We start from the raw sequence: 140,894 nt of genomic DNA on the forward strand, positions 1-140,894 counted from the left end.
CAGATCCAGGGAATTCTGGTCTTTGATTAATAGAAGGGTGAGGAAATACCCAAGGGCAGTCATCCCAGCACCGACATGGGAATTGTTCCTGAAGAAATGTTTCTCACAGGCAGATGCTCCCTCCGACCATCTGATGCATCTGTTTTCCCACCTACCTATTTGGCCTCCCACCGATCCTGACGAAATAGCTAAGCTAATAGCCCAGCTGAAACCGGGCAAAGCCCCAGGGCCCGACCTGATCCCTGCTGAAGCCATCAAACTACACCCAAAATGGTGGGCTGGCATCTTGGCCAAAACCTTCGACGCAATCAACGCTTCCGGTTTCATCCCCAAAATATGGAAGGAGGCCATTATAGTACCAATTCATAAAAAAGGTTCTCCAATGGAGCCGGAAAACTACCGTAACATCAGCCTCCTCTCGATCATAGGGAAAATTTATGCCAGCTTTTTGCTGACTAAACTATCGCGATGGGTAGATGAGACTAACCAGATTGGCCATGAACAAGCAGGGTTCAGAACTAAACGTTCTACAACTGATCATGCGATAGTTCTGTACCATTTGGCACGGAAGTACTCCTCCCCTCCCCGGGGCTATCTTTGTGCTGCCTTCTTAGATCTAAAGGCAGCCTTTGACAGCGTTCCTAGAAATATTCTTTGGGAGAAACTTGCGAAACAGGGCATCGATAGAAGACTCCTATGGCTTATAAGTCAGCTCCACGAAGGTACCCATGCCAGAGTGAGACTTACTCCTGCGGGCGACCTCACAAATTCGATACCAATAAACAAGGGAGTGCGCCAAGGATGTATATTGGCTCCCTGCCTATTCAACCTATTCATCAGCGACATGCGAGCACCCCTAGTCAACTCATCTCCAAGTACACACGCGCCTAGACTAGCGGATTACCGCTGTCCACTCCTTTTATATGCGGACGATGCGGTAATTCTATCTTATACACGTGTTGGACTAACCAGAGCTCTGAAGATCTTTGCCACGTATTGTCAACTCAACCAATTAACCATCAACCATGTTAAATCTAAGATTCTGATTTTCGCCAGAAGTCGGAGATTATATGAATGGAAGCTTGGCGGAGCAAAAATAGAGCAAGTCCTAAAATTTCAATACCTAGGAGTTATTTTTCAATACAATTTGGGGTGGAAAGCACAAATTCAACACCTACTTAATAAGGCCAAAACTCTGTCATATGCGCTCCTCCGATTTTTCTTTTCGGATGGAGTTTTGCATGTTCCCTCGGCCCTAAAGGTGTTCAATGCAAAAGTGGTTACCGCGCTTGCCTATGCTGCCCCGCTCTGGGCCGTGATGACAGATCTTGCTCCTCTTGAGACTCTGCAAAACCAATTCCTACGTTGGATCCTAATGCTCCCCCTGTGCGTAAGTAACGCAGCCATGCGACTAGAATTGAAGATCGCATCCTTAGAAACTTGCCTGTGGAAGCAAGTCTTCAGTTATTGGTTATCATTGTGGCATAGATTACCAGACCATTACCTTGTCCAATGCTTATGGCGAGATGAATTCTCCAGCCTTTGGACTAGTAGAATTCATGCCAAACTCCTGAGTTATGGAATCTCTCCCTTAGATTCCCTAAAACTAGATCAAATCACTGCTCAAAGACTGATCCGCCAAAGACTGGATGACATCGATTTACAGCGAAATTATACGCTGGGGGGAGGTGTTTGTTCGCCCCAGAACATTGGTATTACTTTAACTTACTGCGTTCCATCATACCTCTCCTCCCTTTCGACTGTTGCCCATAGGCTGGCCTTCACCAAAGCGAGGTTTAACGTTTTTCCCTCCAATGTCCTGAGACATAGATTCTCAAAGGGCCAAGCCTCCGCCATGTGCGAATGTGATAAGGAGACGCCGGAGTTGCTTCAGCACATTATGTTCACTTGCCCCTTGTTCAACGTGCCACGGGCAAATTTGTTGGGATCAATCATGCAGAAACTAGAGGGTACCCCACCAAAATTCCACCTTGCCCAAATCTTGCAGGATAAGGATACCCATACGACCCTGAAAGTGGCTAGGTTTCTGGTCGCTGTCCTTACCCAAAAGCGTTGCCAAGGAGCACTACAAGCTAATTAAGGCGCAGTATGTCATTCCATCTCATAGTATTTTATTGTTACAGTGGTGTTTTAGCGGCTGTTTTTTCCCACGTGCACAAGCTGTTATTTATGTCTTGTTTTTATCTGTATGGGCCTATGGCCGTAATAAATATTATTATTATTATTATTATAACTACAGATAAAATAACTGCAATGGCTTACTAGTTGAGGAGGCAGCAAAAGAGAAGCAACGGGGACTTACTTATGAAACTAGAAGGCAAGAATGGGGTGCATGGCATGGAGTAGGAAGAGCACCCTACATTATATTGGAAAAGTAAGGAGCAGCAGGAAGAGGCTACTAGGAAAATGGCTACACCTTGAAGATTTTGATTGTTCTGATTCTCTGGGTGGGGAGAATTCCAAGGATACAATATATTCTCAGGTTCTGCTTCTTTTGGAATGAGGTCACCAGAGAATAGCATGTTGTGATACACAGTTTATTTACGAATACAGTGGTACCTCGGGTTAAGAACTTAATTCGTTCTGGAGGTCCGTTCTTAACCTGAAACTGTTCTTAACCTGAGACACCACTTTAGCTAATGGGGCCTCCCGCTGCCGCTGCGCCATCGCGGCGTGATTTCTGTTCTCATCCTGAAGCAAAGTTCTTAACCCAAGGTACTATTTCTGGGTTAGCGGAGTCTGTAACCTGAAGCGTCTGTAACCTGAAGCGTCTGTAACCCGAGGTACCACTGTATACAGGTTGAGCAGAGGTGGTGATACAGGTTTAATGCAACTGGTATCTCAAGGTTCACTGCTACTTCTTCATCAGATTTCTAGGGAGACAGAACCTCCAAAATGCTTTCCAGAGGCAGTTTCGCTCTGTTTCTGTGCTACCCCAAACCTGAATGACACCTACACGCTGTCCCAGTCAAGGGAGGGGGAAGAAAGAAATGTCCTTATGGGCTCTCACCTTCCAGAAATTTCTTTAGCTTCTGTGGCAATATAGCCACATAACAAAGGGGATACTTAACAGACCAGGCCAGTTCCATTAACAAAAGAAACGAGTTTAATAGTTTTAGCAGTCCTCATACTCTTCTTCAGACCCCAGTTTCACAACTACAAAATCACAGGTTTGGAAAGAATCCTGAGAGGAAAATCCAACCCAACGTAAGTCCTATAGCAATATTATCTAGATGACCCAATTGCATCTGAAAACCTTAAAGCATCAACTCCCAGGTCCCCATAGTATATACCGTATTTTTCGCTCCATAGGACGCACTTTTTCCCCTCCAAAAATGAAGGGGAAATGTGTGTGCGTCCTATGGAGCGAATGCAGGCTTTCGCTGAAGCCTGGAGAGCGAGAGGCATCGGTGCGCACCGACCCCTCTCGCTCTCCAGGCTTCAGGAAACTATCCGCAAGCCTTGCAAGCCCGGTGGGAGTTCCCGCGGGCTCACAAGGCTTTCAGGCAGCAGCCTGCAGCCCCGGCGAGTGTCCGCAAGCCTTGCGCGCCCGGCAGGAGGTCCCGCCGAGCGCGCGAGGCTTGGGGCAGCAGCCTGTCGCCCGAAGCACGGGGAGCCCTCCGGAGGGCTCCCTGTGCTTCGGGCGAGTGTCTGCAAGCCTTGCGCGCCCGGCAGGAGGTCCCGCCGAGCGCGCGAGGCTTCGGGCGGCAGCCTGTCGCCCGAAGCACGGGGAGCCCTCCGGAGGGCTCCCGGTGCTTCGGGCGAGTGTCTGCAAGCCTTGCGCGCCCGGCAGGAGGTCCCGCCGAGCGCGCGAGGCTTCGGGCGGCAGCCTGTCGCCCGAAGCACGGGGAGCCCTCCGGAGGGCTCCCCGTGCTTCGGGCGAGTGTCTGCAAGCCTTGCGCGCCCGGCAGGAGGTCCCGTCGAGCGCGCGAGGCTTCAGGCGGCAGCTTGTCGCCCGAAGCACGGGGAGCCCTCTGGAGGGCTCCCCGTGCTTCGGGCGAGTGTCTGCAAGCCTTGCGCGCCCGGCAGGAGGTCCCGCCGAGCGCGCGAGGCTTGGGGCGGTAGCCTGCAGCCCGAAGCACGCGAGGCTTGGGGCGGCAGCCGCGGCGGGGGGGGATAATTTTTTTTATTCATTTCCCCCCCAAAAAACGAGGTGCGTCCTATGGGCCGGTGCGCCCTATAGAACGAAAAATACGGTATACTGTAATATACTACCACAAAGGGAGATAAATAGTGGTGTTGTTGCTGCTGCTGTCTATTAAATTTGTATACTACCATTCATCCAAAGGTCACAAGGTGCATCACAACACAAAAATAGAAAATGAGAACACACACTGCATAATAAAAGAAGAACAAAAACAATCTGATAAACCCTTACCGCTAAATAATTTTGTATTCTATGGCTGCAATACAGAGACAGTTGTACTCAATAATTATGCAGCACATACAGAACTAGCAACTTAAAACAGCAAATAGAGATGCACATTTGCATATGTACTGTAGCACGGATGGGAACACAGATACCCATCCACTATCTCCAGCGCCACCAGGGATAATACAGGACCTTTTGCATCTGGGTGCATTATTTCCAACCCAGTAAAGGATTCCAGACATGTAATCCTGCTTCTGATGATATATATTCCTTGCTGGGTTGGGATAAACACCTTATCATATCACTGTCAGCATTTTTAAAACCTTTAGAAATAATCAAGCCATCTTTCCCTCCTGGTATTAATGAAATTAGATTCTTCTTTACTTTTTATTTTCTGCTTGTATTTCACCTGCATTTTTGATTTTATCTTTCACATCATTATATTTAGGACAGTAAAAAAAAATGCACCAATTTTAACTGTATCGTTTTAATTTACATAAAATGAAGGTAAAATGAAAAGGTCAGCAATGACAACTCAGTTATGACAATCATATACATCTATCATTCTAGCAAAAACGTGCCCTTAACAAGTATGTCTCTACATGATACGCATGCCAATCATTTTAGTTGCCCTTATGCAGATCTGTCACATCTGCGCTAATTCCAGAAACTTGAGTACATAGGTGCCCATCATTACTGCAATCTCACTGAGCCTTTGATGAAGTGATTATGTGACCTAGAACAGCATGAAGAAGATTCAAACCTTCCCCCAAAAAAACCTGAATGAAAGCTTTTTTTGTATAAATTTTTGTTGGGGATCAAAATACTGACTACTGCAATGAAAGGGAAAGTGATATGCTGTCAGTTCCATCACTGTTTTTTTTTAGTTAATATAGTCTGATTTTTTTTGTTTTTAACATTTGGACATACTGTACATTTATATTTGTAATATACTGACATTGAATACTTGTGCACTTACCGTAGCTTTCATAATCAGACAGCAGTTAACTGTCTAACAGTGCAATCCTAGGCATGTTTACTCAGAAATAAGTCCCACCCAAAAGGTGGTAGATTTTCCTTCATTGGAAGTTTCTAAACAGAGGTTGGATGGTCATCTGTCAGGGATTTCTTAGCTGTGATTCCTGCATGGGGGCGGGGGAGGTTTGGACTAGATGATCCTTGGGTTTCCTTTCAACCCTACAGTTCTATGATTCCATGAGTTTATTGGCTGAATGGTGTAGGGTTTATCCCCAGTGCTCTATATGAAGCCACTGGGAGCAATCATTCGGAGATTTGGTGCAAGGTGCCATCAATATGTTGATGACACTCAGCTCTGTTTCTTGATAACATCTGAATGAGGAGAAGCCATGCAGGTCCTGGACCAGTGTCTGGATGCAGTGCTGGGCTGGAAGTGAGATAATAAACTTGAATTTGGATCCCAGCAAAAGAGAGGAGCACTAGGTATTGCACAGCAACCTGAAATATGTGTGCTTCAAATTTACAGTTGCTTTCATTTCATGCCTGGAATGCTCCTAACTATTCCTGACATACTCCTGAACTAAGCATAGCGCTCGCTCTCTCTCTCTCTCTCTCTCTGTGTGTGTGTGTGTGTTTGTGTGTGTGTGTGTTCACTTGATCCCTCAGATTTCCACAAAACTAGAAAATGAAGTAAAAGTGGATTAACATCTCAGTGAAGCTCAAATGTGGAACAGGTCCACTGTCTTTATCAACCACACTGACTGTACAGGAGAACCTGCCACCATTTCCTTTAAGTAAAATTCACAAATGAACTGCGTTAGGAAGGAATTATAGAGAACTGCAGGCTACATGGACCATTGCTCTGAGTTGCTCCTGATATTGCCTGAAGACAGATACAAAGCTAAACAGGATTGATGGAAAGAATTACATACGCATTTACATGACATACTATAGTGCAGCCAAGTTCCACAGACTTTTACCATCAAAGGAAAACACCAATTTCTGCATTAGGAACACTGGCTGCAAAGAACTATAAAACTGTGCTTCCTATAGGTGTTTCAAGCATTTCATTTCTTTGTAATAAAGTGTATTTCCAGAATAAAGTATTTGTGCTTATAATCCTGTAAAATAGAAATGCTACTAGGGGAAAACAACGATCTGAGCTATACTTCAGACATGAAAGGGAAGAGACTCTTTAACAAGTGGAGGAACATCCTTGCAACCTCGTATCAGGAAATTTTTTATGTCTAATGTTTTTACAATTTTTTTAATGCTGTAAGCTGCCCAGAGTGGCTGGGGAAACCTAGCCAGATGGACAAGGTATAAATAATAAAATTATTATTCTTATTCTTCTTATTACTATTACATCATGTACTATTACATCAAGTATGTCTGTGGAATCAATCAGCTTTCGGTCTCAAAACGTATATTGACTGAGTGATTTCTATGTCATTCCATATATTAAAAATATCCTGTCTAAAAAACTGAAGCAACAACAAGCAACCTAAACAAAATATTACAAAAATTACATATAAAAATATTACATTAATACAAGTTTATTAATTTATATAAATCAACATTGACTCATTTTCCTACTGACATACGCTCCTTCTCAGCCTCTGGGTTCTCCCCCAGGGTCCAACAAATCCTCAGCTCACCCACAAAAGTCTCACAATGAGAAGAGCTCCTGGAAACAGTGAACATCACTCAAGACTTGCTTTTTATGAGCAGACCAAATGTAGATGGCACTTCCTCAGGCTGTCTACTGGTGCGTCCCATTCAGCTGCACACTCTGCACCCATTTCAAGGTGAAGCAGGTTTGTTGAGTTTCCCAGAAGGTCCAAAGTATGGGAGAATAGCAGCCATATCTAACAATGCATGTTCTTGCTAGTAAGCAAGTGAATGGGTTAAGACCACAGAGCTGTATTGCTGATAGACACATATAAAATTAGGCGCAATATAGATAAAGGAGAGGGGGGATGACATCACAAAGAGCCCTCTACCAATTACATTTCTATGGTCTGGGTCTGCCTAATATATGGCCTAACTAGTCCATCATTCTGTTCCCACTGTGGCCAACCAGATGCCTACAAGAGCCCCAAACCAGGACATCATGCAATAGTACTCTTTTGCTCATGTTCCCCAGCAACTGGCACACTACTTCTGATACCAGCCATCATGACTAGCCTTATATGTACACATGATCTACTGCAGGTACAAATTGCATAGCAACCAAAGGGAGCTACAAGCAGCTTCCAAAAGAAAAGGAAATACAGTGGTATCTCGGGTTAAGAACTTAATTCATTCCGGAGGTCTGTCCTTAACCTGAAACCGTTCTTAACCTGAAGCACCACTTTAGCTAATGGGGCCTCCCACTGCCGCACGATTTCTGTTCTCATCCTGAAGCAAAGTTCTTAACCCGAGGTAATATTTCTGGGTTAGCGGAGTCTGTAACCTAAAATGTATGTAACCCAAGGTACCACTGTACACTTGAAAGAATGAAGCAATTGACAATCAGTCGCCTATGGTTCTCAATATAATGCAAGTACAGTGGTACCTCAGGTTACATATGCTTCAGGTTACAGACTCTGCTAACCCAGAAATAGTGCTTCAGGTTAAGAACTTTGCTTCAGGATAAGAACAGAAATTGTGCTCCGGAGGCGCGGCGGCAGCAGGAGGCCCCATTAGCTAAAGTGGTGCTTCAGGTTAAGAACAGTTTCAGGTTAAGAATGGACCTCCGGAACGAATTAAGTACTTAACCCGAGGTACCACTGTACTCCAGTCCATGTGCAGAGGAGATTTCTGCATGGGAAGAATCTGGAGCTGCTCCATTCGGTTCATAACAGTCTGAGAATGTCCTTTACATCTTTCCACACGGACGATGAGCGGGAGGCATGCTAGGAAAACACAGAGCAAGCTGTAAGAATGAGTGGGGCACAGTATGCTTGCACAGAGTACATCACAGCTCAATGTTGCTTTTGATGACAGAAATTTCCTCACCTATATAATATATATGAACACAGTGAACACCCTTTTAATGAACACGGCATGATACAATCAATGAAATTGATTGCTTGAATAAAATTAATGGCTTTCTCGTAACACCCTTGCAGTTCTGTGGACGTGAAGCTGGGAAAGATAAATATCTTACTTCCAACAGCCTTGTCAGGACAAGGTTGAACTGAAATTTATGGTTGCTCCAAGTTCAATCTTCTCCAAATTGTACTCTGCAGTTGCTTCCAAAGAGTTAATGAACTCTGAGTTATGTCCAATGGCTTTGCTTTAGTGGAAAAAGCTTGCATCCACACATCAAGATACATTATTTTTGCTGAACTGCCCTCCCCGTTGCTTCAGCCCTCAAAAAGATGTACCTGAGGATTGGGGATCCTCCAGAATAGATTAGAATATACTGTATACAAGAAGACAGCAAAAACAGGAGGGTCAGAGAAAATTGGGTGCCCCAAGTCACCTCCCACCATTTGATGCAACCTGCAACTGCCGTTGTTGTTGTTGTTCATTAAATCTGTATACTGCCCTTCATCTGAAGATCACAAGATAGTTCTCAACATAAAAATACACACACATCAAACAGGCCCCACTTCAGCTGATCTATGGAGATTATGACTTCATCTCCACCAATAAAATGATTGATCCGATGGCTGGAGAAGCTTACCAAAAACCTAGGGCGCCTAAGCATGCAATCTCCGGAGTGCAGACTTTGTGGTATTTTTAGGAAAAAATAAACCCCAGGATGTGAACTCATTTCTCTTATTTTAAAATAATCTAGTGGCATACAGATTTATGGTTTGGGCCCATTTTCATACATCTGCATTTTGTTTACTAGGTGATGCTGTGCCCAAAGCCACTGGAACAATTTTTTTTCTGATATCCCTATAACATTTCAATCATATTAGCCACTCACAGAATAACTTCTCTGCAGCAGCATCAAATTGAAACTGACATACACTGAACAAAAGCTTCTTGCTCCACAAACTACAGAAGAGGCTTTATCTTTTCAAATCCATCAAACGCTTTTTCAGTTTTATAGCTTCATAACCTAACTTTGCTACTTGAGCTCCAGTGATCTCCCACCAAAGAAATGGACTAAAATCAGTGCAGTATGCAAGGTATGCATTACTTATTAAGCAAATTTTTTTTGTAAAGAATTGTCCTTTCATAAGTTATGTTGTTATATCCATGCACCTCTTTGAGTGCATGGCTTCATGCTAGTTGACTCTAAGGGTTGCCTGAATTATCCTCATACAACAATTGTGTGCTTCTTTCAAACCTATTATAATTATTTTTGTATTGATGCCATCCATAGCTGTCAACCTTCCCCTTTTTTGCAAGAAATTCCCTTATTCCCGCTGCTATCCCGGATTGTTAGATATACCGTAGACTGTCCCCGGGACAGGTGAGGCTGCTGATCCCTTATTTTCAAGGCTGCTGATCCCTTATTTTCAAATCTGAAAGTTGACAGCTATGATGCCATCCTAGCAAGCAAGAAGCACCATAGTTCAAGGCTACATTTGAGCCAGGCAAATAACTCTTGAAGAAAGCACAAAAGAGGGATAGGAAGAAGTATGGACTGAGGAAAACCTCATTGGTGAAATAGAGGCCTGAGATTCACCACTCCTGTCCTAATAGGGCACTTCTTCCATTATCTCTTTCTGTTCATCGCTACAGTGGAAGAAGTAGACATCGGAGGCACCCTTAGGAAGAAAGCAAATAGACTGGTGCCTTCCTTTCAAACAATAACTTTTCCTTTCTGAGGACTACTGCAGAAATAGGTTGCAAGGGAAAGGAGTTATCTTACTAAAACTGCAATACCCTTGATTAGAATGTGCTGCACACCGGCAAAGGAACTCCATTAAGTGAAAACTCACTTAGAATGTAGGGACCTGAGAGGTTAAGGAGTTACTTATTTTAAAATGTCACGAGGAATGAAGAGTGCTTGATGTTTGAACACTCCCGTGATGGCTGCAGTCCTAGGAAAACCTCAGCCAGGGAAATGGAAATTAGATTCAATAAGGTTCTCTTATGCAGCTACTAGGTTTCAAGGGTCTATTTTGATGATTTGAATATTTTATTGTAATGTTGCCATCCTACACAAAACCCACCGATACAATATAATGCCCAAGAAAGCTGAAAAGGCATAATAGCAGGTGATTTCTTTTAAACACCTAAAGAATTGCAAACTTTTCAGCTTCTCTTATCTGAAGATGGCAGCAAGTCACTTGGAGTGATGAAGCCTACCATCTGTTGGCTTGATCCTTACCCATCCTAGCTGATTAAATCAGAGAGATTAGGGCTGAGCATCTGCACCTCAAAAGTGGTTAATGCCTCCTTGAGGGTAGGAGAAATTCCCAGCAGCCTTAAGATGGAGGTAGTGAAGCCACCCCTTAAAAAGCCAAATTTAGATCCTGTGACAATTGTCCAATTTGCCATTTGGTGGCAAGGTATTGAAGTAGCCTGTAGCATCAGAACTCCAGAAAGTCTTGGGTGATGCTGATTATGTAGATCCATCTCAGTCTGGCTACAGGTCTAGCTATGGGAAGGAGATGCTGTTGTTGTTGTTGTTGTTGTTGTTGTTATTTATATACTGCCCTTCATCAAAAGATCTCAGGGTGATACACAAGATAAGTGCCAGGGAGAGGGAAATGAGTGTCTCTTGTTCTGCTTTATTTCCTGTCACTGTGGGGCAGGCACTTTCCTGGGCTGCTTCATCACAGATACCTTACTCTGCCCTTCCTCATAGCTAGCAGGGGGCAGAAGTGGTGGCAATGGCACACTGTCTTGTGCCAGTCCTGGTGGTCTAATGATATTAACTGGGCCTAGGCTGCACAGTTTGGCAACCCCTTCCTTTATTCAAAATGGATTATTGATAACTTATCAGCCTGCATTTGTAAAAGGCCACCCTCCATTCAAAGAAACAAGGTGTCACGATCCAGTTGCTCTTCGGCTTAATCAGGCAGCAAGCAGACTCTGTCAGTTTTCAAGCAGTTTTATTATATACAGTAATTACACTCAGAGCTGCTCCAATGGCTACCAACCCCTTTCAAGACATTGAGGCATCTGAGCTAAGGTTACCAGATTTTTTTCCATGAATCCGGGGACACTTTTCAACTTCAATGGATTTTGTATGGGGGCTGATTTGTAAATCCAGGGACTGTCCCTGGGAAATGGGGGTGTCTGGTAACCTTAATCTGAGCTCGGATTCCTCCGCCAACAGGATGTCTTCCAGAAGCCCCCCTTTCATTTCTTTGATTGACGAATTTCCTTGACCCTCGTTAACCTAGGAGCACGGGGATATTCTGGCTGTCGTCCAACCTCTTCCTCTGACGAATCATTCCCCCCTTGTGCTGTTGTTAGAGACCTCTTATCAGTGCCTTGGCCTCCCTCCAGCCCTCTCTCCCTTCCCTGAGAATTTATCTCCTCTTCTCCAGCAGAGGAGAAGGGGGATTGCAGGGGGCTGTCTACAAATGGCTGAGAAGGAAAGAGAACTACACCTTCCTCCTCTAGCTTTCTGTCTCTCTGGAGAGCTCTGATATTCTCTGGCTTTCTATCGCCACCCTCATCCTCATTGTCCCTCTGGGGAGCATGTCTCTGACACAAGGCTTCAATGCTCATCAGGCAACTCAGAAGCATCATCTGCACCACTAGGCAGGTAAAAAGACACATGAAAAACTGCCATCGTTGGAATGAGAAAACTTCAATCAAATGATATATCAACCAAGGTACAATCAATTCTAAGTGAAATCAGACAGCTGCTGAACTAATTTATCTCAACTATGTGATGGATGTGAAAGAAACTTGTCAACTCAAAAATGTGTCTGGTTGTTGGTTTTTTACTGACAAAATGTCATCCCTTCCCAATGAGTTAATAAGACGAAGGTCTGTGCCGAGCCTGAAGGCTTGATATATAATCAATATGTGCTCTCAAAACTATAGCAAGAGCCAATTAATCGTCACATACATTAGGACCTTTGTTGCCACAGTGAGAATTTACCTGGATTGGCTGAAGAATCTCTCACAAATGCCTACTACATAGTCAGAAGGTCCAAAGAAACCAGAATCCAAGCCACTGTGCCTCTTCCTCATGAGCAAAAGACTGGTTTCCTGCTACTAGCTAAATGGGAACGCTAGGAAAGTTTTCTGCCCTTGGGATTTGCACAGATCATATTTTCATGTTAAGGACATAATGAAAGCGCCCTCTTGGAACACGGACTTTGGCTTTTGTGAAACTGGTTTTGTGTGGTGTCCTAGCAGCTCAAATACTGTCTTGAGGATAGGTAGAAAAGCCCAACAAATGCAACTTTTGCTACTAAATAAATAAACCCTTTGTGAATTATCCAACTTACTGGATTGACAGGTTGTTTAGGGAAAGGCCATAAATCAGTTTTCAAGCATCTGTGCTGCATGCAGATGATCCTGGGTTCAATCTCCAGATAGGACTGGAAAATATCATTGCGTGGCGAGTTCCTGCCTCCCACCAGTAGAAATAAAGACACATGACACCATTATTTAGGTTAATGGGCTAAAATTGGCCACAACTTTATTGGTTACAGGTAAAGAGCGCTATTGGTCCTATCCGACTATCCGGCTTCAGCCTGTTTGCTTGAAGACCGGGAAGGGTTAACACCAGCAGGGGGAGCCCTGCTGATGCACATCAACTAGGGACTCCCCCGGGGTCACCGCTCGGGGCGCGCTTTAGGCCCTGGCCTCCATAGGCTTCGGACGAGGCCACACCCCCTGGAATCCTTTACTGGACTACCCTTCAATATTTGGGAGAGGTGATGGCGCTCCTCCCCCCCAACACATCTACATAGCAATACCCCTACCAATGCCTAACCGCCGAAACCAAAGGAGTTGTGACGATTTGCTACGAGGTAGGCGAAAAACCAAATGGCCGGTGCCAATTTGCCAAGTGGAAAAAATTCCTACCAGACCCCTTAACGGCGACCAACCAAGGTCCATAGCAAGGTCAGAAGTGGAACCTTAAAGGGCAGGCGGGTGGGAAACCTCAGTAGACAAAACTGAGCTAGAACTGGACTCACTATAAGGCATGTACTCAAGACACAAGGCAGAGAAAAGTTGTTGAAGCTAAGGAGGTTTGGTTCTGGTCAGCATCTGATATCCTAAACTCAGAGACAAAACATCACATTTGGTTGCGTTGATTAACTCAGTGTTGGAATGGATTCAAAAACTGACAGAATACGTGGAATTGGATAGTTTGTCCGAAAAAATAAAGAACAAACCAAAACAGGTATTTGTATCAAAATGGGAAGTCTTCAAAATGTATTTGAAAAATAATTATAGTAGTTTAAATTCTGTTGCAGCATTTGATTAATTTCAGTAGTAGTTTTAAGAATAATGTGAAACCCAAGACTAATTAAGAAGCAGTTTAATCATGATAATAGTTTGTATCGGCAACAAGTTTTGTGTATTTGAATTAAGGAGTAGACGGGAAGTCATTTGTGTTTTTCATTTGGTTTTGTAATAATTTTATTCACTATCTGTATGGTATGGGTGTAAAGGGTATCTTTTTTCTTTTTCTTTTGTTCGTTCTCTCTATTTCTGAAATAATTCAATAAAAAAATAAAAAAATAAAATAAAGATTAAATCATTGTAAGGCACATGGGTGTAGCCAGGATTTTTGTTAGGGGTGGCAGGACTTTGTTGGGGGGGCAGGATTTGATTAGTCAGTTAGTTAAGTATTTCTATTGTTTTACTTGATCTAGGAGGGCAGCTGACCTCCCTTCCCTCCCTTGGCTATGCCCATGGTAAGATTGGCTCCTCCTGTAGGGTAAATAAGTGCAACAGACAGCAGCAATGTGCCAGGAAGGTCTTGATGAACTGCTAAGTGACATTTGGAAGGGAGACAAGAAATATGTCCCTCCATTTGGGATAAAATAAGACTACCTGGAAAATTTCTTCCTCCTGCTGTCTGTAGTATGCCTTTCCTGAGGCCCTGATCTGGGTTCCCCTCTGACAGATGCTTGAAGAGAGGGCCTTTTCAGTTGTGGCTCCGTTTGTGGAATGCTCTCCACAGTGAGAGGTGCCGGGTGCCATCACTAACATCTTCTCTGCTCCAGTTAAAACCACGCCTCTTTCCCCCAGCATTTAAAGCCAACGGCTGTTGGCTATTATTGATGCTGCTGAAGCATTTGCTGCAGTTATGGGGCAGGGAGGTTTCTGTTGATTTTTTTATTATTATTAACTATTATATGTTTTTCTTATTATGCATTTTTTTTTGTATTTTGCTTTATGCTCATAAAAAAAATATAAGTCACTTTGAGACGCTTTTTGTACAGCAAGCAACTAATAAGTTCAAATGATCACCACTACGATCATATCTGTGAGCAGAAAATGGCAGTTTGCCAAGTAAAGAGCTGGTCAGTGACAGAGCACATGTTTCACATTTCAAGTTTCAATCCCTGCCCAGAAGCATTTTTGCAGAATTTCCCCCCAGGAGCGGGGATAGTAAATACTCCAAATAAAAACATATGCATAATAAGCATCAGAGGACAGGTCCATCAAACAAATGATGCCTGCACATTTTGCCTCATACTCAGGCAAATGCTGGCAATTTAACACTTATTTAAAAATGAAAGCAGTGAATCTGGGTATTATGATTTTTTGGGAGGGGGAGAAGTTTCCCTCCTTTGCCCACCTGTGGACACCCATATCCCCCATAATCCTCTAGTAAGGCTGTATAAGACACCTGTCTGAAAGAATCCTGAAGAGTCGCAGCTAGCCTGTGACTAACCTGAGATACATGGTCTGACTTGATAACAGGCAGTTTCCTCATTATACTGCAGCTCAAATCAAGCCCTTTGTGGCGATACCTCTCTGCTTGAGATCGGAGTGTTATGAGATGTGCGTTGCAATCCAATAAGTTCGCTCCAGTAAGCTCAATAGGACTTAGTCCCAGGTAAATGTACAGGATTGGTGCCTAAATCAGTTTGGAAGGGTAAAGTATTTTGTACACTGGGAACGATTTAATAGTAATTATAGTTTACAGAGGGATTTATGTTTCAAAGCAATTATGCTCTCTCAATCTTCCTGTGGATAAACAGCAATTAGCCAAACAGAAACACTTATTTACAAGTTCCATAATAGCCAGCCGACTTTGTATCGCTGGCAGATTCAGCCACCTTCTGCTTTCCTCCCAACACGTATCCGTACTTAATAAGCTTGCCATTTAATGGGCTATTTTTCCTGGTCCATTTCACCCTAGTGACTAAGCTCTTTCTCCTGAGAAGTGGCAGTTTGATTCTGACATTAGTCATCGTTAACAAGAGACTTATGGCCGAGGAGTTTAAGAAATTAGAAGTATAATGAGAGTCGCCAGCTGAGCCTCATCTAGAATTGTGTCCCATCCCTTTTCTCTTCTTATGAGGGAGGGGGCTTCAGCATTGGAGCAGCTCTCTGAAGGACACAGTTTTCTTGTTTTCCACTCTCTTGCTTTCTCTTGACTGGTCTATATATTTATTTGTTTTATTTATTTAGACTGTTTCTATACCACTTAATATATACAAATATCTCTAAGCAGTGTACAGAAAACTGAAACACACTGATTCCGAAAATACACAATAAAACCATTAGTGCAATTTGCTAAAAATATATATACTGATATCAAATTCCTTCTCCTTCTGACAGACCTCCCCACTTAACACCTCTCAGCCCCCAGGCTCTCACCAAAGGCTCCACCCATCCAGCCTGGCTCTCACAAATCTCCCCAAAAATCTCACAAGATTGTTCCTGGGACCTGCTGGCATCACCTTAGTCCTTCACTCTAGGCTTGTTTTTATGTCAGGCACCATGGTTACTGGAACTTCATCAGGTTGCCCACGGCTGTGTCCCGTTCAGCACTCAGTCAGCTGCACTGCACACACCCAAAGCCAGGAAACAGAAGATTTAGTTGGGGGAGTTTTCTGGGGGGAGTCCTAAGGATGGCAAATAGGAAAATACTCTCGTTTCTTTCTCTAGTCTCGGCATACTTCTCTTTCAGCTGCTTTGCTTGACATGTGTTAGAATGACATGGGAATAAGATGGGCAAGAAAATCATGTGGACTACAGGGCCTCTTGAGCACCGTTTCAGCATAGGGATTCCATGATGCTAGAACTGATTTGATTCCAAAATAATCAAAATTGGAAGACACGAAAAGGTCAGCTTTTGAATTATGGTGCTGGAGGAGACTCTTGAGACCCACAGACTACAAGAAGATCAAACCTATCCATTCTTAAGGAAATCAGCCCTGAGTGCTCACTGGAAGGACAGGTCCTGAAGCTGAGACTCCAATACTTTGGCCACCTCATGAGAAGAGAAGACTCCCTGGAAAAGACCCTGATGTTGGGAAAGATGGAGGGCACAAGAAGAAGGGGACGACAGAGGACGAGATGGTTGGACAGTGTTCTCGAAGCTACAAACATGAGTCTGACCAAACTGTGGGAGGCAGTGGAAGACAGGAGTGCCTGGCGTGCTCTGGTCCATGGGGTCATGAAGAATCGGACACGACTAAATGACTAAACAACAACAACAACAACAAAAGGTCAGCTTGGTTCTAGTCTCTGCTGCAGGGCAGGCCTATCCTCTTGTCTTCCCACACCTGCCCAAGACAGCTTAGTGTGCTACAGGTAGACCAGCCACTGGGGAAGGGTTGTAAGCTCAGTGGTAGAGCAGGGGTGAGAGACTGTTTTCAGCTTGAAGGCCACCTTCCCTTCTGGACAGACTTATGATGGCCGCATGCCAGTGGTAAGCAGAGCCAGAGACAAAAGTAGGTGAAGCAATGCATGCACAGTAGGCTAGCTTCCACACACACAAAGCTCTCTCTATCCTCTGTCCACATGGCCAAGAGGTCAAAGTTCAAGGACATATTGCTGCCAGGCCAAACCCCTCAGGGTGTGAAGCAGGGGCAGTGAAGAGTGTAGCCTGGGAAGAGCTTTGCGGGCTGGCCAGACAGGCCTGGAAGGCTGCATTTGGCACCCACACCAGAGGGACCCCACCCCTGGTGGAAAAGCATGTTTTGAAGATTTCCAGGTTCATCCCAGGCATCAGCAGACAGGGCTAGAAACATCCTCTGTCTGAAAAGCAGCCAGTGCAGACACTTGGCCAAGTCGATCTGCAACACAAAGCACAAAGGTAATGGCTGCACAAGTTTTTCTAAGGAAGCAGACTGTTATCAGGGAGTGCCTTGCTCTTCTTTCTTTGCTCCTGTCAGGATTTAAATTAACCTACTTGCTAATCAAACGAAAAGGATTTAGCATGCCTATAACTTTCTGCTGATTTATGATATCTGAGCATATGTATTGTGTAGTTGTTAGAGCAGCTGTTCAGATATATATCACGTCTGTCTGAAATCCACAGAAAATAAAGGATGCAAGTAATCGTGCTGCACCGCGTGCATAATAAATACCAATCACCTCTATCAGCTGGGCAAATTTGAAAACTAAATTGTCTACAACTATGTTACATATGCAACTGTTAAATTGGGCATTCACTAATGGTGATTGCAACCTACAAATGATTTGACATGTGGCTGTATTGTGGACAATAAAAGTTCAAGGATTTATCAAGGAGGTTCCAGGCCATTAAACCAAATTCTGTTTTTTTGACTCTGTGAGACAAAATTCTGTAGATAAATAAGAGCTAAAGAAGGACCTGCAACAAAATATTGCAGTGTGGAATGCTTTTTAAGAGTTCCAGCCTTTTCCAGGATTCTCCATTCCATTTCCCCTTGGTTTCCCACTTTCCTTTCCCAACGTTATTCTGCAAACCTTGGTTACTCCAAGCTGGCTGATACATTCCTTGTGTGTGTAGACGGTGTCATTTTGGCTAAATAAGGATCCACACTCAGAAGATGTGTTTGCTATTATTACACAGGTTAAGGTAAGTCCTTTGCTGAATCAAAGATCCTTCTCATCCAGAATGCCATTGGAAGTTGACAAATAATTCTACATTACCCCTTTGTTTAAATCATAAATGCTTAGATTTTCTCATTCCTCCTCCACTCCATGCCCCATATCATTCTCTGCGTGAAGAACGAACGGCAAGTAAGGCAGTGGTGGTGCTGAATCAGTGTATGGAATCAATGATGACCTGGATGAGGGCCAATGAACTGAAGCTGAGATAAGGTAGAGTGTCTATTAGTAAGTGATTTGTCTGATTAGGGAGGTCGTGTTCACTGTTCTGGGCAGAGTTGTTGCTAAAAGATCAGTTTTGCAGTGTGTAGGTGCTGATGAAGTCCCACGGTAACCCGTGCATGAACACTGTGCCCAGATTATTGTTTTATGCACTCATGCCACAATTATGTTTTGTATTTTTAGGAGACAATTCCATGCCATTTAATATAATGTTAATGCACCAAAAGAATATTTATTTAAATGTGATCTAGAAATCTGTCTAGGAGAGAAGTCTCCTAAATACTTGCTTTTTGGGGAAATGAGAAATACATATACAGTCACTTTTTTAAATTACTGAGTGGGAAGTCAGAACTATCATTTTGACACAATGCATAAAAGTAATTTTTACAACAGTCCAATTTTCTTTAACAGTATTTGGAATGTTTGACTGTAATTGTAGGTGCAACTACTATATATTCTACTGAGATTCCCTTACCAACATTTGCATAATCTCTTCTGTGATTCTTATCTCTTGTGTGAAGATATCCACTATTCAGATAATGATAAAAGAATTAGAGATAAAACATAATGAAAACCCCATATATATGGAATTAGGAAAATGTTCAGCGCTGTGCACAATTATTGAAGAAAGGGGAGTTTTGTATACATTACTTTGAAAATTCTGTCCAAAATCCCCAAATCTTTGTAACATGAAGAACAGCTAATGTCTTAATGCTACCTTGTTCTTTTAAGTAGAGATTAAATACTATTATGTAAAAAAATCAGTGTTGAATCATCAGAATTATTAAGATTATTCTGTTATGTACCTATTGTTAGCTTTAGCAGTGAGTGTTAAATGTTTGGGCACCCAGTTTCATTTACAGTATGTGGATATAATTTAGGTTGCAATCTTTAACAGTGCTTCCCTGAGCATAAGCCCCTGCTGAATTCAATGGAATTTACTTCTGAGTAAACATGAGTAGGATTGTAGCCTTAGTCATTACTTCATTTTTTTTCTTCTACAGCTTTATCACTATCACAGCCTTCCACAACCATGCTGGCTAGGGGTGATGGGAGTTGTGGTCCAATATATCTGGAGACCACGTCATTGGGGATGTCTGTGTTATCAACAACTGGCTTTTTGTGAACTACCATGATACAATTACTATCAGAACTTTGCTTCATTTATTTTTCTTCTGAACTCACTGTTAACTATACGTATATGTATCTGCAACTCAGGATAACACTTCATGTATCTGATGAAGTGGACCATAACCCATAAGTCTATGCCATAATAAATTTGTTGGGGCATTGCAAACACTGTGCACACACTGTTCCCCTTCCCCTTCCTCTCTCTGTCAATCTCCAAAATCTGCTACAAAGGGTCCTCCAAACCTCTGGAACAAATTTTGAGACAAGCTGCTGCAGGGGAGAGAAGATCCATTGCACAAGTGTAAGTCTGTTGTACAAGGGAAATAGCAGCTTTCATTACAGCCAATAATCTTTAAAATGCCATGACCGTTTTTTGTTGCAACAGACTAATATCCCTTTGCAAATTTCCCAGACATGTCAGGCTTAAAACCACAGCCGAACACAAGTTTACCATCTGTAATGTGAAATAACAATTTCTGCCTTTGCCAACTATGAAGCTCATACAGTATTAAGACAAATGTTGTCATTTGGAAGTGACAGTTGACAGAACTCATCCATCTTTATATATGATGTGAATATTCTTCAGATAGGAGGTGTAATCATTGTCAGCCAGCTTGTAAGAAAGCTGAACCACATCTCAGGCATTTTGTGGAGGGGACCATCTTATGAAAAGACTTTATCATGTCAGAAAAGCTACAGCAGCAACAGAAGCTGAACCTACAGTCTGGAAAGTCTGTTTGCAATGAGGAAATGGTTACCACTGTAGGCCTATAGGCTGTTTTATGAAACTCCTTTCCAGCTGAAGTCGAACAGGTTTCCTACTGAATCCTTTTTTATTCCAGCAGGCATTTTGACTGAATTCTGATCTTAGTTTTAACCCATTTTTATATTCAATGTGTTCCTTGTAAACCGCTTAAGAGACAATTGTAATTAAGCAGTATGTAAACTGTCCAAACAAATTCGTAAATATCCAACCTTGTGCAAATGGACTTCAACTTGCACAAAGGGCCTTCCCCTTCCTCTCTGCCCCCATCCTCCTGAAATCTACTTGAAGGCTCTCTAAAGCTCAAGAACAGATTTGGAGTATGTGCGCAGCGGGCTATTGGGGCAAAGGAAATCCCACTGTGCCACGGTGAAAATTGACAGGCAGCTGCAGCTAGATATCATCCAGTGGGATTTGAATGTTTCATTTTGGTAACACTATAGAAAAGTTCCAGATATGAACATGAAACAAACTTCTCAATTTTTTTCGGTACTGCATTACAAAACAAAGAGTCTGAAGTTGTCAACGTGGGCTGTGATGAGTAATGCTAAATTAACACAAATCAAACTAAATCTCAACCCTGGTGTTTTCAAATACTGTAAGGTTTTTTTCTTTCCGAATGTAATGTTGCTGAAATATTATGAGGTTTCTTTCCAAACCAGAAGCTCCAGTAAGTTTTATAGTTGTATTTATAAGGTTTTACTGCAGGTTATTTTCTTGATTTCAGTATCATTTTCCTCTTAGCACTATCCTATGGCTCTCTACATATCAGTGGATAAAAACCTTCATGTCATTAGGTGAAGGAAGCTTACTCCATGTCTTCTGTGTTGACGCAGGTATAAGATCCTTTTCTAGCATTAGACTTAAGCACTGTTTCCTGGGTTTCCTTAGTACAGAGTACCAAGTTCAGCACGGTCAAGTTAGTGCTATCAAAATGCAATCCACATTTACTTATATCAGTCTGGGGAAGTCGAAGTAGCAATGAACTGGTGGGTAAGCATTAACAAAGAGAACCTGTCCATCTCACCAGTAAAACATCTGCTTTTGATTTGTAACCAATGCCAGCTTGAAACTGGAAAACTATTTTGCATTCTCTTCAGATGAAAAAAAATAATAATACATGCATTTGGTTTTCCCCAGAAGAGAAATACGTTGGCTATACATTGTGCTGACAAACAAACCAGATTGCTTCTAGTGGGAAAGAAATTCTACTTCTAAACAATATGCATCTTCACAAATATCAAATTCAAGTTACAGACTAAAAAAATTCTCCAGTTTGGAGCTATGGAGCATTGGCCAACCAAGATAAATCATTATCAAGTTCCACTGACTTTAGTGGGGAAAAATAATCCAATTTACTAAAATTTCTTAACTTTAGGTCATTTGAAATTAGGAATGAGGCAGGGGGAGGGCTCTGCCTGGATTATGCCAATGATCTGAAAATGGATACAAATTAATATTAAAACATATACCAGGTAGCAGCAGCTTTTCTCAGCTTTGTGGCACATCTGCCTAGGTGCCTTTTTCCTCAAAGTTTGGGATAGGTCTGGAAGACACATAGCACTGTGGCAAATTAATGCTCTCCATATTAACGGGGAGCAGGCAAGACTGCTACAATGCAACCATATAACTTTCCTCATGCTGCAACTGACAATTTCTTTTCACATTCAGAATTTGATTAACTCCTTCTTTTGTAGCAGCAAATGTTTCAGTTATTCAACACAACACTAAGTTTAAAAGTAGTGTTTGACAACTAATGGATCTTTGGAATTAGTTATCTAACTAAGAGTTAACCAAGAGAAAGTAAACTAAACTTCCATAGCTCGTTAGACCCATTTGTTTTTTATTTCCTTTGCTAGCTGCATTGATATTTTCAATTCCAAAGGCAGGATGTAAATAAACTCTAGAAGCCATTCATGCAGCACACTGCTGCCACCTACAGTTCAAAGTAAGTATGCTGTCTTCACTGAGAAGCAACTATTATAGTCCACAACATATGTTGCTATTTATATTTATATGCAGAAGCTCTTTAAAGAAAACCAGGTTCAGAGCAGGGGGTAATAGGGAGAAGAGCAGTGGTAGACAGGAGGTGCCTTAACCCTTCCAATGCCTAAATTTGGATATCAAGATGGGAGGTGAAAGAACAATGCCCTTTATCCCATCCACATTTCTGTATCTATATGTTAGTGATACAGCATGCAACTGAATGGACAACAGAGAACCCACTCTAATAACTTATAAATTGGACCTTATTTGCAGTTTCATACGGTGGTTTGCAATATGTGCATTTTAATCAGATAACTTATTGGTTCAACACCACAGGGGGCAGAATCATGGTAATAAGCTGATTTGAAATTTACTGACAACTACTTTACGTATTAAAGACAAATCTCATTAGTATTTTATACAGCAAGAATTTAATGTCAAAATGTCTGCATTCAAGTATGGAATTAAACACATGATATAAACATTAAAAACATGACAACATGCAAATAGAACAGTACCTTTAACAAATAATGCTTAACAATGTAAACATTGGATAAATTAACACAAAATAATTTGTTTCATTAATAAAACAAATATTTATGATGCAACTAAAATGCAAAGTGATTTACAAGGACCACAATAGTATATAAGTTATTTGTGTGAAGTCAAATTTGGAGGCATTCACTTGGAGTTAAGTTTGTTTTTGTATTTCTACAAAAATAAATCTCTCATATGTATCATTTCCTTCTTACATAATACTTTGCTTTTTAACTAAATAATGTTTCCCATCTCCAAGAGAAAAGAAAAGAAGTGTGATCCTTGGTAACAAGATTATAACCAACATTTGTAGGCACTTAAAATATGTTAATGCTACCATTCAGCAAAGTAATTACTTAAAAAAAATATTACTTGGATTCCCTTACCTACAATTAGACAAGGCATGAAATACTATGTCACGTTTGAAAGAATCCCACTCTTGCCAAACAAAAACACGTTTGAAACTTTATCTTCACACAAATTCAGTAAATTTATAAGCAATCTGTAAAATGGATAAAGTTAACTCACCAAAACTAATTGCGTGGACCCGATTAAAACTAAAACTACACTCTAGATTTAAAATAAAATAAAATAAAACGTATTCCATTTTCATCCAGCTTTTTCTCTTTTTTTTTCAAAAGAATGAGGCCTGATTGGAAATATACAGACGCTGTCCAACATGGTTGCTATTAGCAAGTGGAATTGTTGGTGACAAAGGGTAGCTTGGATAAGAATATGGTCTGGATGCATATGGTAACATGCTGGTTGTTCCAGAAGAGAGAGTAGCGCTAACTGGAGAAATGTTATTTACTGAACTTCGACGGAAATTGTAGTCTGTAAAAAAACAATAACAATCTGAGTTAAGTTTGAATGCACAACAGAGGTTTAATTAAGCAACAAAAGTTAAGAAATAAAACAATGGTCACTGTTTTTGTTTTCTGCAAATCTAGACTATGTAAACAGGTATCTTTCGCCTTTTACTAAAGATTTCCATGCAACCTACAAGTTCCTCACTCAAAACCTTGCTGCTCACCAACAGCACTGAAGACTACCTATACACATGGGCTACTTTGAGCCAAAGCTCTCTAAAACAAAGTATGACAGGGCCATACAGAGAGAGAGCTTACTTGTCTTGCTTGTACAAAATGAACTACCAGGTGGAACTCTGGCTACCTCCCTGGATGTCCCCAATGAAGACTTTGTGGTGCCATCTAGTAGCCTGGTACAGCATTACAACTTGTCCAGCGCATAACCCATGGCATGGCAGAGGAAAAAGCCATTTGCATGACTGTCACATGGAGACAGGAGCTTACATGCTTTGTCCTTCAGCTAAACAACTGTCTATACATTTCAAGCCTCAAAAAAGTCAAACGCAATGAAGATGGATGATACTGAACTGCAAATCTTCTTACACTAAGAGATGGCTCAGAAATTTTGTTCCTAGTAGCTACAAATACTGGGCACTTAGGGTCTAATTAAACATTATATGCATATGCATATAAAGAAACCCTGCAAGCCTTTTAGAATAAAATCTTTAAGCTGTTTGTTGGGATTGGGTGAGGACATGGAGTGGAAAAGATTTAGTCCTCCCTCTGCCCTTCTCCACTCCCAATTATCAGCATCTTTCCTCCTGAATCATCAGAAACTTGTTCTGAAGATTAAACATACCTGGAATCAGATTTGGAACAGAAATGCCTCCTTTCAAAAGAGTATTTTACTAGTAAGAAAGCCTTCAGTGCTTTATTCACATAGTTGCATATAATGTCTAATTAGCCCCTGCCTAACAGAAAATTCATTTATAGATATCAGTTGCATCTTTAATTTTGCAGAAACAGAGTTATCATGCCACCACACTGAAGTGTTTTAAATAATGGGTTTCCAAGAGTCCAACCTTAGCAAGTTTTAAATCTTTGCCTTTAAGACTCAATCTACAAGTTAGAAATAAATCAGTTTCAGAGAAAAAGAAAGTGGCAGTACTTTTTATCACATCAATTAGCCAATATTTAACTACCATGCATCTTGGTATACACCTACATCTCTTAACAATTTAAGTATTATTGCTGCTGCGCAAATAAATTAATAATAATTGCAGAACTGCAACAAGCCTTTCAAAGGAAAACAGCTAAAAACACATCTATAAATAATTTCCCAGCATGTGCATCTTAAAATTCAATACTGTTTAGTAACAAATTAAATTTCTATTTTATGATTGACCAACAAAAATTCTTAATTTCCCCACTCAGTTATGCCTTCTGAGATAATACAAGTCGAAATAAGCCAAATTATTTTCTCAACACCGTAAAAGGAACAGGATGAAGCTACTCTTGGTTTTAGCCAACAGATTATATTCTAAAAGTGTTTCCCAGCCTATATGTTGCAACTTGCAATGCCTGTGCAAGTGGAGTTTATAATTAAACCCCAAATAATAATTTTTTACTTTTAATCCTTAACTGAAACAATGAACACCTCTTACAACTTTTTGCTTCATTGGCATATTGGAATGCTATGTTGACAAAGAGAAAGGTTCAAGTCTTACATTTTAATGCTTGGAAACTGCTCCCTGGCAGATGATGGCAGATCAGGTGACAGTTGGCCACAATGTGCGCATACATTGCCACTATTACTTGCCAAAATGGACTTTATCATGAATAAAATAATAAAAAATATGTATAGTTCATTATAACTAATGCCCCATCTACACTATACATTTAAATCAGTATTACATCACTTTCACACTCATAAAAGGTAAAGGTAAAGGACCCCTGACAGTTAAGTCCCGTTGCAGACGACTCTGGGATTGCAGCGCTCATCTCGCTTTACAGGCCGAGGGAGCCAGCGTTTGTCCGCAGAGTTTTTACAGGTCATGTGGCCAGCATGACTAAGCTGCTTCTGGAAGCCAGAGAAGCGCACAGAAAGACTGTTTACCTTCCCGCCGGGGCGGTACCTATTTATCTACTTGCACTTTGACGTGGTTTCGAACTGCTAGGTTGGCAGGAGCTGGGGCCGAGCAACAGGCGCTGACTCCATTGCGGGGATTCGAATCGCCGACCTTCTGATCGGCAAGCCCAAGAGGCTCAGTGGTTTAGACCACAGCACAACCCACGTCCTTTCACACTCATGGCGTCCCCCAAAGTTCAGTTCCCCCCAAGAACTGTTGTTTGTTAAGGGTGCTGTGAGTTGTTAGGAAAACCCATTCCCCTGCACAGAACTACAATGCCCAGAGATCCCTGGGTTGTTGATCCACTTGGGGAATTGTAGCTCTATAGGGGAACAGGGATTTCTAACAATTCTCAGCACCCATAACAAACAGTTTCCTGGATTACTTGGGGGAAGCCAAGTGATATAATACTGCTTTAAACATATAGTACAGATGGGGCCCTACACTGTTTATGTAACCATATGTTTATAGAATAATTTTTGTAGCTTTTGAAGCAATATCCTGCAATCCAGATGGTGGGTGTTCTGACATTCCCATAAACAAAACTGAGAATCACTTTGTAAGTACCGTCGTACCTTGGAAGTCGAATGGAATCCGTACTATACTATAAATATTTCAACAAACTGCACATTAATTGGAGTGTTAAGTAAATTTGTCTTTGGGTGCCTCAAGTTGTTGGTTATAAAACAGGCAAACTTGCCATTAAAATGCACAAAGCTGATTGCTGTCAAAGACCTAAGATACAAAATTCACATGACAATGAAGCTATAGATCACCACAGCAAGGAAATGTGAACTTGTGGGTTGCTGTACCAAAAAGGTTGTGAACCACTGTTCTAGATGACTTGGAGGAGTTACATATTGGTTCAAAATAAAAACAAGTACATAGCTGTATTATTAGGAAAATGTAAATGCTATACTATAGTTCTTAAAACCCTGCATGCACAATAACTTTGTTTTAAGTCTTTTAAAGTGCCATAAATATCATGGCTTGTTTTGCTACAGTAGACTAGCATATCTACTCTCCTGAACTAGGCAGGATTTGGGGGGGGGGGGGGGAGGCATGGGGGGGGTTTGGAAATGATTTAATTTGCAGCCCTCCAGTTAAAGTAGAGTACACAGGTTTAGACCAACTTCATTCCTTGGACTTCATAAACCTTGTCATTTATTTTTCAACATATATTTTAAAGCTCAATGAACCAAAACACAGGCACTACATCATCAATGTTATTTATAGGCATGCTAACAATATACTAGGTGCTAAACATGAATAATATGCATAAGCTTCTGCCATAATCTAGATAAAAATGTGAAATGAAAAGGGAAAGAATTTAGTGTGACAGTAAAATCAGCATTTGGGGGGTGAGACAAAAAAGAAGCAAAAGGAGTTACAATAAATAAAACTTTATGAATGGTAGAAGACATTTTGATATCAGTGGATGGTGTGGGGGAACAGAAAAAATAGTAATAAAACATCAATTAGTTTATATGCAACTTAAGGAGGTCAGAGAAAGCCTCATTTAAGCATGATTTTTGTCACACAGAAATTCCTTGTGCCATTAAAAAAATATGAAAGGGAAAAATATTGTATTTACATATTTTCATATTATTTCTGCCAATAGTTAAATATATACCCTGATCACTCTTTACAATGGAGGAGAATTTGTGACTCTTTACTACTGGGGATTAATTACTGAAGTTACATGCAACATTCAAAATAAAAGTGCAATAATCGAAGCACAAGTTATTTCTCTGCAAATGGCAATTTCATTCCGGGGAAAATTCCAAGCGTTTAACCAGGCATGAATTTGGCCCATTTTGTTTTTCTTCAATCAAGTTACTTACCTGCTTACTTTCTCCAAATTTTCCTACACAGGTCCAGACTGGAGAGGTTATGTACCCTTTCTGCAAGCAGTGGAGACAGAATGTAACAATCTTCAAGGTGATGTTAACCCTAACAAAAGTGTATGGAATTCTGGAACTTAATTAACTGGACTATGCATTTTCAGTTTGCTATGTACGTGTAACTTTTTAGTTCTCAGCTCACTTTAGGGCATTGATCTTCCGCACACTGAAGTTATGATTAACAACCCCCAATCCTCCTGTACTAGGGCACCAAGTCATTCATCAAAAACCGCCACAAAATTCATTATGCAGTACAATACTGTTATGTTGTGTTGGCACTGCAAAATACACCTTCACAAATATGCCAGCTAAGAACGCAAGAATAGCATGCTGTTGCAGTGCTGATCTCAAGGCATAAGTTCCAGAAGTACTGAGCTCTTCATTTCTAATTAAACGCAATCTAGAGGTTTCCTTAGTACACTGAAGTCACAGGGTTTAAATTTGCATAACATATACTAAAATAACAAGATCTAAATACAGGGGTCTTGCCGATTATGAACTTGATCAGACTCTCATTGGTTTTAGTAAAGGACATAGTTGCCAAACAAACAAAAAATCCCTTTTATACAAGGAAACCTATCTGTTACTTTGTATTTATTTTCAGGTATATTGGCACAGGAAAAATGTTTACTATTTCTCTCTCCTATAAACTTTCACATGTCCATTGAGGCAGTATAACCCATGATCTTCTTACATTTTAATACAGATAATTTAAAGTTGGTTTCCATATCTACCAATAACTGACAATTCTGTGATAGCTCCCTTCTCAGCATCTGATAATAACATTTTAAATTGTGTTTCCAAACATGGACATTTTTCATCTAATGTTATAAGTACTTAACTGCAAAAGCTGAATGGTAAGTACAACTTTAGACTGTTTGAAAAATCTCTCAACCTCTAGCTATGTTAGATTTGTTGTTGTTATCCTGTTGTGTGAAGTGGCAGGCTGGTTCCTTTCTCTAATAAACAATCAGAAATGTGAAGGCCCGGGGGAGGGAGGGAACATAGTATGTTTTTTAAAGGCCCCTTTTCCCCTCAGAAGCTTTTTTTCTGAAAAATTGGAAAAATCTGGATGATGAAATATTTTCTTTAAAATGATGAACAAAATGTTTAAGACAAAGTGTTCATATATTTACTCCCCCAAAATTATTTCTAAAACTGTGTAACAGGAAGACTTTTATGTAAGACTATATACAGTATCCCATCATTATAATTCCTGTAAACTTAGGACATGCAAGTCCTGAGTGCATCTCTCAAATGCAACAGTAAGACGCATTTCTGCCTCTTGGAGGGCACTGCCATTGTCACAAGAGAAGGAAGGATTCAATGTATTCTTTTGTTTGTGGCCTTCCTTCTGTTGGCATACTTTGTAGTTCTGTTTCTATTCTCTTGACTAGGCCTCAAAGGACTAGGAGTGAGATAAAGTACAGGGGTGCATTTTATCAACATAAGTTTGTAGCTGTCGTACCACCCAATCTTCAGAAATTTGACCCTGCCATAGTCATTCACACATTAGTGATTTCCAGACTAGACTACTGCAATGTACTCCAAATAGCCTTTGAAGATATATTGGAAACTACAGTTGGTACAAAGTGTGGCTGCCTTGCTTCTGCCTGGGACCAAGAGATTAAGTCAATCATGCCAAAATTGTTGATAACATTTAAAGCTCTGAACAGTTTGAGTTCATATTACTTTATGTTATCTCCTGTACTTATTCCAGTCAACTCAAATCCTAAGATTTCTGCCTGTAAAACCTATTTGGCTGATAAGACACAAAGAACCAGGACTTTTCTGATGTGGTCCCCCATTTATGGAACTCAACTCCAGTAGAAGTCAGGAAAGCCCCATTTCTTATCTCTTTTAAACACGCTCTAAAGAAATATTGTTTTAAAACAGGGTGAGGTTGACAATTTAGCTAGAATAGTTGGGACATGATTCCAATGCTGGCTTTCGCCTATTTTATTCTATGTTTGTCTTATTGTTGTATTTTAATTATTGTTACTGAAGTGTTTTAGTTATTATAAAGCACTTTGTGACACTATTGGTCTGAAAAGTGGCCAGCCTTCTAACTAAACAAATGTACTTTTAAGCCTCTCTTGAACTGCCATGTTTGAAAATTGTTAATACAGATAGGAAAATGAAATGTTTACTGTAAACTGACACAAGTTTAGTCACAGATTTCAATACAGTTTGCATTTGATTCATACTTCCCAAACCAATACAAGAACCAAAACAACCTCAAAAATTCTTCTAATTTTTCAATTCAGTTTTCCAGCCAAGTAACGTGTAAATAAATGCATGTACTGGAGTAAAGTATGCATAAAAATGCATATATTAGTGGAAACAATGTACAATGCATAATATTAGGGGAAACTGTTCTGCCAAATGTGTATATCAGGCATCCCCAAACTTGGCCCTCCAGCTGTTTTGGGACTACAACTATCATCCACAGCAAACAGGACTAGTGGCCAGGGATGACGGGAATTGTAGTCCCAAAACAGCTAAGTTTGGGGGTGCCTGGTGTATATTATGCAACATTGCATACAAATCTGAATATATTAGGAAAAATACACACTAAATTCTGATGAATTTTCATGTGGATTGTAATTGCAAACTGATGGGGAAATGTGAAAACTGAAAATGAGAAACTTGGAAGAACCCATAATTGACTGATTCACCCATCCTTACTGGAGATCATTCAATTCTCACATATAACTATGACTTATATGTGAATATGAAAAGTAATAGAGAGTAGTGATGAAAATAGAGGTACAATTTAGTTCAAATCTAACCTCAACCATGAGCTGACTAGGTAGCCTTAACCAATACCCTCTCCCCCTCTCTCAGTCCCCACATATCTCCAAAAATGGAGGAAAATAATGACTTGCCTTGCAAGGTTGTAGAGATTACAACTAGATAATGCACATGAAGCACTTTGAATACTTGGCAGTGCTATACAAACCCTATGTATTATTATGCCTTTAGTCTTACTTTACCTATTTCCTCTTGAGGGCTTCAGCTACAATTCTGGATTTTGCATAGCAGCAAAATATTATCAATGGGGCATATCAAATAGGATGTTTTCAAGAAACAGATCATCTGTAAAGTTTTCAATTTTAGATTGAGAAAAGGTAGTGGAGTGTTTATTCTAGCTACTGTGCTGAAAATTCTCAAATACCACCTTTTATATTGATAAAAGTTAACCTGAACTTTGAGTTGGCAGGAAGTAGACAATGCAATAGAGATTAGGCATATAATCCTGATAGCGATTCTGAAGATTTTAGTATAGTAACCCCTGTAATACAGGAGTAGAAAATATCCAACAGAATGTGTAGTCTAAGCACTAAGAATTAGGGTATTCACTTTCTTAAAACTGCTGGTTACGAGAAGTCGGAAGAGACAGCAGTACCAAACCTCACCAACCAGACCATATTATACAGTACAATACTTCAGTCATGTAAAAGTCACACCAGGCAAGTCAATTAGGAGGCTACTGCTATGCAAGATTGGATCCAAGAATAATATAAAAGGAATGGGTTTTGGGGGAAAGGTAACTCAGAGCAATAATAAGTACGTTACTTAAGAAATAAGTAAGGTAGAACTAAGTATAATCAACTGAAAAAAATCCAAACTGACAGCTGACTGAGCCTGAGACTTCCCTCAGATTATAAATGCTGTACAGGCATCCTCCCACTTACATGGAATCAACTCATGCGCAACTGCATATACGCACAGTGCTGGGCAATAATAATTTAATTCATAACCTGTCCAACATGTCTTCTGATTTGTAACATTAATCATGTACCTGGATAGCACTTTCTCCTGCAGATGTGACCTCAATCATGCTTTATCTTTTCCTGGTTGAGTTTTCACAAATCCTTTATTTTACAACCTCTAAGGCCTTATCAACTATAAATTAGTCCTTTTAACAAAGGAAGTGGGTAGCTTTTGCAAACAGTGACTATTTGCTTGTAAAAAGATCCTAGGAAAGGTGAAGAGGTTTGGGAAAATATTTTACCACTCATAGCTTAAAAAACCAGAGGTGGGAAACTTTTTCAACTGCAAAAGCTGTATCACCTTCTGAGGGCCACATGCTGGTGCTTGACAAACACATCTCTAAGGACAGTAAATGCCTCCCAAACCCCTGAGAAAAGTTAATGCATTTGCGTAACTTCATCCCCAAACAACTTTACTGTATCATTATTTTTCTGCAATCCCCCCCAACGCAAGTATGTGATTGAAATGAAAATTAACTGCCACTGCCTTTTCAATAAAACTAGAAGCCTCAATCTTAAAGGCAAAGATCCCAGATGAACATGGTCCAAAACAACAAAGAAAATCAGATTTACACTGAAGATTAAATGTATTCTTGCTCTCTAGCATGCTGCTGCTTGACAGTTAAAAAGATGAAACTGAGTATCTGACAGGTGCATTCTGAGGCAAAAAGTACAAAGTCTCTACATCCCTTGGTGTATGTAAAAGATTCTAAAGTATCTCTGGGGTATAAAATGCAGGCTTTTCCATAGAGCTTGCTTACTAATCACCAGGGGCTACTATGAAGTCTTATTTGCTTTAAATTATTCATTCTGCTAAAATAATGAACACCAAGAACCACAACAACACTAATAAAAGTTTTAAGAACTTACCCAAGTGTAGCAGTGCAAACTGTGCTGCTAATTCTTTTGCATCTTCGACTGTTGTGCAGAGTTTGTCTGGCATAAAATAACTTTGGGATCCATTTGCAACAGTAGGAATAACAATCTTGTACACTAGTAGAACCTTTCCATCTTGACTTGTAGTTGAATACAAGTAATATTCTGGAGGAGCCCAGTTATTTTTGTTGCAGTAATAATCTAACTGCATTGCTGCAGAACTAAAATGACTAGATTTTAATGAGTACATGCTAATTGGAGTAAGCTTTGTTCCAGGAAAAAATGGGTAAGTACACCTTTCAATTTCGGGAGGACTTGGACTGTGCTGTCCATTAAGTCGAATTGGGAGACTGGCTGGCTTTGGTAGTGATTTTTGGTGACCATCTTCTTTGTTTGCAAAGACAAGGAGGTTTTCAGAACTGGGACTAATTTGTCCATTCAGATGTTGTCTCCAGGTACTCTCTTTGTTTACTGGCTTGGCCAGTGTTACCTCAATGCTAGCTCCATCAATGCATTTCCCATTCATTACTGACATAGCAGCAACTGCATCATCTCGGTTGAAAAAATGAACAAAAGCATAATCTCGAAGTTTCTTTACACGCTCAACAGCTCCTGGTTTAAATTTGTTAAATTCAGCCTTAATTGTTTCTTCCGTAGTCGAGATCATCAAGTTTCTAACATATAATACTTTGACTCTCTGCATGGTTTCTTCATCAACCTCTTTTTCTGGGTCTGCCCAATCAACCTGAATAGTATGGCCCCACAACTGGAATGTTCCTATGAAAGAAAAACGAAATGAAAATGCATCAATTTTTAACATTTTCCATAGTTACATAAGAATGTTCATCTACTTCTTCCTTCACCCCACAACCCCCAAAAGTCTTTCCAAATGGTTTATGGCTGTCATAAGCAATGTGGGATGGGGCATCGTGGCTGATTTGCAGGGAACCAAATCAGAAGAAAGCCAAAAATCAACTCTCGGCTACACAGGAAAAATACAAAATTGCTTTATGTAAGAAGGCTCATTGTCATTTCTTCATTTCTCACTTCAGTATGTTAGGGCTGAACTAGCTGTGATGGCAGCAGATCAGTATAATAAAAACCCAAATTGACTCTATGAAATGGTGGTCCAATTTTAAGAACAAGTGTGTGGGAGAAAAGGACTTGAACACAGGCTTCAAGGTAAACTGTAGCCGGGGGGATAATTCAGCATTCCTCACCTATGTGCTGCCCATTTTGTTCTTAATCAGATTCACCACTCCCTCCTTTCTACATGGCTAGGGAACAAGAACCTGCCACTATCTCATCAAGGTTAGCTCTTAGTGAAGTCCATTTCTAGGAATGAAGTGCTTGAAAAGAATGTGTTTACACTTTATATGAAAAACAAAGATTTACCAGGAATCAATTTTCTTCGTGCCATAGCTGCAGCTCTGTGGGATTCATATTCTACGAATGCAAAACCACGATTCTTTGTCTTGTCAGTTGCACTTGGATAAACAATAACATCTACTACACCTTCTGTAACTTTTTTCATTTCATCTAAGATCTCCTCTTTCTTCTTTTCCTTTGGGATAGCTCCAATAAATAGTCTGCAGTTATCCAAACTTACACAAACACCAATAAATTTTCCAGGACGGATCTCATAATTATTAAGGATCCTAATGGCAAGCTGAGCTTCTTCTTTGGTTGTATACATTACAAATGCATATCCACGATTCTCACCACTAAATTCCATCATCAGTCTAAATTCATAGATCTTCCCAGCTCTTTCAAAAACAGGAACTAGTTCATCTTCATACATATCACGGGGAATTTTCCCTACAAAAACTTCACAGCCTCGAGGTGGTGGTGGACCTTCCCAACCTTAAAAAAATTGTTCAGCACATTATTACAAATGCTGTGAGACAAGATACATTGCCAATAAGAACTTTAACATACATGTCTTAACACATTAGGAAATTTATAATTTGTTGCTTCCTGTACGATAAATAGATGGGGTAAAATATGTTTTATTAATGGAGTTTGAAAATAGTTTAATAGCTCTATTCCCCTACCCCATTCCTGCTAGTTAGTGATTTCAACTGAATTTACTGCAAAATATGGTCAGAATTGTAGCCTAGTCTAACAAGCAGGAATAAATCAACTTGAATCCAGTTACTTTATCTTAAGCTGGGATAGGTCAAATTATAGAAAGTAGTTTCCTGTAACATTAAGCACAAAAAGGATATGCACTCTTTGAAAAACTAACTACAGAGCTCTCAGTCAATGTTAAATTGACCTACATTACACGTATTAATTCAAAATCTGTTCCCTCACTCCCACTCCAAAGCTTAACATTCTCAAAACACACAGGTTTGCTTTCTTACCCGGTGGAGGTCCACCAAATTTTCGTTGTCCATTTTCTTGAACCATGTTGTAGCCAGTCTTTTCCATAAGAGCCAATAAGGCAGCCTCATTCTGAGTACCAGTTCTGACTTTACTGCACCCATTCGTTACATCTGTGTGTTCTTCATTCATCGCTGTAACGTCTTCTGCAAACTGATAGAATGTTCATAGTGTTGCTTAAACAGAAAGCACAATTTCTTATTTCATGTCAAGATCTTATTATTGAAAAACCTTTATTGAAAAGCAGTTACATGTTTAAGTAGCCTGATATATTTCAAAGAAAATTCATGATTTATCTATATATGCTTGCTAATTTCCAGAATCATGTTTTAAGTTATGTATCAATTTTTAATGTAGATTTTAGTACATGCTGTATGGTTTTATTATACAGTCTATTCCTGAACCCCAAAACACTGTATGAATATAATATAAACTAGCAAAGTGAAACAAATGTTTAAAGTGTTTATAGTGTTTTAGCTTTATTAGTGCATAAGCAGAATTACTTTAGATAAATGTGCATGTGCAATGAACTGCAAGCTTCTGAAAATGCTTTTATAAACTGCTAAATGGACTCAGTAATTCTTGTTTATTTCAAATGTGATCCTCCCTCTTTCATCTAGAAGCTATTATCTGTAATGGGAAGAAGCTAAAATAACAAAATAGAACTGAAACACAGTTAACCATTTATAGGTGCTAAGAACTATTTGATTAGCAATCAATTTCTGTTGTTAATGCAAATAACCACATTTTCTGGTAAGACAAAGTGTTGGGTTCAGTAGTCCCCTTCCCTTCTCATGTGGCAAGGAGTACTTGCTGAGCTTACTTTTTATTTTAAAAGATCTCTGCTCAAACTAACCAGCTTTGAAGTTGGCTTGTTTGCAACTAACCTTTTTCTTTCTTTCTTATAAGCCAGGATTCCCAGTGCATACATATTGCTGAGCCTAGATTCTCTGAAATTGTAGACTTAGAAGGTACCCCGAAGGTACCCAACCCCCTGCAATGTAGGAATCTCTACTAAAGCATCCATGACAGAAGGCCATCTGACTTGTGCCAAAAACCTCTAATGAAGGAGAGTCCACCACCTCCCAAGAAAGTCTGTTCCATATTAAAACATAGATTTAATATGCAGGTTTTCAACTAGGATCCAATTTAGCATGTTTGACTTACATTTATTATACATAATATCGCTCAATTCTGCACGCTATATAAAAACCTTTCCCCCCAAAGCAAGTCAATTAATGTCTCTTATTAGGAAGGGGGGAAATGCACAATGTGATTAAAATATATATATTCAAACTGATTCAAATGTTTACTTGAAAATTGTCTTTGTTGAAATACCTGTAAATATTGTAAAACATGGCAAGTAGCATGCACTTTCCTTACTCTGTTTGAAGGAATAATTACGGCACTGAACAATTCATTTTATGAAACAGTGCATTTTATTGATGCTCTCAAAAGATCCAAACCTCATCCTTCCTAGAGATACTGGTGAGCCCCTTGTGCCAGGCACAGAAAGTGGTGCATTTCCACGAGAAATATACTGCACTAGAATTTTTTCTCCCCCCCCCCCTTTGCCAGATTTTAACAAAGAACGTGCTATCAGAGATTTCTAGACTCCTGGTGCACACATTCACGATTTTAGTAGTGCTTCTAACATGGGCATTTGGGGGGGGAGTCAGGTCCTCAGTTACTTTTATTTAATTATTTACTTGATAGGGGAGGAGCGCTAACCCCATGGCTTCTAATATGAAACTCAAAACCACCTTGTGACTTTTCTATAGAGGCGGCGTTTGTTTTCTTTTACTAGAAGGGCGCCCGAAGCCTCCTCTTTTGAACACAATATTTTCAAGATTTGGGTGTGGTGGTTTCTCGGAGAGCCTCCACCGCTACCCAGGTCCCTGATGCTCCCGCGAACAGGAGCTAATGCTGGCATCAACCCCAACAGAAACTCCAAAACCAGGCATTTCTGGGGCAAGATCCTAAAGCGGCCCACGTGCCGGTGATATGGCCAAATCGAGACTTCTGGGCTGCCCAAGTCTGCCAACTTGGAGCGACAAAACTTCCGGGGAGTTTGGACCTCAGGCTTTCGGCCTACCGGCCGGCTCCCCCTACCCCGCTTCCCAATACCTTATAGGCAGGGGGACCAATCTTAACCAAGAACAGGGGTGCGAAGGGTCAGAGGCAGGGCCTACAGGCCGCATCCGTGGGTGGGAGGGAGGACGGCAAGGCCGGCTCGCCTGCCGTTCCCGTTTCTACCCCATCTTTCCATTTTCTCCTCGGCTCTTTCTCGGGGTGGTTTGCTTTAAACCCCGGGGCTCCCTCGGTTGTTTCCGGAAAGGCGAGAAAATGGAGAAAGGCCGTTTCTACGGCCTGCTTTCGAAACTGTTCGAATTGAGCCCGTCGCTTCGCCCAGCTCGTGTGAACGTCTCCACTGGCCCTCGCCCTTCCCGCCCTTCTGTGGGCCCTTTTCCCAAGCCCTCACGAACGACCGCTTCCCCTTCCCTTGAGAAACCGAGACAGGGAGTGAGGAGGCAAAAGGGAAAGGAGCTCAGCGCCGACGGCGGCAGGGCAGGAATTACTTGAACCCCCTCACATTACCACCTGCCAACCTTGTCGCCCAGGCAGGTTCGTACCGCCTAGGACGGAGGTGGGTGGGGGGAAATAAGGCTTCCTTCTCTTGTACAGAGGGGGGAGAACACGAAGCCGCGCCACGCCTTCTCACCCGTGTGGCACACGCGCATCTGCCGCACTCGCCCCTCTGAGTTTGCGCCGGCTGCTTTTTTCGCGTGACGCCTCACAAAGATTGACGGCGGCCGCCTGCCAATGGGAGCCCTTGAACCCCGGCGGAGCGGCACGAGGACAGGTGGGAGGGGTCGCTTTCTTTAAAGAGGTGCGTCGCGCGCGGTTTCTCGCAGCAGGGGAGACGGTTGTAAATCCCAACGGACGCGGCTCCCCCGTCTAATAATTCTCGTCGATGGCCAGAAGCAGCCAATGGGAAGGGAGCTGCCAGCTCATAGGCTGAATAAGGCACGTTTACTCGCAAGTAGGTTCCATGGGGGGGGCCTTACTCCCAAGTAAGTGTGAGCAGGGTTGAAAGGAAACGGAAAAGATTTAACATAGCTACACACACTGGCCTGGTTCCCACAACACGGTAAGCCAAACTGTGACTGATAGAGGAATAGGGAACCTTTGGTGCTCTGTATGCAATTAAGGTTTTTTGTGATACAAAACAAACAAATAAGCAAGGAAAAGTACATATAGGACTCCGACTCCCATCAGCCAGTATGACTAATGGCCAGGGATGATGGGAAATGTAGTCTCAAGGGCCAAATGTTCCCTCACTCTGGCTTACGTTGCCACTTTTTTGCTCCCACACCACTTGGCTAAGCCCAGATTTGGCTGGTGGTTAAACTCTCTCCTCACTAACCGAACTACAGTCAATGTGGCACCAGGCTACCGTTTGGCCTCCAGGCATTCCTATGATCCATGAAGCAATTCAAAAAGAGGCATTTTACAGCTTAGCATTATTCCCCACGTTACAGCTGAAAAGATATTAAAGAATATATTTTCTTCCAGGTAACAATCAAACAGTTGCAATAAATTTTAATAGCTCCAGCCCGGGGAAGTTAATGATGCCTAAGTGTGATTCTACTGAAATGAATCTCAGTTGCAGGCCTGCAGCCAACATTTTGGCTGGTAAAATATGGTGCAAAAAGCAAAACAAAAAGCCATCCCCACAGCTTCTTTCCAGAGGCAGTGGGACACTCACATCACCAGAGCTGGAATGGGATGGTTGTTAGCCAAGAGGCAGGCCAGCTGTTCAGCCCAGCTCTCAGGTACTCCATAACAGCTCAGCCTGTTCTGAGCAAGAAATTTGTTTGAGCAGCCAAGCCCAAAGAAAGCAGCTATCAAAAGCTGCTCACAGCACTAAATTTTGCTGGTGTTGAAAGTTGCAGTACCTTATCTAGCCCTGTGTGGTGGTGGTGCAGCAGAGATTAGCAGTTTTCTCTGCACAGAAGCTACCAAGTGAGACAGAGTTCCCTGCTCAAAATCCTCAGTGCCTTACCTTTGGCTGTGTCTCTGGCCTCACCTCATGCATCAGGGATGTGGAACTTCAGGCCTGTGGGCCAAATGCAGTCCTCCAGGTCTCTTTTGGGACTCTTCCCTGGCCACACACTCTATCCCCAGACCAAAGCCCTCACCAGTCTTACCTCACCCCCTTCCTTGAGCATTTTTGCCTGGCTGGAATGTGATGTTGAACTCGGATAATGCCTTTTTTTGTGAAGAAACCAGCCTGCTGTACCAAAGTGAAATGTATATTCATTGCTCTGCCCACTTTTGCCTCTGGCCTGATATTACCATGAGGCTCCCAAAAGGGTATGCATTCCTCAGGATGAAAAAGGATCCCCCCACCCCTGCCTTATGGGTTTCTGTCAGTTGTGTCTTTCTTCCCCCTTCTCTGCTATCCACTGAGTGTTCCACACACTTTACACCAGCTGACCTTGCCCTCTCCCCTATTCTGCACAGACTGCAGAAGGAGTGTGGCCATTTTCCGAGCTTCAGCAGAAAGGTGCTGGCAATCATCACCTTTGTTTTCCTTCTCTTCTTCCCTGGACTTGCAGCCTGCAGTGTCTACCTTTCTTGGCTTGTTGCCACCTGGTCTTTACATACAGTTCTAAAGCCAGCCTTATGCATGCTGCCCAGTGGAGACTGGTCTATAAAAATGAATGGGGCTTAGCACCATCTACTTCATCCTGCTCTCAGACAGTCCCCACCTGCCTGACATCTTGCTTACAAACACTTCAGGGGTTAGCACAACCTATCCACTTCATCTTTAGCTCTCAGTGTTGACCATGTACAACTCGGCAGGGAGGAGAATGGGGACAAAACTATAATTATTAGTTCCGCCTACCCACCTCTTTCTGAATTCCCATGAGAAGTTCCAAGTCTCACAGTATTGTGAGACGCCATTGTGATCACCAGGCTGCTCCTTCCTGTCTTGCTAGATATTGCAAAGCAGGACTATGATCTTGTTGCCATGGCAGTTGGGTCATTGTCTCTTTACACACCACACAATTGCACCTCTTCTCTCTCGCTGTGTCTCCTTTCTGTGAGAATGATCTGACCTCAGGACCTGCCCAGGATATTTTTCAGCCTGAGGAGGAAGGGAATGGAATAGCACCCTCCACCGCACCTGGGGCAGCAGACTAAGTTAGGGTCCCAGGTCAGGTTGTGTGGCATAAACAGCTCTGTCTTCCAACAGAGGGCAATGGCCAGTAACTCAGGAGCAACAGCTGACTGCTACCACCTGAGGTGGTCATGGCATTTTGCCTAAGGGTATGTCTGGCTCTGCTAGGCTAACCTGCCCTTGCAATCTACCACTTTTGATAGCACACACACACCACCTATCTCTGCTTTTCCAGATAAGCGCCCCAACTTCAGCTTGCGTGTTCCACTGTTTCTCTCTCTCTCTCCCATCATCGAATCTCACTTGCATTCAGCACCTTGTTTCAAACTCTTTTCTGTTTCTTTCAAGGTTAAAAGGGTACTACTGTAGGCAGCAGGGCTTCACTGCCACCAGTACAATGCAATCAGTAATAAGTATTAATCCAGAAAAACTAAGTTGTGATTGTGTGTTTTTTGTTGCTTCCACTTAGCTTTATCAGGTACTTTACATTCTCTCTTTTTAAAACAACATTTACACACACATTATATATAATAAATACAGCGATATTAAAAACTCAATATCTTAAATGTTATTTGCAGAATTTAAAATACCGTTTTCATACACTGTAATTACAGTTTAACTTTCTGCCCACATTGTTTTCACAGTAGCATGTGATCCATCTCTAAGTCCTACGTTTATGTTCTAGTAAATTGCTGAGTCCCAATTTCTGAACATTCTCTTGGGGGGGTTCTTAAAAATACAGTTAAGCTACTGTATTTTTCGCTCTATAAGATGCACCAGACCACAAGACGCACCTAGTTTTTGGAGGAGGAAAACAAGAAAAAAAATATTCTGAATCTCAGAAGCCAGAACAGCAAGAGGTATCGCTGCGCAGTGAAAGTAGCAATCCCTCTTGCTGTTCTGGCTTCTGTGATAGCTGCCCAGCCTGCATTCGCTCCATAAGACGCACACACATTTCCCCTTACTTTTTAGGAGGGAAAAAGTGAGTCTTATAGAGCAAAAAATACAGTAATTATTTCTGTTTAAATCCATATCTTGCATTTTAGTTTGGATTTTTATTTTTATTACTTCGACATGTTTTTGTAAAAAATATTCTGGATCTTGCACGGATGTATACAACTGGAATTTGCTTTTCTTATGGGATGGTTTTTAATTAGATCATTGGAATATTTCATTGATTAGCTCAAGCACTCTTACTACATACAGTAGAAGTGCCACCCTAATTTGCAGTCTTATCTACTTAAGGGAGTTCAGCATTTGTACAGACTTTTGCTGTAATAAGTTGTTGTTGTTGTTATAAAGTGCATTATGGCCTGCAAAATGAGGATAAGGTTCACAGCAGAAAGTGCAGAAGAACACGAGGCTGACAGAATCATATGTGCTTTTGTGTCTTGCATTCAAGCTTCACTTCAATGAATACATCTCCCATGTGCACCTGTCACTTGACACAGGTAGATCATTTTACCTTAATAATGGCAGACCATTGTCAGCTATCAGACTGAAACTTCAGACAGTTTAAGAAGATTGCCTATATATTTTGTTAGCCGTAATACCAAGGAATAATAATGCTGTATCAGTGTTCAGTTCAACAGGAGGATGCCGCTAAGCAAGGACTGAAGTGTGGCATGTGTGGCCTCAGTTCTTTGAATAATCACTTGCCTTAAATATTACAATTTTGGGCAGGGCTTCTCATTACAGCAGGGATGGGGAGCCTGAGGATCTCCAGATGTTGTTGGATCTCTGTTCCCATAAGCCTCAACCAGCACGGCCAATGATAAGGGAATGTCATACAACAGCATCTGAAGAGTCATGGGTCCCCAATCCCTGCATTCCAGCAAACATCCCTTAAGTCAATGCAAATGATTAAAAGAACTGGAATCTTGATTCTCATGCACAGAAAAAAGCAAGATAAATTATTTCTCCTTCCCCATTAATCTTGTCTATGCAAAACCTCAGACTTGGCTTCAGCTGCTGTGGTACAAACAGTACTTTGCAGCTTTGAAACTTCTGCTACTGAACAAGTGGGACAGAGAACATCACTACAGAATTGTACCAGTTGTTCCTGTTGTTACATTGTAGATGAACAACTCACAGAATGCTGACCAAGACACAGGCAGTGCAGCCCAGGTAAACTGTGAATCATCACCAAAGAGAAGCAGATATGATCTAATCAGTCTCATACACAAGAAATAAATTTTAAAGGAACCTGGCATTAATGCTGTCCTCCATTTTTTCTCATGCCCAACTACTGTACTGAAAAGCTGTGCCATAGAAGAAAGCTATCAGTGGGTTATGTTGCACTGGAATTTGAGCCAGGATGGAGCAACAGTTAATTTTTTGGGTTGTACCGACAGTTAATATTCAGAAGCCTTCTGAAGAGTCATGGGCTTCCCCATTAAAACACCAATACAAAACTCTTCAGATTCGTAGAAAGTATATATGGATAAGTGCCATAATTGTTCTATGGTGGATATAACCAGGACCAGCCCTACTATTAGGTAGAGTGAGGCAGGAGGGCAGGGAGTGTCATATGTCCTGTCAGATATACCCTAAGCTAGCCTGCTGTCTTCAGATGCAGTGAAGGATACTGTACCAGTGTTAAAGCAAGATTCAACTGCCATTTCAGCTGCTTTCTGTATATGAAATGGGAAGGGACACAATCTTGTTCTCGCCTCGGGCAGCAAAATGTCTTACCCTGAGTGCTTTCCGATTTAAAATAAGTCTGCAAATAATGGATGTTTGTTTCCTACAGCTCTTTCTTTTCATTGAGAGTATGAAGTGGCGTGCATTGATTCTACCACATGCTGAAGGGGGCGGGGAGTAAATTATAAGGTTGGTGGCACTATCCTTGTTTCCTTGACAAATTCATTTTGATTTCCATTTGGTTGACAATTACCTGCTTGTCCCAAATAACTGGTCTCAATTCCATCATCTGGGAAAATGTAGGAAGCATGGCTGAGTTTTGTGGAGACAATAAACCATTATGCAAATGATCAACCCCTAGGGGCTGCTTTCAGAAAAGAGCACCTTGTCAGATCAGCAATACCCCCCAGTTGGAGGCCAGTATGTTTCAGGAGTCAAGCAGATAGGCAGCTTCTGTGAGGGCTGCAGGGGATGATTGATGGAGGCCATTTATCTTATCTAGAAGATGACAGGACTATACAATCTGGAAGAGAAGGGAGGGCCAAGCTCCTCTTTATTCTGAGGACTGCCTTCTTTCTCCCTGCTTCTGTCCTCATTGCACTTGCCCCCTGCTCCTGCCAGCAACTTCTGTTCATTTCACAAACCCTTCAGAACCGAAAGTTTTGTTTCACTGGGAGAGGGTCAAGCTTTGTCTCCTTGTGAGAGCATGTCTGTGCCTCCCATTGCTATGACTTTCAGCTCATCCAAAGTTGCAGCTTCTCCCCCAGTTGGTTTGGTGTTGTAATGCTAAAGAGAAAGGGATGATCATGTGCAAGAAGTACCAATTGCCATGGTGTTTTACTGCAGCAGTTGCCTGTTTAGACTATGCCTCCAACCGCTCCTCACTCTAAGATCTGGACTACCAGAGATCAGCAGAGTTGCTGTATGGCTTGTGGGTATCAGGGATGCAGAGTCAGTGTTTTATTCCCTCCTACCCACCCCCTTTGCAGAAGGAAAAAAGGCTCCCATGCAAATGAAACTGACCACAGCAGGAAGTTTTTCAAATTTGCATCTCAAAAAGAGGGAATGGCATGGTTGAAAGGGCCCCACATTCACATTGTTTGGGTTCACGTGTGCTAGCAGTAGAGTTGGGATCACACCAGTCATTATGCATTGGCTGGGTGCTCTACTCCAGATAGTTCTATTGGAGCTATGAATCACAGCCCTAGACTTCTTCAACTAGTTTTCCATTTACAAGCCCCCACCATTAAGCTATCTCACTTTTTAAAACTGTCTTCATCTTACGCTCAGGCAGCTTGCTGCAAAGATAGTCAATGTGGTGTCATCCAAATGTTTTGTTTTACAACTCTCTTCAGCCCCAGCCAGCATGGTGGCCAGGGATCGTGGGAGTTGATAGTCCAAAACATGGAGGTCACCAGTTTGCCTACCCCTGCATTACTGAGTCCAGACTATATTGCAGCTATTTTGGGGCAGTTTGAATTGGCCTGGCAAACTGTATATTACCAACTTGGGAACAGGTGCCCAGGTAGAAGTAACCTAAACGTAAGGTACAGTGCAGTGACGTCACCACCAGAAAACAATGGGTAACTCTGTGAGCCATTAGCAGCCGGTATGAATATGCACCCATGTGGTCTGAGTCCATTTCAACAACGGCCAGGAAACATTTAATTTTGATGGCTTTCCCTTGTATAGTCATAATTGGCTCCAACACTGAGTGTCTATTTACACAAGCAACTAACCACAGTTAGTAAGTTAGGTCTAAGACAGGTGGGGAGAAGATAAGCAGAACCCATTTTTTCAATGTATCTTCTCTCTTTTATAAAGGCATTGTTGGCCACCTGCTATTTTGTTTCCTTCAACATCTGCAAACCGGGTGATTTATAGTTATTTGAGCAATTACAAGCCCCTGCCGAGAAGATTATAGGAACTGTGTAAAGCAGATAGATAGATAGATAGATATACCGTATTTTTCGCCCTATAGGATGCACTTTTTCCACTCCAAAAATGAAGGGGAAATGTGTGTGCGTTCTATGGGGCGAATGCAGGCTTCAGAAAGCTATCTGCAAGCCTTGGGAGCCCGCGGGAGTTCCCGCCGTGCTCCCAAGGCTTGCGGATAGCAGCCTGTTCTGGGGGCTGGGGTCGGGGGAAGCTCGGGCTTCCCCTGCCCCATCCCCGCGCCTGGGGGGGGGGAGGATTTTTTTTTCTTTATTCCCCCCCCCCCAAAAAAAACCACTAGGTGCGCCCTATGGGCCGGTGCACCCTATAGGGCGAAAAATACGGTATGTATGTATGTATATGTGTATATATATATATATATATATATATATACGCAAGCCAGTTGAGTTTTAAAGGGGGGGTTATCCCATTGTTTTATCAGAGATTTAAAAAACTCTAATGCATCATAGACTGAACACAAGGGAGGACTTTCATTGCAGAAAGCATAGGTATCAGCCATGCGTCAATAAAGAGATGCATGGTTGTGATGTCAAGATGTGGGTTTTGGTACTGGTGAAAAGGAACATGACTATGTTAAGAAGCACTTCTGTTTTAAATACCAGATATTGAATTCTGAGGCTTCTTCTGGCCCACATGAAACAATCAGAAATGGCTTAAGACAGGTTAGGGGCCAGGGTAGAAATTCCAGCACACATACACACACACTCCAGTGTTATGTTAACAAATATGCCACCCAATTGTACAGTATTCTTGTTTCCTCAGACATATATCAATAGCAGCCTCTAGCTTGCTAGGAATCAACAAGGGCAGAGGCCTCTTGTGCCTCCTGCCCTGCTTGGGGGGGAGGGGGTGCTCTGACCCCGCAAGCGATCTTTTTTGTTCTTAATCGCTCTGTGGTAGCTCCTACGTAAGTGTACTCAGCACTGCGGTCTAAGTAACCGACAATTTGCCACACTTTTTACAGCACCCTGAAATCTGCTGCCTGGCGCAGGTTGTTTCACCCTTTCTAATGGCAGGTCTGGCCCTGGACACAATGATGACACATGCTTCCCACTTCCCAGTGCATTAGCTGTCATAAAGCAGCTTCATGATTTCCAACCCGATTGGTCTCATTGTCAAGAAAAGATTAAAGAGCAAGACAGTCTCCTTTCATCTTCCCTCAAAACACAGCCTTTCTCTCTTTTTTTGCTTGCTTGTTAGCCACTTGTACCAGCCAAACTGTTTTAGTCTTTACACTTCAGAAACTTCCGGCATGATTTATAACATTTAATAACAGGGACAGCTCTAGGAAGGTGCAGTTTTTTCACAGCCCTTAAATCCAGGCAGGAGGGTGGGAGGCAGTTTGTAATTTAAATGGGGAACCTCTTGATGAATTAACTTCCCACTTTATAAAACTCACTGGCAGAACTTTGGGACAGAAGTCCAGGGCCCCTCTCAGCAGAATGAGCAGGAGGTCCCCCAAACGCAGCAGGGCTGGCTTTGAAGTAAGTGAAGTAATACACATTACTATCTAAAGAGGTGGCCCCTGTAAAGCTGAGTCTAAAATTAGAAATGTAAAAAAGCAGAGGTGAACCAGTCAGAAGTTGTTAAATATGCAACAATAAAAACACACATCTGGACTTATTTTATTCCCACTGCATTTGGTTTAGAAACAACAGACTTCAAAATACAACTAGAAGAGATGCTGAATGCTAGTAGCTTGTTTTCATTCCTTATTTGTCCCCTCTCAACTAGCTAAGGACTCTAATACCCTGTTTCACTGATATTTTGAAAGACACCTCTTCCCATATTACCCTTATTGTCCAAGCCTATGCACATTTACTTGGGAGTTAGACCTATAAATTTCATTAGAATTCACTTTTGAGCTTAGGAATGCAGTTTAGGAATGCTTGCTTGGGAGTAAATCCCATGAACCCGTTGCTAAATTTGCCTTCTAGAAAGATTTTCACAAAATCTAGTGGCTTACACAGTAAGCTATTACATATTCTGGCCAATGATGCATTTAAATCATTACACAACTGGATGCCACATTTTTCTTCTGTACACAATGTTAGAAAGGTGTTTGAGCTTTCATAAATACATTGTACATTCTATTTACAACTTCTAACAAGCTCTGTGGATGCCTTTAACCCGCCATCCACAAAATGAATGGAATAATGATGGTAGGGAGGGTAGTAGAAGGTGCCAGACCCAGGCAGAGTATAGAAACCAGTCCCAGCAGTGCTGAAGCAAGAACACTCCTCTGGTCCCGAATAATCATCTTCACCGTTTCACAGAACTGCAAAAATCAGAGCAGAAATTTTTAGAATGCAAATTAAAGGCTGCTTCCAGTTGAGAAATAAATGCATGCATGGAATCATAGATTTAGCAAGAACCTTAAAGCTCATGTAGTTCAACCTCCTGCTGATGCAGGGAATTGCTACTACAACACACCAAAAAGTGACCAGCTAGTCCTGGTTGAACAAAGGAAAGTCCACCACCTTCCAGGGAAGGAGGTTATATAGCAAACTGACTTACGTAGTATTTAATTTTTTAAAATGAAATTTAGCAGGGCTAGTCCAAAATGTTTGGCTGTTACAAGCAACTATGCCGCATGATCTAAGAGATGCACCCCAACATCCTCAGTGATATTACAAAGGATATTGAAGCACTCTTGTTTATTTGGGAGGACTCCTGGCTTTGTGGAAGAGCACACCATTTGCATGCAAAATGCCACAGGTTCAAAACTTCCAAGATCTCAAGGCAGCAGGGCAGGGAAACAGCTCTACCTGAGACCACAGAGAGACATTACAGGTTAAGAGTAGGTACCCCAGTGGTCAGGAACCCACTTCCCATCCATATGAATTTCTAATTCTCCAGTTGCTGTGTGTGTTTCTAAAACCATTTGGATAATTATGTTATGTACTGCATGATGACATTGGCTAGAATTTGGTTTCAGTTCTCTGCTAACTTTTACATGATGGTATTTCAGTGCTTTCCAGCAAGTTGGTTTTGATGGACTGAAAGTAGATAATGCCTTGACTGCTTACTCTCTAGCCACCCCCATCTCAACTACCCCATCATTCCTGTGGTTTCAGGACAAAACGTCAGTAGAACTGTGATACCTGCACATTTACTATTTACTAGAGTATTGAATTGGGATGAGATGGCAGGAGTGAAATGAACAGAAAGGGGGAAAGAATAGTCTTCAGAATGTGCCAATCCACCAGTGACATCCAAGTGAGGCGTAGAGTAGTGAATAGTGGGGGTTGGCTTTTGTTTTTAAAGTGTATTTAAAATGAACAAATGAAGGCTTCAGAACTAGCTGTCCTACTTCTTAAGGAAACACACCAATTTTATTTTTTTAAAAACTAAACCAGGCAGCCTTAAGGGTTTAAAAGTTGCAAGTTTTCTCCAGCCAAGCCATTTATTAGACTAATAAAGCACTATACAAAAACTCTGTTAGATTAACAGTGCTGAACAGTAACACCAATTAAAATCTGGTTTTGTCTGTCAGAAACCTGGCAAACCTAAATGACTTCATTGGCATTTCACACAGATTCAATATTTTTAAGAGAGAGAGAGAAATTAAAGCAAAATAGCCCTTGCTCTGTTCCTGCCTGCATTGGGCACAGAGAGGTAATATGTGTTCCATTCTAATTAGCCACCCAGAAACACTGCCTCTACTACAAGAAATTATTTGCTTGGTACCTAAATAAATCTGACGTACTTCCTTTTGCAGACTTCATCAAGTTCAGCTTGTAAAAGCACGCCTCTGAGCTAACCTGGGGCTGCTGGTAATACTGCTCCTAGTCTCTGCACAATGTACCTTTATTTCTCTTGAATGGTGGAGAAGAGATCAGCTCTGCTCTTAGTACCACCTGTTAGGATATTTCCGTTCCACCTTAAAGCTACAAAGGAGAATCATAACCTTGAATTTCAGGGCATCACATTTAGATGTTTGCTAAACCACACCAAAAATATCCTGTGTTTACCCTCTGATGGAAAGATGAACTTTTTTTTTACTTTTGCAATGCCAAACCCCTGCCTGTTGGAACAGTACACAGTGTACAACCTAAACCAGTGTTCATTTTCACTCCCTGTACCCAGCTGTCCCATATGAAGAGAGACCTATTTCCTTAACACTGTTAAGCTTGAGGTGAAAGGTTCACATAGGGCCACCCTCAACAATATGAAATAAATGCTGACTAAAACATACATTCAGCAAAACGGGACTGAACTTAAGTTCTGCAGAGGATGTGCTGTGCTTCAGATGGCTGTTTTACATGCTCTGCTTTTAGATAGCAGCCAATCCAATGAATCAGAAGTTTTCACACACTAAAGATGAGAGTGGAAAAGGAAAGGACATACCTTAGCCCACACGTTTTCAACCCTTTTGAGTCCACGGCTCACTTGACCAGCTACATTCTTTCTGCGGCACCCCATTGGGGCTCAGGAGCCCAGTTATGTCACCCCTTGCCTGCAGAGCTGGCAGCCTCTCGCCCTTTTTCAAACACCCTCCTTTGTGGAGTGTTCCCTCAACCTCCTCTCCCCTCTCCTCTCCTTGGGAGTCCTCTGGGCAGCTGCTGCCCCTGGTCTCTGAGCTGCCCCCCCCACCCCAAAGTGAGGTGCCTCATCACACTGCCCCATGGGGGCGTGGAAGTACCCCCTGGCCAGCCACAGAGGCACCATTCACCTGGGGAGCTTTTAGCCAGGGCTGCTGGAACGAACAGCTGTGCAAGCCTTTGGGAGGCAGAGACACAAGAGGGCATAAGAGAAGGGATGGAAGGAAAGAGGGACAGAGGCCAGTGTTGCACCCCTTAGCCCTATCCATTTCTGCATGAGTATTAAAAAGCCAGAATCTGCAACAGCCTTGAACTGTAAGCCTTTCAGTGAATCACCATTTCATTGGGGGGGGGGGGGAGCAGGGGGAAATATATACACTATATAGCAATTCCTGCAACCAGCACCATTGTCACTAGGTAGAAAGTACTCAAAATACCAAATCTAGCATTCTGTCAGCAGTCTAAGGCCAAATTCTATTTAGATTAGTGGGCCCTTGCTAGAGGTCTGGGCTTGGATCTAAGAGAGGCAGGTGGAATGTTAAAACAATGACTTGCGCACTTTTGACTTGCAAGAAACAAAATTTAAAAGGACTGTAAGTGTAGTCAAATCCTGAGCTGAATAATAATAATAATAATAATAATAATAATAATAAATTCCATTCCTTAGGAGCAATGGGAAGATGAGCAATTTCTCTTCAACAGAGAAGGCTCTAGTTAAAATCTTTTGGGAATTGAATAGCTCTCTGCCCAGGTTTGCTTTCAGACAGGAAAACTGGATAGCCGGTGCTACAGCAGGATCTCTATACTTCCTTGGCAGCATCATCTCACACTGCCCTGTTCGCAGACGATGGAATGGCTGGACAGTTTTGTTTTTGTTTATTTGTTTATTCTGGCTCAGAGATACATTAAGTGTTTGGATAGCAGTCTTGTTGGGACAGGCAAGGAAAGCTTGGATTTGAATCTTACCACCAAGATAAAAGGCACTATATATCTTTTTATGGATTGTTAGAGATTTTGGAACACGGTTGGTTACTAATAGTTAAAGACACAAGACTGAACCAAAAATGAAACACCCTCAACTCATGCAGCTTACTTTATGTTCTGGGGGAAGGAAAGTGCAAGTGAGAAATGCTTATAGAAATAGGTTATAAATGCACAACACAGAGTCCCATACAGATAAGCCACTGTGCAATTGTCCCTTTGTGCTCTCAAAGCAAGGACTCAGAATCCTTTTGCCAGGTTGCTTGGCTAGATTTGTACAGTGGTAGTTTACCTTCTCAGTCTGGAAGCTGACTGGCGAGCCATATCTGCAGAAGGTCACAAAATGTTCACAGTTGTTCCACAGCAAGCTGTATTCAGTGGCACCCACCAGCTTTTCTGCTCTGCAGACCACCTCTTCATCACGCAGGACGTTGTTCTTGAAGAGTTTGTCCATGTGGTTTACCAGAATAGAGCCTCCATAGGCAAAGTCTTCCACTGTGTCCACACGGATCCTGGCCATTTTAGTGATGACACCAAAGATGAGTCTCTTGTTAGTCACCACCTTCTGGATCTGTTTCTGGTCGTTGGTGAGAGCAGGCAGGATATCTGGCATAAGGTGAGCCACCCGGTTATCCCCCAGGTAGATGCCAAAATGAATGAAGAGTGTTCGGGGCACCTCCAGCAAATCCCCTGGCTTGAAATAGGTGGTATCATAATAACAGCATCGTTTCTTCTTCTCTTCTTCCTCTGCACCGGAGCCCACACCAAGAAGTTTGAAGTTGGCAAGCAGCAGAAACTTTTCCAGTAGCAGGGATGCTATTTCATACATGGGGTTTTTCATGGTGCTGATCTTATTCTTATTCTGCGGCTGCAGCTGCTCCTGATTCATTCAGCTTCAGCATCTTGCCTTTTTATCATGGCAAGAGGGGCTGTCCCACAACCAGCATCAGTTTGGATTGGCAGATAGGCAAGTGGGTGGTTACTGTGGAGTGAAATAGACCTCTACTCAGAAAGTGACTCTTTCAGAAACGTTTTACAAGAGTCCCAATTATGCATTCAGTATATAGAATGGGCAGGCACACATACAAAATCACCTAGTCTAGACCATGTGCTTATCAAAATGCAAGCACTTAGTGACTGAACAGCTTGAAAGCCTAGAATGATGTAAGTACCAATGCAATCATTAGGCATTTGATTCAGATTGTGATAGATTATGACTAATGAGCCCATCCTGAGAGACTATTTGAGACACAAAAGCTGCAACATACACTTATTTTGAAGTAAGTTGTCACTGAACCTGGTAAGACTTTCTTCCAAGTAAATATGCAGGGGTTTGGGTTACAAGGCTGCATACTTATGGCACCCTGAAATTATTTCGAAGAAAATATTAGAATTGCAGACTTTTAATTGTATAGAATTAGATGCTTACATGAAAGTGAGCCCCACTGTGCTCAATGGGCCTTATTTCCTTGCACGTTTTTGCAGCCTTATTTTCAAGTAATTGCCACTGCAACCAATAGGAATAGGTTTTCAAACCTTGCCATGTAGTCAGTGTTAGGAAAATGTTGATAGGTACATCTAAGTGAAAGGTTTTTTGTTGTGTGCCATGCAAATTGGACCTGAATTTATACATGTACTGATTGAAAGATACAGAGATCTGCTTACTGATGAAAATGATTAATTTTTTTACATATACATGAACACAGCTTGGTGCTTAACATTTAAAAATATATATCTGAATTTGCAAGATGGTGAGAGATCAAATGCCATGATAGAAGTTCATTTACTTGCATTTCCTATATGAGTGTTCAAAGCATACCTTTCCACATAGTTTCCAGGTAAGATAGCATCAAGTTCCAATGCAATATATAGGGCTTTTGTCAAGTGTGGTTTCTGCTTGGCAGAAGTTTGGGAAGTGGTTTGGTTTCCCCCAGAATTGTAATGTATCCTTTTTTTATTTTAACTTTTAGAGAAGCAACAGATCTGTACAGAGTTGGGGAAGGTATACATTTCTGTTATGACAAAAAGCAAAAGCATGGGCAAACCCTTTCCACCACCCCATCCCCAGCTAATCTTTTCATGCTCCATGGAGGTACTTGCAGGGTTCTCAGAAGGAAAGTGCTAAAGAAACTGTAGTGATGGAGAAGCAGAGTGATGGGAGAAAAGCAAGCGAGCCTTTAAAAGTCATTTCTCCCTTTTCCGAATGGGCCAGTACCGTATTTCTGCTCAAACGAAAAAATAAACCGTTGGCTGGCTTTGGGGAAGGGGGGTATTAATCTTGCACTTCACACATCTATTCATGTATGGATATCCCCGTTTTAACTTTCTGCATTTCCTTTCCCTCTGACGCCTCTGTTTACACTGCCCTCCCCCACCGTGTGTGTGTGTGTGTGTGTGTGTGTGCGCGCGCGTACCTGCAAGTGAGGATAACTGATGACGTGGGCTTCGTTCCACGAAAACATCTGGCACGACAACTGCGCCAGCCTCGAGGTGCCACGAGACTCTTCGGCGGCTTGTCTGCCTGCGGCAGGCTAGCTGGGCTGCCCCAGCCGGGGAAGCCAGAGAGACGCGCCAAAGGAGCCAGCCGTGCCTCGCGGTTAAGATTGATTCTCTGCTAATCCATTATGCGGAGGGGTCAAGCCCAGCAAACAAAAGCCTCAACTCAACACCCACCCCAAGCCCATCAGGCTGCTTCTCCCCTACCCCCCCTACCCCCTCGGCCCCTGTCGGAGGATACTGTGCTTGGTAGCCCAGCGGAATCTGCGAAGCATGATTGATGGGGGGCCATTCATCTTACCTGGAAGGCGACAAGGGCTTGACAGCCGGAGCGGGGGAGGCTACTCCCCCGCGCAACCCGCCATTCTCTTTTCTAGCGGCCCCTGCCAGACTCACTTTTTGTGTGTGTTTCGCCCCCCGGCACTCCGGATCCGGAGAGGCAGAAAAGCGGCCGCTGGAAGGGGGAGAGGGCGGGGCCCCGGGAAAAGGGGGCGGATCTCTCTCGCCTCGCGCTTAGAAGAAGCGAGAGCTCCCCCTTTCCCCTTGTCTCTCAAAGCGCCGCTGGGACCGAAGGGGAGAGAGGCGTGGAGCTCTTTCTCTTTCAGCCCCTTTGCCCAAACTGTGCAACGGATCCCGATGGGCCCTGACAGGACGAGTTTCCTACCCCGCCCGGGCAGGCAGCGCTGCCTCAGGACCTCCCTGGTGGCGCAGCAGGATCGGCGGGGGCGGGGAGGAAGGGAGGCGCACCTCAGGACCTCTGGCTTCCCTAACCAGAGTTACCAGGAAGGAACTCGCAGCCAGTGTCACAGAATCGTATTTGGAAGGGGCCATGAGGGTCATCTAGCCCAACCCCCTGAAATGCAGAAATCTTTTGCCCAACGTGGGACTCGAACCCACGACCGTGAGATTAAGTCTCACGCTCTACCGACTGAATTGGACACACGCTTGGAACACCCCCAGGAGCACCTGGGATGTGTTTCTTGGATGGAAGAACGCTACACACCTGGCACTCTCCTCCGGGCTGTATGTTGCAAGAGATCTGACAGCGGTGGCAGAAGCTTGCCTGCTATTGTTAATCTTTTAATTGAGGAAGCATATTAAACTAACAAAGAAAATGAGCAAGACTTCTCCCTCCATCCCCACCCATTCAAATTCTGGGGGCGGAGAATGCCGGGGGCATCAGTTGTGAAGGGAAAACAATGGGGGAAAGGGGTGCGGTGGGGGAATAGAGCCAAGCAGTGACGGCATGCTATACTCAGCATCAATGTTTGCAAAATGAGAATTCTCCCGCGCAATTGTTTCAGCTCCTTTTCATTGATAGTGGAGATAAGCAACAGAAGGGCTGCTCTTACATTCCTGTCCTGGTTATGAACTTCTCCCCTTGATAGGCACTTGGCTTACCTGTCCTTGGTCACACCACCACAACATACATTTAAAGCACATAGGCTGTAGCCCTTCCGAGATGTTCCCAGGTTGCATTTTAGGACTGCCAATGCCACAGCTGAAGAGCAATATTGTTTTATGTTTACCCCAAAAAAGGGGGGTGTTAGTTTTTCTTCCTGGGTGCAATCTGGAAACTGCAAAGCACCTAACAGACTCCTTTCAGCTGAATGTCAGCTGCCTCCTACATACCATCTTAAAGTTGTGCCTAAATGCAGACTCCATCTGTGGCTCCAGCATCTACCCTTATGTAGAGATCTCAGGAATTCACAAACTTGTGCACTATTTTGTAACATGTTGGTCGACCTAATAAGGATGTTGCCCCAATGTAGATTTTGTAATTTAACAAATGCTATAATGTGAGTCTCAGGCCCTGAAGGGCTACTGTAGAAATCTATTTCAGATTATCCATGTGGAATTAAGAAGGAAATGGCCCAGAACTCCACTCTGTTCCACAACTAGGAACCCTTACATGACACTTATTTTAAGTGAATCTTCTGTTTCTCTTTCTTTTAGATGTATGGTTTTGAGAACTTGTTGCCTTTTAGTCTTGGCTGCATAGCTACACTCTCTCTCTCTCCCTCTCCCTCTCCCTCTCCCTCCCTCCCTCCCTCTCCCTCTCCCTCTCTCTCTCTCTCTCTCACACACACACACACACACACAAACACAAACACCCCTCAGATGCAACTCACTGTAGTATTGCAAGTGGGAACTTGAGCTGGAAGTCAGGTGGAGAGAGAGCTAAGTGTCGGTTCTTAGTGTGCAAAAAGATGTTTCCAGGATGTTTCACTCCTTGTTTAGACAGAGGCAGCCTTTGTTTTATTTTCCAGTGCCATTTAATCTTAATTCCCCCAAATGAAGGGGTACATTACAGATAAATCCAGAGAGGAAATGGCCCATGAAACCAGAGATGCTATTTAGGTTTCTGGCCAAAAGCCTTGATTGCTTGGGTGAATCTCAAAAGGAATGTATGAAAAAACTAGCGTGCCTTTTCTTACTACTTCCACTAACAAGCTGGGGAAACAACAGTTTCACCTTACCTGGCTGCTCATTAGCAGGGATGGGGGCGGGAGAGTGTTGCATTTTCTTGAAAAGCTATGCATTGATCCCATGCTGACTGCAGCTCCAGAAAATTCAGCTGTATACTCAGCCACTCTCTGAAATTAACGCTTCACTGTCCTTGTGCTGTTGGGAGTTTCAGATGCAGAAAGCAACAGTAATTAGTTTAAATATATATTTCAAAACAGGGTGGGGGTGTGTGGAAACAGGCAGAGAACATTCACAGATGTTATAGAGGGCATACTATACACATCACCCTTTATCAAGGACCTTCTCTAACTTTCATAAAAGGCAAAAGACGTAAGTCATAGAGTAAAGGTAAAAGTAAAGGTACCCCTGCCCGTACGGGCCAGTCGTGTCCGACTCTAGGGTTGTGCGCCCATCTCACTTAAGAGGCCGGGGGCCAGCGCTGTCCGCAGACACTTCCAGGTCACGTGGCTAGCGTGACGAAGCTGCTCTGGCGAGCCGGCCCCAGCGCAGCACACAGAAACGCCGTTTACCTTCCCGCTATAAAGCGGTACCTATTTATCTACTTGCACTTAGGGGTGCTTTCGAACTGCTAGGTGGGCAGGAGCTGGGACCGAAAGACAGGAGCTCACCCCGCCGCGGGGATTCGAACCGCCGACCATGCGATCGGCAAGCCCTAGGCACTGAGGTTTTACCCACAGCGCCACCCGCGTCCCACAAGTCATAGAGTAGACCCATTGAAATTACAGAGTTTAAATTAATTTCAGTGATTTCCATGGGTCTAATCAGTTACTTAGTTGGCTATCATTCACATACAACTAATTTCCTATTAAAGGAAAGACAAAACTAAATACCTTTGAAACAAGTTGAGTAAACTTTAAATAAATATTTTCTATGGTACCCTTGGATGCCATGAACAAAGGCGTTTTGAGACTGAACAATTAAGAATGACTTTGCTCCATATTCAGTAACTAGAATCAGTATAACAAAATAGGAGACTGTGTGTGTGTGTAGGTATTTCAGCTGTAGCAACAAGTATGTTGCTACACATTATTTTTGAAAAGAAAAGCGTCATATGGACACAAATCTGTCAGAACTAAAATACAGCCTAAATTTGCATTACTGTTCTACAGTATGTAAATCTGCAATACTCATTCTAGGGATTAACATCACAGCTCAACCAGTGACTCACAAAGGCTGCAATCCACCCACCTAATGGTAAGCCCCATTGACCTCACTGCGATTTACTGCTGAGTATTCATGTTTAGGATAGCACTGTAAGGATGCAATGTGCACTTACCTGCGAGCAGGCCCACACTAAAGTGGTCTTACTTTTGAGTAAACATAGGGTTGTATGAATTATATCCACACAGGCTCAATACCATGCATTGCAAAATTTTGCTGGAACAGTGCATCAGAATCTGACTTTAAATACACTTTCTCCATTAAAATGTGCTATAGAAAATATAGACACGAGAGCACAGTGCCCCAAAAACGCCTAAGATTGTGGCACCCAAAAATGCACATTTTGGGGTACTGTGCTCTTGCACGGGTCACGTAATTTGTGCAAGAACACGGCCCAGAAGCCATGAATCCCAGTTTTGCACTGGGACATGTTGGATGGTATGGTAGTACCATTCACATAACAAAAACTACCACAGAAATATTAGCATTTTCAAAAGTAGGGGATCCATGGCTTGGCTTTTGAAAAACAGAAGGTCTGCAGTACTTAGCTAATTGGGGAACACTGACCTAGAGCCTACTAAGGTGAGCTAAGCCTGGCAGGACAGCTTATGCTATGGTCTTAACCCCTTCATGCATTAATTAGACTAAAGCATGCTGGTTATTTGAGGCTGGTTACATGCCTTTCTTCCTCCCCCATAGTTTTATTTGCAAAAATAATTTTCTAATTTCAGGGAATGGGGGATTATTAAAAATACTTTGGAATTCTCTTCAGGGTGTCCAGATGGAAAGGAGAGCAGGGTACCTGCACTTGACTTGCAAACTACGCTTGCTGAAATTCCCTCTTCTGCACTCTTTTCACTTAACCATGTGTGAATTTTCTGCCAACTTCCTGACTAATCATCACCTTTGTATCACCGCTCAGTAACTTTTTTGGAAAATCTGATTTAGAACTGACTGTGCTTACTAACTATGCTAAGGCTGCAATCCTAAACTCACTTGGAAAATCAAACTGAACTGAAACCACTCCTGGAAAGACATATAAAGGTAAAGGGACCCCTGACCATTAGGTCCAGTCGTGACTGACTCTGGGGTTGCGGCACTCATCTCACTCTATTGGCCGAGGGAACCAGCGTACAGCTTCCAGGTCATGTGGCCAGCATGACTAAGCTGCTTCTGGCGAACCAGAGCAGCGCATGGAAACGCCGTTTACCTTCCTGCCGGAGCAGTGTCTATTTATCTACTTGCACTTTGACGTGCTTTCAAACTGCTAGGTTGGCAGGAGCAGGGACCGAGCAACGGGAGCTCACCCCGTCGCAGGGATTCGAACCGCCAACCTTCTGATCGGCAAGTCCTAGGCTCTGTGGTTTAACCCGCGTCCCTAAGGAAAGACATATAGGATCACACTATAAAGGTCCAATGTATTTGACCCCTTATGTATGCTGCCGATAGCCACACGCAGCTTTCCTACAAACTGGAGTCCTATTCACAGGAGAGCTGCTGGAAGGGAGGAATCATTTGGTGGCAGCACACCAGAGGCAGAGCAGTCCGTTCATACACAAAAGGATACTACAGATGACTGACTGACTTTTTAAATGTATACTTGACTAATGGACTTTAAATTAATGCAGCTAGCCACTTCCCATTCTCTCTTTTTTTATTAAATTTTCCTTTTACAAATTCGCCATCTCAAACAATTTTCACAAATTTCAGCTTTTTGGACTTCCACCAGCTTCTCCGCCAATCATCCATATTTTCCATTTTTACACATTCTCTATATTTGATATTGCCATTTAATATTATCCTTACAGTTCTATTTCTTTTTTACAATACACCTTTAACTTCACAAAGCCTCTTTAAATCCCACTAGCGTTGTTTGTTCGTCACATATGCTTTTCAGATAATCTGTAAACTTTCCCCAGTCCTCGATGAACTTGTGATCCCGTTGATATCTGATCTTCCCAGTCAATTTGTCCAGTTCTGCATAGTCCGTAAGTTTCATTCTCCACTCTTCAAGGGTCGGTAACTCCTCGTTTCCATTTTTGGGCCAGCCACTTCCCATTCTCTGCACAAAATGAATTTCCCAGAGGTCCAGTCCTTGTTAAGATGGGTCACAAACAGAAATATTATACAGTATTAACTGTTTATCTGCTTTTTGGTGTGTGTGTGCTGGGGGACATGAGATACGATGTTTTGTGGAAGTCTTAGGGTTAAACTATTAATCATGTATAGTTTTGTGTAGCTTTCCTCTATTTTTAAAAAAATGAAAAGAAACTTATGGAGGCTGCAATTATGAGTGGAGAGGCAGCAAATAGGCAGGAGATGCATAACTCCTTCTAAGAGAGTTGTTTTTCCACTCAAAAGTGCCCCAAACCCAGCATGGCTTTTCCTTTTGCAGGGGAAAAATATGCTAGTACTTCTACCTGAAGAGGGAAAGCAGCTGGGTGGAGTGTGATTTCAAGGAGAAAACAACTGGCAGGGTGAAGTTAAGCTCTGCCACACCTACTGGTTCTCCATACCAACCTCTAGCAGCTGTTTTTTCCTTTTTCAGAAGCATCCACCTTGCCAGGTGGATCAATGCCTACCGAATAAAGTTGCCTGCCCCTGCTGATTTAACTATCAACCTTTATCCAGATAAGAAAGTGAAAACAAAATTTAAATCGTGTAGCAAGCCGAGTCTCTTTGCAACAGAAAACACCACAAAAGTCTGTCTCATCATTCAAGGCACAACTACCTTTCTGTGATAGGGACGTGGGTGGCGCTGTGGGTTAAACCACAGAGACTAGTGCTTGCCGATCAGAAGGTCGGCGGTTCAAATCCCCACGCCACGACTGAGTGAGCTCCCATTGCTCTGTCCCTGCTCCTGCAAACCTAGCAGTTCGAAAGCACATCAAAGTGCAAGTAGATAAATAGGTACCACTCCAGCAGGAAGGTAAACGGCATTTCTGTGCACTGCTCTGGTTCGCCAGAAGCGGCTTAGTCATGCTGGCCACGTGACCTGTATGTACCTGCTGTACGCTGGCTCCCTCAGCCAATAAAGCGAGATAAGTGCCACAACCCCAGAGTTGTCCGCAATTGGACCTAATGGTCAGGGGTCCCTTTACCTTTACCTTTCTGTGACTATATAATGAGATGAAGTTGGAATACATGAGATTGCTGCTTCTTGGGACATCATTATATTATGATGAGCCTAGAGAAAGTCAACAGACGAGAAGAAAGATAGAAAGGGAGACACAACAAAACTGCTGATTCCATTTAACATTTATTTAACACTAAAATTATGTGTACCACTTTTTAGTAATGAAGATGGGACTACACCCGGGTGTACTCCTTACTTTTATTAGTTCTGTACAGAAGCCTCAATGTCAAGTCCAAAGTCCAATCAACATATTCAAATGTAATCTTGATAAACAGTGGCTTGTATGCTGTTCTGGAAGAACGAATGTGGAAAATCTGTGTACAGGTCTTGAATTTAATATGTGCCTACAAGATTCTGGAAAAGTTAACATAGTCCAAACTAGTGTTATATATATATATAAAAATTCAAGCACTTAACAGCTACAAATAATAATTCTAAAAATAAAATAAAAAATTCCAAAATAAAAAAAATGTACTGTCATTTTCAGTGAAGCATGCACTTGTATACCATTCTTCACTGTACTTCAGAATGAATGGATCGGGGTTTCTGACACCTGGACTCTTAACCAGCCCATGCCAACCTGTTGCTGATGGGAGTTGTAGTCCAAAACACCTACACTGCACCAGGTTAGCACAGACTACTCTAAGCTAATATTTGGTCAATTCCAAATAAAGGTTAAGGCAGGAAGGGGAAACCTGTGGCCTTCCAGACATTACTGGACATCATCAGCCAGCATGGCCAACATTTAGGCATAATGGGATATGCAGTTCAGCAACACAGTTTGCACAAGTAGGATAAGCAACCACTTCCCAGTATTCAGGGTCTGTCCCCATGTGGACTTGTCTGGAGGTAGTATCTTTTTAACACATTGTACCAGCCATCAAATGTGACCTTCAAGTTCATTAGCCAACATCCAAAGAACCAAGCTACTAGTTCAACATGCCCAAGGAGTCCAAGGGCTTGCTTGTATTTATGGGTCTTCAGTTTTGTCCACCCACCCAACCTTGCCATGACAAAGCAAGGAAGGAGTTTCAAAAGCAGCTTGTGACATGGTGTGGTGGTGTGCTGTTTTAAATATGTAAAGGGCTGTCACACGAAAGATGCAGACTATGATCCAAACTAATGGCTTCAAGTTACAAGAAGGAGATTCCAATTATAGATCAGGAAGAACTCTGTGACAGTAAGAGCTGTTTGACAGTGGAGCAGACTTCTTTGAGAGGTGATGAACTCTCCTTCCTTGGAGGTTGGATGGCCAGTGGTCATGTATGATTGACTTGAGATTCCTGCATTGCAAACGGTTGGACTAGATGACTCTTGGGGTCCCTTCCAACACTATGATTCTACGATTCTATCAAAGGGGGTGGGATACAAAATATCACCCAGCTTGCCCCACATCTTTAAGCTGATCTAAATTAGTTCTTTGGATCTTTGCCATTGTTAATAAAACTTACATTAAAGTGCATTCAGGGGAGACTCCAGCTTCTACCTTGTCTCATGAAGTTTTAACTACCAATGGATGTGCAATCACTGGAACTTCAAATTGCTCGTCTTGTCTGATTACCTTCCTTTCAATTGCCTCTTTCTGACCAATTGGGAAACCAGTTCAAGAGTATGGAATAGCTCAACAGCATCTGGAGAAATCCAGAGTGATTCTTCATTAGTTGTATACTGTATCATTTATCTTGCTGCACGTTGACTTAAAATAGATACTACACCATTTACTGAATATACATACCCAACTGCTTGCACACTTTGAACCACTGATGCAACATTTTGAAGCCAAGCCTTTTCCAACCTGGTTCTTTCCAGATGTTTTGGATAAAAAAACCCATCCTCCATGATCCATTTACCATGGAACTATGCTGGCTAAGGCCGATGAGAGCTGTAGTTCAAAACATCTGGAGGGAACCAGGTTGGGGAAGGCTGGGACACAACACAGGTTTTGTTTTTAAATCCAAATAGGAATTTGGAAGCCTCCAATGAAAGCAGTGCTAATCTAGAAGCTAAGTTTCAGTAACCATGAAAGACGAAAGAAGCAAACAAGACTGAGCAAGCATTAAAAATCATGTGTTTCTGAGTTGCTAGTATAATTAGACCTCCTGCAGACTGAGGCAATAACAATTCCTGGATCCCATAAAGTAGCATCTATCTGCAAACAAATAGCAATGATTTAATGGTAGCAAACTCTATATTACAGTGCTGCTAGAGCTATTGCTGTACCAGAAAGCAGTGAAGGACATGCATTTGGGGGGGGGGGGAACAGTGGTTATCTCTCAGAAAGATATTCCAAAATTTATTGCTTAATTATATTAACAGGAAATAAATAGGCTCTTCATCCAATGCACTAGACAGGAAATACCAGTCACTTTCAAAGCAACAAATCTGGCATTACTCAGAACATTTCCTTATCTGTGCATAGGCGTTAGCTGAACGTTTTAACTGATAATTGCCACCAAAACGTTTTGGTGGTTTCTTGATTTTTGAATGAATCATGTGCTTCTGGGTTGATATGTGTTTGACGTTGTTTGAAAACTGAATGAGGCCAAAGATTTGTTATTCTATCAAAGATTTTAAATCTGGAACATTTTTAATCTGGAAGTCCAACAGCATCTGCCCATACGCCTTGCCCTGTGAAAGCAAATAAATAAATATATATCACTTTATGCAGCAACAAAAGTAATTTCTTATTCAAACAAGGGGGGGACCCCAAATATGTCTCCCTAATGACTCTCCCCCTTTTGAACAGCAACTCCCTTCCTCCTGCTGCAAACTATTTCAGTTTGGCACTTTCTATTCAATTACCTCATGGCCCCAAACCTGTGTGATTTCTGCCTGAGAATGTATGTGCAGGATTGCACCATATGAGTCTCTATAGAAAGGGAAGCCAAGATACAAGAGAGCATGAGGCTGGTCCCAGAAGCTGTTTGCAGAGGCCAACACAGATATGGAGTAGAACATGACAAGTCACAGGGTAACTCTCTGAACTCCAGGGGTGGAATTCAACTAAGTATTCCTCAGAATAGACCCATTGAAATCAACAGTCCTAGCTTATTAAAGCTCATTAGTTTCAGCAGCTCTACTGTGAGTAAAACTTAGTTGAATACCATCTTAGAGCTAGAATTAACTTCAGGATATTAATATCTCAGCAGGTAATGGCTGGTTAATCTATCACAGTTTGTTAAAAGGAATGTAAGGGGGTGGGGGGAAACAAATTGCTTGAGTTCTGTGTCTTATGCCCCCTTAAAGCCTAAGGCTGCAATCCTATATAACTTGGTAGGAAGCCACATTAAAGGGCTTACTTCTTAGTAGACATATATAGGTGTGCACTGTAACAGACATATTGTGGTATACATTTAATGAACCCTGCCTCCCCATCCCATTTACAATAAAGAGGGCTCTGATCCAGGAATGTTTATGCCACAATACATCTATCAATCTTGTAATGGGCAAAATACACTTTTGATTTGCTGCAACAGACCAACTCAGTAACCCCTTTGGAAAAAGATACCTACTTGTGGGTCACTTCTCAGAGATGCAGTGCCACCGCCACCCAGGGCATTTTTCAGAACGAAGTTTAATCCATGTATTCCTGGCATTTCATATCTGGAAAAATAAAATATAGCTGTCTGCTTCACCAGCTTACAATTTAATCACACTTCTTAAGAAATCACACTGGGCCTGATCATGGATTACAAAACTTGGATTTAGAAACTAAACACATGAGTAAGTGAAATGATGCACATTTAATGAAGATGACTTCAAGGAGCTGACCTATTTTAACAAGTGTGTGCATAAGGCAGACCATTTCCTTTTATTGCTATGTTTATAAAACTAGCAGACTACAACAGTCTGGAAAGTTTATTTCCAATACAACAGTCTAGAAAGTTTATTTCCAATGTAAAAGCTAACATAATGTTTAGTATCCAAACTTCCTGAAATTCTTTGGCAAGTGATGATTGTTTGCTAGTCATACCCCAATTCTGGAGGGTTTCTTCCTTCTTCTCATGGACTTCTCATGGACCAACATGACTGTGCTTTTTTAGCTGCCTTAGTGACTATAGAAGCAAGCCATTCATGGCAGAAGCATCCATAAGAAGCTACATTCCTAACACCTGAAGAGGAACTTCGCATTTTGAAGGTTACATCCTGTCCTACCACTAGGTTTACCACACAATTTGCTATAACTGATCTCCAGATTTGCTAACATACAGAATGCCATGCTTTTCTTTATTTCAGCTCTCTGACTAATCAGGAACCCAGGGTTAAGCCACTGAAGGCATGGGCAGATCTGGGTTACTGTTGGACGATATAATTTTTAAAAATGGGTTTCAGGCATTGTTTCTTTATCCCAGCATAAATAATAAATATTATTATTTAATACCTGTAGCTCCTAACAGAGACTGATCAGAGACACTCTGTAATCTCCATCATGAAACTGAGGCAAAAGCGAGCAAAGAAACTAGTGTAAATTTTACCTTGTATAGTAGGTTAGCTTCTTTACAAATACCTCTCTATCCTCCATCAAGCAAGGAAGAAGCATCACCAGAATTCAAGGCTAGGCAAAACCAATCAAGTAGCATACAAAGCAGGGCTGGTGGGGTGTGTGGCTTGGGGAGAGCCCTGATGGCCTTATTTGGCCTGTCTGGCCAACATCCAGCATACTGTTGTTGTTGTTGTTGTTGTTCCTCCTCTCCCCATGTCACTATTTTGTGACATATTGGTTGGTACCAATACAATTCTGTAAGTTTTTTAATGGAGCAAACTTTGCTTTTCTACATGTCCCCCCCCCCCTCTCTCTATATATAATGAATTGTTATAATCTGGGTGAAAATATCAATTCCAAATATATGTTAAGATGAAATGTGAGTGGAGTTTTGCCTGTAGAATGCAACTTTTCTACCTTCCCCATCTTGCTTGGTACAGCCCCCTGAACCACCTAAAAACAATGCTGAGGATCAGCTCCATGTATGAAGCAAAGTTTAGAGAAGTCTTCCCTCCAAAGAGCAGTTCCACTCTAGCTAGCAGGCTGCTCCCAAGCTTGACTAAGATGGGATACAAGTCATGACTGAAATGGGGCTCCTCTCATTTAAATGTGCTTTCAGACTTGGTGCCAGTTATATAATAATAATTTATTAATGATACCCCGCTCATCTGGCTGGGTTTCCCCAGCCACTCTAGGCGGCTCCCAACCGAATATTAAAAGATAATACAGCATTAAACATTAAAAACTTCCCTAAATAGGGCTGCCTTCAGATGTCTTTTAAAAGTCAGATAGATGTTTATTTCCTTGACATCTGATGGGAGGGCATTCCACAGGGCGGGCGCCACTACCGAGAAGGCCCTCTGCCTGGCTCCCTGCAACCTCACTTCTCACAGCGAGGGAACTGCCAGAAGGCCCTTGGCGCTGGACCTCAGTGTCTGGGTTGGACGATGGGGGTGGAGATGCTCCTTCAGGTATACAGGACCGAGGCCATTTAGGGTCAGCATCAACACTTTGAATTGTGCTCGGAAATGTACTGGGAGCCAATGCAGATCTCTCAGGACAGGTGTTATATTGTCTTGGCGGTCACTCCCAGTCACCAGCCTAGCTGCTGCATTCTGGATTAACTGCAGTTTCCGAGTCACCTTCAAAGGTAGTCCCACATAGAGCGCATTGCAGTAGTCCAAGCGGGAGATAACTAGAGCATGCACCACTCTGCCAAGACAGTTCAAGGGCAGATAGGGTCTCAGCCTGCGTACTAGATGGAGTTGGTAGACAGCTGCCCTGGACACAGAATTGACCTGTGCCTCCATGGACAGCTGTGAGTCCAAAATGACTCCCAGGCTGTGCACCTGGTCCTTCAGGGGCACAATTACTCCATTCAGGACCAGGGAGTCCTCCACACCAGCCCACCCCCTGTCCCCCAAGAACAGTACTTCTGTCCCATCAGGATTCAGCCTCAATCCATTAGCCGCCATCCATCCTCCAACCACCCCCAGGCACTCACACAGGACCTTCACTTTCCTCACTGGTTCTGATTTAAAAGAGAGGTAGAGCTTCACTAACAGTCTCAGGGTGTGATTAAGCTGCCTGGGGCAGATGGAATGACGCTGACTCTGTATGAGGGGCTGCAATGAGCTTCCACAAACAATTCGGTAATCATCAAAATACATGCAGGAGATGTGTATTGTACTGTTTTCTGGGAGTTCAGGGAAGACGACAATGTGTTGCTGTAAATCTGGGAGGTTAGTCTGGATGCCACCTGAAGGATCTCCAGGTTGTGAGGCTGACACCTGGTAAGCAGAAAGCTATGCTTTAGCAATCCTGCTAGATCCCATTACCTTGATGGCTCTGGCAGAGGGGTTGATACACACCTGCCTTTGCCAAGGAGGTGTCTCTGAATGGAAGGGGAGAAGTTTTTGGGAATCAGGGCTCAGCTCCCCCCCCCCGACCCATTGTTGGAGGTGATGTCAGGAAGGTATGTGTCTGTGAAAGGGAGCAACAGCATGGCAGTCTTCTGTTGGAGCTGGAAACATACAGGGATTTGTGTTCTTTGAGAATCCAGAGTGGCTTTGGTGTTCCCCCACTAAAAAAAATACCAAATGGGGGAACAAGACCTGTTGGGGGGTGTTAAATAAAAATAAGCTATATATAATTTTTAATGTAAAAGATAAAATAACTAGATAGCTATATACGAGTATTATCAAGTTAACACTCATTTAAGTTCTATTTTAACTGGGCCATTCTAGGCAATCTCTGCTCAGAAGTATGGACCATTGGAGTTCATTGTGCTTACTCCCAGGTAAGTGAGTACAGGATTGCAGTGTTAAATCTTTCTGTCTGAAGTCCTCACTGGCACAAAAACAGAAAGTTAAATTTTGTAATGATTTCTACAGAAATAGTACTAAGCAATTGTACTCATCTAAAGTCCTCACTGGCACAGAAACAGGAAGTTACATTTTGTAGTAATTTCTACAGAAATGGCATCATAACAATTGTGCTCATTTGTCAGATAGTATACAAAAGAGAAATAGTGCTATTAAAATGCAAGATTATGGTTTTCCTCAAATTGCAATTCAAAATTATGTGTCGTTTTCTTTTCAATGGAAAGCTTGTTTGCTTTTGTTCCCATAGGCAAACAAATTTTGCCAGTCCAGTAAGAAGCCTTCAGATCGTAAAAGCATGTGAGTATAATTCCTTCTAATCCTCCTCAAGGGCAACACAAAAGTGTTCTTTCTTCTCACTGGTTGCTTTTCACCCTGTGTTCACATTATTCTGTTATCACATCCTTAAAAATACACAGCAAACTAAATGCCTATGATTTGATTAATCAAAGAAATTTGATTAAGCCAAAAACTTCAATAGTGGCCTGAGCACACGTTTTCACAAAGCAAATATCTGTTCACAATGTAAAAATGTCAAGGCTAGCTAATGGTCCATAGCATTGTTCAGTGAATAAGATAACTATTCTCCAGCCTTCAGAGAACACAAGTGCTATGAACTTAACCTTTGCAGAAGACCGCATAATCATGAAGATTTTAAGGTTGATAAAAAAAACGTTGTTCTTCAGTTTGCCCCCGAAAAGAAGAAAATTGAACAATCAAATCATTTGTTGGAAATCCCACAGCAAATGTCACAAGCTGGAAGCCCTTAATTAAAAGCCTATCTAAGTTCCTAAGTTTCCTAGCATTTTGAAAGCACATCCAAGTGCAAGTAGATAAATAGGTACCACTCTGGCGGGAAAGTAAACGGCGTTTCCGTGCGCTGCTCTGGTTTTGCCAGAAGCGGCTTAGTCATGCTGGCCACATGACCTGGAAAAACTGCGGACAAACATCAGCTCCCTCAGCCTATAGAGCAAGATGAGCGCCGCAACCCCAGAGTCTTTCGCGACTAGACTTAACTGTCAGGGGTCCTTTACTTTTACCTTTAAGTTAAGATCAGAGGACATTCCAGAGTCATTTCTCATCTTGCTTCCACTGTAAACAGCATTGTAACAACCATTTGAAGGACAATGACTTGGGAGTTTGGAAACAAAAATATTTAGGGTAGAATTCCAATGCGTTTATTCCATCAGTACAAGCATATATGTCTGCCAGACAGAATGACCCCCCCTTTTCACATCCTGCCAGCTGTTCTGGGGATTCTCTCAACCACCCCCTAAACACGTTTGGGGAGGGTGCAGGGGTGCACAGTGGGAGAAAGGGGGAAGTCCCATTGTGCTAGTGCAACTTGTCTTCCATTAGCACAATTTAGTTTAATCCATTTCCTTAGCATCTAATTTAAATATCAGTAAATAGCAAAAGCCTTTGACTGTGTCAACCACAGCAAACTATGGCAAGTTCTTAAAGAAATGGGAGTGCCTGATCACCTCATCTATCTCCTGAGAAATCTCTATGTGGGACAAGAAGCTACAGTTAGAACTGGATATGGAACAACTGATTGGTTCAAAATTGTGAAAGGAGTACGGCAAGGCTGTATATTGTCTCCCTGCTTATTTAACTTATATGCAGAATTCATCATGCGAAAGGCTGGGCTGGATGAATCCCAAGCCGGAATTAAGATAGCTGGAAGAAATATCAACAACCTCAGATATGCAGATGACATAACATTGATGGCAGAAAGTGAGGAGGAATTAAAGAACCTTTTAATGAGGGTGAAAGAGGAGAGCGCAAAATATGGTCTGAAGCTCAACATCAAAAAAACGAAGATCATGGCCACTGGGCCCATCACCTCCTGGCAAATAGAAGGGGAAGAAATGGAGGCAGTGAGAGATTTTACTTTCTTGGGCTCCATGATCACCGCAGATGGTGACAGCAGTCACGAAATTAAAAGACGCCTGCTCCTTGGGAGAAATGCGATGGCAAACCTAGACAGCATCTTAAAAAGCAGAGACATCACCTTGCCAACAAAGGTCCGCATAGTTAAAGCCATGGTTTTCCCAGTAGTGATGTATGGAAGTGAGAGCTGGACCATAAAGAAGGCTGATCACCGAAGAATTGATGCTTTTGAATTATGGTGCTGGAGAAGACTCTTGAGAGTCCCATGGACTGCAAGAAGATCAAACGCATCCATTCTTAAGGAAATTAGCCCTGAGTGCTCACTGGAAGGACAGATCATGAAGCTGAGGCTCCAATACTTTGGCCACCTCATGAGAAGGGAAGACTCCCTGGAAAAGACCCTGATGTTGGGAAAGATGGAGGGCACAAGGAGAAGGGGACGACAGAGGACGAGATGGTTGGACAGTGTTCTCGAAGCTACAAACATGAGTCTGACCAAACTGCGGGAGACAGTGGAAGACAGAAGTGCCTGGCGTGCTCTGGTCCATGGGGTCACAAAGAGTCGGACACGACTAAACAACAACAACAAATAGTAACTTATTTCTATAGGATCTTGAGGCATCACAATGGAAAACTTTGGTAGAATTTCTGTTACCTTAAGGCAATTTACTCGCTGTGAATTATTGTTGTTTCCATTCCTAGTAAGAGGCTGGGTGGTTTTAAATTTAACATCATAAATTATCTGATTTATGATGAGCCAAAGAACAGAGATTGTTATCAATTCCTCTCTGAACTCAAGTAAAAAGTCACATTCTGCATACGTACAGGATTTGGTTCAACACAGAAATGAGCCCAAGGCAAGGGACAGATGCATCATTTATGCCAGTAGTATTAACAGAGTAGACACTGTAAGACTGAACTACCAGTACGACTAGTCCTATTACTATTATGATGAAACATTTGTTAGGTGTCATAGTGTGCTAGGTGCTGTGACAAGAAATCTTATAACTTAATTAAGATGGAGAGGTAAAGAGAAAGACCAGGGTTTAGATGAATGATCTGGCTCACTGATTTGATCATGTGTCTCCTTCCTATCATTCTTGTCACTGTCCTCCAGATACATTACCGTATTTATTGCCCTATAGGACGCACTTTTTCCCCTCCAAAAATGAAGGGGAAATATGTGTGCGTCCTAAGGGGCGAATACAGGCTTTCGCTGAAGCCTGGAGCACGAGAGGGGTCGGTGCGCACCCGGGCTTCGCACAGCTCTGCGCAACCCTCGGGAGCCGGGTGCGAAGCCGCACCGGGCTCCGGAGGGTTGCGCAGAGCTGCCTGCGCTCCCAGGCTTCGCGCAGCTCTGCGCAACCCTAGGGAGCCCGGTGGGAAGCCGCGCCGGGCTCCCAAAGGTTGCGCAGAGCTGCCTGCATTCTGAAGCCTCGGGTGCACTGAAGAGCGCGTCCGGGCTTCGCGCAGCTCTCCACAAGCCTGGGGAGACCGGCGCGGCTCCCTAGGCTTGCGGATAGCAGGCTGTTCTGGGGGCTGAGGTCGGGGGAAGCTTGGGCTTCCCCCGCGCCAGCCCCGTGCCTGGGGGGGAAATAATTTTTTTTCTTCCCCCCCAAAAAAAAACTAGGTGCGTCCTGTAGGGCGGTGCGTCCTATGGGGCGAAAAATACGGTATATACCAATGTTGCAGTGCTCCTGTTCATGGCTGTCAAGTCCCCTCTCTGGTCTGTTTCCTTCCATACCCATGCAGATGATTTCCCCCATTCTGCTAAATAGCATTAGAGGGCTGTTGGCCCCAAACCTGAGTACCATATAGCTGGAGGCAGGGGATGGGAGAGGCATCTCCTCAACTTCAATTCCTATCCCTCTTTTGGGATACTTACAATGAGCTGTCAAAGGCTTGAGTGGCCCAATTCACACTTTTTCCTCTGCCCTCCATTTTCCTTTCCTTTCCTTTCCTTTCCTTTCCTTTTTTTTATGATGGCGTTTGCTTTTAAATGACACAAATCTTCTTTGTCTCAAACTGTTGTCAGACATACACTTGATCCTATCTTGGTTTATTAAGCCAAGATGTAAACAAACCTTTTGGCCATTCCCACAGCCTCTTCTCAACTAGAGTAAACAAACCAGGAAGTTTCCATTTCATCTGAACCAGGAAACTTTATTTCACCGCTTTGGAGCAAACCAAGATATTAAGTCAACTTCAGGCATGCCTTAATATCTCAACCTCTTCCATACTTTCCCTGTTCAAATGAAGCAGCTCAGTGGAGCCCCAAAATCCACTTTTCTACTTGTGACATTGAATCAACCCTTCAGTGGGAACATTTATGTGTGTCCAATGTTCTACACTGGACTTTTGCCTAGAATAACATTTGAAGCCTATTTCAAATGTGAATATTTTCGAGTAATCTAAGAATACGACAAAACAGTTTCTTCAAGCCACATTGCATGAATGTTTTAATCTGAAAAAGCACATACCTTGTGACCGAGCTCTCTTCAGACTGTTCCTTCTCTAAAAGATGTTGGAAATACCCTTCTATAGTCTGAGCAGTTAGTGCTTTCTTGAGGTATGGATAGTACAGTGGATGTCGCGCTACTACACCTGTTGTTGCACACAAGAAGAACACAACTGTTATGACCTCAGAGTCTAGCCTCCAGCAAGACTAGGAGTCAGAGCCTGCAGTCTCTTCAGTTAAGGAGACAGACCAGGTGCAGGGCTCTGAGTGTGCTGCTGGACAGCAGGAGACAACTGAGCCTGCAGAACATAAGCCCCACCCCCAAAGAATCTCCCATATCTCAATGGCCAGAGCTGGAACTCTCAAAAGTACGGTAACTTTCCCCAGAGCCATCCAATGCCTCCCTCGCTAGTCCAGCAGCACAGGGAGACGCCAAGATGGAGGCTATGGAACAGGAAGTGCACATATTCAGGCCAGAGGGTTGGCCCTTTATGGTCCTGAAGTTATCTACAAGAGGTGTAATTGCTTTAAAAGGCTTGGTCTGTTCTCAATCTTTGTCAGACCAAGTGGCTCACTTGATGCTATTCATGGTTCTGTAACCTTTGACCTGCCTTCTCAATGAGATCCAGTACAGTCATACCTTCGTTTTTGAAGATAATGTGTTCCAGAAGTCCATTCAACTTCCGAAACGTTCGGAAACTAAGGTGCAGCTTCCGAGTGGCTCACGATTACGCAGGCGTGCCAGAAACAATAGCTGAAGCCACATCAGACATTCAGCTTCCAAAAGAACATTCGAAAACTGGAACACTCAGTTCCAGATTTTGATCATTCAGGAGCCAAAATGTACGAGTACCAAGCTGTTCAATAACCAAGGAATGAGTGTATTGGGCCAGAAAACAACACCAGCCATGGGTTGTTTTATAGCAAAACTATCATTAAAAAAAACCCCATTCCATTCCAAGTTTTTTCTCAAACCGACAGCCTTGCACGGTTAAAAATAAATGCATTTTCTATGGGAGGTCTTTCTTCCTCTCAGCTGTTGTTTCATGTTTGATGAGCTGTCCTTGCTGGTATAATAATGATAAAAAGTAAGGTAAAGGTGTAGTTGTTTTCTGCTGTATAATTTTTGAATCTGGTGACACATTTTTAAAAGAAATTCAAATATTTATATCTCACCTTTTCCAAAACAGTCCCATGACAGCTTACAATAGAAGTACAAAGATGTGATAAGATAAAAAAACCACAAACTATTAAAAAAAAACATAAACAGGACAGCCAAACAAAGTAGGAAGTAAGAAAAAATTCCAAGTAAAGGATGTAGATGATAAATCCATATAGCTTATTGGGGGAAGATCTAGATTTAAATATATTTGAGGTCCAGTTTTATATGAAATAAACTCAGTCTTAAGTTACTATATATTGCTTCCTGCATCTCTTTCCACTGACTTGTGATAAATAAACAACATATACAAGGGTAAAATCCCCAAAGCTTAACAAAAATTCATTGATTGTGTTTCTCTTTGACAGATGGGAACTTAGTTGTAACTCAGTGATTTTAATAAGCTCTTCAAGTTTGAAACGCACATATACAAAGTGGGACAAAGGGGTGGAACACTGTCAAAGCATTATTTTGAATGCATGAAATGTTTAAAATTTTGTTCTACCGCTTCAGCATCAGTTATCCTTGCAAAAATGTATGAAGGTTAAGCATATTCTCAACGTGGTGTGAAACTTCTATTCATTTAAAAAACAGCTCACACATGTAACCATAAGAATTGAAGAATACCTATGTTTGCAGAATTGCCTTTGTCCCCACTTCTGGTATAGGCAAGTTCTTCCAGACGATATACATGCGGACCACTTGGTAGATCTATACATATGGAATGAAATAAAATTACTGCTTTCTCACCTGCAACAGGAAAGCTGTTGTTTTGTTTGTTTATACTCTCTAGTGTATTGCTGCTTGCAGACTTGACCAGGCTTCCTCAACCTCGGCCCTCCAGATGTTTTTGGCCTACAACTCCCATGATCCCTAGCTAGCAGGACCAGTGGTCAGGGATAATGGGAATTGTAGTCTCAAAACATAGGGCCGAGGTTGAGGAAGCCTGGACTTGACTCAAACTTCATGTATAAATTCTTAAATCAAGCTAAGGTACGAACGATCCGTAACCCTTAGCAACCAAAAACAAAGTTAAGGGAAAATGTATTTTTTAAAATATTGAATTCTTTATTACAATAAAATATTCACCGCATATACAAACACTCCAATAATAAATATTATAATAATAAATCCTTAATAGGCCAACTTGTGTACAGTATATTTCAACATAAACCAAATGAGCTCAAGTTGGCTCACCCACCCACTTTATCCTCACAACCAACCTGTGATATAGGCTGGGAGAGAGAAAAACAGGCCCAATGTCCTCCCAGGTGGTTTATAACAGAGTGGGAATCTGAACCTCAGTCTTCTCAGTCGTAGTCTGGAACTCTAATTTCCATCATTTACCAGTAAATTTTGAAATTACTACTAGGATTGAGAAATGTCCAAAACAAGCCCCCAGATGATCCAACCATTTATGATATTGCTACAACCCTATCACAAATCTGTCCTCTGTGCAATATCCTTAATTTGTTTTAGTAATTAAATAATCCAAAACTTTCGAATAAACCGTAAAGCAAAATTATGGCATGTGGTCTAATATGTCTTTAAATAATTGTTTATTCTGTTAAAAACAGTAATTCTACCAATTTTCAGCATGTGGCTATAAGGCTATAAGATTATGCCCAAGGCCTATTATATTTTATAATCTGCTAAGTTTAGGATCTGCTACAAGAAACATACTTTGCACATTTGACAGAGAAGATTTCTCCAGATTTGAGAAACTACAACAGCATTTGATTTATTTTCAAGTGGACATGACTGTGTGCAAATAGAAGAAGACTGTACTGAAAAGCACACCCTGTATAAAGAAATGTCTATATGCAAAAAAAAAAAAAAAAAAAAAAAATTATAGGTATGGAGCAATTTTAGTGGTAAACAATAGTACCTTTTAACTCTTCCTGAGTCATGGGCTCATCATGTGAAATTGCTGCATCTGAAGTGAACGAAAGATCCTCCTCATATGTTTCAACATGTAGCCCATTGATAAATATGTCAATCTGGGGGAGGATAGTATTTAAACTGTTAAATAGGCTGCCACATATACAAGACTAAAAGCCATGTAGGCAACATGTTAGATGTAAAATGGGTAACACTGTTTGTGTTAGTGCTCCCATGCAACATCTAGCTTGTGCTTTCAATGAAATCTGTGTTGACACAACCTATCACACCAAGGCATCAGCTGACTGGACTATAATAGCTCCTGCTTACAGATATCTCACAAATCAGAAGTGTCTACTGCAACCTATAGACGCAGCCAGCCAGTCATGTCAATGGCCTTTCTCCAGCTTTTGATTTTTAAAAACTTCTGTGGTGGTCTACAACCATTTAGGTGCAAGTACAAGTTTTGCAAAAGATTCAAAACAAAGTGGAATGAGAAGCAAGCAAGCCTTCCTCATGTACATCCAGCACTGGTCAGCAGAAATTGAAGACTAAGTGGAACTCAGGACAATTTGCACCATTCTTACTTTTAACAGATATTTAATTTGGGGGGACTTGGAGGACAGAGGAAGACTTATTGAAAAAAAATTCAGCTGCTCCTCACTTAAAAAAAAAAGCAAGGTTTTATCCCAACGTTAGCCATACCCCCTGTACACCAATTGAAATGAACAGACATGACTTAACTTAGACCCATTAATTTTATTGGGCCTGCTCTAAGTATAAATTAGTTGTATATTACCCATACAATTGTATATTTTGAAATCAAAAGGTTTCTAACTTGTAAAGATACGAAACTGCACAAACACTGTTTTGAAGTTAAGTACAATTACATAAAAGCTGAAGGAAAAGCTCCACTGATCCTCATTCTTCACAAGAACAGAACAAAGCTCTGTTGCAAACCAAATAATAGAATCTTTGTATCAATGCAAGTCTTTGGAGATGGGGGGGAACCTTATGCAATAGGTTTTACTCTAGGTCAGACTTTAAAACAATATTTAAAACAGCACGCATTTATGCAACTACTGAAATCCAGGTCAAACTTTAAGCACAGGAAATGGTACAGTCTCTCCCACCCTGCACGGGCCAAGTTTGACACATGAGTGGGGACTCCCACCTGTCAGTTGCAATGACCTCAGGTGACCTGTTTCTGCACAGCGCTATGCTAGCCTCCCAAATCAGCTGATTGTCAATGCTTGCATGGAAGCACCAATGATCAGAAAAATGTCAGTGCTGCTACAACAGGACTTAGCTACCATACATCTTTACCTGCATCAGGTGCAGAGCAGGTGGCATGGCTTGGCCAATAACAGCCTCATGGGCCGAGTGGTTAGGCCAATGGGCTGGAGGTTCCCACAGCTGCTGGAACTGCTACACTTTATTAATAAGGACATTACTGTTCTTCCCCAACCGGGCTAGAGAAACATAGAAGGAGCTATTTGGAGATAGAGGAGGGAGGGACAAAAGTTCAGAGTCAGAAGAAGCCTTGTGCTTCTCATTCTTAGGTCCTCAGAAGACATTTAGCCCCAACTGGTTGCATGGATGAGAGTATACGGCAATGTGATTTCTCATTACATTGTAGACAAATGGGGAGGATTGTTCAAGCTTTGCTACTCTGGCCTCACACGGGTTATTTGATTTAGGGGTGTGCTGCTCTGTTCTGCAGCCATAATGAAGCAAATTGGGGTGATTTTACTCTTCGCTGAGTCCAACCAGGGGCGTACGAAGTGGGGGGCGGAGGGGGTGTTGTGCCCCAGGTGCCACTCTGGGGGGGGTGACAAGATGGCCCCTGCCTCCCCCCAGCTGTAGTGGCCGAGGGCGTGCGCTCGCACAGCAACCATACAGGCTGCCACTCTCATGCGCCATCCATGAGGGCTGCCTCTCGCACGACGACCGTATGGGCTGCCACACATGCGCACTCCATACGGACGTCGCGTGTGTGTCACCGGGCGGTTCTCCCCACCCCTCGGTGTCCTGCCCTGGGGGCCAGAGAGGGTTCCTCCGCCACTGAGACCAACCGCAATGTAAACAAACCATCTCAAGTCAGAGCCAGGCCCTCACAAAGTTTCATGTCACACTGTTTTTCTGTGCTCTCTTCCTTTCTGTTCTCTCTGTTTTCTATGTCTCTGTCTTTCTCTGCTTTAAGTCAACAGATTTTGCAAGAGGTGTGACTGCCTAAATGCTGCTTGCAAAGCACTAAAGAGCTCTGAATTGTTTTCTTTTTCTTTCTGGTAAAGAATAATGGAAGATTCTTTTTAAAAAAGATTTAACTTAAAAAAAACACACCCATACCTATACTTATGGGGCGGGGACATTTGGAGCTTTTCAACACTCCACAGACAATATTAAGAACAGTATTGCCTTGTGCAATGGTGCGTATTGTAGGATGTCTCTTCCCAACACAAACAAGCTAAATCAGCCACCATGAATCTAATGACTAAGAAGAATGTACAAGTAAGAACACACACCCTTCAAAATATAAAACCAATATGAATTTTGTGATTTTCTGCAGCAGCTACAAAGTGTATTTGGGACTGGTACTTAGAAAGCAGCTCCTACCTTGACATTCTTTTTTGGATAAAGAAAGAAAAATGGCTTCAGAACTGGCGATCTGGAAAAGAAGCCACACACAAAAAAGGCAAATTAAGTACAGATGCCAAAAGAACACCTTTCAGTAGGTTTTTAAATGGTTCCTGAATACATCTCAACATCAACTATGGTCTTTAGACATTCAGTACATCTATTTAATTCAGGGGCGGTCCTTCATGACCACTGGCCATGATGGCTGGGGCTGATGGCAGTTGGGGTGCAAGACCTGTCTTTTAATTATCGGCAACACAGGATAATTTAAAACCATGCAGTGCAGTATCGCTGATAATCTGCTTCTGAGCCACTTTGTTACGATTGGAAATTTTCTAGAAATATAATGACCAATAAATATTTTCACTGTAGGCAAAGCCCTCCAAAACACAGCAGTCAGCACATTCCTGAGACTGACTAGAATATTTTAGGATTCTCAGCTAAGGGAGTATATAATTTGGCTGTCTATAAAACATAAAGTTAGCTAATCAATATGCTAAGTAACTGACAGTTAAGAAATGCATGAATTCCCTAACGGTTAAAAATAAAAGTATATATTCTTATAACCCCCTCTTAAAAACTTACACTTTTGGACGTCCTCCAACTATTGCAGTGAGACCAGGTGCTGAAAATGAAATATACTTTAAAGTTAATATTCTAAAGATGATTAACAGAAAATCAGGGTTGAACCATTTTCTTTATTGAGATTTGGTTTTTCTCCAAAGCCCCCTCAGACAATGAGATAAAGTTTTAGGATGATGAGGACTTTTGCCTAAGCATGAAATACTTAACATCACTCCAATTCCTAATTAGACCCTGCAGAATTATAGGGAAGGAACAGTAGGATAAATGGAGTTTCAATAGGGGGAGGTCGGGAAAATCTGAAGGAAATAAAATGATTATCCTTCTGCTAGAAGACCTGCAACAGAAGCTAAGAAGATGGTGGAAGTTTGCGGCAAATCTAGGAATCTGAGTGAGTGAGTTTTCCACTGATAAATTATTTAGGATGCCTGTTTTAAGTAACTATACAGCAGTCCCCTTTACAAGAGCTTTAGCTGATGGATGTAAATAAAATTAACTCAGGATGCTGAACTAATATGGGTCTAATCTAATATAATGCAAAATACTTTAAAAAAAATGCAGTTCAACTGTAACACCAACGCAAGTTAGAAAGCGGAATACATTTTCAGCTTTTATAGTGCCCTTCTTCTTTTTCTATCGTAATATCCACAAGCATTAGGAAGAGCTAGAACCTGGAACTAAATCAGGTTCAAGATTTTAGAAAGAATATTATTTTCGCTTCTCTAGCGTCCAGCCACAGCACTTATTACCAACTTGAACTTTTCAAACTCTAAAACAACAAGCATCTGAAATCAAGTGTCCTATAGTCATTATAATATTACACACCATATACAAATAACTTTGCTTACAGAGGCCAATTAAAATTGCTATATCCATTTCCTCTCAACCCAAAAAGATAAGATATCTTTCAGGATTATGTATTCAAACATAAATGAGGACTGGCCAAGTTAATCTGTTAAACCTAGAAGCAACTTCCAACACACTTGTCATCAGTCATAATATTTACATATACCCAGGCACTTTAAAATCTCAAGCTGCATTAAGCAGCTGTCATCGTGGTGTCAAGCTCCGGTCACTTAAGATGTGAAATAAGGGTCAGCACATTAGTTTTGTAGTTAGGAAGCTGCTTCAGAAGATTAAAAATGTGAACGTTCCTTGCTGACGCTGTTGAAAACTCCGAACATCAGTTTTGTTGTAGTTATCTCGATAAGAAAATAAGAATGAGGGGCCAGTACGGGAATTTGGGTGTCTTTAATGCACGTTTCGAATCTGGATCCACTTCCCCACCCCTGCCTTAGCCACACCCAGATTAGATTACAGCTGTATACTCCATATGGATCTGCCCTTGAGAAGTGTTTGGAAATTGCACTGATCGTAATGGCATGTTTTCAGAGCATATGACAGGTTTTATTGTCTTAGTTCGGAACAGTCAATGCAGTTTCATGCTCGGCAGGGACTTAAGAATCATGCCCATAAGAAACAGGGGCAATGCCATGCTATCAAATGGTCTAGCTCAGTGGTTTTCAACCAGCATGCCATGACACCCTGGAATAGTGGTCAGGTGTGCCGTGGGTGGCACCGGCCTCCATCCTTCCTTCTCTCCATCCTCTGATGCCCTCTCACATCTCCACCTCCAGAGGCCTGCGCAGCTGTTTGTTGCAGCAGCCCTGGCTACAAGCTCCCAGGCGATTGAATGGTGGCTCTGGGGCCAGCCAGCGGGTGCTGCTTGCCAAGAGCTGAGGTTGCCTCGGAGTAAGCAAGCTAGAGGGCGAGGATTCATGAGGAGAGGTTGTATATATGTGTAAATAAACCACATATCATAAAGACACCACAGTCTCTGCTGTGCTTCATATCTAAAAGCAAACACAAAACCTGGGTAAGCACCTGGAACCCCTGAATTTTCAAACCACTCAGAAATTGGGGTGTCATCCAACAGTGCTTTTGACTTTCACTATTAATTAAAGACTGTTTTTATTGACATTCACAAATGTTCTGAGGTATGGGCTTTTACTACACAATGTTGTTGTTGTTTTTGCAAATACACTGTAAAAGGAAATACATTTTAAAGGTAAAAAAAATTCTTCCTGAAAGCAAATCTGATCAATAACAAGTGTCAAGATGGTTACATGTATCTTATCTTAGCAATATTTAATATCATATAGATAAGTGCTACTTTACTTTGCTCTGTTTGGTAGAACATAAATTTACTGCCAGTTACAGACTGTGACCATACACTGACCCTGCTTCTGTAAACAGAGGTTTAAATCAACAGTGTATTTATTCTGTCTCCAGGCCACTGCAGAAGCAATAAATGAACAGCTTATTCACATGGACCACATGGTTAATGTACTCCTAACATCCCAAGCAATGCAATTACTTAACTACAAAGGGAATTTAGTGCAAATGAATACCTTAAAAGCTGGTCTGTATTGAGGAAGGACCTTGCTCAGGAATTCAGAGTACCTTGCACATGATGTCATTGTGACATCACATGACTGATGTGGGCAGCCCTGCCCACCCGCCAAATTTGGCCTTAAAGGCTGTCTGGGGAAGTCAAAAAGGTTCCCCACCCCTGCTCTAGACTAACTAAAAACCAAAGAAGTGCTCAGTTTTGGTCAAATGACAACCAATTTTATACAGTCTAATAACCAAGTTTGGTTATAAACCACAACAGCAGAAAAACAAAGATTCAAAATTTACCCATTCCTGTTCCAGCTGGAGCAATCTCTCTGGAAAAGATTTCCACTGCCTTTTTCTGCTTATGAAGTACGGCAAGCCAAATAACTACTTCCCGTGGACCCTGTTTTCAAATATTAGAAAAGAGAAAGGTAACCATTATAAACCACACATATAGAGCTCTTTTAACACATTGAAAGACTAACAATTCTATGGTAAAAAACCCCCACAGAATTTAGAAGCAGAAGCGTAAATCAAAAGACACAACTCCTACTGCAAACGGTTTGAAATTTAACTTTGAAGTTTCTGTTTATTTCCATAATTTATTAAAATTACCAAACGTGCACGTGAAATTAAGACAATAGCTTTAGTTTTCAGCAGACAAAACATATATAGCATATATAGCAAATAACTGTAGAATGCTGAGCATTAAAAATGTGATTGACACATTTTAACTTGCAAGCAAGCCTTCTAAGAATAATCCAAAGTTTAGAACATTTCCCTAGTATAAACTTCCCTAGTAAAAAACTGCTGCTCTTGTCAGTAACAGGGTCAGTGTGCTAACTTTCAAATGGCACAGTTCAGAGTCTGGATGATATGTTCTGTACAGAAGCAAATTTGATCGTGAGAACATTATATTTTGCAACAGAAAGCACAATATCAAGAGACATATTTTCTTGCAGGAACAGAATGTTGTATTTCTAAAAAAAGAGATATTTCATACATGACTTTTTAAATTAAATATTAAATAAATTGGAGTAATTCCAGCCATGTGTACAGATTTAGACACTGAAAACAGCCTGGACTAGAGGGACAAGTATTGACAGTTTAAAGGTTGCATGAAGCTTCATACTTACTTGGAAAAGGATCCTACTGAGATAAGTTATTTTAAACATTTTTATCCCGCTCCTACCACAACAAGAGGGGGTTTACAAACAAAATATATAAAATATAAATAGCAACCGTAAATTATCAGTAATAATACCACCAAATAAATCCAGTAACTAAACCCAGTAGCACTATAGCATCCTTGCCCAGCAAAGGCCTGGCTTCAGAATGCCGCCTAAATCACTGTAAAGGGGCATTAATGACCTGCCTTGTCCTGTAACAGAGCCTCAGTTTTATAAAGAGAAAACCCAGCTCCTTCCCATTTTCAGCCTGATCATTCTAAATAATGCCATTTTGAGCAATAGCTGAATAATGGTACTTATGAAAACTACCTCAGTTATTTTCAAATTAATAATATATATATATATATATATATTCATGGCAACTAGGAACTTCTCCTTAACACAAATGGTAACTTTTACAAAAAAAATCACAACTGCACAGTGAAGCAATATTTGGGGGGAAGCATTGGCAATGTCCCCCTTACAATAATGCCCCCCTCCAATCCCCCAGCTGCAATTAATTTAAAGAAAAGAAGAGACATAGCTGCTCACTAAGCAATAAATGTAATATGTATTTTAATTCTTAGCCTCCATTCCTTCCCAGTCGGTGGAAGAATATAAACAGGAAGAAAGTGATAAGACTGGTAAAATGCATGAGAGGAACGATCTTCTTCTCAATCTGGTGTTCTCTGTTTCTATTCATCTTCCCACCTAGGCACCGAAACCAGAACACAAAAACAAAAATATCCTCTGCAAATAACGTCATACGCTCCATTTCATTCCCCTTTCCTTCAGGGCTAAGTAAATGATAAGACGGTGAAAATGAAGAGTAAATGGAATTGCAAAAGGAAAGGAATACTTCTCTTGGCTACACAATCAAGAAAAGTGCTTGTGAGTCCACCTTCTTACTTACATCGTCTGTACTCCTTTTGGCGTGAGGTCCGTACGTTTCCTCAGAACCTAAAATCTGTAGGTTAATTTTGCTGTAGTCCTCATATCCCAGCTGATCAAACATCAGGCGTGTCCTGAAACAGGTCAAATATATTCACTAGGCTGCTGCTAAAGAAACTTTTGCAACACCCAAGGTTTGTTTGTAGAACTCAAGTCTCGTTTGCAGGCTCCCCCCGGACATGTGGTTGGCCAGTGTGATTTACTAGGTATACCTTTGGCATGATCTAGCAGGGATTTACTTATGGTCCCCATTCTGAGATTCAAACTCTACATGGGGCAACAGCAGACAAAGTCTTCTAATGGGTTTTCTGCCTTTGTGTGTGAAGTGGATGCAGATGTGAGTGTGTTATACGCAGGTGACATATACATATATTTTTCCACTCCTGCCCACTTGTGGCTTACCTCTGGCTTAAAGGTAAAGGGTACAGGGACCCCTGACCATTAGGTCCAGTCGTGGCCGACTCTGGGGTTGCGGCGCTCATCTCGCTTTATTGGCCGAGGGAGCCAGCGTACAGCTTCCGGGTCATGTGGCCAGCATGACTAAGCCGCTTCTGGCGAACCAGAGCAGCGCACGGAAACGCCGTTTACCTTCCCACCAGAGCGGTACCTATTTATCTACTTGCACTTTGACGTGCTTTCGAACTGCTAGGTTGGCAGGAGCCGGTGCTTTTCTCTTCAACTGAGCTCTGGCACCAGCTAGCTGGGAGAAAAGCTCTTGGGATGTTTTGGCCCACCCACCTACCCTATTCACGTGCCCTTTAAATTGTATCCTCGTCCCCACTTTATACCAGCAGGTCACAACAGTGTTTAAAGATGCAAGTCTACCACCTTCACATGGAGTTTGGGTCAGAGAGCAAAGCTTCCTATTGGGCAAGTGTTAGCATAGCTATAAGCTCAGAAACTGGTGAAAGATGGGAGCCTCTCCCCCCCCCCCAAAAAAAAACTTCCGCCCTCTTATTATCATAGCTCTCATAATAAGAAAATGTAAAAGAATCAAGAAAATCCTAAATCCTCATAAATGAAGTAAGTCTGAAACATTTTTCAAAGAATGTATTTGAATTTACCCCCAAGCTATTCTACTCATTCCTGGTATACTCTTAACCGTTGTTGTTGTTGTTTTAAAAAAGGGTGGGGGGTAAAAATGAGTGTGGAAATCAAATCATCTCTTGCCCCAGCCAATCTTTTTTTCAAGGGAAATGCCATTTACCTTCCCGCCAGAGCGGTACCTGTTTATCTACTTGCACAGGTGTGCTTTCGAACTGCTAGGTTGGCAGGAGCAGGGACCAAGCAACCACCCTGTCGCGGGGATTCGAACCACCGACTTTCTGATTGGCAAGGCTAAGAGGCTCAGTGGTTTAGACCACAGCACCACCTGCATCCCTCTTCTGGAAACACACTTTCTCATTTGACAGGATTCATATATTGAAATAGGCAACTCCAGGATTAATTTGCAAATATGGCCACAGGCAGTAATGCTTCTAAATGTCAGCTGCTTGAAACTGCAGGAGGGGAGATCCATCTTATGCTTGGGTCCTTCCTGAAGGTTTCCTGCAGGCATCTGGGTGGGCATTGTTAGAACAGGATGCTGGACTGGATAGGCCATTGGCCTAATCCAGCAGCTTCTTCTTAGGTTCTTATACATAATGAACGCCTGATAATAAGCTATTGGAAATATTAAGTGTATATTACATTGCTCTTAATTTAAGATAGTGACATTTTAAGTTGTGGACCAAATGACATGGCTACTTTTTACCAATGGGGCACCGTGAGATGATTATACAATTAGGGGAGCTGTTCTACAGTAAATTCCAACCTTTTCAAAATACTTTCAGCAGTTCTTCTTGCTTTTTCTATTGCCTTTGGTCCTCCTACTGGGCAGCAAGCTGTAGCTCTGAATCCATCAAGGTACGTAGCATTTACCTGGAAAAACAGAAAAGATGTGAATAAATTATTAATGGTTCATTCTCATTATTCATTCTCATATTTTGTTTAAAATGGAAAAGCTATCCTTGCAGCAACAAGGAGTATCACAAAAGAACAAAGCTGTATATTTTATGCAAAGGCTTTACTGAATGAAGAGTGCTCATAGCTGATAGCTGTAGCAAGTGGCATTAGAAAACTGGATTGGATTGATTATATTTGCAATTAAGATCTGCGCTCAAAACACTCAGGGCAATTGTTATTCAAATAAACCCTTTGACAGTGCCTGTGGCTTTGTTCGTCTGTGACCACTCTTCAGTTTCATTAGCTATGCAGACTAATGTTTAACCATCTATTTAAAAGAATCGTTTACTCTTATTTAATCATATTCAGATAATTAGAGAGGGATGGATTAAAGTTCTGTCTCATTTTAGAACTAAATTAAGATAAGATAGGATGATTGTGATTTTCAAATGCTGTCAGAAGTTGGAAGATACATCTTTATACTTGCTAAATAGTATATTTGTGTTAAAAGACTAGCAAGAAAATGTTTTAATATGTATACATTTAAATGTGCAAATTTCTGTTAGATACAGAAAGAGACAGTGGTATAGTACAAAAAACCCCACTGAACCAATGCAAGATAAAGTAAATTCAAACCTCAGCCTAGAAATGGTTATGTGAGATGCCAGCAGACAAATCACCCTCTTCAAATCCCCAGATTCAATGCACAGAACACTACACAAATTTGCATCTGCATTATCCAAAAGTTTTAAAACAAAATTTCAGTTTGTATGGTCTTTCAGACTCCTTTTTCTGCACAGCCTGTTCGAACAGTTTGGATGGTTTAATTTCAGACTGTTTACCACAGAAAGGACTGCAAAACCTTCTAAAACTAAATACATAAAGTGAAAATAAATAAATGCTATGCAAAACAGACTTGCCAAGAATTTCTTGAAAGACTCATCACTTCAGTTCAATGATGTTTGCAAAGTGTCTATATTCTTTTCATTAGGCACAGGAAAACACATGTTTCACACCATGGCAATACTATCTTTTCTTCAGGCTTATACTACCATTATCATTATTGAAACAATAATTAGAACCTTGTAAAATGCTGATGGAGGCAATCCTTTTGCTCCCTGAACTTTCACTGCACCACCTTCAATGCCTGAAAAGGGATATTTAAAAGATTGGAATTACTTATAACGAAACCATTATTAATAAGCATTTATGAGCTACTGCACTCCAAAGTGTATAGGACTGACAACAACACTATTAAATGAAGACAAAATCAGAACTGTCAATATATGTTTCCCTGGATACATGTAAAAGCAATGGCTCCAAAATGAAATTAGACCAGTGTGTGGCAGAAAAGTATTTCAGTGGATTTTAGCCACAACAGATAAATGGAACTGTGCAGTTCAGAAGTGGAATTCCTCTGAACATCTGTTGCTGGGGTGGGGTGGGGACAGCGGTTGTGTTCAGGCTGCATTCAGTGGTGTCACCCAGGTGGCAGAAAGATTTCTGGCAACAGAACAGGAAATAAATTCTCATGCTTTCCAGTCCCCTGCGCCACCTCTAAATCTGCTCTGATTGTTGTTTAGTCATTTAGTCGTGTCCTACTCTTCGTGACCCCATGGACCAGAGCACGCCAGGCACTCCTGTCTTCCACTGCCTCCCGCAGTTTGGTCAAACTCATGTTTGTATCTTCAAGAACACTGTCCAACCATCTCGTCCTCTGTCGTCCCCTTCTCCTTGTGCCCTCCATCTTTCCCAACATCAGGGTCTTTTCCGGGGAGCCTTCTCTTCTCGTGAGGTGGCCAAAGTATTGGAGCCTCAGCTTCAGGACCTGTCCTTCCAGTGAGCACTCAGGGCTGATTTCCTTCAGAATGGATAGGTTTGATCTTCTTGCAGTCCATGGGACTCTCAAGAGTCTCCTCCAGCACCATAATTCAAAAGCATCAATTCTTCAGCGATCAGCCTTCTTTATGGTCCAGCTGCTCTGATGGTTCCCCCCAAATGCTCTGAAGCAGACTTTGGAGAGGGAAAGGTAGCAAAGGGGAAAGGGAATTGCTGGAAATGGCTTCCCTCTCCATCCTGCAGGCAGAGACCCTACTGTCAGCTGAGCAGTACTGTTGAATACAACCTCAAGGCAGCAGACCCTGCTGAATGAATTAGGCTGTGAGAGTGTAGGTACCTTGCACTAGTAGAGCTTCAGTTTGAATAATATGTTCGTGCCCAATCAACAGGGATCCCCGCTTGTCCTGGACAACAGTCTACCCAATTCAGCAGCATCTTCCAACCTTCAATAGAGCCTTTCTGAGGGGCTTGGAGGTAGGAGCAGGCAAGCCAGCTACAGCCATTTAATTTAAACTAACTCACTATCTAGTAAAAGACAGGCATTTTTTGCCTACAAAATGGTTAATCGTTATATTATCACAGCTACCCAAAGATGGCTCAGCCTGCAAACAGGATCAGCCAGGATCATGCTGACATTGTGTACTCAGGACAATTCTTCTGGACAACTGTTTCCAGGTGCTGAGGAGGAATTTTAACCAGCGGTGGGAAACCTGTGCTCTTCCAGATGTTGTTAGACTCCAGCTCCTAACAGTCACAGCCAGCAGGGCCAATGGGGTCAGGGATGATGTGACCGGGGAGTCCAGCAACATCTGGAATGGTACAACAGGTCCCCCATCACTGATTTCAACCCTATTGTCGCCATCACAGTATATCAGATTGGTTTATTTATATCTAGCCATCAGACCATCACAATGCAAGCGTTTAGCAAACGTAATTCCATATTTGTATAAAAGTCACATGCATTAACATAAATAAATAGATGCAGACCTAAATAAAACTATATACAATATAAAATGAAAAGTTCTGAACCTCCAGGACAAATCACAGCAGTCCCCCCCCTTTAAAAAAAAAACCTCTCTTTTAACACAGATCAAAATTAAGAAAATCTAAACAAATCTGAATAAAATTATATAAAACCTAAATAAAAGATAAGAACAAATGTATGCCACGGTGTAGATATTGCTACACTAAAATCTGATTCAAAAGAATTACCACTGGTGTTCTAGTACATGATCCTCCCATTTTATTTGCTCCAGTTCCCCTTCACAAAATCACATAATTGTAGAATTTGAACTGATGCCAATGATCATCTAGTCCAACCCCCTGCAATTCAGGAATCTTTTTGCCCAACTTGGGGCTCAAACCCACAAACCCGAGATGAAGATTTTCATGCTCTGCTAACTGAGCTATCCCAGGTACTAACCAGGGAGGTCTAAACTGATAAAGAGAGATGATAGTTGTGGCAATAACTCTGTAAATTATTCCACAGCTAAAACAAAACAAGCTCTGGAGAAACAAGCCATAGTTTGTTTGCCTGTCTGTGAAATGATTTACAGTTTGTGGAACACCCTGTGCTGAAAACAAACCACGGCTTAGTGTTATGTTCAACAGCAGTCTAGAATGTATGATGCACTCCTTAGTAATAATGAGTATAAACAACGTCTTTGAAAACAGCTCAGCAAAGAAATCTTATCTGACTGAATGGTTGGCCCACCTAGTCATGTATCTAACTGACTCTGGGTTTCCATGTCAGACATGTCAGCCCTTGATGCTTGCAAGTATATCAACGATTGATGATGGCACACAGGACGATTTTAAACTCTGGGCAGGATGATATGGGAGTAGACAGTCCCCCGAAGCAACTAGGCCTTGAGCAATTTAGGAAATTAAAGATGAGCATGCTAAATTGAACCTGGAAACACACAGGTAGCCAAAGTAACTGGAATAATGAGTCCCAGTTATCAGACTTAAGTTCTGAATTTTCAGTCCTACGGATGAAGTTTCCAAGCTGTTTGTGAAGGCAGCTCCACACAGAAAGCACTGGAATACTTTAGCTCTGAAATAACTAGAGCCAAGACCATTTTGTCTTAACTGAGGCCAAGTCCGTCTTTTCTTAAAAGAGGCTTCAGCTGGAGAATCACCAAAGTCGATAGGCTTGACTTGTACACAGAGGAGGTCATGGTTTTCTCCTCCATTTCAGCAGAGCTAAATGGCAGACTACTCTGTTGATTTCAGTGGTGCAGGACTTCAAACTAATTCATAGAATCATAGAATTGTCGAGTTGGAAGGGACCCCAAAGGTTGCCCAGTCCAACCCGCTGCAAAATAGGAATATGCTGCTGTCCCGTACGGAGACTGAACCTGTAACCTTGGCGTTATCAGACCACACACACTCTTATCCGCTGAGCATGTGATTAGTACATGAAGGAACAGATCTATGCAATAATATGAAATATTTTTCTTCATAAATAACCCATCACTAAAAGAACATCGTAAGCCAAATGGTACCAGGACAATGCAATTTATCATTACTTTTGAAATGGCTTTACTCCTCAATGTTTTTAAATCTAAACAAACATAACTTCCTGCAGCTTGATTCATTATAGCTCATGAGTTCTGTTAGAACTTTTATAATAAGAAAAATACATTTTAAAATCACAAAATTAGCAGAGCTCTTACACCAATTATGTTTTTTAAAACCCTTCATATTCCCCACTGAAATAATAAAAAGAGCATCTCTAGTTCAACCAACTAGTTTATCTAATCCTGCCATACAAAATATTTAGTAAAGTAAACAATTAAAGTAGATAGGCCTGGAGTCCTTTTTCTGGTGTACGTGTCAAAACAATTATATCTAAAGATATTTGAGAAATCTGCCTATTTCCCATCTGTTATATTTCTACTAGAATAACTGAAAGTTCATGTGAAAGTTCATTTGGAGTTCAAATGTGTCATGTTGGGCCATTTACAAACTAAAAGTTCATTTGAAGGTTAGGTGTATTTTTAATTATTTTTTAAAAGGGTTCCTTTAAGCTTACAGCTATTGCTTTTTTGATTCCGATGTTTCTGAAGCTTCATGTATCTGTTCTAGGGGTTTTTTGTTTATCAAATATATGTGTGTGCACAATCTTTCTGGATTAATATGGCATTTGTATTTTCATTGTATAATTTCATTAAAAATTCCTTAACACTAACGGCATGACACTATACATTTTTACTTGTTTGGCAGTAAGCCCTATTGAGTTCATGGATCTTAAAGGTAAAGGTAAAGGACCCCTGACAGTTAAGTCCAGTCGCAAACAACTCTGGGGTTGCGGCGCTCATCTCGCTTTACTGGCCGAGGGAGCTGACATTTGTCCGCAGTTTTTCTGGGTCATGTGGCCAGCATGACTAAGCCGCTTCTGACGAAACCAGAGCAGCGCACGGAAACGCCATTTACCTTCCTGCTGGAGCAGAACTTGCACTTTGACGTGCTTTCGAACTGCTAGGTTGGCAGGAACTGAGACCGAGCAATGGGAGCTCACCCCGTTGCAGGGATTCAAACCGCCGACCTTCTGATCAGCAAGCCCAAGAGGCTCAGTGGTTTAGACCACAGTGCCACCTGCATGGATCTTACTGTAGTCTAAAACAAAGAGCAAAAATGAATGAGGATACAAAATTAATGATCTATTTTCCTATTCTCCACAGTCACAAATCCTTGACCTCTTAACCAAGGATGCCAACAGGATTTCCTGTATGTGAGTTGCAGAACCTACATCTCTCCAACCTTTCACTAGCAATCTGTGGGCAAGAAATGCTGCTTGGATATGTATATTAACTTAGTCTAGCCTATCTCACAAGGCTGTTGCTATTATTATTTATTCGATTTCTAACCTACTCTACACCGTAAGGTCACAGGCAGGTTACAACAATATAACATTCATTATTTAAATTAGTTTTTAAATGAATTACTGTTGCAGGTATAGGGTAGGCCTATAATAATAATAATAATAATAATAATAATAATAATAAGTATCTTGAGTGGAAAAGGAAGATACAAAAAGTTAATGTCATTCCCTTGCTTTACCTGCAACACTTTATAGTCCTGATATTTATAGCAAAATATCACCACCACTACCCAAAAGGTTTGCCGACCCTAATAAACAACAAGCGAAATATATGCCAAGTATGTGAAGTTTTGTAGCTTTGGTGTCTGAACTGCCAACTTTCAGCCTAGCCTACCCCCCACAGGGCTGTTGTACAGATAAAAGGGGATATGGGAAGACAATGTACACAGCCTTGAGCTCCTGGGAGGAAATGTAATACAAATATACAGCAATGAGCAACAAACGTGCACTTTCACAACACATACACACAAAACATTTTGTCAGCCTTGAAAAACAAATATCCTTGCACTAAAAATACAGCCTACAGGACTTCTAACTTGCTACAGCTGTAAGGTATTTCATATTTTTGCTTATAGTTGCTGTATTATGAATAAATAACAGCATAGTTATGAGAAGCGGACCAGTAGTTGCTGGAAGGGGGACGTGGAAAACCGGCACAGGGGTTGCAACAGTACCATTTTTCTAAGTAAGAAGGAGGTCTCATTTATTATGAAGGAACCAAGTTTGAGTAAAACCTACCAAAGCCAGCCAATTTTGTTTTATTCTTTAAAGGCAGCACACTTGAAGGAAACAAATAATACGGACATGGAAGAAAGTGCTTAAACAAATAACCCCCAGTAACATCCTCTGTCCAGCACAGGCTAACAGCAACAATGAGTTTTCTTGTTTTATCTACCACTCTAAGAATGCCCCTTTCCTGAGTGGGAGTGGTCAACATTCCTTCCTTTGGTTACATATCAACAGTGATTAAATTTCTTAGCAAAGGTGCTGCTTGTCCAGTGCTGAAGCCTTACAGTACTGTACCTCCACAGTTTGCTTTCTAACTTTGTATAGAAATAGCCAATTGACCCACTTAAAATTGAAAACTAAGTCTAGGGTCCATGGCCCAGTGCAAATGTACTACCCTGCTACCAGCCCTGTACTTAAATTAGATTAATTTAGATTTCCATGAGCCTGGAATTTAGAACCTAGGAAGGTGGTACATTTCTCCACATAGCCATGTGCAAGTAGCCACATACAAGTTTAACTCTGGTCTTTGATAGGGATCAGCTCCCCCTGGCACTTCTTGGTTCCTTGGCTTCATGGCACACAGCTCCATCTTTGGTCACACCAGGGGTTGCCAACCTGGTCACTACTGCCCACTAGTGGGTGTTTCAGGATTCTAGGTGGGCGGTAGGGGGTGCAACAGCACAAGCTGAATCCTCCTTCCATCAAGCACTGGTGGGCGGTAAGGAAATTTTACCACCAAGAAAGATGCATTAGTGGGCAGTAGGGATAAAAAGGTTGACTACCCCTGGGTCACACTGTTCTTGCTATGGTTCCTTATCCTCTCTACCCGTTTCTTCAACTCATAATCCTGTGTTTATGCATGTCTGTACACACCCTCTACAGACACTAACCTGGGATTTCAGCAAGGGAAACTTGAGAGAAGTCACATGTGACATCTGGCAGGAGATATTCCTTAGGATTACCAATTTCATATACCAACTGTTCTGCCACCGTGCCAAAAGACAAGAGGCCTCCTGTGTTAGGTGGTTTGGATACAATAAAACTTCCATCAGAAGAACATTCTACTATGGGAAAACCGATGTTATGCCTAAAGGGTTGAAAACATTAAATACTTTATTGATTCGGAAAATATTTAAGCATCCAAATAACAAGCAATACATGGCAATGGTTAGGGGGCACAAAAATATATCTACTTCCAAAACATATACCAAGAGCTTTAAAGGGTATAGAATACACAAACAGTTTTCAAAGCTCTTGAAGAGTCAAATGACCAGCTGCATTATGGCAAATAAGGAAAAATAACTGGGGAATGAAATGTTTGTGCCTCAAAATCAGAGATGGGGACAAATAAACAGAAGGCAAGCTAAAAAATTAAAACTTAAGAACTTTGAGAAAATTAAAGGCAGATTGATAGGCTGGCTACAATACTATCAATTGCATGAGGTTTTTAGGCGAGATAAAAAGAAAGGCTTTGCAACACAATTTTCGAGATTTGAAAAGGAGGTGATCTATAATGAGGAGAAAACGCTTTCAAAAATGTACAAAATTCTGCTAGATTAGTCGGTAAAGGAAGAGGAGGTTAAGTGAGTCATGATAAAATGGGCTATGGATATAGGTCATAACATCCAACTTTCAGCATAGGAAAAATCTCAAATTCACAGCATGCTACACTCTTAAAGAAAATTATATGAAGATTTTTTACCACTGGTATTTAATACCCAATAAATTGGCGATGATGTATAAAAATAACTCAAATCTGTGTTGGAAGTGTAATAAAGCAGTAGGAACAATATATCATGCATGGTGGAGATGTAAAAAAAAAAAGGGATAATTCTGGGATATAATTTATAGTGAGTTAAAAAAGATGTTTAAATTATCATTTCCCAAAAAGCCATAAGCTATCTTTTTAGGAATCATTGGGAATGAGATCTCCAAAGATATGAAGAAGTTGTTCATGCACGCCACCACGGCAGCGAGAGTATTGTTAGCATAAAACTGGAAAGGAGACCAAACTCAAATGAAAAGAACTGGAAAGTGAAGTTGATGGAATACGCAGAGATGGACAAGCTGACAGGGAAGTTAAGAGACCAAGAGTACCAAAAATTCAACAACAATTGTAGTAAATTTTTAAAAAACTGGGAGATTACTGTGGTGATTAAAAAATTTTAACTGGGCTAGAATGACTCTTGTAAAGATAACTAGTAGAAACAGTGTGAATGATGGTAAATAGAATATTAGATACAATTGGAAAGGCATATAACATAGAATTCCATGGACCCAAGTAAGAGGTGGAAGGAAGTCCAGTGCAAACAAAGTAAGAACAAAATAAGTAGATAAGTAACATAATATTTATTTTCTCTTTAGTTTATGCATAAATGTTGGAATGTTCATTGTGCCCAATTGTTTATTGTGAATATTGACGTGTATGAAAAGGATGGCTATAAACTAACTGAAAAACCAATAAAGATGTCTATGGAAAAAAAGAAAAAAGAAGGCAAGCTAAAAAGGGGGATGACAGTGTGGAGAACAGAACACTCTGTATTCAATGGTTCTAAAGAATCTGTGGTAGGTTGGAGCTAATTAGGTTACAGTGAGGCAAAGAATGCACAGTATAATTAAAAAGGCTGAAATTAAGGTAAAATTGCATTCAAATGTTTAAGTCTGGCCTGGCTAGGCCTCCAAAAACACAGAGAAAAGCAAAGGGGCATAGCAATTTCTAAAATGGAATTTATATATTTTGAGGGTTTGGGTTTTTGTTTTTACACGCAAGCTGTATATAAATTTTATGAAATAAATTTGATAAAACAATTTAGACTGCCCACATATACTGATACACATTGTCCTAATATTGATACATATTGTCCTAAAAAGTTTGAGAGAGAAAACTGACAAAATAAGCATAAAGAAAAGCGATAAATCCCCTTAAGGCGTCCCTGTTTCATTTTCACCACATAAATCAAATCAAACTATCAAAATAGAATCAACATACCAGTCTGGTACCCTATGCCAATCAGTAAATATTCCGCCTGTACATTGAGCACCGCATTCAATCAGATGGCCTGCAAGACTGAAAACCGAGAGTTGTAATATACATTTTAGTTCAATGGCAGAAACTTTAGTTTACAGTCATTCAGATTCAACTTTAATCTTTCAGAAGGAAAAGAAAGCTAACCTAAAAATATCCTGTTCATATGACACATGGTTATATGCATCTATAATGGTCAAATTGAGCTTAAGGGATCCCACATAATAGATAAAAGTTTCAAAACTTAATGGATCCACTGGCAGTTTCTATAATCTTTAGTGTATCTTGGAACAGAGTGCTTCTTTGGCCTCTTCCATCTGTTTGATAGTCAGGGAACAAATTACTACAATGTAATTAGTCCTCCTGCTTAAATCGACTATGGAATATCAGCAACTAATTTATATTCTGGTTCATTAACTTCAGAGACTTTGACCTAAGGCCATTTTCCTAGTAAGTCCAAATGAAATCAGTGAATCTTAGTGACATCAGTATTCATATAGCTCTGGAGATATAGTTGATGCTAATTACTAATAGGCCTAATTGCATCAATTGCCTTTTTGGATGGGTGACAGTCCTTCAACCTCCCTCTTCCCTTTCTCCCTCAATAGGAAAAGAGTGAAAGAGGAAAGCAAAATCTAGTCTGACACACACAGAGTCCAAAGATAAATTTAACACTGTGGAAGCTTGCAAATGTTACAGTCTATTAATCCAGAGTTCCTACTCCACTGTCAAGAACCACAAATACAGCAGATCTAGCACCAAAAACTATGCATGCATCATACTTTGTTTGTACATAATTTGCAATTTAGCAGGGGATTTCTATGCAGAAGCCTGCATCAACTTCACTGGATCCAGATATGCTTCCTGAAACCATGACACTTCTACGTTGGAACTCAAAATAATTTGATATATTCATAATTAAATGTGAAAGCAAACTTTGCACTCATGTTTTTCAAAGTAATGTTTCCATTAGAATTATGCAGAACATAATTGATGTTCATAGAGAATTACATTTTAACAGCATGTATCATTTTTTAAAGTCAAATCGTTTACCTTCCAGATGCTAAAAGGCCGAACTCATCTCTCTTCCAGCCAAACTATAAAAGAAATAAAAGGTTTAAAGTGTTAAAGGTAAAGGGACCCCTGACCGTTAAGTCCAGTCACAGACGACTCTGGGGTTGCGCGCTCATCTCACTCTATAGGCCAAGGGAGCTGGCATTTGTCCACAGACAGCTTCCGGGTCATGTGGCCAGCATGACTAAGCCGCTTCTGGCGAACCAGAGCAGCGCATGGAAAAACACCTTTTACCTTCCCGCTGGGGCGATAACTATTTATCTACTTGCACTTTGACGTGCCTTCGAACTGATAGGTTGGCAGGAGCTGGGACCGAACAATGGGAGCTCACCCTGTTGCGGGGATTCGAAACCTTCTGATTGGCAAGCCCTAAGCTCTGTGGTTTAGACCACAGCGCCACCCGCATCCCATTTAAAGTGTTAAGTGAAGTACATTTAAGTGGTGCACTGAATATTAAAATGCAAAGAACAGTTCATCACAACCTACCCTAGAGGTATGTTGAGCCCAATTTCCCCACTGCCTGTATGCACACACACATATGCTAACAGGAAAAGAAGGCCATTGGGTGAGGACTACGTGATGCCTAGGTACACGTTCTATCCTTCCCCTTGGGGCAGATAACTTGCATGGACACATGGCAAGGGAAAGAGCCTGTAGTGAACTGAATTGTGCCCTGAAAATTAAATAGACATCAATAAACAATGGAAGAACATTTTACAGATATAAAGAGGAGTATTCTCAATATCTGCAAACCAGGACACAATGTAGTCGGCTTTCAAAATTCATTTGGTAAATATCAAACTTGTATAGATAAGGATCTGCAGCATGAATAGCAAAACCTCTGGAGTCACAGCTTTCGATGCAAATTACATGATTTACAAACAAAATCAAAAACTGACGTCTCTGACTTTTTATACACCAATTATGTTAAAGATGTTGTGCAGCAGCTCAGCTCTACATACTTGCAGGAATTTGGTTTAGCCTAATCAGACATTTAGATAAAAATTGCTAACCCATGAAAAAAAAATCACATGTTTAAAGTTGACCTTTTGTGCCACCTTGTGGCAAGCGAAATCATTTTCATGTTGTAAATATTTTTGTTCTGTAAAAACTACAAATGAGAGAAAGGTGGTTAAATAATAATAGATTTATCAGAGGAAGTTCATTAACATGGATGACATTTTTTTCCTAAAAAGTAACTAGGTTGGCATGCTAATATGAGGATTTGCTTGTCTCCATAGTTCTTTTAGAACTACAACGAACTACTAGAACCCCCAACCTAGGTTTTAGATAGAAATATACAGGTTTCATCCATTTATGAAAACAAGAATTTGAAAAAGACAGGGAGACAGGGAGGGGGTTGCAAAGTTAAGTTAGTTCTTGATCTCTTGATCACTGTCTAACTACTTTCTAAATAAGCATATTTCAGCAAGTTGGATGCTTCTGAAATAAACAAAACTAATGAAAATACATTTGCACTTTACTTCAAGGGTCTGTAATTAAAATAACAAAAACTGGAAACCTGTTGACTATTCATACAGATGACTCCTAGAGGAGGAAACTATTTTGGAAGCATTGATTCACACTTACGGAATGAATTAGTGGTCCCAATACAAGGCTACTGTCAACACATCTTCCTGTTACCACAATGTCTGCTCCTAAGTCAAGAGCTCTGCTTATTGGCCTTGCACTGAAGAAACAGAAGTACTGATCATTAAAACACTAGATATACTCATTCACCTTTCAAAACAATTGAACATTTGATCTTAAAGATTTAAAATTAAATCCAGCACAGGGTTCTTAAACGAACAAACCCTCAATTCAATTGAGCTTTTGAGAGAAAAGATCTTGCAGCCAGAATCATTGATTATACTCTCAATATTACACACAACAAAATATTACTGGGCAGAGAGCAACAACATGATGAATGAGGGATCTTGTGCCCCAGAGTTTATAATGCCCCAGACACACACTCAGTAGGCAGCCTTACACAAGCCACCACCTCTCAGGTTCAGATTCCCATCTGTAAAAAAATAAAATGACAGAAAAATGCCTTAAAAGGTTAGGATAGGTTTCGCTGGGTTGGTGAAATATTGTTGTCTAACCTTGAACCTTAAGAATGCAATCCTAACCCCTTGATCTACAGGTTGAAAATGGTTTGGATAGGAGAGGAGCTCCACCAGCAGGGTGGCTATTTCTACCGCAGAATCCTCTGCTATACCTGCAGAAAACTCTCCAGGAATAGATCTGTCACAGGCAATGTTTCCACTATCTTTAGTAGCTAACATTAGGCCATGTGATGAAGCATTCCAGGGATGAGATACAGGTGGGGCGAATCCCCTTCATTCCCACAGGAGACCCCAAGATCAGGCATATAACTTCCTTCCCATTGGCTATGTTGTGCAACAGTATGCACCTATCTGAAATGCGTTTCTCAAACTACAGTGGTACCTCGGAAGTCAAACGGACTCCATTCCGGAAGTCCGTTCGACTTCCAAAACGTTCGGAAATCAAGGTGTGGTTTCCGATTGGCTGCAGGAAGCTCCTGCAGCCAATCGGAAGCTGTGGAAGTCGTGTTGGACGTTGGGGTTCCAAAGAACATTCGCAAACCAGAACACTCATTTCCGGGTTGCGACGTTCAGGAGCCAAAACGTTTGATTCACAAGGCGTTCGGGATCGAAAGTACAAAAGTACTATAGAAAGAAGCCATAACTCTTCAGCTAAGGCAGGCATAGGCAAACTCAGCCCTCCAGATGTTTTGGGACCACAATGTCCATCATCCCTAGCTAACAGGACCAATGGTCAGGGATGATGGGAGTTGTAGTCCCAAAACTTCTGGAGGTCCAAGTTTGCCTATGCCTGAGCTAAGGCATCACACTTCCTGTCCCTGCAAATTGACACTAGAGGTGGGAGGGGCGAGGTGTGGAGAACAAGGCATGGTGGAAGAGCCAATCCAACCCTTGTGCTGCTGTACTCATACCATGCCTCAGCCTCACCCCTCCCCTTCTCAGGAACCAGCAGTGATACTCAGGTGTTCAGAAGGTAGGTGGTGATCAATGCTGTCCCCAACCCACAGACCACTACTGCTACTGGCGTGCTCTAAAAAGCAGCTCCCCGTATAATATTTTTTTTTTTACAAGATGAATTTCTTAAAGATCTTACCCAAGATATACATTCATGCTGTGAATGTTTTCTGGAAACGGCTTCCCATTCTCCTCTTTTGAGGCATATTCTTTGATGCTGTTTAACTGTAAAATACCCAAACTTATGTATGTGATATGAAAATATTTACATTACAATTCTAATTTCTAGGACGGAAAAATAAGTAATGTTTCTGTTATAATGCTAGATAAAATTTATCAATTGCAAGAGGTAAATTAAGTTAGGGATACTAAATAGGTTTGTTTTCAGAAGAGTGTTCAACATTTAATCAAGAAATTGTGGCTAAATGATTTGGGGAATTGGAAACAAATAACCGGGTCAAGAGCTTCCCCTCTCCTCGTTTTCTTTCAAAACTTAATTAAAGACTTCCTGATTTTCTCAAACAATAATTTGCCATGATGACCAAATTAACAAACAATGGTTTGAACAATCTCTACAAACCAGCACTGCAGAGCCTGGGGGAGGGGAAGCACTCAAGCACATTTAGAAGACTAGAATTCTGACATCTGAACGCCACCCACTGCTTTTATACCAGGAAAGACTCTCCTCCCTGGAAGAGAGGGGAGTGGTTGTGGGCGGGAGCCCGAGCACCGCCCCTAGCAGGGGGCGTTAGCCCCCTGCCTCCACCTCACCTGGCTGGCGCCCACGCCCCCTCTGCAGCCATCCAACCAGGTGCCTCGGAGGGGGCGTGTTCAGCAGCCTTTTGCTGCGGCGCCAGCCTCTCCCTGGCCTCATTCTTCGCACTTGATCTTGCTTGCAATTAAGTGCTAACAGATCACATCGTGTAAGGTTCTCTTATCCTTATCCAAAAATATCTGATAGGAAATAATTAACAAATATTAAACAAATATATATGTTTGCTTAGGGTTGTGTACAGTGTACAGTACAATGAGTACAGTGTTTATTAAAACAGAACTACAGTGGTACCTCGGATTAAGAACTTAATTCGTTCTGGAGGTCTGTACTTAACCTGAAACTGTTCTTAACCTGAAGCACCACTTTAGCTAATGGGGCCTCCTGCTGCCGCTGCACCGCCAGAGCACGATTTCTGTTCTCATCCTGAAGCAAAGTTCTTAACCTAAGGTAATATTTCTAGGTTAGTGGATTCTGTAACCTGAAGCGTATGTAACCTGAGGTACCACTGTAAGGGCAAGATTCCCATGATTTTAATGAATATGCACTATTGTATTGAATATTCACATTGTTATGCAGTTTACCAATATTAGCCCAAGGAATTTTTTTCATAAATAGCAGCCATCACTTTATCAAATAGTAAAATTATTACATGCTAGCATAGCCCATACAAAATTTGTATCATAATAACTGCTGAAGTGAGGTAGTAGTCAACAGGCTACCAATAACTTTTGTTCATCTCAACAGGGATGCCAGAAAATGGGGTGTGGGGAACAGTGTTAGAAACTGAGATATGAAAACTAGGAGCTAAATGGCTCCTTAAACCTAGGTTATGGGCGCAACAACAGAATGTCTAGGCGTGCTTTTTTATAACAAGAATACAAAGATGAAAATGAATGAACTGCAGCTAAAATATTACAGATTCAGGTAGGTAGCCGTGTTGGTCTGACTCAGTTGAAATATATATAAAAAATTGTCCAGTAGCACCTTAGAAACCAACTAAGTTTGTTCTTGGTATAAGCCTCTGAAGAAGTGTGCATGCACACAAAAGCTTATACCAAGAACAAACTTAGTTGGTCTTTGGTGCTACTAGACAATTTTTTAATTTTTTTATCTATTTTGACTAAAATATTATGTTCATTTTTCCCATAGTCTAGTCCTTCCCCTGCCCACCCCTCTAATATTCTTAAGAGGGTCTCTTCTCCAGTCTTCAGAGAGTAGCTGGAAGAGGGGAGGCAGGAAAAGGTCCTCTTTTCCTTCCACTCTGCTCTTTTAATCTGAAATCTTAGGCGCAGTATTGCGCCCAGAGCTCAGAAACTGCTTGAGCTAATGAAATTCTCTTGTCACAAAATGCACCTAGAAACACAATGGGAGTTTTGAACACTGGTAGTGTCAGGGACTGGACTGAGGAGGAATGGTGGGGACCGCCCTCCCTTCTCCTGAACCTCCCTGAGGACAGGAGGACAGCATAGATTTAGAACAGTGGTTTGCAGAAAGGCATAGTTCAGAGGCTGCAGAGGGGAGAAGCTGGGAGATACTGGAAGAGGAACAGCAGGAAGAGGAAACACCAGGGGAGAGACAGCTGACAGACTCAGTGTCTTTGGAAAGCATTCCTGACCTCCCCTCTCCTAAGACTAGGCAGGCATTGAGGGTAATAGAACAGAAAGCTCAGCAGCAGAAAGCTCAGATTAGCCTACGTAGGGGTGACGTAGAATAGTAGAGACGGAGGGGATGGGACTTTACTTGGAGCAATGCCATTTCTAGAGAGAGACCGCATTCCTTTGTCTCTTGCGGAGATTACTGAATAAACTAATTGATAAGAACTCTTCTTTTATCTGCTTCTTTGCTGCCATCGAAGAGGGATCTGATTCCCCGAATCCTCACAGGTGGGAAGGAAGAATAAGGACAAAGGAGACCTCACTGTCTCCTAACTCCATGGATTATCTACTGCATTTGTGTAACGTTGGTGACATTTGTTTAATAGACACACTAAGGACCTGACCAGACTTCAGGCTTCTACGACAAACATATATGCGGTTTTAAAACTGTATGAAAAATACCAACCTTCCTATTATTATTTTTTAAGGAAATAAAATATCTAAATACCTCTCCCATTAAATCATCACCAGTAATAGCAGCAATCTTCAAGTCAACGCCAGCTTTTTTGGCCACTTCTTGGAGTGCAGAAGCACAGACAAAAGGATTCATTCCACCAGCATTGCTTACAACACGAACACCTAAGCAAGGCAAAAAAAAATTAGGATTATGAACAATGTATATACACTGCTCATGTATGTACGCACACATATAAATTGATTTCTCTGTTGTTTGTTTCTACTCAGATGGTTACTTAAAGTTAGCTACAAATTACAGCTGGCTGCTCTAATCCATACCTCTGACTGGACTAAAACAGACCTCTAAACAGTCACTTGGGAGTCAGTAAGGAATTGCTCCAGGGTGAGCAGGCAAATAGAGTTTTTGTAAACTGGAGGAGAATTTGGCTCAATTCTAATCAATCAAGGTTTTATAAGCCAAGGTTTAAAACAAGCACATGGGTCAAGTGCAAATAATTTAAAATTATTACAGCAATATAAAATACAAAGTCATACCTTTCCTGTGTATGTCCTTTATATATGGAGCCATTGCAGTTAATACAAAATCAGGAGTATATCCTAAATCCTAAAAGAAATGAAAATTAAATTGCGAATGTTTTTATTAGAAGAATTTTTTTTAAAATTTTGCTTCAGAAGAATTACTCACTGGAGATCTAGCTTTGGCAGTAGCTAGTAGAGACATTGTAATTTCAGAAAGGTAATCAAAAACCAGGAAATCCAGTTTCCCTCCATAGAGTAGCTGAGGAACTAATACAAAGAAATAAAACTGTCTTTAGTAAGAACACACACACACTCACATTGCAAAAACATCTAATGCAAAACAGTTCAGGAATATGGGCTTTGCAGCAAACACACCTATGGGTTAATAATAATTCTTTAAAATATAATTCAAGGCCAATGTGCTACATATATGCAATGGCTAATTTCTTAAAGTCAAATCCCAAGACCACAGTTCACGACTAACCTGTAAAATTTGGCCTTTAATTCCAAGGACGGCTATGATAGCGCATTACACTAACAACAGATTTTGGCTCAAAAGGGACATTTCAGTGGACGTTTACATTGGAATGATGAACTGAAACTAGTTTATAACCCAGCCCTATGCATTTTTATTCGCATTAAATCTGAGGGAATTAAGCTGAGATTACTCTGTAATAAAAGTGTCTTACAGGGCAAGTACCTATGCAAACTGCCCAGAAGTGACAACTCTTTTTTACACTAAAAAGTTTAGGATCACACTATACAGAGAAAGGTATAAAATTGTTGTGGCAAAATATCAAAGGAAGTGAAATGGGTAAAAAGCTAAGATCAACTAAAAGGAAGTTTAAGTGTCAAATACTGAGAGTAATAATGTTCTAACTAAAAAGTGTCTACAATAAGTAAAAGGTGACCACTAAGTTGGTTGTCAAAACTGAGGAATGCCATACGGAATTATTTTAATAGTACACCATTCATTGATACATATGTTGCAGCTCTCCAAATCAGTTCCCACATGGCATTTATTATATTGGACTATGCCTTTTCACTTTGGACTCATTTATCCAGAATAGCTCCTCCCTTGTTCCACCCTCCAGTCACATTGAAAACCGAATCGTTTGCATAGTTACTGAGAAGTTAAGTCCCACTGAGCCTCTTGGGGTTGCCGATCAGAAGGTTGGCAGTTTGGATCCCTGTGACAGGGTGAGCTCCCGTTGCTGTGTCCCAGTTTCTGCCAACCTAGCAGTTCAAAAGCACGCCAGTGCAAGTAGATAAATAAGTACAGTGGTACCTCAGGTTACATACACTTCAGGTTACATACACTTCAGGTTACATACGCTTCAGGTTACATACGCTTCAGGTTACATACGCTTCAGGTTACAGACTCCGCTAACCCAGAAATAGTGCTTCAGGTTAAGAACTTTGCTTCAGGAGAACAGAAATCATGCTCCAGCGGCGCGGCAGCAGCAGGACGCCCCATTAGCTAAAGTGGTGCTTCAGGTTAAGAACAGTTTCAGGTTAAGAACGGACCTCCGGAACGAATTAAGTACTTAACCCGAGGTACCACTGTACCGCTTTTTATTCCTTTTCTATTCCGTCATGGTGTTCTGTTGCACCGGCAGCTGTTTAGTCATGTTGACCACATGACCCGGAAAGCTGTCTGTGGACAAACACTGCCTTCCTCGGCCTGAAAGCAAGATGAGCGCCACAACCCCATAGTCGCCTTTAACTGGACTTAACCGTCCAGGGGTCCTTTACCTTTTTTATCTTTTTTACAGGATTTACTCCCAAGTGTTTAGGACTGCAGCCTCAGTCATGTTCACAGCATGCATTTACAGACGAAACCATATACTCCTTTTACTTCATTTTCATCACGCCAAACTGTGATTACACAGTTGCTAGGCGACCAGAAGTTTTGGATACTCCCAAGGCTGCAGTCCTATGCACGCTGACCTGTAAATCCCACGAAAACAGATGCTCCTTAGTCCTGAGGTTCCATTGCATCGTTGCATGTAATCTGAGAGGTTGCAGCGAGTAAACAAACAACGCAAGCTTGCAGCAACTTCAGCGCCATCTGCTGTTTTATCTTTTGACCCGATTTCACCCCCAAACTTCCAATGAATCAAGCCAAGAAGGAACGGGGCTGCTTTTGCAAGGTGAGCCTGTGCGGAACCTAAACCCAAGCAACTGAACACTGTAAGGGCAAGTGAGTGCAAAGGTGCGTTCAGATGGCATGATCGGGACAGCAGGCCGGGCGAGAGAGTCTGCGAGGACGCGCACAAAAACTGCAGCGAAGGCTAACGAGGCGAGAAGCGAGTGAGGAACTTAATAACGGAGATCGTGAATCTGTGCACGCCGGTTTGGGCATATTCGAGGCATGCAAAGCACCTCGCGCCATTGCATTCAACGGTGCCCACACTCCCACATAAGCGTGGCAAAAGAAGTGCAGCCCAACAGCGCGATCGGCTCAGAAGGGAACTCCGCGGAGTGGCGCGGAGCAGATACCCGGGGAAAGCGCGGAGGGAGTTTTTCTTTTTCCCGCCTCCACGTCCGAGGGGTTTCCCGGCGGGCAACCAGCAGGAGGAGCTGCCGCCCGGTGCAGGCGCGCAAGGCCGCGGCTCCCTGCGTAATACCTGAGGCCGCCGTGTCTCCCCAGAAGCCCGAGGCGCAGCCGATCCGCACCGGGCTCGCCTGAGGGGCGCACGGCTCGCTGCTCCAACAGCGGCGGCTGCTGGTCCACCGCGAGAGGCGCGGGGCGGCGGCGGCCGCCGGGAGCCTCAGCAGCAGCGCGGCGCCGCTCATGGTGCTTCTTCCTGGGCGAGAGGCGAGGCCTGGGCGGGCTCGGCCGAGGAAGTGGCGCGGAGAAGGAGGGCCGCCGGGCGCCGCCAGTCACCGCCCGGGATCCTCGCCCGGACTCTGGCGCCCTCGGCTCTGCAGCCGCCGCCGTGTCGTTCCGCGTCCCCGCAGCTTTCCCGTTTCTTCAAGGCGGCCTCCGCCGTTCTCCTCCATGGGGTGTTGCCGGGGGGGGGGTGGCAGGCAGAAATCCGGCTGGTGAAGCCGCCCGCCGCCATTCCCTCTCCAGAGTTGCGGTTGTCGTTTTTCCCCTTGTAGAGTTTCTATGCTTATTTTTAAAAAATTTCCGACCGTAGAAGCTGCAGCAGAATATTTAATTCACACTGGTCTGGAGACAGGATCCTCCTCTGCACTTAAAGGCAGCAGGCTAGTTTAGGGAACACAGACCACAGGGTCCATACACTCTGTTCTCATAAATTACCCTGCTGCTTCCCCAGCATCTGTTATCTGGGATGGTTGTCTCACTAGCTAATGGAGCAGAATATAACAGATAATAAAAAGAAATTAAAATTGCTATACAGTATGTCAAAGGAAGCAAAAGTTCCATTTGAGAGAAAAAGCGAAAAACAGTAACACACATACACACATTTTGGGAGTTTTTATTTAGGGTTCCAGTCACTGCCCCCCGTTTTTCAATTCTCGGACAAAAAGAGCTGTCAGAATTCTGTGCTAAATAAAAACAAATTTAAAAACATAATTAGAAGGTAGGCTTGAACGTTACCATCCATAGCATGTGCAAAGAGCACTTCTTCCCTGTTCCTACATTTTACTTGACTCTTGACTAAATACAGTGGTACCTCAGGTTAAGAACTTAATACGTTCTGGAGGTCTGTTCTTAACCTGAAACAGTTCTTAACCTGAAGCACCACTTTAGCTAATGGGGCCTCCTGCTGCTGCGCCGCCGGAGCACGATTTCTGTTCTCATCCTGAAGCAAAGTTCTTAACCTGAGGTAATATTTCTGGGTTAGCGGAGTCTGTGACCTGAAGCGTATGTAACACGAGGTACCACTGTAGTGCTTAAAACTACGCTTATTAATAGATGGAGAAGAAACACCATACTTTGGGTCAACATGAAGTGTTGGTGTGCCAAGCATTTTTAAACCTTTTCTGGCAAAAATCCAACAAGTTCAAACATACACACACATTTGCAATATTTTAACAACCTTAATTGAAAGCACCATCAGAAAACTTGGCCATTGTGAGATGCTCAGCTTAAAAATTCCTTAGGATTATACACTGACCAGCAGGAGGCTGTGTTGCACCACCATCAACAGTGGCCAAATCTTGACAATAATGATACAGGTATAAAAAGAGCAGGAATCAATTTAAGCAATGCTATTTTTAGTTTATCATACAATGTGCCAACTATCAGTCACTGAAAAGTTTATAAGCAGAGGCTGGTTTTGCATTATGCAACTCACTACCTTACTTTAGGAAGAGTTGTTGTTGTCATTTAGTCGTGTCCGACTCTTCGTGACCCAGTGGACCAGAGCACGCCAGGCACTCCTGTCTTCCACTGCCTCCCGCAGTTTGGTCAAACTCATGCTGGTAGCTTCAAGAACACTATCCAACCATCTCGTCCTCTGTCATCCCCTTCTCCTTGTGCCCTCCATCTTTCCCAACATCAGGGTCTTTTCCAGGGAGTCTTCTCTTCTCATGAGGTGACCAAAGTATTGGAGTCTCAGCTTCACGATCTGTCCTTCCAGTGAGCACTCAGGGCTGATTTCCTTAAGAATGGATAGGTTTGATCTTCTTGCAGTCCATGGGACTTAGTCGCAATCAAATTCAGATGGAATAGCCATAGTATAGCTAAAAATAACACTGCACGGCAGTCATATTAACATGCCTTTTGGTTATAAAAAACATTAATTTGGATTTCTTGTGCTTTTCTCAGTGAAAAGGCATTTCTGATGCATACTGTAGTTTTGCATTTTGTTTTCCTTTTTCAATCAGTACACAAACCCTAAGGAACTCTAATGCTACCATAAAAAGACAGCAGGTGGCAGTCTATAGTAATACATAGATACTTAATATTCTATTTTTGTTTAGTACATGTTCACAAAAGGATTGACGTTTCAAAACTATTTACTGGCCTATTGATCTAACTAAAAAGAAGTTGGCAATGCTGTTGTCTGTGTAGCCTGCTCTAGTCCCTATTGACTTTATGGACCCATATGGGACTAGTGTAAACTTGAAACAACTTTTGGAGTAGAAAAGCAACTAATCTTTAATCGTTGTGTCATTGGGTAAAGTTGATCTCATCCCCCACCCCCACCTTGTTTTCAATGTAGATCTTCATTCACCCCTTCTTCCCTGGTGGGAGGAGGAGAATGCCGTTTTGTGATTTGCCTCAGCTGCCAAAATGTATTGGGCCAGAGTTGCATTGTTCAGATGCAAATCTATCTCTGGATGAAACTGATTAGCTTTGGGAAGTGATTTCACTTTCTGTATTGAGACAAGTGAGGTTATACAACAACTAATCAGATATGTAACTATATTTAGTGCTGCAGCCAAGGAGAGGAGCACAATAAAGAAACACCATGCAGGGCCGCCAGCCAGGTGGTGAGGGTGGGTGGGACACACATCTCCTGGCCCCAAGCCAGCAAGGAGCCCAGATTCGTTTTCATTTTTTAAAAAGTGAAGTCAATTGGACGTCTATAAAGAGGGTTGGAAAGCAAAATGTGGAGACAGTGTTCTAAGGCTGCAGATACAACTGCTTTTGCTAAGGTCCCGTAATTACTTTTGCTAAGCAAATCAGGAAGGAACGCTGACCACATGGGAATCAGTTGCAGGAGGGGAAAAAAGAGAGAAGCATGTCTGTGCTGCTAGCCCGATGCTGGATGAAGGAGGAAAGTCTGCCTGTGTGCTGGGATATGTTTGTTTAAGCACTTTCTTCCATGACCACATTAATTCATACACTCCCCAAGTGCATTGCCTTTACAGTGTAAAACAGAACTGGCTAGCTTTGGTATGTTCTACATGGATGTAATTCATGAAATAAATGAGGTTTCTTTCCTAGTAAGGAAAAAATTGTGATATTGCAGAGGGTGGGCCCATTTATCATGTCTCCCAACAACCAGTACAGTACTCATCTGTTTGTCATCACTTGTATATTTTTTATTAATATACAGTAACCATCAAACTAAAATATAAAATGCAAGGTGAAGCAACAAATACAACTTGCTGCAGCAAGTTGAAATTCATGTAGACCGTAATCCAAAGATACTTCTTTCATTTATCATAGTTGGCAAAATGTGTGTGTGTTTTGCTTAGAGTGCGTGCTGCTTCTTTTTGTATACAGTGCTACCTCAGGTTAAGTACTTAATTCGTTCTGGAGATCTGTTCTTAACCTGAAGCACCACTTTAGCTAATGGGGCCTCCTGCTGCTGCCGCGCCGCCAGAGCATGATTTCTGTTCTTATCCTGAAGCAAAGTTCTTAACCCAAGGTACTATTTCTGGGTTAGCGGAGTGTGTAACCTGAAGCATCTGTAACCTGAAGCGTATGTAACCCGAGGTACCACTGTACAGGCAATCCACATTTTGTGCAGAAGTTACAGTCTGAACCCATGCGTGCTTCGACAGAGCCCACTTAAAGCATTCTGCCCCATCTCACTCCTGCCCCGCCCCTGTTCCGCCCTTTTAGTGATGGTTTTGGGTCACTTCCTGGTTCGGCACCATGTGTGCACACTCGCACATGCATAAATTGGTTGTTGCCTGTAACTGTATCTTGCTTTTGCTCCCAGGAGCTAAAGGCTGTCTTCCCCTCCCCTCTTTTTATTTTTACAACAGCTTTGTGAGGTAGGCTAGACATGTATTGTCAATAGATTGTTTGGGGAGGGGAGCAGAAATCAGACGGCCCAATTCACATACAGTGTACCAGTCGCAGGAAATCTGGTTGGCACCCCTAGATTTCAGCCTCAATTATGTCTGGGGGTTGGGGAAACAACCTGACACAGTGTCCCATTTGCTAAAGAACTCATGAAGGGCATTTTATTTTACTGAGGACAAATGATGATGCACCTTTTGGCCATTTCACAATTAATGTTACATTTCCGGTTGCCAGTAACATTGCTTATTGTATACGATGTTCTGCAAACACATAAACCTGTATCCCATCCAGAAAATTTGTTTGATTTGTCAGTCTTTTCCTGAGACTACTTCATCAAACAGCATTACTCACAAACAGCTGAGTTTGTTGTAGACTCTGTCCTCACCTACTTGCAGAGTATTCTGCAAATATTTGAGCTGATTATTTATCTCCCCCTTGCACATTAGCCCTTTGTTGAGCAAATGGAGTTCACTGTCTTCTGCTCAAGGTAAATCATACACTGCAATCTTTGAATAAAGAACTTAAAGCTAACCTTTTATAAATGAGCCGAAGTCCTTCAAATATCTGTAGATCAGTCAAATGAAATTGGGCAATGTTGTGTTCCGGAAGCTGGGGCACGAACTAACCAAAGAATATTAAAATCTGATGTTGACAAATGCTTCCAAATCTTGTTCTTTGTATGAGTGCTCAGTAGGTAGAGCATGAGACTCTTAATGTCACGGTTGTAGGCTCAAGCCCCACATTGGGCAAAAGAAAACTGCATTATTGAGGGTTAGACTAGATGACCCTCATGGTCCCTACCAACTATACAATTCTATGATTCTATGAATGCAACCACATCTTACAAACTCTGGAAGACATAGAAACAACAGCAGAAAAAAATACTATTGTATTTCTAATGCTATTATCAAATTGTCTCCTTTATAATCTAAGATGCAGTTTAATCTTCAGTCAGACATGTTAAATAAAACTCATGTGATTGTTATAAAGGGATGTAATTTTCCCTCCTCTGAATTTGGTTTGAATGTTGCACTACTGTATGTGTAGTCAAGCAATATTTTGTTGTCTCTATTGCCAGGAGAAGCATATACAGTAGCAGCAAAATGAGTATTTTCAAAATAAAATTGGTAATGAATATTTTCTGTGTTATGTGGAAGCAAGAGACTGGCAGGTGGGCCGAGACGCAGAGCACACCCCAAACAATGACTCTGCCGGCCAGGAAGAAAGCCAAAGAGGGTGAGTAAGTGAGGGTGGCAAAACACTGCGAGCAGCCATGGAAGCTCTCCCCCCCTCCCCCCAGCTCCATCATGCTCTTTTTGCGTTGTTTTGGCACCTTTTCATGGTTATTATTATTCATTTATATGTTGCCCATCTGACTGGGTTGCCCCAGCCGCTCTGAGCAGCTTCCAACAAATTATAAAACATCAAACATTAAAAGCTTCCCTATACAGGCCTGCCTATACATGGTTCAAATCATGTATTTATTTATTTCACAGTGATGCGCATAATGGGGGTGGGGGTGGTTGGTTGTCTGTGGAAATTTTGATTCCATTTTAAAGCAGGAGCTCTAAACTTCGATCTTCACGTTAACACAATGTACAACTTCCATCCCATCATTGCTGTGGTGCACAAATGTAAACAAAGTTGCTATGTACGTTCTCAGAAGTGTCCTAACCTATTGCCCAAGTTTCTAAGCTGCCTTATAAACAGATATTTCCATTCCATGGAGTTCCCATTTCGCTTTTTTAAAAAACAAACCCAAAAGTTAATCTTAACAGGAATGTTCAGGATAACTTTCCAATGTCCCTTTGAAAGAAAAGGCTAACAAAGATCAGCTCAAACCTCTATGTACACAACCAATGGGATTTATAGAGTTTGACCTAAAAACTAACCAAATACCATTTTTACCTTTCTTATCAGTTTGAGAAAGGTACATGAGTATCTAGGCTTAAGAAATCTGCCTTCCATCTCCATCTGCATTAATCATTCAGGAGCTGCTTGAGAAATCCGTCAATAAACCACAAAAGGCTCAAAATTGCTCAATTCAGTACACAAAGGGCTTTGCTTTGGCCTCTAAAAATGAATTGCCCATTCTTCTATTCATTTTCTAAAGATTTGTCTCTATAAGGACACCTTAGCAAAACCAAAAGCACTTAGAATGGCAAAGTAAATGCTGTCAGGGTCTTGATTAAATGTAGCAAATTACCTCTCTTCTGACTCTCGTGTGTGTGTGTGTGTGTGTGTGTGTGTGTGGTGGTGTTGTTGTTTGTATCAACATAACAACAAATCTATGAAGAAGAGTAAGGAGCATCTTGGTTTGTGCCAAAATTTTATCTAGAGATTTTAAGGATCAGCGTTATTTCACAGGTTTGTTGCCCACAACAACACTGTATTTACTTACTTACTTACTTACTTAACTGTTAAGAAAAGAAAATAAAACAACCCTCTAAGTGGTTTAAAAAATTTAGAAATCTTTTTGCAGGATAACTAACTTGAGCTTTTTTCAGCCAAAGGGCTTCATTCCCTCATAGGCAACTTTCTGTGGCGCTGCATGGCAGTGGCTGACGGGTCCACGGGCAAAAGTGGGTGAAGCAAAGATGGGACTCTTCCCTTTGTACACTAGGCTAACCATGCAAATGCCAGAGGTTTCTGCATCCAGGTACATCAAGATGCATTATTTCAGTCCAAGCACAGGCAAAAGCACTTGAGAAGGGTACAGAGCAGGGCAAGTGAGGGATGTTGCTAGATGAGGATGTGTAGCCTTGGTGCAAAGAGAGAGAGAGGCCCCAAAGCCTCAGGTTCCCCACCTCAGATGTCTCCAGCTTTGTAGAGTAGCTCATTCTTCCCAGGTGTGGGATCTTCTTGAAGGGATACCACTCAGAAAGAATGTGGCACTCTGCAAACCCTGCCTGGAGCCTCCACAGGCCCAGATGACATTTATCAGGTGGTTTGGCCTTGTGTGGTGGACTTTTAAAGAAACAAATAGTCAGCGCAGGGGAGCCTGTAATATCGGGTCTATGGCGTAGGGAGAGGGGACCTTTCTTGCTTAGAATCAGATCACATTGATGTTAATGGGAGCTTTCCACCCACAGCAAATAACCTAGAGGGGTTCATGCGCAGGAGCTCCAGCTCAGGGGAACCACACACAAGCTATTTCTTTTTTTGAGCCTTGGCCGCACAGAAACACTTTCCATGCTGCTACATCCCCAACACTCATACTTTCCAAATTTTCCCAAACCTTTAAAGTTTATACCAATATAGTGGTACATCAGGTTAAGAACTTAATTCGTTCTGGAGGTATACTTAACCTGAAACTGTTCTTAACCTGAGGTACCACTTTAGCTAATGGGGTCTCCCGCTGCCATCACACGATTTCTGTTCTCATCCTGAAGCAAAGTTCTTAACCCGAGGTACTATTTCTGGGTTAATGGAGTCTATAACCTGAAGCTTCTGTAACCTGAAGCGTCTGTAACCCGAGGTACCACTGTAATTTTTAAAGGCCACATGGGGGTCCAAGAGCACAGCATAAGCCATTTTACAAAATAACACATTCACTTGGAGCTGTTTGAACTTTGTGGGGGCGGACATAGACTCTTCTTGTGATCTTTCCTATCTCTGATCATCAGACCCTTCAGAGAGACAGGTCAGGCTTGGTGCAAGTGGTTCCTGGAAGCGATTGCTCCATAGGGCAACTTGTCCATCTTCTACAACCTTTTTTCTTTTTGTTGTTGTTGTTCCCCGCAAAGGAGGACTTGTGGATGTGTGTGTGCTAAGTGAACTGGTGCTAAAAATGGGAAGAACAGGCAATGGATCCCGGAAACACCCCCGCAAGGTCAGGAAGAGGCTGCCCTCCCTCCCCACTCTGTCCCCGCCTATTTACAATACTGTGTCCACCCACTGTGTCCCACCTGATCCCTTAAGCTGCTGCTGTGCAGTCCGGAGAGCAATAGCAGGTCCCTGACACTTGCAAAGCCGCACTGATTAAGCACTGCCTCTTCAGTGCTTGGGAAGTCACAGAGCCACAGGCACAATGAAACCAAGGTTCAACATTTGGCTGCCTCTCCTGCCCTTCCTTTTTTCAACTTGCAGCACAGTAAGTGTAGCAGGGCAGGGTAGCAACCTCTTAAAGAAACGGCTGAAATAGCTGCCATAGTAGCAAAATCACTGAAAGTCTCATTTTATTTTATGTATTATTTCACATAGTATGATGTTCCTGTGACCCGTGATAACTGCTGCATCTTGGATGACCGATTTGTAAGTCAATATCTCTTGTTATTCTTGCACTTCTTACTAATATGGTTACTACTGGCATGTTGGTATGTGTATTCCTTTGTGAAGCAGTTGTTAAAATGTGAGACTGCTTTTAACGTTGGTTACAGACTGCATGCAATATTTTAAAATAAGCTCATTTATCATTGTGTTTTAAACTCTCGTCTAGCCTACAAGGGGGTGATTAATATTCATCAGGTTCTGCATGTGTAGGGGATGAAAAATTATAGAGTCAGGCTGTTAAACATTTCTTCTTCTGCAGTGTGATTTAAAAGTTCTCTTTTCCTTTAGGGTAGCTTTTGCCCCACCACATGTGGCATTGCAGATTTCTTGAATACATATCAGCCTACAGTGGATCGAGATCTCCGGATACTTGAACAAATCCTGGAACAGATCTCTAACTCTTCAGGTTTAACGGACCAACTGATATCTCAGATTCGTCAGGTGCACATGGGATCCCCTCAAACTCAGCCAAGTGAGAACGCAAAGGCCACTACAGTACAGTGGAAACATTCCTTTATTTCCCAGTTCATATAGCAGCACATCACTAACATTTTGCATGCTTTTGTTCCTGTTCTGCAGATGTGATTCCAGGTTATACTCAAAAGTCCAGAGAAATCATTGACGAAATCATCAGATATGAAAACATCGTTGTGGCCCATGAAAATACAATACAGTATGTATTTTCTGTTACTGCAGCTTTGAGGACTTTACTTAATCTCACTGCTTCGCTTCCTCAATGAAGTTCTGCTGATGTGTTGAAGAAAATGTTTGTGTTCTTATAACTTAATCTGTGTAAACAGACAAGTTGTTTGCTTAGTTAAGGTTTATCACCTAATCAAGCTATTTACTTGTTTAAAGTTATAATCCAACCAAGAGAATTAAGCTATCTGTGTAGCTGCAGCTCCTATACCTGTTTCTTGGACGCAAGCCTCACTTACTACATAGGGGCTAACTTCTGAATAAACCCGTTGAATCAGACTACAGCAGATGCTTCTTACACATCTAAGGAACTCAGATACAGCCATCTATTATTCCTCCAATGAGCTCAAGGCAGCAGACATGGAGGCATGCAGTACAATTATTCTTTTAGGTCATATTAGTGCAGAAAAACAAGCACTTGCTCCTAGTAGACTGACTGCATTGAGGGGAGAGTGGGGTCCCTCACTGGACCTGCACCAAACTCTATGCCTTCAGTGGACAGTTTGCTGGACATGCAGAGAGTGAGGTAACTTGAGATAAGACATGATTCTCTGCCCCCCTCCAACCTCCTCACAGTCTAAATGAATTCAGCTTCAACTATTGTTCCAATAAAGCTGTCCTGTATTGGGTTTTTCAATTGCTAGGCAACTGACAGACTTGCTGATTTCGAACAATAACAATATTCAACATTTGAAGCAGAAGACTGCTCAGCTTGAGGCACAATGCCAACAGCCGTGCAAAGACACTGTCCAGATACAAGAATTAACTGGAAGAGGTAAGAGTGAGAGCCTAGTACCTGTTTGATGAATTGTGTGCCATCACTCCCATCTTATTGAGGTGGCTAACAGCTCTTTTAAGAAATTTAATCTGTTTCTGATCATGAAGTCCACTCTATTCAAATATATACAGAAATTAATGGGAAGTCGCAGTGACAGGATAATGCCAGTTTATTGTGTACTAACATTTTATGGAAAGGCACTGTATTTGGCTAACTGACCATTTTATAAACTTATTTCATTCTTGAGCATGAAGCCCAGCCATTTGAAAGCATATTTTTAAATCTGAAAGAACTGGATGTGGGTACAAAGACTGTGGGATTGAGATCAATAGAAATAACTCCTCATTTGACAGTTGTCACTATAAAATGGTTTCATCACTAAAGCATGGAAACAAACAACTTAGTTCTAGTGACTTAGTTCTAAAGATCCAGATGGGCTTAAGTCCAGGCTAACATCTATGGGCTGTCATTCTGTTCTCACCTCAAGTCTAAGCACAATTATTCACAGTTTCCATTGATATCTGCGACATATGCTCACAAATAAAAGGATGTCACATAGAGGAGGGAGAAAGGTTGTTTTCTGCTGCTCCAGAGAAGCGGACACGGAGCAATGGATCCAAACTACATGAAAGAAGATTCCACCTAAACATTAGGAAGAACTTCCTGACAGTAAGAGCTGTTCGACAGTGGAATTTTGCTGCCAAGGAGTGTGGTGGAGTCTCCTTCTTTGGAGGTCTTTAAGCAGAGGCTTGACAACCATATGTCAGGAGTGCTCTGATGGTGTTTCCTGCTTGGCAGGGGGTTGGACTCGATGGCCCTTGTGGTCTCTTCCAACTCTATGATTCTATGATTCTATGAAATAAGTATATTTAAAAGTGGAGCCTTGAGGTCGACATGTTTACTGCATTATATCTACTTGTGTCCTTCCACTGATGGAATCCTTTTTGAATGCAGCACAGACTTCCATCAGCTTAAGGTAGTTTTTGCAAAACTTCCCTTTCACCTGAAGTTCCCCACATCACCTACCAAACTGTTCCAAAATGCCCCCCCTCACCCCAACATAGCATTTGGAGCAGTTGCAAGAGGCCTCATCTCCTTCCCATTAGTGGAAGTCCCGGTTGAACCAATGAGTGGAGAGAGACAACTTGTGGTATTTTCTGAAGTTTCAAAAGCTTTGTTTGACCTATAAAATTATCAAAATCTCTAGCTATATAAGTAAAGAGGAGGAAGGCCATAGCTCAGTTGTAGGTTAATACAGTTCCAAGAAAACCACATTTCGGTGCAGACAAATAGGAATGTATCTCGTTAACTTCTGCAGACTTGCAATGAATAATGTAGGTACATCTCAGTGTCCAAAGCGGTTTGTTAACAGTCTTTAAATTATGTACTCCAGAACAGTTTCCACATAGAGCAGAACCAGTGGTTTGAGGGGTGTGGGGTTAGTCTTAGGCCAGGGAGACTTGGGTTCAAATCTCTGTTCAGCCTAAGCTACTTCATGTGATTCTTGAGAGATTAAACTGTGTATATTGCCCTGAGTTCTTTCGGTAAAGCACTGGAGAAGAATGCAAATTATAACGATTGAGGTATGTGGTGTATTTAGTCTTGTTTAGTTAAAATGTGAATACCATAGACAGCAGTTTCACTAATGTATGTTGCTCCTGTTTCTTCATTATAGATTGTCAAGACATTGCAAATAAAGGTGCCAGGCAGAGCGGTCTCTACTTCATCAAACCTCTCAAAGCCAAGGAGCAGTTCCTGGTCTATTGTGAAATGGATACACTAGGAAATGGGTGGACAGTTTTCCAGAGGGTATGTGATCTGCAAAGCGAATGCGTGGCATGCATAACATATAAGAGTTGTATAAAATGAATACTAATCCTGCTCATTTTCCTTTCCTACCTCTCCAATTCCTTCCTATCAGAGGCTTGATGGGAGTGAAGATTTTAATAAAAACTGGATTCAGTACAAAGAAGGCTTTGGACACCTGTCACCAAACGACCAGACAGAATTCTGGCTAGGAAATGAGAAGGTTCATCTGATAACCACTCAGTCTGCTATTCCATATGCCTTGCGAATAGAGCTGGAGGACTGGAGTGGCCAAAAAAGGTATTCCTCCAGGAGGATTTCTTCAGTAGTTCATGACTCTTATGCTCCTGGTGGTCAAACATTGGCTTATTAACCAGGAGGAACAATGGGGATTTCCCCTTCCCAAACTTCACATTTTCTTCCCATGAGAACTTTGTACCTGCTGGTAACACTGCATTTGGCTCAGAAGGTTAAGAGGAAATAGTGCAATAAAAGCAGGAACACACATGAGGCCTCCCCACAAAAGGGCTTCCCAGGGAGTAAAAGATGAGTGTGTGGGGTCTGACCAGAGGCCAGAAGGGGAAAGTGAAGCAATGGTTGTCTGGAGAGAGGTACAATGATGCCAGTGGAAGCAGGGGAAGGAAGAAGAGGTAGATACAGGATCTGTGTATGAGCATTGCTGGGGTAGAGGAACTGTAACAGCAAAGGCTTGGGGTCTTGTGACATGTTGGGGGCTGTTAAATGCAGCAGAAAGGACTATGTTCTACCTGGTTCTTTGTCGCAGGACATCATTGCTCTTAGACTTTGGAACTCTGGCTATCCAAAGTTTGCACTGTACAGCTGCCAAATTCTAAGGTATAAACTAGGTCATTCTGCTGTCCTCTTCACCCATCCATGCCCCCCATTCCAGGTCTGTGGACCAAAGTCTGCAAAGAGGCCTCTTGCTTTATCAACACCTGGCAAGCCTGTTATGCTGTGCCATCATCTTTCTGTCCATTTGCTACCAGCCAATACAAGTCTTAAGGCTATTGTTGGTTTCTCTGGGTTCTACTGCTTCCTGCAACATGTGATCCAGGCTCCTTCCCAGCAGCCAATCTGACATTGATATGTGTTCCGGCCATTAGTCCACAGCACTAATGAAAGACCACTGGGCTGTCCCCAGTGTTCTTTTACCTGACAATATTCCACCGAAGAGCATAAAAAGCACAATTATATTTGTTTAAAATATCAATTTTTTAATTATAGAAGCAGGTAAAGTTAGTGTACCATGTTATGACCCAGGGATGGTTTGCACCTCATCTCTCAAACAAGCTCTAGTTTACTCCCGCAGTAACTGTAATAGCAGAAAACTGCTTTACTATGGTGCCCAGAACAGAGGAATGTGATCAAGTCCTCTACGTTTATAGACCTGCTAAGATGAACTCGGCAGGCATCTGTTTCAGACAGTTTCTGTGCAAATGCCCCCATTTTGTACCCTTGCAATGCCTGCATTACGTAATATAATTAACGGACATGTCTGAGGAATCAAAAGTAAAAGACACTTAACGCTAGTAAAATTTGGAACGTTTAACTTTCTCCTTTCTACAGCTATGCAGATTACGCCCACTTCAAAGTGGGAACTGAAGCAGACAAGTATCGCCTGACTTACGCCTTCTTTTCTGGCGGTGAGGCTGGTGATGCCTTTGAAGGCTTTGATTTTGGAGATGATCCAAGTGACAAATTCTTCACATCCCACAACGGAATGCAGTTCAGCACACCTGACAACGACAATGATAAATTTGATGGCAACTGTGCTGAACAGGACAAATCTGGGTGGTGGATGAACAGATGTCATGCTGCTCACCTCAATGGCAAATATTATCAAGGTAACGCTATGAGCTTTTGGCATGCTCCAAGTCCTCTCTCCCCTCCCCTCCAAACTTTTGAAGGCGGATAGGTAACAGGGGCCTGACTCATCTGATCTCAGGTTTCAGAAAGAGATGGGCAAACATAGACACCTCCTCACATAATCTGGAAATAGTTCCACTTATTCTGAGCCAATCCAAGTTAAAATAGACTCAATCAAGGGGTGTTTGATAGGACTGATCTTTCCTCCTTCCAGTCCTAAACATTCAGGGTAGGATCCAACAAAAGTGAATCCTAGGCTCACTGAATATAGTGCAACTTACTTCTGAGTTAACATGCATAGGTTGCACCTTTAAGCACTTTTCTGTCCCATTGATTTCAATGAGAGAGAAATCAATTCAACTTTGATATGCTAGCCTTTGGCTACAGCAAGTCTGCAGACGCTTCAGATTTTCCAGGATCAAGTATCCACTGTGCTGTGGATCTGGACGGCTGGGTATATGCATTTTCCTGTGGTGTAAACCATTTATGATTCTGAGATATCTTGAAATAGGAAACTTTAATACTGTAATGGTGCCATTAGCTGATCAATTGGCTCCTTACATATCACACATGTGCAATTAAGAATTGTAATTACAAAGTATGTCCCCTTCATCTCACTTCAGATACTTACTCTGAATAAGCCTGAGAAGGAACCAATTGACATTTTACATATCACATATTTATTGTGTGTATAACTAAGTGCAGTCCTTTTTTTCTACAAAAATGTTTAGGGGTACTCTCACTTTCCTACTCATATTGAAATACTGCCCCTCAATGAGGCCAAACTTAGATTCACAAAATGTTTAGGGGTATGCATACCCCTGTGTCCCTCCAGAAAAAAAGCACTGACTAAGTGTTCTTATTATGAAATGCCCCATTCAACTCAGTGGAACTGACTTCTGAATAAACAAGTTTAGAAACTTGCTGCAGAATTGCTGGGGGCACAGAGAAGGGTAAAGTTAAGTGCAGCTTATCTTCTCATTCTGTAAAAATAATCTTACCATCCACTTACATGATATTATGTTGCTGCTTGTATTTTAGGTGGTTCTTACACAGAGAAAGATGCCGGTCCAAGTGGTTATGACAATGGCATCATTTGGGCAACCTGGCGAAGTCGGTGGTATTCCATGAAGAAAACAACTATGAAAATCATTCCATTCTCCAGGCTTTCAGTAGTAACAGGAGGGCAAGCCGGAGGAGTAAAAGAGGTTATTATTATTAATATTATTATTATTATTATTATTATTATTATTATTATTATTATGTTGCTTTGCCTTGCCAAAGCAACCGAAAGTGACTTTCAACCAAACACCGAACAAACAAACAAAAACCCAAACATAAATACATTCAAATCGGGGTGGTGGGGGTGGTGTGGTTGTACTTTACAAACATCCCACCCACTTATAAAAGCCATACATTGTTAAAGGCCAAAGGTCTGTGTATAGAGAAAAATGGCCCGGCACCTAAAGATAATATGCAGTGAAGGTGCCAGAGGAGCCTCCCTGGGGGGAGCATTTAAAAAGTGGGGAGCCACCACAGAAAAGGCCTGTTCTCATGTTGCCACCCTCCAGATGTCTCATGGAGGAGGCACATGAAGAAGGGCCTCAGATGATGATTGCAGGGTCCAGCTAAGTTTATATGGGGAGAGACTCTTTGGGGAGAGGTTCATAAGGGGAGAGGCTGGATTAGGAGGCCGAGGAGACATTTAGGAAGACAACAAAGTCAATTGAAAATTGAATTAATGGAAGCATTGCACCTGAACAAAGTTAAGAGCGTTTTACTGGCATCTTATGGAAAATATTCTCAGAGCTATTTCATTCTGAATACTGTGTTATCACATTAAAATCAAAATGGCATATAGATGTGTATAAGAGACACATGGTACCTGATGCCATGTGATGTGGTGTTGGAACTCTAGCAGAGAATGGCTTTAAAATAGGACTAGACAAATTTCCTGGTGGATCTTTCTGTTGAAACTATCATTTAGCCATGATAACTAAACAGAACCTCCATGTTCAAAATAAGTGTATCTTTGAATCCCAAACTGGAGTGGAGATTGTTGTCCGTTATGGTCTTCCAAAGATTCTTAATTAGTAATGTCTTTGGTTGGAAATTGCAGGGCTCTTTTGTTTCTGTGTTCACAAAATCCTCTTTATAGATGTATGTTATTCAGTCTTTTCTCAGGAGAAAAATGACAGTTGTTCCTTTTTCTTTCTTTCTTGTAGGTTGGAGATGTTTAAAAGAACATTTTTAATAAAGATTTAACTGGTCAAATTCACAAACTTTTATAAAATGCTACTCTGAAGTTCACAAAGCATCCAAAATATAGTCTCTGGAACTAGAAGCAAATCATTAAATGTTCATTTCTGCCCTCCAATAAAAGACATTCATTGCTCACATTTTCTGCTGCATATTCACAGTTGCACAATTTTGCACAAGGTTGTGGAAAACTGAATAGCTCACAAGTTTAAAAGCCTGATTCCTGAAGTTCTCCAGATTGTGTCTGTATCCAACAATGGTATAGCAAAATCCACATGCAAGAAAATATCCTTCAACATAGGCAAAAACTGTTCTAGATTAGAACCACTATTTGTAGTTATTGTTCAACATTTCTTCTCCGTATATATTTGAATAAATATTAATAAATGAAAATGCACTATTAATTGCTTCTTAACTGCCACAATAATTGAAAGGAATTCAGCAAATGTTCAGAATCGTCTTCAAAAGATTGTTTATAAATCTGTAAATGCGCTCCTAGCTTTATTCATCAGCACCCTAAAGGTAAAGGTAAAGGGACCCCTGACCATTAGGTCCAGTTGTGACCGACTCTGGGGTTGCGGCACTCATCTCGCTTTATTGGCCAAGGGAGCCGGCGTACAGCTTCCGGGTCATGTGGCCAGCATGACTAAGCCGCTTCTGGTGAACCAGAGCAGTGCATGGAAACGTCGTTTACCTTCCCGCCGGAGCGGTACCTACTTATCTACTTGCACTTTGATGTGCTTTCAAACTGCTAGGTTGCCAGGAGCAAGGACCAAGCAACGGGAGTTCACCCCGTTGCGGGGATTCGATCCGCTGACCTGATCGGCAAGCCCTAGGCTCTGTGGTTTAACAATACCATACAAAGCCCAGTCTATTATATACAGTTGACTGCCCTTTATTTAATGTCACCTATGTTTTATTTCAGATGGACCACTGATGCAAATTGATTTTGCGAATAAAAGCACCAAATTACCAGATTTGGCAATTTCATAACCAAACTCATTTCATTGAATCCCTTATTGTTAGGTAAAGGTGTTTGTGTAGAAAATGATACCCTATCCATTCACATTTAAAACAAATTATTCTTCCCTTGTTATTTATTCATATTCCAGAAATAACTTCAGTTTATTTTAAGGGAATAGGAACAGTGCTTTACGAACCACACTGTTTTAATTAGGAATAAAATATACTTGCAGCAAACACTTTGTGGCTGAAATTAACCACTAGTATAACAACAACAACAACAACAACAACAACAATTTATTATTTATACCCCGCCCATCTGGCTGAGTTTCCCAGCCACTCTGGGCAGCTCCCAATCAAGTGTTAAAAACAATACCGTATTAAATATTAAAAACTTCCCTAGATCTGACAGATACACAGAACTGGCTCACTAAAGCTCATTCTTCAAGAAGCATCAACATAATAAGGCTAAGACTCAAGCTGCCACTATTTAAGGCAAAATTAAATTGAGATAGTCAGCTATGATACCTTGATTTCTGCAGTTGTATCCGTGTTACTTCTAGTTTGCTTTGGCACAAACATCATACTACCTTCCTAGATATGTTGCTAAATCTATTATATGGAAATATGGTGTTAAAATAAAAAGAGTTTGCATTGCTCTGAATATAGCGTGGACAGGTGGAGTCCCCCAAACCCTGGGCAGCCCCCGTGTGGAATAACGACTCAAGACAATGTGCTATGGGATTAAAATTGGCCACAACTTTATTACGTTTCAGATGTGGGTAGACCTTGGCTCAGGCATTAGGCATTTAATCCTTCCCAGTCCCCCACCAGGGATCTGGGGAACATCAGGGTTATCCAGTGTGTGGGGTGGATGGGCTGGCTCTGGAGAACACATGTTCAAGCAGAGAGAGCCCGCCCCCATTACGCCGCTGTCACAGGGGAGAGCAATGACAACCTTGGGCGTACAGCCAAAGCCTCCCCTCAAACAACCCCTTTAACGGGGAACCGTGGTATTGCCGCCACAAAGAGGAGGAGGGCGTGGGTCACCGCTGCACGCCCTCCCCCATTTAGAGAAGATAGACTAAAGGATTCTGCCCAAGGCCTGATATTGCCAAAGTTGTGACGCTTTGCTACGGGAAAGGCAAACCTGCCAATGCAGGAGAATTCCTTTCCGGCCCTTCAACAGCGACCTGGATGTAACAGCACCCACGTTCCTGTGGAGAAAAGGTTAACCTGCAAAAGAAGTCTTAACTGAGGGTGGGTAGGGTGGGAGAAGCTCTGGAGCCAATTGATGATTCCCAGGTAAGATCCTCCCCCTATTGTGTGGGCAGGTGGTCCCTCCCCCTACCTGGCCTGATCACCTGGGCAACGCCTCCCCTGGCGGGATTGGGCAACTGGCTGAGGTAGGCGGAGACCTCCAGGTATCCCACCTGGAGAAGGCGAAGGCAAGCCTGTGGTAATGGTGCTGCATAGGGTCCAGGGGGCTGCGCACGACCACACAAAGGGCGCCCCCCATTTAATTTGGGGAGCGGTCATTGTGATATAGCATTAACTATACATCAGGTATCACTCCAGATAAGGACAGTTGGAATTAATGGGTTGGACCCATATCTGCCATTCTGCAAAGAGAAGGGGTATTGACAGACTGCACTGAGATCTAGAAGAGGCTCTTGCTGGAGGTGGAAGGTGATGCTGGGTGATTTTGCCAGTTCCTCCTCCTCCTAGCAGTGCTACTTCCCACACTATTCTGGAGGGTCCCACAACTTTATACATCTGTTGTGCTGATTTGAACAAATCCAACTCAATCCTCGACAGAAATAGAAAAGTGGATAACTGATGATAGCCCATGAACGGGATATAGTCAAGAAAGTTTACACAGAGATATCAGGTATTACTGTAATTGCAACACAAATGTTTTGCAAATTGCACTTTTTGGGTAATGCATTTCCTTTTTGTATGTAATGTATACAGGCCACCTTAGATCAGGTAGGCCTTTCGTCTGGCCCAGCAAGACTTTTCTTATATACTTGTCTTGACCAACCCCTGCAGAAGAATTTGTAGCAAACACAAGTGAAATACAAAAATACTGGATCCTGTTATCATAATATCACTACATATTAAACAGCAGGCTACTAGGGGGCTTACCTGGTTTGAAGCTATGATCGTAGAAACAGAAAGCATAGAAAAAGGTCTCTCCCAAATACACAAACTGTGAACACTACGGGATACGGGGCACAGCAGGAAGTTCAAAACACATGTAGGAAATGAACTTGGAAATAAAAATTGAAGATGAATATTGGTTTAAGATCTGGGAGAAATTCCCTTATAGGTGTTCTTCAGCCGGTATTAAAGATATGATGCTGAAAATACTGCAATAAAACTTTCTTATATTCATAAGAATTCAGAATTCTGTTGCAGTAGATGGGGTGACAGAGGCAACTACTGCCAAATGTGGTGGATGTGCCTGAAAAGTGTAATCATTTCGGGACCCAGTGGTTGGTGAAATACACAATATTTTACCCACCAACACATTACAAGATCCTGGAAGCTGCCTTATTGAACTTATATATGAACAAAAAACAGGATTTGACTGATAAACCTTTACTTTGATACTGACTCTTTACAGCACACCTGGTTATTGCCATCATGTTCTTTCTGCTTGTAGGCTTCTCGGAGCAATCAGGTGACTCCACTGTGGGAAATAGGATGTTACTTTAGATGGATTTTTGGTCTGTTCTATCATGCTCCTAAGATCCTATTTAAACCTTCCAAGGATATGCAAAACCTGTTAAAACATTTTGAATAGCCTGTATACTATGTATATTTAAATATGCATTGCCTTCCTAACATGAGAAATTGAAACTAGAAGATTGAACCAATAAAGCAGAGCTTCCCAAACTGCTCCATGGACCATCAGTTTCATTCCAGAGACCTGTAGGGTCTCAGTGGATTTGTGGTTGACCATGGGAGATGGCATATCCATCACACTTAATATTCATTATAACATTTAATTATATGTTTATTGCTTCTGTATTTTATTGTATTACAATTTGAATTCTACAGATTTACAATTGCTACAATAAGAGGGCCCTCAGCAATTTTCAGGTGGAAATGACTGCAATGATTGGCAGTTGCATGATAAAATTGTTTTATGAAATAAAAGAAACACACCATAGCCACTCTTTTAAAGCAAGCCACTTTCCAGAAGTGTCGGGAAACCAGCCCACCAGGTGCGGAGGAAAAATGACGAAGAGTCATGGGTGAAGGTTTAAGCAAGGAGTGAGCTCTCTCCCCCAGCAGCCTTGCATGTTTATTAGCCTTGCGCACATTACATCATGTTGCATATACACGTGTAGCACTCGGGTGGAAAACAGCTAGGGTTTGCATTTCTTAGAATAACTTCTCTACCAGACAGCATGACAGCCGCGTAAGCTTTGCGGTTAGGCAGCGCGACACTGACCCAGGCGTGTGGGGGAACAAGTCAGCAGATGCTTCCTCTTGCACAATCTTGCACAAGGGTGCTATTTTTTTATTGCATCCCCACATGCCCTCCTTTTTTATTTTATTTAATCAGAGTCATAAATTTCATTCCGAGGCAGAAGCTCGCCAGGGTCGCACACAGCGCGCTGGTAACCAGGTAGGCCGTCCATCCAGGTCCACTGCCGCGTAGCCGCGTCCCCAGGAGATGAGTGGCACAGGACCATGCCATGTTGGATCAGGTAGCTGTCTGTAAGATACAAGAGGTCGAGCCAAAGGCTCTGCTTTTCGAAAATGAATCTCAGCCGGTGTATATTCCTTATTATGGGGACACAAAATATGGTTAAGGGTGAATAAAACAATATGCACAATTGAATGAATCTTGGCGGAGGGGGCACTTCGACCTCCAAGTTGTTTGGACAGCAGAGTCTTGAAGGTCAGGTGCGCCCTCTCCACAATCGCCTGTCCTGTTGAATTAAAAAGGCAAACCATGGATTAATTTCATATTCCATAAATCACAAAAGGATGAAAACTGAGAGGAAATATAGGCTGGGCCATTATCCGTTTTAATGCTTTGTGGCTTACCCATCACAGCAAAACAGCGCAGGGTGTGCTGAATGACGTGACGAGCGGTCTCACCCTTCAATGGGGTGGCCCAGATAAATCCAGATGAGGTGTCCACTGTCAGGTGAACTTTTGAAAATGGTGCGAGCAGAGGGGTGTGAGTAACATCCATCTGCCAAACCGCAAGAGGGGACGTACCCCTAGGGTTCACCGCATCAAAGGGAATCATGGTTGGAGCCTTAGAACAGATAGAACATTGAGAGACAATGTCTCGTGCCTGTGCAATAGGGATTTTAAACATTTTTGCCAAAACTTTAGCAGGCTGGTGAAAGGTAGAATGAGAGAGAATAGGGTCAGAAAACAAGGAAAACACTTCAGATCGCAGTGCAGCGTCTGCCAAGGCATTTCCCTGAGCCAAAAACCCTGGGTGATTGGTGTGGGAACAAAGGTGTGCAACATAAAAAGGATGACGGCGTTCTTGAATAAGATACTGCAAGGTAGAAAAAAGAACAAACAAATCAGCATCTAACGCAGGCGTGATATAAGAAACAGGCAGGGAAGACAAAAGGCGATACACATATTGTGTATCAACAAGCAAATTAAAAGGTTTATCAGGAAAGAGTTGAAAGGCAAGGATTACAGCAGCAAGTTCAGCCCGCTGGGCGGACCTCTGTTGCTCAGTAAATTCAGTTTTCCATTTTCCACCCTCCTCCCATGCCAGCACCCCCCGCGTTTTTGACCCATCAGTGAAAAGGGTAAGGGCAGAGGGGATGGGGGTCGGAGAGAGAGCAGTTTTTAAAGTATAGACAGTTTGAGAAAGAAAAGACAGGCGTGGATCAGAGGGGGGATTATGCGTGATGGTTCCCAAAAAATCCACAAGTGCTACTTGAGTAGCCACGGAGGTGGAAATCAGGTGTTGTGTTTCTGTGAGTGAAAAAGGCAAGTAAATTTTTTTCAATGTCCAGTCCAGAGAGGGCTTTTGCTCGAGCGCGCCCTTTAATTACCAAATCCATTACAGCCGCTGGAGAGGAATAAATGTTGCGCGGTGGAGTATGCGGAAGGTGGATCCATTCCACAATATTGACACCCGAGGGGGCAGCCGCTTTCTGTGAGTAGAGAATGGCTGTAGGCAGCAAAGGTGTGGAAAAAATTGCCAAAGATAACTGCACATTGTGCAGAGTGTCTATGCGATCCACCATTCGGTCTCTTAATAAAGCATTAACCTGTTGTAAGGCTTGTAGCATTTCTTCTGTAACTGGGATGACTTCTCCAGGTAGTTTGTGTCCTTGTAAGGCAGAAAACAATGGTGACAAGGTGCTAGTAGGCAGATTAAGGTAATTCTTTATCCAATTCAGGTGTCCCAAAAGTTGTTGAAGGTCAACCAGCCGTAGGCGGGCAGGAAAAGACAATTGGGGAACAACCGGAATGGCAGCTTGTTGTGTCAATTTATGTCCAAGATATAACATAGGCAAAGTTTGCTGAACCTTATCTGGGGCAATACACAGTCCAAAATCTGTCAGAGCAGATGTAAGGTCTCTTAATAATTCCACTGATATGTGCTTCGCAGCCACAAGGATATCATTTGGGTGGAGGCTTTGACAAGCTGGGGTTTCTCCCCCGACACCCAAAACTTGGGCAGCTGCCTTTGTGGGCCATTTGGAAGGCCAGTCTTGTTTAGCAATCACAGTAACGTCTGCCCCTGTATCTAGAACCCCCTCTACCTCACGTCCACCCAGTGTCATTTTTAATGTAGGGCGCTGAGCTGTGAGAGGCATTGCTGCAGCAATTAAGGGGGTATCTGTAGGAGTTGTGGCGTCCGCAGGGAGCAGTATGACTTTAGCCACAGGCGTGCCAGATGAAAGACCTAAGAGGGGGGGCTGCTTGTTTAATTGCAGTCCCCAGTGGCGTCGGCGGAGGCTGATAATCTGGTGGTCGTGGCGGAGTAAAAGGTGGTGGTAGAAGCGGTGCAGCCGGATATATGAAAGGCATATTCAGGACTGTTTTTTGTTGTGGTTGCAACGAAGCCAAGAGGATGTTTTTGGGCGTAAGAGTTGCCATGCAGCCACGGACTTTAGCCCAGGCACTGAGGACGTGAACATTTATGCGGCCATGGCCATGAAAGTGGTTGCCAATCCTATCCCAGGCTGGAATTTCCCACGTCCCCTCCTCAGGGAAGCATGGACAATGTTCATCTATGGCCAGAATCAATGCAATTAGATCACCTTCAGGTACTTGCTGTTTATTTTCCCGAAGGAGGTGCTGCATGTCTTTTAAAAATTGTTTCTGTGGGTTGGAGAGCGCAGAACCCATGATAAAAATAGAAAAATAGCTACTCACCGGGGATCCGAAGATGAGAAGGCGCCTTAAGCCACAGCCGGGCGGGTGAGTAGCAGGAAGGACCGTCTTTGACAGCACGCGTCCTGGAAGCCATTCAGGCAATCACACGAGGCACCATTTGTCGGGAAACCAGCCCACCAGGTGCGGAGGAAAAATGACGAAGAGTCATGGGTGAAGGTTTAAGCAAGGAGTGAGCTCTCTCCCCCAGCAGCCTTGCATGTTTATTAGCCTTGCGCACATTACATCATGTTGCATATACACGTGTAGCACTCGGGTGGAAAACAGCTAGGGTTTGCATTTCTTAGAATAACTTCTCTACCAGACAGCATGACAGCCGCGTAAGCTTTGCGGTTAGGCAGCGCGACACTGACCCAGGCGTGTGGGGGAACAAGTCAGCAGATGCTTCCTCTTGCACAATCTTGCACAAGGGTGCTATTTTTTTATTGCATCCCCACACAGAAGCGTGTCACTTCTATCAATAAAAAGTTAGAAATTGGAATCTTGTACAAAAAATACCAAAGCCCTTGAAAAATAATCTTCCTGATTCATAGTAACCTTTTCTTTTTTCTTTTTTGCACCAAGCACATAGACAAAAATATCATCGGGAAAGACTGAAGTCCCACTGATGTTATGACCACCAAGATAGCTGAATGAGTGGCTCATTCAAATAGCCATCTGTCCATAGTCTTGTAACTCTGCAACTCTCCCATTATCATGCTTTTATCTTTGGACTGAGCCTAGCATTCATTTACTGATAGCGTTTTCAAAATGTGTCCCATATCAAAAGCATGCAGCCTCGGTCTTACACAGATTGGGCATAATTGAGCAAATGTTAGTCACAACTAAGAGCAGCAGTTTGATGCAAATTCTTACTGTGTAATTGGTGGGGTACACCTCTCTTAGAAGGGGCATGATCTGTCCTTGGGGGGATCTACTGCAAGGCCTGCAGTCCACATTTTGGAGTCATAGGTAAGCTGAGAAATGACAAGTTAGGCTGGCTCTGTCTTGCAGCAGGCACAACGTGGGTGGGGAAAAGAAGGTAAAGACAGAGCATGTTCCCAGTGGTGAGCACTCTGAGGCATCACCCTGGTGAAGGGACGTTTACCCAAGACAGTTCCGCAAAGCTTCCCAGCTTGAAAGAAACAGGTAGAGGAGCCAACCTTGGGCAACTGAAGATTCACTGATCCTAAAATCTGATGCTTTGGAACTAATAGTAAATCAGCAACCTCCTCAGCACCAGCCATAAAGATAGCTAATGCTCAGACCTAGGGTGAGGTCACCTGATGGAGGTAGATAGCAGAATGAGGAATCCTCATTTTAGCCTCAGAGGCAAGTACGCCACCCCATCCTCTTTGGAAAGTGGGAGATTAGGTTATTCCATTAACTGTTTCATCAGCCACTGTTTTGTGGGAGGAATTTAAGTGCATTCTCTAAATTTAGTTTTGCACAATTAAAGCAAGTTATAGTTTCTGTCACCATAGTACAAAAAATAAACTTTAAAAAATAATCAGACTTTTTGCAGTTTGGAAAGTGATGGGGAAATTCATAGAAAAATGTGAGATGAACAAAGGAAGACATATAAAAACCTCACAAGCAAATCAGGATGAAATCAGCACAAATTATACTTATCATATAACTGCCCCACAAACAAATCAAAACAAACACTCAGTAAAGACCAGATATAATCTATTTTTGTGTGTGTAAGATTTGTACAAGCAAATGAGGATGAATGCTCAATGAACAGGTGATCTGGAGGAGCCAATTGTTTAAAGGAAGTTGCAGCTCTTTATTTAAATCCATCCATGTTTTCATTCCTAGTTTTGGAAATGAGGCATTTACCCCATTGCTGGCTCTTTCTTCTGGATCCAAACAATAATAGTACAGCACAAAATGGCCACTGTAACCATGTGCTTCCTGTAATGTACTAAGCAGTGACACTCCATCAATGTTAGAAATGCCAGCTCTAGATTGTTGACATTTGTCAGCGCTGTGTTCTCCCCTATGTGTTCTATCTATCAATGATTCATTTCAAACTTTAGGTCCTCCTTTCCTGGAATAGGGTTGGATTATCCACCCACGTCTGTGTTCCGTGTTTGCTGGAATTGTGCAAACGGACTTCTAGCAAACAAACCAAGGAATTTGTGCAACAGACCCCTGGGTCAGCAAACTCAGATGTTGCACTGTGTCTCTGCAAACAAAAGGGAAACTAATCATTAATTGTGGGGGGGGATGGATAGTTTAAATTCAAGGTTTAAATTCAACTAAAAATACCTAAGTGGAACACATCCCTTTCTGTCAGATCCACAGCTTTCTGAAGATGTTGCAGCTGAGAGTCTTCTGTGCCCTCCTGTGCTTCGGCATCACTTGGGTATGAGTTCATTTTATCTGATTCTCCTGTTAGCTTACCAGCTATGTTGCTTTTTGTTCTATTGGTCACCTGCTTGCTTAGAAAGTAATATATTTCAGCCCAAATAAACCTCTTACTACCAGATGAACAGTGAAATGGAAGTGAAATCTGAGGGTTTCTCCTTTCAAATGCTTGAATTCGGGAGGGACGATTCTTGGGTGCATCATCTGGCTGTACCTGTATCTCCATCTATACAATCTGTACTTGTTTCTATATGTATATATACAAGAAAAAAAGTAACGCATAACTGCTGCATATAAAAGTGGCCCCAGATAAGGGAATATGCTTTCTCAACCAGCTCCAGAGATTGCATCTCAGTGGGACCCTGATGAGGGTTTTGATGTGGACGCACATCCAGCTATGTCTCTGCATTGTCATCTCTGTGTGTTAGCCTATCTCTGTGCATGCATCTTCCTTGCTGGACTGGGGCAAATGAGTGCTTTATAGGCATGTGTTCATAATAAGAGCCCTTTTGATATGCATTATCTTTGAATTCTTCGTATGAAACCTAGTCAATGAAAGTTGTAATTGTATACAACAAACAAACTTAACTGAGCTCTCAGTTATATTACAGAAAAGACCCCAAAATTAATTAAATTACGATGTGATAACTCCCCAGACCAAAGCAAACCCAAGGATAAATGCATTACCTTCATATGAAATCTAGCAGCGTTTCAGCATTTCATGAAATTTGTAACTGTATAAAGCAGAAATCATTCTGACAATCTATACTGCTGAGTTGCTGTTTTTAAGATTGAGTCTACAATTAAGTCACAATAAAACTGAATGAATCACACGAGGGCATGGCTGCTCTCAAAACTGAAACAAAATGCTTGAAGCAAAGATTCTTGTGATGTATGAACCTAACCAAACCAAACGTTTCCTATGGAACAGATTCAGATAAGCCTCTCTCCAGCTTCTAAGCTAAGAAGCCAAGTCAACGGAACACCCATATATAGCCTATTAAATTATGATTGATCCTATCCATTTGCTATTTTAGCCAGCTGTATTGATGAAAGAGGCATACAAAACTTTGTGTCAAAACACACTGATTTTAACTGAGGAGGATTGCAGCCTACATGAGTGATAAATTCCTCTCTAGTTACTATACCTTTCATATACCTCAATTGTAACAGCAGTTACTTACTAATATTTGCTTGGTGATTTACTTGGCTTATTACTTTCCAGTTGCTTGGTACTTGACAGCATATCAATTGCATGAAGTTGTCCTTTGTGCCAGAAACACACTTCCAGCAAATTCACTCATGACTCACAGCAGCTTTGCTTGCCATTATATTCCACCTATATAGTAACATTTACTTTTAAAGGCAGAGCTTGAAAATAAACGACGTTGTTTCTCTGCTGTGATGCTAGTGAAACAAGTGCAAAAAGTTTCTAATTACTAGACTTCATTATTAGGGGCATCTGGGTATATTTTCATAGAATCATAGAATCATAGAGTTGGAAGAGACCACAAGGGCCATCGAGTCCAACCCCCTGCCAAGCAGGAAACACCATCAGAGCACTCCTGACATATGGTTGTCAAGCCTCTGCTTAATAGATTTTGGGTTGTTTTGGTAACTCAGTGAATCATTATTAAAGAGACAGTGTGGTGTAGTGGTTAGAATGTCAGACTAGGACCTGGGAAACCAGGGTTCAAATTCCCATTCCGCCATGAAGGGTGACCTTGGGCCAGTCGCCAATTCTCAGCCTAACCTATCTCAGGGTTGTTGTGATGATAATATGGAGAGGGTGAGAACCATGTATGCCACTTTGGGAAGGAAAGAGAAAGAGATACATAACAATAAATTAGATTAAATAAGTTATAATATTGTTTTGATGCTTTCCCCCTCCTTCTATGACAGGCAGCAGAAGGTGATGCCTCCTTTACAGAGCTCGGAGGAGGAGTACGTGGCCCAAGAATAGTGGAGCATAAAGCCCAGTCTGACTGCAAATCTGAAAAGAATTGGCCAGTGTGCTCTGATGACGAATGGGTAAGAGTGAACAAGCCTGAAGCACATTCATCACACTTTTTGCTGTGTACCACGGTCTCCATACAAAATCACAGTCATGCCACAATAGACCCTAATGACATAGATATACAATGATACCACAACACGCCTGCAATTCAGAAATTGCTACAAAGGGTTTCTTCAAATTTCTAGATTAACTGAAAATCAAGGATGAAAAACGATGTATTGTTTAGTAATTAAAAAGCTTTCATTGATTATTAATAAAGTCAATTCAGACTACACATATAACCCGCTGAATTCAGTCAGACATCACAGCAGGAGCAAACATGTACAGAGTCTAGCTGTTGAGCACCCTGTGTGCTAGATTTTGGGCACACACATCTTAGAAAAAACACACAGCACTGCGTTTCCTAAAAATATATTCACATGTGACAAAGTTGCTATAAATACAGAACAATGTTATTATTGCTAGGAAGTCAAATTAAACCAGCTTCTCCAGGTAGCATTCCTGCATAAGCAATGTGGCAAGACAAGCAAACATGGTTGAAACTGGGCATGTGATTATAATTAAATCTCATGTGATAATTAAATTACATGTGATTATAATTAAATCTCTATTAGCAGTAATAATAAAATAATGAACCTTGAGGACCAAATAAGTGACATGGCAGATGTTTCATCTGTAATTTTATTTTATTTGCTATTTCCTCATTTCAGGGCACTAAATGTCCTTCAGGATGCCGGATGCAGGGACTGATAGACGAAACAGACCAGGATTTTGCTGACAGGATAAACAAAATTAAGAAACTGCTTGCGGATAATCAAAACAGCTACAAGACATCAAACATTATTAAACAGGAAATCAATGGCTATCTGGATAGAAATTTGGCCAGTGAGCAACGTGAGTATCATCCACACAAGTGTATTGTCATCTGACTTCTCTAACAGTCGCCAAATACAAACAATTGCTTGTTGCATCCTTATTATATAAGACCAAGTGGACTCAAGTAGCAGTCACAGAATCATAGAAGGGATCTCGAGGGTCATTTACTCCAGCCCCCTGCAGTGCAAGAATCTCAACTAGCTCATACATGACAGACTAGAATTGTAGGTGTTATAATTACACATAAGGAAGACCCATCAAGAGCAACAAAAACTTTCACAACACACTTGCTTTGTATGATTCCACTGTCAAAATAATCTCCTTTCACAAGCTACCTCCATGCATAATCATACAAAGAGGGGAGCAGGATCACACCAGCTGGCTGCACCCCTGGGCCCCTGCACTCAGAGCCAAAGTTCTGTAGAAGGGCACCCACTTCTAGGTGCATGTGCCTAGTGGGTCTATATCATGAGAAAGGCTGAACGCATAGGATTCTTGAACACACAGTGTCAGCCTGCATATCCAGTGTAACATCAGTTACAGCAAGGCCTTTAACAACTGTCTGAGACAATTGGGAGAGAAGCACCCTTAGCCAAAGCCTAATCAGCAGCCTCCCAATTTACAATTATCACATCATCTTCATTAATTACTTTGCTTTTAACCAGGCATGGCTATCTGTTTTGGCGTCAAGGACCACATGGACCCATGGCCAATCCTCCAAGTTGAAACATTATGGCAAATGTGGGCTTCGTCCAGATCTCCCTTCCAAAAGCAGACCATGTGATATACTTTCAAATAATGTTCTAAAATAATTCTGAGGATTTATCCTGCCCCAGATCAGAGACCCTGTTTCAACAGTGAAAGCTTCATTCTTCAAGGATGAATATTCACTTATTGTCTTAGTATCTACAGTGTAACGACAACCAAAAATGCTTCATTCTTCAACAGACCATTGGTCCACCTAGTTCAGTGTTGTTGAAGCTGAACTAACTAGAGATGTCACAGGTTGAACTTAACTGGAGATGTCAGGGTTGAACTGGGGCCTTTTGCATGTAAAGGATGTGCCCTCCCAGTAAGTTAGGCCCCCGATATTCTTCCTGAATATTTATGGCCTAGATATGAGGAGAATTCATTATTACTTTCTTCCAACATTTCTTTAACAAATTAAAATCTAACATGAATGGAATACACAGAAAGGGGGAAATAAAAAAAAGCTAGGATTCAAATGGCTACAAAAGAGAGTGCCAGCTCATGCAGTGAGGTTTTTCAGCACCTCTCTCTAAGAGGTGAATTTTGTGGGTTCCAGTGCAGAACTAAAGGTTGGAAGATTAAGTAATAGGGATGCATAATTCAGGCATACATGGGTGCATGCGTCATTGAGCCTGGCAAAAAAGTTGACAGTACCCAAGTGTTTTTATCTACAAATGGCACCCACAGGGCACCTTGATCTATGCTGGGATCATGACTGGGGTGGGTGTGTCTTCAGGAGTGTTTTTCAATGGGAAAGCAGCCTGAGGAGGGAAGGTCAACCCTCCCTCTCAGATACTGCTGTCCTGATCTGAAGAAAAAGACAGTATCATCAAGGGTCATTAAGGTTTGGCCCTACAGGAGCCACTTGCTAATTTCCTCCTACCTAGTGTCCTTATACAGTATAATGTGTTGTTATTATCATTGTAATTCAATCTGTGCCTTGAAATAGCTATTGTGGGGAAAGACTAAGCTATTGCGGCATCTTTTGCTTCAGAGATTGATGATAACTATGGCCAAATATCTGACGATCTGAGAAGGAGACTTGTGACGCTGAAGCAGAGAGTCGCTGACCAAGTTAGCCGGATTAAAGTGCTGCAGAACACCATCCGGAACCAAGTTGTAGAGATGAAGCGTTTAGAGGTAGGCTGCAACCATTTTTTTCAATAAAATAAAATAAATTCTTGTCTGGGCAGAATTCCACCCACTCGCCCTTTCTCAAGGGCATCCATCTTCTGTGAAAGTACAGTACAAGAGGCATTCTTCTCAACTTCTGGTGGAATTGGACAAATTCTAACTATTTTCTGTTGAGCAATGCCTTACTGCTATAGATGAGGGTTTGGCTTCTTTGTTTTACAACAAAACCTTTTGGGGTCACTTCAAGCAGTGATGAAACTGCCATCAGCAATAGCCCAGTGGCATTCCTCCTTTACAAACAAAATAGCCCAATAAATACTTAAGGATACAACAGCTTCGGCAGACTTAGGAATCAAAGCAAGCACATTTATACTGAGGTTGTGGTTTTGTATTTTATACATTGCATTTTGTCTTATAGGTTGGTTGACCAGAATACTGTAAACACTTGCCAGACTGACACACTTCTCTTCTTCTCCCATTTGTATTTTCACCTTTCCATCTCTGCCTAGGTGGACATTGATATTAAGGTGCGTTCCTGCAAAGGGTCCTGCTCTCGAGCTGTCAACTACAATGTGGACACCGATAGCTATGACAAGATACAGAAGCTGCTTTTACAGGCCAGCTCCATCAACTTGCAGCCGGCATATCAAGCTGCTCCCTTGAGGGTACTGAAAATGAGACCCCTGAAGGATTCCACTGTCCCTAGCCATTTTAAAACTGCTCCTCTGTCGGAACAAGAAGCAGGCATCATTAATCGTATCAAACTGGTTGAAGTCGTATTGGAAGATTCAGAGGCTGCTGGACAACCACATACTAGCAAGTTAGTCACTCCTGGTTTTGGAGGGGATACCTCTGGCAGAGGCGATACCTCTAGTAGTTTGAAAATAGTCGGTCCTTCTGAGTCTCGTCTCTCCCGTACATGTGTCAAAACCATCACTAGAAAAGTGATCAGAGGTCCTGAAGGTCCCAGAGAAGAGGTTGTTGAAGAGTATAAAACGTCTGATGGTTTGGACTGTTTCCATTCTAAAGATTTAACCAGAGAAGCAGGAGGCACAACCCACACGAGAGTGACCACTGGGACCGGTGGAAGTGGCTCCTCTGACTTTTCTACCCTACCTCTGAATGCAAAAGAGTTTTTCACCTCAGGTTCTGGTGGCAGAATCCATAGCACAGGGACTGGCAGCCACACATCGACCTTTGAAGGACGCGACGTTTTCTCTGACCTTGGGGAGGGAGAAACCGACGACTTCTCCATCTTTGACCAGCCCTCCCCCGACTTCCATTCTCATACAAGTGGCAGCACATCCCATTCCAGGACGGTTGTGTCCAGCAGCAGCAGCAGCAGCAGCAGCAGCCGCAGTTCTAGCGGCTTCAACAAAGGGGGCTCCACTTTCGAAACCAAGTCAATAAAAATCCCATCAGTTGAGCTGCAACATGACGAGAGTGGAGAAGACAGACCTGATTTTCATGCACGCAGCTTGAGTGCAGGAGGAGTGAAGCAGGGAGAAAGCTACACCGGGACAGGTACCCACCCACTGCATGGAAAATAATTATTGAGGGAGCAGCAGTGAAGTGTGCAACCAAACTGACACACAGGTTAAGCGAGTGCAATCTATGCCATTGTTTAAATAATAAGAGCAATGTGTCTGTTGGTTGCCATTTTGGAAAGGTGGGGGACATGGTTTCTTGCCATGAGTAATTGGAGAACAAGGCAGTTGTGTACCTAATGTCAAGGGTAATGAAAATGTGCATGTAAGCAATCAGTTTGGGGTGGGGGGGAGAGTACAAGGATTCGTTCCACTGCAGCCCCAAATTAAGTGTAGCCAGTTGACTTGAGCATGATTACTGTTTGGATTCCTGTGACCTTGTAATAAAGCTTAACCGAAAACTTCTGTCAACCAGATCAACTTTGTTTTTTTAGACTGTGAGGATATCCACCAGAAACACACTTCTGGTGCCCAAAGTGGCATTTTCAGAATCAAGCCAGCAGGAACCACTAAGGTTTTTTCAGTTTATTGCGACCAAGAGACCACTTTGGGAGGATGGCTTCTGATCCAACAGAGATTGGATGGGGCGCTGAATTTTAACCGGACCTGGGAAGACTACAAGAATGGTTTTGGCAGCGTGGATGGGAAAGGAGAGTTCTGGTTGGGCAATGAAAATCTCCATCTCCTGACCCAGAGGGACACTGTCCTTCGAGTCGAAGTAGAGGACTGGGAGGGCAATAAAGGTTATGCAGAATATAACATACACATAAGCTCTGAAGAAGAAGGCTATAGGCTCAGTGTCTCTGATTATGAGGGGACAGCAGGCGATGCTCTTATCAGGGGTTCAGAGGAAGATGGGGTTGAATACACCACACACAGTAACATGAAATTTAGTACTTTTGATAGAGACAACGACCAATGGGAGGAGAACTGTGCTGAGATATATGGAGGTGGCTGGTGGTACAATAATTGCCAAGCTGCTAATCTCAATGGAATTTACTACTCAGGAGGTCAGTATGACCCAAGGAACAACGCTCCCTATGAGATTGAAAATGGGGTGGTCTGGGTGCCCTTCAAGCCCTCTGATTACTCTCTCAAAGTTGTTAGATTGAAAATTCGGCCTATAGAGACACTCTAGATATCAAAGCAGCAAGAACAAGAACTTCCAAAATTATATATACCTCATCATTATGTAGTGTATGTCTGATTGTGTGTGCGTTTTTTTTATTATCCAAAACAACTGAATGCAACTGCCTATAAAATAAATGGGTTCACTCAAAAATACATTTCTGGTGTGTTTAAGTTATTTACAAACAACAGCACAAATAAATATTATAAAATGTCTGTTGGGGATGTCTTCCTCAGTTAAGCCATTTGTATCTTTAAAGTTCCATAACAAATGTAGTATTAAACAACGCACATTACACACTGAGATCAAATTCAAAACCATTCCTTTGAAAAACCAGTACTGGCTGAGCAAAGAAAAATAATCTACAGTATTTAAGTCATAAATGGAGAACCATTTTTCAGCCTAAGGATTTCATTCCCTCATTGCCAACTTTCCAAGGTCTTCGCATGCCAGTGGTGGGTGGGCCCAAAACAAAAGTGGGCATGCTCAAAGCAAGCAAGGACAAAGTAGGCACACGTATCAGGGCTGACCCTATTATTCAAGAGACTGAGGCAGCCGTCTCAGTCAGCAGATGCTCATGAGTGCGCCCTGCCCCCACTAAGCTAGCCTGCTTCCCTCAGGCGTCCCATGCCGCCCCATCATCAGTGTTGAAGGATGCCAGTCTGGTTGGCTTTTGAAAATGGAATGGGGTGGAGGGGCACCATCTTTTCTTTTGCCTCAAGCAGCAAAGTGTCTTCATCAATACAACAATCAAGAAAACCAGTGTGTGCAGAGGCATATCTGTAAATTTCCCTTTTCTCCCACAGCTTTTTTCAAGCTTAGTTGCTGGAGAGGTGGTGGTCTTAATGAAGACCACAGCCGAGGAGGGGAGGGTTAACCATCTTCATAAATATTGCCCCCCACCCCACTCTCCATGCAGTAATCAGGCCTGAAACAACAATAGATGAGGGTTTACAAGCCCATTTGCCATGCATTGCCTAGTCAGTTAATTTACTAATAATAGAATAACTTTCAAAGGTGGATTTGTTTTGAACTATATAAATTAGTTTGGTGAAAGCAAGGCTGAGGCGATCAAAACAGAATTAAAAGCAGCTGTAGAACAAATGGAGTTGATCCCTGGTCTCTAAATGTTGGAAGAGAAGCCTTTTAAGGGACAAAATAGATGTTACTTTAATTGCCCATTGTCACCAGCCATGTCTGGTTTTTATTATTTACCACCAGCCATTGGGACTGCAGCATGAGGAGATACATAACCCTCCCATCCCTGGCAATAGGCCTGAAAAATTCACCCAATGCACTGCAAATAGCATTAGTAAAAAGGCTCCCATTAGTGATATCCCATGCTTGCTAGCCAGACAATTATAGGAGCATCTATGTTGATCCACCAATACACTTAAATAGAAAAAGCTTCTCCGGGATCTCTTATCAGTTAAAAATGAAGATGGGAGAATCAAATAGCTCAATACTCCCCGACATCAGAAACTCTCTGTATTTAGAAAGTTAACATGTGAGGGGAAATATGCAGTGTGTGTGAGAGAGAGAATGGGGAGGTCTCTGCGAGCGTATGATCTCTGTGAGAGAGGTGCACTTGAGCAGAGAGAGCGAGGAAAGATGCTTATGTGAAGTGGGTGACTGGTCTGTGTGTGGCGAGTGCTTGTGCGTACTGTGTGTGTAAGCGAGGAAGTGTGGTGTGGTCACCTTGCATATTTTTTCTGGTACTGGGGAATGATCCTTGGTGTTGTTAAATGGCAACAGCATCTGGGTGTATATGGATGTAGAATCAATATTGTGTGATCCCCATAGTTGGCATCAGGAGGATGTGGCTGACTTCTCAGGCTAAGCATGAGGTTTCCAGGGTGGCGTGGTGGGAAGAAGAGGAGTTTGGATTTGATATCCTGCTTTATCACTACCCGAAGGAGTCTCAAAGCGGCTAACATTCTCCTTTCCCTTCCTCCCCCACAACAAACACTCTGTGAGGTGAGTGGGGCTGAGAGACTTCAGAGAAGTGTGACTGACCCAAGGTCACCCAGCAGCTGCATGTGGAGGAGCGGGGACATGAACCTGGTTCACCAGATTACGAGTCTACTGCTCTTAACCACTACACCATGTTAACAACTTTGAGAGAGTAATCAGAGGGCTTGAAGGGTACCCAGACCACCCCATTTTCAATCTCATAGGAACAGCAATGCCCACTCTCTCTCTCTAATTTTGTGTTATGCCATCCTCCGATGGCAGCCATTTTGTATTCTGCCATCCTCCGATGGCAGCCATTTTGTATTCTGCCATGCACCTTCCATGGCAGCCATTTTGTGTTATGCCACACCCCATGGCAATTATTTTGTGATTGACATCCATAGCACTTGCTCAATATTCAAAATGTGCCGCTGGACCAAAAAAGCTGGTGACCTCTCTCTTAGTACAACTACCGGTGACAAGGATAAAAACACATCTGCAAGTTCTTAGCCTGGGGTAGCCAATGTGGTGCCCTTCAGGTGTTGTTTGACTACAATTTCCAACATCCCTGACCATTGGCTATTTGGAGGGCCCCACATAGCTAGAGGGCAAGGACATACTGAACAGGGGGCTGTGAACTAAAAGGACTCTTGTTTTGTAGTCAACCAGAGAAAGCATTTATAGCCCAGTATCAATTGTTTCTTGTTAGCTGCATTGCATAATTATAGCCACAGCCCTGTTTTGTCAGGAAAGGCAGACTTCTGCAGGGAAATGTCTAACCAGACAAATGTTAACTGTTTGGTGACAATACACTTCAGCGAGGTCACATTCAAAATGTCCTGATGTGCATTAGACATTTTTAGTGCAAACTGTGCAAGAGTGGTTCTGGTCTCAGGTGATTAAAAGGAAGTTGGGTAAAAAGTAGCTTGAAGACAAAATAATAAAAGTAAAGAAAAATCACTTATTGGAATTTTTTTTATTACTATCATTTATTAAATTTATATACTGCCCTTCATCAAGAGACCACAGGACAGTTTACACACCCGTGTTCAGAGACAGTATACCTCTGTCGCCAAACACAGAAACATAATAGGATCTCTGCTGGATCAGGCCAGTGGCCCATCTAGCCCCGTATCCTGTTATCAGAGTGGCCATCAGGTGCCTATCAGACGTCTGCAAGCAGGGAGACCCAGCTGAAAAAGCATCAAGGTGAGTTAAGCACCCATTTATTTATTTAATTAACACAGCAGCTCAGTTTGCTTCCCAGAAGCCTCTGGCTGACTTCTGGGAAAAGAATGCTGGACTCAATGGAACACTGAACAAATCCAGCAGGACCTCTTACGTTGTGAAGCTTTTCCCACAGAATTTGAGACAAGAACTCATTTCCTCACTTTGAATCTACTTTGAATCTACTTTTGAATGGAGAAGTTGTGGAATTCCCTCCACACAAAGATGCAGCTGGCTTCTTTACAGTACAGCTTTTTTCGCAGCTCATTACCCTGGCCTTTGACAGCTGTGAGGTGTGATTTAAATTATATAATACTTAAAATTGTATTAGATTTTCATGTAAATCCTTTTATCTTATTTTAAACCGTGTGACGGTCTTGCAACTTGCCCTGGGACCTTAAGGTCGAGGGTATGTGTAAGAAATCCTGTAATAAAGAAATGAAGTTATTGGAGCAGAAAATGTCAATACTATAGAGGAAGTATGAGGTATTCAAAAGGTTTTTGTGTTGCCTATCTGTCACAAATGTATCACATGATGTTTGCAAACTATTTCAATGAGGTTAATCCAAGCCAGGAACCCCTGGAACTACCACCCCTGCAAGGTGGAGGGTTTCTTACTTGGCTTTGGGAAGGTTGTGCAAAGGTTCTGTCAGTGTCCCCGAGCTCTCCTGCAAATTCCCAAAGCTTGGAACCTTGCTCACCTTCGGGGAAGGGAAATAAATGGAGAGTGGGTTTTCTTCCCCTCTCCCTTTATTTATTTCCCTCCCATCCCCATCTGCACAAAGCTGTGATCACATAAGTAAAATAAGTGTAAAATGCGGACTTCCGGGTTAGCGCGATCGGCTAATGGCGGATTCCCTCCGAGCTCCGGAGGGAATCGGCTTGACAGGGGCTGGGTCTTGCCGTGCCGGCGACACGGGGACCCTCAAAAACCACGGGCATAGGAGCCCGTGGACATGGTGACTCGGCGGGCATCGTTAGCGCCCTCCCGACTCGCGAAGGAGCCTTTTTAAAGGCTACGGAACGGGTGCCGGGGAGTGGCGTGGTGCTGTGAGTCTTCTGCTTCCCCTGCCGAGCGAAGCCGCATGCCATTTGTCGGAGAGCGCTGACTTCTTCCTATTAAAATTTGGACTTAAAATCAAGAACAACAACCCGTGAGTAATTGGGAAATTGGATTACAAATAATTTGATTATGAATTTGGCACGAGCGGGGGAGGTGAAAAAAAGGGAAGTCCGCCCCCCCCTTATTGTAAACAGTTTGAAGCAAGGAGCTGTCAACTAAGGTTGCGTGAAGAATTGGGGTAATTTGATAAAAGATATAAATTCCACAGATTTAAAGGACTAAGCTAATGTGCCGGAGGACAAAAGTTTAATTATTTGGACTAAGTACCACCTTTCTCAAGCCCGGGAGTAACCCGTGAAAAGAGCCTGCAGAGGATTTATAGAAAACTTTTGACAGCTGTCAAATTAGCTGTCAAAGCCGGAAAAATCAAAGCTTAAATTCTAACCGGCTATACTGCTACAAAATATTGAAAGTAAAGAAAGACTGATACAAATAAACCTGACTTTTGGATCGGAAGGGAAAAGAATACTAAGTAACTAGAATCCCTCTAGAGGGGATTCTTGGATATTACAAGAATGGAACTAGGTCGGGAAATACGAGCTGACTTGCAAGAGCTTATTTTTCTCATGGGAAAGCTGCAAGAGAGGATCGAGCAAGGCCATGTTTTGTCTACAAGTCCTACGAAACCGAAGTCAACAGAAAATATACCTACTGAGTTGGAAAGGGACTTGATGCTCAAAACACAGGCAGCTGGACAAGAAAAGAAACCAAAGATTAAGACATCAGCTGAACAGGAGGAGCAGAAAGAAGGGGTGGCTGAAAAGTTACAGAAGATAAAAGAGAGCCGGAGACCTGACAAGAAGAATTCCAATTCGACTA

General features: G+C 42.1%; 5 protein-coding genes and 1 long non-coding RNA gene across 18 annotated transcripts; 3 read left to right on the plus strand and 3 right to left on the minus strand.

The window, feature by feature from the left end:
* Positions 1 to 23,077: 23,077 nt before the first annotated feature.
* RBM46 (RNA binding motif protein 46) lies at positions 23,078 to 40,438 on the minus strand. Of its 9 annotated transcripts, XM_081021374.1 has the most exons (6): positions 38,880 to 39,038; positions 34,795 to 34,966; positions 33,824 to 34,291; positions 32,423 to 33,205; positions 27,717 to 27,776; positions 23,536 to 23,768 (listed from the first exon to the last, which is right to left on the minus strand). In XM_081021374.1, the coding sequence occupies exons 1-5, from the start codon at positions 38,910 to 38,912 to the stop codon at positions 27,721 to 27,723; spliced, it is 1,512 nt and encodes a 503-aa protein (XP_080877500.1). In that variant the 5' UTR covers positions 38,913 to 39,038; the 3' UTR covers positions 23,536 to 23,768; positions 27,717 to 27,720. The 9 variants fall into 9 exon arrangements, with proteins under 9 accessions (XP_080877494.1, XP_080877493.1, XP_080877497.1 ...); XM_081021368.1 differs by lacking the exons at positions 27,717 to 27,776; positions 38,880 to 39,038 and adding an exon at positions 39,730 to 40,438 and having other exon boundaries at positions 23,078 to 23,768; XM_081021367.1 differs by lacking the exon at positions 27,717 to 27,776 and having other exon boundaries at positions 23,078 to 23,768.
* LOC308485547 lies at positions 37,717 to 42,213 on the plus strand. Of its 3 annotated transcripts, none has more exons than XR_013990597.1 (3): positions 37,717 to 37,856; positions 41,304 to 41,452; positions 42,081 to 42,213. It is a non-coding gene; the product is annotated as an uncharacterized lncRNA (long non-coding RNA). The 3 variants fall into 3 exon arrangements; XR_013990599.1 differs by having other exon boundaries at positions 37,840 to 37,964; XR_013990598.1 differs by lacking the exon at positions 41,304 to 41,452 and having other exon boundaries at positions 37,724 to 37,856.
* Positions 42,214 to 46,208: 3,995 nt separating this feature from the next.
* On the minus strand, positions 46,209 to 55,415 carry LRAT (lecithin retinol acyltransferase). 3 transcript variants are annotated; one of them, XM_081021418.1, is made up of 3 exons: positions 55,102 to 55,415; positions 50,418 to 51,107; positions 46,209 to 46,878 (listed from the first exon to the last, which is right to left on the minus strand). In XM_081021418.1, exons 2-3 carry the CDS (start codon positions 51,012 to 51,014, stop codon positions 46,726 to 46,728), a joined length of 750 nt encoding a protein of 249 aa, XP_080877544.1. In that variant the 5' UTR covers positions 51,015 to 51,107; positions 55,102 to 55,415; the 3' UTR covers positions 46,209 to 46,725. The 3 variants fall into 3 exon arrangements, with proteins under 3 accessions (XP_080877544.1, XP_080877543.1, XP_080877545.1); XM_081021417.1 differs by lacking the exon at positions 55,102 to 55,415 and adding an exon at positions 52,923 to 53,258; XM_081021419.1 differs by lacking the exon at positions 55,102 to 55,415 and adding an exon at positions 52,540 to 52,787.
* A 4,097-nt stretch (positions 55,416 to 59,512) lies between these two features.
* LOC308485522 (uncharacterized protein) lies at positions 59,513 to 103,099 on the minus strand. The gene is made up of 20 exons (XM_081021362.1): positions 102,916 to 103,099; positions 100,452 to 100,552; positions 100,301 to 100,370; positions 99,798 to 99,928; positions 97,059 to 97,144; positions 95,487 to 95,586; positions 93,876 to 93,919; positions 92,787 to 92,864; positions 90,688 to 90,884; positions 84,426 to 84,490; positions 83,213 to 83,319; positions 81,362 to 81,473; positions 79,583 to 79,682; positions 76,886 to 76,925; positions 76,280 to 76,331; positions 73,671 to 73,782; positions 72,410 to 72,493; positions 70,646 to 70,769; positions 62,921 to 63,011; positions 59,513 to 62,036 (listed from the first exon to the last, which is right to left on the minus strand). Exons 1-20 carry the CDS (start codon positions 103,082 to 103,084, stop codon positions 61,962 to 61,964), a joined length of 1,938 nt encoding a protein of 645 aa, XP_080877488.1. The 5' UTR covers positions 103,085 to 103,099; the 3' UTR covers positions 59,513 to 61,961.
* A 7,788-nt stretch (positions 103,100 to 110,887) lies between these two features.
* On the plus strand, positions 110,888 to 119,058 carry FGG (fibrinogen gamma chain). Its single transcript, XM_081021395.1, has 10 exons — positions 110,888 to 111,057; positions 111,168 to 111,218; positions 111,525 to 111,708; positions 111,816 to 111,909; positions 112,580 to 112,710; positions 114,389 to 114,522; positions 114,635 to 114,819; positions 116,107 to 116,384; positions 117,448 to 117,614; positions 118,632 to 119,058. Exons 1-10 carry the CDS (start codon positions 110,995 to 110,997, stop codon positions 118,644 to 118,646), a joined length of 1,302 nt encoding a protein of 433 aa, XP_080877521.1. The 5' UTR covers positions 110,888 to 110,994; the 3' UTR covers positions 118,647 to 119,058.
* Positions 119,059 to 128,223: 9,165 nt separating this feature from the next.
* Positions 128,224 to 135,927, plus strand: FGA (fibrinogen alpha chain). Its single transcript, XM_081022184.1, has 6 exons — positions 128,224 to 128,377; positions 130,282 to 130,410; positions 131,107 to 131,290; positions 133,017 to 133,162; positions 133,666 to 134,680; positions 135,078 to 135,927. The coding sequence occupies exons 1-6, from the start codon at positions 128,327 to 128,329 to the stop codon at positions 135,779 to 135,781; spliced, it is 2,229 nt and encodes a 742-aa protein (XP_080878310.1). The 5' UTR covers positions 128,224 to 128,326; the 3' UTR covers positions 135,782 to 135,927.
* Positions 135,928 to 140,894: the final 4,967 nt, after the last annotated feature.

This window comes from Podarcis pityusensis (genome assembly GCF_964106645.2).
Source record: "Podarcis pityusensis genome assembly, chromosome: 9".
Taxonomy (NCBI): Eukaryota; Metazoa; Chordata; class Lepidosauria; order Squamata; family Lacertidae; genus Podarcis; species Podarcis pityusensis.

Bases quoted from the DNA above. Each gene is read 5' to 3' on its own strand.
- RBM46 (XM_081021367.1), bottom strand. From the start codon at position 38,912: ATGCATGAGGTGAGGCCAGAGACACAGCCAAAG. The intron at 34,292-34,794 runs GTAAGAAAGCAA...AATTTTTTTAAG, and splicing joins ATTTGGTGGACCTCCACCGG to GTTGGGAAGGTCCACCACCA. The intron at 23,769-32,422 runs GTAAGTTCTTAA...GTTTTTTTACAG, and splicing joins GTTTGCACTGCTACACTTGG to ACTACAATTTCCGTCGAAGT.
- LRAT (XM_081021418.1), bottom strand. From the start codon at position 51,014: ATGAATCAGGAGCAGCTGCAGCCGCAGAATAAGAATAAGATCAGCACC. The intron at 46,879-50,417 runs GTAAACTACCAC...TGATTTTTGCAG, and splicing joins TCAGCTTCCAGACTGAGAAG to TTCTGTGAAACGGTGAAGAT.
- LOC308485522 (XM_081021362.1), bottom strand. From the start codon at position 103,084: ATGAGCGGCGCCGCGCTGCTGCTGAGGCTCCCGGCGGCCGCCGCCGCC. The intron at 73,783-76,279 runs GTAGGAGCTGCT...ATCCTCCCCCAG, and splicing joins ATCCAAAAAAGAATGTCAAG to ATTGACATATTTATCAATGG. The intron at 62,037-62,920 runs GTAGGTATCTTT...TTGCTTTCACAG, and splicing joins CTCTGAGAAGTGACCCACAA to GGCAAGGCGTATGGGCAGAT.
- FGG (XM_081021395.1), top strand. From the start codon at position 110,995: ATGAAACCAAGGTTCAACATTTGGCTGCCTCTCCTGCCCTTCCTTTTT. The intron at 111,219-111,524 runs GTAAGTCAATAT...CTTTTCCTTTAG, and splicing joins GCATCTTGGATGACCGATTT to GGTAGCTTTTGCCCCACCAC. The intron at 114,820-116,106 runs GTATTCCTCCAG...TCCTTTCTACAG, and splicing joins GACTGGAGTGGCCAAAAAAG to CTATGCAGATTACGCCCACT.
- FGA (XM_081022184.1), top strand. From the start codon at position 128,327: ATGTTGCAGCTGAGAGTCTTCTGTGCCCTCCTGTGCTTCGGCATCACT. The intron at 130,411-131,106 runs GTAAGAGTGAAC...TCCTCATTTCAG, and splicing joins TGTGCTCTGATGACGAATGG to GGCACTAAATGTCCTTCAGG. The intron at 133,163-133,665 runs GTAGGCTGCAAC...ATCTCTGCCTAG, and splicing joins TAGAGATGAAGCGTTTAGAG to GTGGACATTGATATTAAGGT.